This window comes from Peromyscus eremicus, chromosome 14, assembly GCF_949786415.1.
Source record: "Peromyscus eremicus chromosome 14, PerEre_H2_v1, whole genome shotgun sequence".
Taxonomy (NCBI): Eukaryota; Metazoa; Chordata; class Mammalia; order Rodentia; family Cricetidae; genus Peromyscus; species Peromyscus eremicus.
In genome coordinates, this window is record NC_081430.1 from 50,194,718 (window position 1) to 50,309,163 (window position 114,446).

General features: G+C 49.6%; 1 protein-coding gene and 1 long non-coding RNA gene across 3 annotated transcripts; one reads left to right on the top strand and one right to left on the bottom strand.

Annotated features, from left to right (window-relative positions):
- Window positions 1–1,888: 1,888 nt before the first annotated feature.
- Rin3 (Ras and Rab interactor 3) lies at window positions 1,889–112,992 on the top strand. 2 transcript variants are annotated; one of them, XM_059278985.1, is made up of 10 exons: window positions 1,889–2,013; window positions 32,181–32,388; window positions 44,469–44,586; window positions 69,994–70,066; window positions 78,636–78,727; window positions 90,565–92,064; window positions 95,561–95,869; window positions 104,256–104,387; window positions 109,349–109,512; window positions 111,876–112,992. In XM_059278985.1, the coding sequence occupies exons 1-10, from the start codon at window positions 1,973–1,975 to the stop codon at window positions 112,194–112,196; spliced, it is 2,958 nt and encodes a 985-aa protein (XP_059134968.1). In that variant the 5' UTR covers window positions 1,889–1,972; the 3' UTR covers window positions 112,197–112,992. The 2 variants fall into 2 exon arrangements, with proteins under 2 accessions (XP_059134968.1, XP_059134969.1); XM_059278986.1 differs by lacking the exons at window positions 1,889–2,013; window positions 32,181–32,388; window positions 44,469–44,586; window positions 69,994–70,066 and adding an exon at window positions 77,708–77,900.
- On the bottom strand, window positions 76,300–77,529 carry LOC131923812 (uncharacterized). Its single transcript, XR_009382731.1, has 2 exons — window positions 77,321–77,529; window positions 76,300–76,570 (listed from the first exon to the last, which is right to left on the bottom strand). It is a non-coding gene; the product is annotated as an uncharacterized LOC131923812 (long non-coding RNA).
- Window positions 112,993–114,446: the final 1,454 nt, after the last annotated feature.

The window sequence follows — 114,446 nt, forward strand, 5'->3', positions numbered from 1 at the left end:
TTGTGCAAGCAGCACCACAGTCAATTTAAAAACATTTTCACCACCCCCAAAGAAACGCCATAGCCCTTGCCAGTTGCTCTCCACTCTCCCTTTCCTTCCCCTAGCTTCTAGCAACCACCAGTTTGTTTTCTGTGTCTGTGAAATTGCCTGTTCTGAACACTTCATACAAATGGAATGTGGGTTTAGTGACTGGCTTCCGTCACTTAGCGTGTTTTCAAGATTCATCCATGTGGAAGCACCATTTTGTTGGGGCCCCACTCGTTTTTTCGGCTGAATTATATTCCCTGATTGAATATCACTTATCAGGTGTACTCATTCATCAATTGATGAACGCTTGGTTGCCTCCACATACTGGCTACTGTGAATGGTTTGTATTTCTTTCTGTGCAGGAGACTGAATGTAGGGCCTCACCTACACATGCTAGGCAAGTATTCTACCACTGAGCTCCTGCCCCAGCTCTGGATATGAATAAGGCTGATATAAACAGTCGTATACAAGGTTTTCACGGGACACACTGTGATGGATTGCTTTAACTGTCAACTTCATACAACCCTAGAATCGCTGAGAAGAGATTCTCAATAAGGGATGTCTACATTAGTTTGGCCTGTGAACATGCTGGTGAGGGATTGTCTTAATTATGTTATTGATGTGGGAAGACTCAGCCCACTGTGGGCAGCATATTCCCTGGGCAGGGTGTCCTGAACTATACATGAGTGGAGAACCGAGTGCAAGCAGGTAAGAGCAAGCACGTACACATTCCATTCTCTCTGCTCTTGACTGTGGCTGTCATGTGATCAACTGTTTGACATCCCTGCCTTGACTTTCCCACAATGATGAACTGTAACCTGGAATTGAAAGCTGAAATAACACCTATGGGTATGCAATTGAGGGTAGGATCTCGGAATACAGGGTAACCTTTCTGAGGGACTGCCAAGGCCACTTCCCAAAACAACCGCCCCATTTCCATTCCCAGCAGAAGGCTGTTAACTATGCTTTTCTCACTTCCACAGGCTGATTTGGAGGAAATGACAAGAGAGAAGCGGTGGTGAGGGGTGTGTGGACACTCGAGCAGAAGTATGTAAGATGTGGATGGACGTTGAGTTACTCCTATCATGTCCAAGACAGTCCCAAGCACAAAACATTTCTTCTGTTCCCAGTTGTCTAAATAGTGCCCAGGCTGAGAATGAATTAGACAAGGTGATATTTTGAGGTCTGCTGTTCCCGAGTCTCACGGGCTTAGCAGGCTCAGGAGACGTTTTTGAGTGTCTGGGCACTTAAAGGAGAGGCCACAAGCCTTGCGGTTGTAGAAGCTGGCACGTTTTCTCCCTCTGCCTTCATCTGGGTGTGGTACCTAGCACAGGTGCGTTAGGTGTCAGGCTTGCCGGACGCTATCTGCTCTGTTAAATAGTGAGCTTATCAGCAGAGGTGGCATCAAATGGAGACAGCATGGCCACCTGTCAGGGATGTGGAGGAGGTGCCCTGCCTTGGGAGCTGAGGATGGTCTGGGATGGAGAAGCTCCCCGTCGGGCCCTGGGCCTCGTCACCTGCCGGCCCTGAGCGCCTCGCTGCCCGGTGCCAACTTGGAAACTTTCCTGTAAGTTTCCCTCGCAGGCTTCCCGCGGGCCACGGCCACAGCCAGCGCAGCCCTCGGACCCCGGCACCGCCCGCCGCCAGGCCCGGCCCCAGGGGCGCGGCCCGGCTTCCGCGATCCCCAGGGGGCTCCCGGCTGCAAGCAGCCGCCGCCGAATGGCTTCTGACAAAAAGCCCTTGACCACCAGGGCCGGCCTCTTCCTGCGAGCCCCGCGCGCAGCGATCCAGGAAGTGGAAGCCAGCGGCCCCGCGCTTCCCCACTGGGCGCGCGGCTGGCGGCGGCGCCTGGCCCGGCCCTCGGCAAGGGACAGCGCTGCGCCACGCGGAGGTCGCCGCGCCCCTGAGTCCCGCGGAGCCGCGTCCCCCAACTGCGGGCCCCACGATGAGACGTACTGAGGAGCCCGCGAGTGCCCACCCGGCCGGGTAAGTCGCACCCCGCGCCCGCCTCTCCCCAGGTGGCCCGGGTCTTGCACCTTTGCTCTGCTGGCAGGTTTTCTTGGGTGCTCAGGAGGGACCCTGGGCTGAGGACATCTTGGGTGTCGTGCTGAGATGGGACCCCCACCCCACCCCACCCCCAGCAGGGACCAAGGCCAGACCTAGGTTCTACAGGGAAAGGGGGCGGCCCTGGTGACTGCAACACTTGGCCAAACTTTCAAACTCAGACTTTGTTAACTGGAAAAACAGCGCACATTCCCCGCGGCTGGGCGGGTTTGGTTAGAGTATATCTGTATTTGTACTTGTTCGAGCCCGGTGTAGACACGGCTCCTGCCCGGGCTGAACTTTGGATGCAAGCACTCGTTGTCCCGGCCCAGCCAGCCCCGTGCACCCCAATGCACCGATGCTCTGCCTGAGCACACATACACCCCAGACCCCCGCTTGCGCCCTCAGATCCCTTGCTCCCTCAGATCCTGGGGCCAGGAGGAGAGTAGGGTAGTAGGATCAAAAGCACCGACAACTTCAGGTAGCCCCACCAGGCAGCTGATCCTCTGCCGGGACGGAGGCGCCACCAGGATCCCCTGTGCTAGCCCGCTTGATCTACTGGGGACAGTAATCTTTGGACTGCCCTCTGCATCTGCAAAGCCTGGTGTAAGGAGGGTCGAGGGTGCTCGGGTACTTATGGTTGGTGGGATCCCAGGACACAGATTCATCGTGAAGTGGGTGAAACTAAGTGGTTTGGGGACTGCCATTCGAGATTCCTACTTTCGTGCTTTCCTTCCCCCCTCCCCCGGAGGAGAACTGGGACACTGCCCAGAGCCGCGCACCACTGGGAATGTAACTGTCATCCAGCCCAGTCATGAGAGTAGCTCTGGAAGGGTCAGGTTTGAAGCGGCACCCAGTAGGAAGCGATTTCTGGGAAAGCCTTCCAGGACTTTCTGAGATGCCACGGCTAATGGGCGCATGTGGGGTGCCATACTTTGTATTTCCATTTAAAAGTCCCGGGCCTAGTCCCGAGTGGACTCCCGAGGCCAGCTGACTGTTTTAAGTCTGTGACCTCATCTCCCGTGGCCTTGAATGTCCTCTCTGTAGAACAGGAATGCTGTACCGATCTTGTGCAGTCGGGGGTTGAGGGGCAGTAGGATGTAGCTGGCCCTCATTCCGGTAGGAGGGACTGGCCTGTGGGACCCTTAAGTCATGTAGATGTGGCTGCCTCCTTCCTCCTACCCCCAATCCCAGCTACAGTCACAGCCCGGGAATTCTGTGTTGATGCTTCCCTTGGAAGTGATCTCTGCAGAGACAAATGTCATCCGCTGAGGAACTGGGAATTCCGATGGGGAAGGGGTCTCCTGGGAGCAAACTGGGTAGAAAAGGAGGATGAGGAAGGAACCAGGCTCTGACCTCATCTACTTCCATTTTCCTCAAGGATGACCTGGCCTGACCTATTTCCTCCTGCCTTTCCTTATTCATGCCTGCACCAGTGATTTAATCCGTGCCTCAGTTTACCTACAAGGATAAGCAGTAGTCTCTACTCACAGATTGTTTTTGGGAGTTAAATTAGTCAAAAGCATTACACAGATTGGCTGGGAGGCGACATCCTCAATAGTTATTATGTTCATTATTATTGTCATCTGTTGGGTGGGACCCTTCCTTTTGCCAACTGGGTGAATGGGACAAAGTGATCTGACTTCTCCGCCTCTGAAAATCCAGAGTCCTGTAACCCCTCCCTCCCTCTGGGATTGGATTGGATGAATTGTGGTGTGTGGGAGTGGGAGTGTGGTGTTGGTATGTGTGAACCTGTGTGCTCATGTGTGTATAGAGGCCAACACTGATGTCATGTGTCTTTTTTAGTCACTCTTGGCCTCAGTTTTTTTGAGACACAGTCTCTCACTGGACCTCACTGATTCAGCTTGACTGCCTGGCCAGTGAGCTACAGATGTTCCCCAGATTTTACATGAGTTCTGGAGAGGCAGACTCAGGTCTTCATGCCTACACAGCAAGCAGTTTACTGGTTGAGCCGTCTCCCCAGCACCCAGGAGAGTTGTATTTAAGCATCTGTCTATAGGCAGTATAGGGGTTAGGCCACTACTCTGACCTGCCTAGGACAGTGCCTGGTACATGTTCAGCACGCTGTGAGTAGAAATTTGCTGCTGAAAATGCTTGATACTTTAAAGGCCCTTTACGTGGGAAAGATTCCTAGGTGGCATGTGTAAAACCTTGTACCTGGGGCAGAGACCTGAGGGCAACATTTTCAAAATGATCTTTCATACCCCGCCACTGGCAAAGGGCTTGCTACCATGAGTGGCCACCTTGTGTGTACAGAAACCGAAGTGACATCTGCTTCTAATGACGGGCTGGTCCCTGCTCAGGGGCTGGTCCCTGCTCAGGGGCTGATCCCTTTCAAGTACTAGGGGGTGCTTTCCAACACACCCTGCACCTGAGCTACATATCTAAAAAACTCAGAGGCCTTTCACCCCAAGGCACCCCTAGGCCCTGCTGCTACCAGGACTGGTCCTGAAAGCTTGAGTCTGTCTTTGCACCCTACTGGTCCAGAGCCCTTGTCTTTCTGGGGCGGGAGGGAGTCAGATAGTGGGGGGGATGCTACCTGCAAGCAGCCATTTCAGTTCTGACCCCTGTCCCGAGGGTCTTCGCAAGCAAATTCTGCTTCTTCTTGAAACGGTTGGCTGGGAGAAGAAAAATTGCAGATAGGTTGCTAGCTACTGGGGCAGCCATTTTTTCCCCGCCCACTGTTGCAGGAGGGACTCTGCCATAAATTTAAGACTGTTAACAACTCCTAAAGCCGGCTCTGCCCACTGACTGGTGTCCTCTGAGGACATAAGTTGGGCAGGGAGGCATGAGAAACCCTCAGAGCATTCTAGACAGGTGGTCAGAGGGAAGAGAGGACACTGAGCAGAGGTTAAGAAAATCTAGAACATTCTAGGGGTAGGGCAATGTGGTTAGCGGGACCCAGGGCTATAGAAAGTGGGTCTTGCAGGGGTTGAGCGGTCTTTGGTGAGTGCTCAGGGCCCAGCTGAGGTTTGCACAGAGGGTGATGGACTGTAGGCGGACTCACAGCAGCTGGGGTGGGGGTGCTTAGGTAGCCTTATAGCCAGGCATAGACAGGATGGACAGTTGAGGCAGGAGAAGTTAGAGTGGCAGCCTTTGTTGATGGACTGAAGTTAGATGAATGGAGTAGGAAATAAGGGGCAGCTCCAGAGAGACTGAGATGGCCGAAGGCTACTACTTGGGGTCAGATACCCAACTGTGTGAAGTCCTAGGAGAATGGTGTCCCACAGAGCCCATGAGAGCTGGAAGTTTTCTAGGCCCAGGGGAGACCTGGCAGGCACCGGACACTGCCCTGCTTTAGGAAACACACCCAGTGCATTTTCCTAAGTTTGCTATGTTGTTGGCTTACGGGTTACTTAAAATTGTATATGTAAAAGAATTCCTCTCTTAGAACAAATGTGGTGAGCCCTGACCCAATCTGTCCTCAAGGTAACAACAAGGAAACGGAGATCCTGAAAGAAGAAGGTGAACTTGGGTCTCTGAGCCTTTGGCCTGACATGATACAGGGGTTCTGTTAAGGCCCTGCATATGAATCCTTACTCTCTCTGGGCTCTGAGACTCAGAGATCATCAGGATGAGGCCCCTAGAATGGGGCTTCAGCTCCTACAGCTCCGCCGCCTTCTCTGGCTTCTTGACTTTCAGGGTCTGATGTTCTTGGGTAGTCTTGACTGGCATCCACCTCCTGACAGAGAACCTGACCCGGGGCAGTGCAGGGTTTTCTTATCAGGGATGTGGGGGAGGGGTGCATTGGCCTGGCATGGAGGAGTCTAGGCACACCCATCCCTGTTGCCCTCCTTTCTCTCTTGATACCTGCCTGTCCTGGGTTCCAGTCTGTGTAGAAAACTTAAGATGTTACCAGGCACTAGCCTTCTAACACAGATGGGGTCTGGACATCACGAGTGGAGAAACCTACAGCGTCTCTGCTGGAAGCAGAAGGCGGACATGGTATCAGAGGCAGCCCTGTCCATCCTCTCCACCTCCCACGACTAGTCCGCAGAGGGAGTGAGAGCTGGCATTCAGGGTCCCAGGGTGGCTGCAGTTTCTTCCTCAGGGCCTTCCCCCAGCTTCCACCTGTCATGGCCAGTGAATCATTCTTTGGTTCATGTCACTAGACAGTGACGAATGAGCTAAACTGGCAGGCAGCCATGAAGAAGGGAGAGAGAGCAGGTTTGGAGAAGCAAGGAGCCTGGAAAGGCTTGGAATTGGAATCCTTTGCAGGCCTGGGAGGGAGGGTGTAGCCCTGCCCTCCCCAGCAGTGGATGACCCTGTACCTTCTCCAGTGACTTTGGAAAAAGAAGACATTGGCCAGGGTTGCGGGATGGGGGGGCGGGGGGGGGGGTAGATGGAAAAGATACAGGTGTATGGAGGTGGTCTCCCAGCTACTGTAGGAGTTTGAAAGAATTGTGTGCCCAGAAAGAGCCCAAGCACAGGGGAGGGGATCTAAAAGAACCCCTGAAGTCTTCTGTGCCCCTCTATCAGTCCCTCCTTAGTGAAAGGATAGGTGACTATGAGTCATCTTGTTCCCAGTTAGTGGATGACTTAGTTAGGGTTTCTATTGCTGTGATAAAACACCATGACCAAAAACAACTTGGGGAGAAAAAGGTTTATCTCATCTGACGCATCTGCCTCACAGTTCATCATCAAAGAAAGTCAGGTCAGGAACCGGAAGCCGTGGAAGAATGCTCTTAGTGGCTTGCTCCTCATGGCTTGCTCAGTCTACCTTTTCATAGTACCCAGGACAGTCAGCACTGCGCAGAGAGCGGGACCCTCCCTCACACATCAACCATCAATTAAGAAAATGCAGCACAGGCCGATGTGGTGGGGGCATTTTCTCAACTGAGTTTCCCTCTTTGAAAATGACTCTAATTTATATCAAGCTGATATTAAATTAGCCAGCACAGTGCGTTAGTGCAGAGCTGACAACTAATTCTAGACCTTTCTGTCTAGGCATCTGCTGATATTATTCTAGGAATCTGCCTTTTATTCTCAGAATCAGGACCATGGAAGTCTTCCCCAACGATGGACCTAAGGATCAAATCCACAACTTTAGTGGCTTTTCTGGCTAGATTCCCAGGACATTGAAAGGGGACCCACTCTACCATGGTCCTTGACTGCCAGGATGTTGTGAGCCCCTCCCAGGGATGGGCAGAGTGGACCATCTCCTGAGCCTGGAGAAGGGGGTGGGCTGGAGGTGCAAGTTCTGGAGTGCCTGGCTGCCTCGCAAGGCTTCAATTGCAGATCTCTGAACTCAGGGAAACTCAGAATTTTAAGGCTGTTGTTGGGGGAGGGCTGCAGGGTTGGAGGAGAACCTATCTTCCTTTGATCTGGAGGCTGTGTATAGGTCATTGTAGAGCTAACGGATATCCTGGGCTCCTGTCCCCTCTCAAGTTTGGGGATTGGTTTCCTGGGAAGCAATTCTCTGCAGCTCTGGTCCCCAAATAGACTCTTATCTCTGAGCCGCTGTTCCAGGGGCATCCAGTAATTCCCTCCAGTGCTGACCCATGGACAGCAGGAATGGAAATCCTACAAGAAGACTAGGGTACATCGATAGGGCAGGCAGTGAGGTAGTCTTCAGAATAGTCTAGAACGTGCTATTCCCTTTCCTAAGAAACAAAGGCAGATTCAGAAAGGAACCTTCTAGACCACCTCTCTGTCCAAGCAGCTGGGAGGAAATGCTTTCTCATACTGTGGGGTTTATCTGACAAAACTGTTCTCGCAAAAGAGCTGTGTTTTGAGAGCTCCTGTGGATAAGACCAATGGTTTTCGGAGCTAGTAGAGCTTTGACTGAGGGTGGGTAGGAGGGCTTCTCTGGGGAGAGGTGCCATCAAGCAGGTTTGAGTGACCTCCCAGTGGGTAGAGTAAGAACAGCAGGGAAGTCCCAACAACCTTCAGTTGTCCACACAGTGTGTAAGTCGCCTGTGACGTCAACCTTTGCCAGGGTGGAAAGATGGAGATCAGCGGAGACCCTGCCTGGGAAGGGTTCTCAGGCTACCAGACAGAGTAAGGTCTCCCCACCACACTCTAAGGCCTTCTTCACACCAGTCAGCCAGTCCCTGTGTAGGAGGCCAGGAAGTGACTCTGTGTCCTCCATGGCCAATCAGTGTAGAGTGCCCTTGAAGGAGACAGAACTGCACAGGCCAGAAGAATCTATCTTCAGCTATCAACAAGGCAGAGGGGGGCTTTCTCGTCTCTGTATCTCTCAGGCTGTCAGCCTCAGCTTTTCACGGAAGAATCTGGAAGTACCTTGATTTCCACTTCAGATGCAGTTCCTCTCCCCTAGATCAAGTCCTGTGAGGGCTGCTCCAAAGCAGGTACAGGCCGATAGTCCATGGCTTCAAGCTTTGAAAAGGGTCACAGAGTCCTTCATGCACTCTCGCCAATTCCTATTATGTCCCCACTCTGTCGGGAGATTTAAAAGAATGCACCAGCCCGAGACAGAATCTTAGTTCCTTTCAGACAAAGTGGCCCACCTCTGCAGGGTTGTGGTCAGGGCTTGTCTGTATCTGAGGTAGCTACAGTGAGCTCAGGCCACATCCTATAAAGCGTTGGCCCCAGGCTCTGGGTCAAGGCTGCATCTTCCTATTCAGGGCCAGGTAGACTAAGGGACCTCTAAGTTCTGGCCTGGGAAGGGAAGAATCTATGACTGAGAGGTAGGGGTGGGACCTTAGACAGGCTGTCCCATTGGACACTGGCCCCTGGGATGCTGGCCTCTTTTTGTTGCCGGCTCTGGGATCTTTAAACAAGCCAAGAGCTTGTTATTCCCTAGTAAAAGATGAAACTTCAGATGTGTTTGCCACCCTACTGGTGACTGGAACGCAGTGGGGATGCTGGAGCCTATGGGAGGAGCCTGTTTTCTCAAAGGCCAAGCTGGCCCAGAAGGTGAGGGACCTCAGGCATTGAGAAGCCCTCCTCTGTAGGTTCCCTGGGGCTCAGAGGCTGGTGAGGAATAAGCCAGGCTACGCTCAGTCCGATGGTCTCTGGCTAATGGGTCAGCTGTCGAGACAAGATTCACTCAGCTCTTTCCAGACTCACATCTGGTTTCCTCCCTCTCTGCCAGTGTCAGAGGCTGGCCATGTGAATGTGTCTAGAACATAAAGATTAAAGGACAGTTTCTAAGGATGGCATCTGATGACACTGTCAGTTATACCTGTATCTTCCTGCTCTATGTGTTAGGTAGAGCTTCTAAAACCTATTCCTTCTAAAGCATATTCAGGCACTTTTCAGTTGGTAAATATCTTCCTGTTCATTCATCGACACATTCTCCTACAGCCAGCCAGCTACCTGCCACCTGTCCACTCATCCATCTGCTGACCCATGCAGCCATTCAGACAGCTATCCATCCATCTACCACCTGTTGATCCATCCATCATCCACTCATGGTTCTCCCACCACCAGCCAGCTCCCTGCCACTTGTCCACCGTCCACTTGCTCATTCATACAGCCATCTAACCAGAAGTTCAGTCCATCTATGTACCACCTCTACAGTCATTCATCTGTCCATCCATTCATCCATCCATTCATTTTTCCACTCATCCCTTCATTCATCAGTTCATCTCTCTATCCACTCATCCATCTATATTCATCTGTCTCCCATCTATCTGCCCATCCATCTAGTCATCTATTCCTCCATCCATTCATTCATCAGTTTATCTCTATCCATCTAGCCATTCACTGAGCACGTAGACATCTAGACATTTTCAGTTTATCTACTAAGGTATATGTACTGCTGAAGTACAAGGCACTGTAGATAACAGCGCTGAGGCGGTTCTACCGTTGGCTGTGGTGAGCAGGGATGGTTCTGGCAGGGAGAGCACTGGAGTTATGTCTTGAAGGGTGAGTATGTATTAACAACTGAGATCAGGAATATAGGGAAAGGAATTCAATTAGGAGTTAGCTTGAGTGGGAAGTAGAAAAGTTGGTACCAACAGGCCATGTGCGTGGAGCCCTGAAGAGTCTGGTGCGGGGCAGGGGAAGGTGCTGTGTGTGAAGGCATGGAGGGGTTGTACTTGGCTCTCTGTAGAAGAGTTTGGCTTCTATTTCCCATAGTGATGAAGACCACGGGCCTGTTCCTCCACTTAGTGGCAGCTCAGCAGTACTGGGCAAGACGCTGCAGCTGATCCTGCCACAGCACCTTCTTCCTCTCGCACTGGTGATAGGGTGGCAACCCCAGCTCCCACAGTGTTGTCATGGTGACCAGAGACAGTGTGCTCAGCTCTTTGGGCTGTGAGACCATTGGGAACCCTGTGTGCATGTGCACGTGTGTATGCTTGTGTGCACACATACAGACTATTACACATGTGGATACTATTGCTTCTCAAAAGCAGTTTTTATTATCCACTTTAAAAATTCATAGACAAAAATGATGAAATTGAAAGCCTCAAACATTTGTCTCTTAGTCTGTACCCAGACCAAATGTGTGTATGTAAAATTTTAATCTGTATGTACATGATGACTTGTGTTCCTCTTTTTGCACCAAAGTTTACTTCCTTCCATGTTTCTACATGTGCTGGGGACATGTGTTGCCTGCCAACCATCATGGCACCATGTGATGTAGAACTACATTGTGTGTGTGTGCCATGGTGCACGGTGGAGATCGGAGAATAACTTCTTGAGTCAGTTCATCCTTTCCTTCATGTGGGTCCTGAGACTGGAACTCAGGTCGTCAAGCTTGGTGACAGTGTCCTTACCCACTGAGCCATCTCTCTGGCCATGTCTCCTCTGTGTTAAATGAAACCTTTTATTTCATGGTCATGGAACGGACAGAGCCAACTTAGTCATTGCCTCTGTGGGCTGCTCAACATCATCCCAAGTCTCCTCTGTGTTAAATGAAACCTCTGAAGACATGTGTAGGTCTGAGGTTTAGGGATGACTTCCTCAGAGTAGTTCTCCATCTCTACCCGAGAATCTCGGAGTTTGAGGTGACAGTGAAGCAAATCTTCACATCTGACCCCTGCATTTTAGGTGTGCATAACTTTTAAGCTGAGAATTTCTCCCATTTTCTCGCAAGTAGATATAGTCATTTGATTAAGTTCAGTACAGTGAGGTGTAAGGAGGGAGTCAAATTTGCTCAAAGATGCCTTTACACTGAAAGGATCTGCATTTCCTATTGGCTAAAATGCAGATATCATCTCTGGAACTGAGGCAGCCATCTTGGATTCTGGGGTAAACTTAAATGCAGAAGCTATGCGGGGTGGGATAACAATATGGTTAGGGTCTCAAAACACAAAGCATCATTCTTGCTCTGGACTATTTACCCAGAGTTACATGCATCTCCTCACATGGGGGAGGAACACATATTTATCTTGTCTAAATCACTGCAATTTTACTTTTTCTGCTATACAAATTCTATGCCAAGTAACAGTTTTATATCTTTTGTCCATTCCCAGAAATACTAAACTGAATTTTAGGACTATATGCAAGTCCTTGTTCTCAGTGGGGGCAGAAAGGAGGAAAAGGAAGAGAGGGAGAGGCCTCTTTCTCTAGGGCTAGGTTGCAGGTATGTGAGTTTTAGACTTCACTGGAAGCTTCAGGCTATTTATTCTGGTTCTCATCTGACAGCAGAGCCGTGTGCTCTGGGATGTGTCATACCTCCTCAAGACGGCTGCATACCATTGTGCAGGTCGTTCACTGCTCAGATGTGCCTGCCTGCCTGGCTGAGGGAGCGCCAGTGGGGGAGGGGGGAGGAAATTGCATTTTGCTCTGAGCTGAGTGTCATGACAGCTGTGTGGGAGGTGGGGTGGGCTCGGCCTGCTTCTAGGGAGAGCAAAGAGCACCTTCCTCCGACTTGCACAGAGGCACCCTGTGGGCCATTGGGGACCCCAACCAAAGAAGACACTAATTAGCACATGTGCGGCATAGAATACTCAGCCCAGAGGAAATGTGCTGAGGGACAGTGGCCAGGGCTGGGGAGGAGCTTGCATCCCAGGGCTTGGAGGGCACACACACACACACACACACACACACACACACACACACACACGCATCCCCCTGAGTGAGGGATGCCAGCTCCCAGGGCCCCACCCAGGCCTGTAGTCACTCACTTCTCTGTGCCCTTCAGTTGTCCTTGGAATGGACCCAGTCAGTATGCCCTATGTAAGCAGGCTGCAACTCCTTTGCTTGATGAATTTGAAGCTCTCTGAGCGGCTTGGGGCCCACTAGGCATTTCCTGTTTTCACTTGGAATCTCACTGGGTTGGTATGCTGGTTTGTGTATCCAGGTCCTCACAGCCTAGTGGGTGTGATCACAAATGCAGGCACCACAGATGTCTATGCCCAGACTTCCATAGTGGAACCCACATGGCTGCGTCCCTTCAGGCTGCTAGGTAAAGAGAGTGGGTGACCCTGGCCGTGGAGGCTACTACAGTTGTCTAGGCTGAATGAGGCTCTGGATCCGCACCAGATCTTGGTAGAGGAGACAGGGTGCAGTCGGGTTGCTGCTAGTTTCCCTAGAAGGGAGAGTGCATGGGACCTGACTGGAACTGTGTGTGCACATGTCTTCAGGTGGGGAGGGTGCTATCCCCTCCCCAGGCAACTCCCCAGGGACAGGGCAGCCATGGCTCAGCATGCTCTCAGTGAGGCCAGTACACTGTGATCAGAGAAGGAGGGTCTAGAGCAAACGAGCAGGATGCACTTTCCCACCTCTGCCTCAGTTTCCTCATTGTACAAGTAAAGTCATAACTGTTCCTAAATCACAGAGTTGTTGGATTTTGTGAGTCAATATGTGTGAGCAGTTTGAACAGGGTTGAGCATAAAGTAGGAGTTCTGTGAAGGTCTCTGCTCCTCACGCTTACGTGCCTGTCACTCAGCCTTCTGGCAGTAACCCAGTTCATAGTGTTTCTATGCCTTGTACAAACTGGTCTCTAGTTCCTGTCCATGTCCACTTTGACTTGCTTTGAGTCCTTGGGATGGATGCTTGCGCTCCTAGTCTTTGCTTCCTCTGTGAATGCAGCATGGAGATGCAGAGGACCCATGTGCTGGTCACCAGAATGAAGTAAGTGGTGGGTGGCCTCACAGCCCTCACACAGTGACACTTCTCAAAGGTTTATGACCTCTCCATTCATGGTGGAGTGAGGAGGAGGCCTGCTTCTTGGGAGACACCCTCTCCAAATTTGGAGGCTGGGAGAGTCTCTTACAGCTGCCACTGACCAGTCCCCCCTTTCCTCCACAGGGAGCTGAGTGAGCAGGCTGCTTCCAGGCTCTGTGTGGAGAGCCACCTCCCCACATACACATGGATCTTGGTTTCCCCAGAGTCCTGTGTAGAAGCCATTGGTATCATGGCATGGGGACATTTCCAGTGGATCCTCATACTCCATGGCTTCTGTTTGAAAATCTGCCTGCTGGCTAAAATTCATGTGAAATTCTCTAAGAGTGCCTGCAGTCCTCTGACAGGACAGCAGGTGACAAGGTGGACACGCATCCTTCCATGGTCTCTCCACTTCATGCTACAGATAGAGGTCCTTGTCAAAGCATCCTTCACATCAGATGTGTTCTGCATCATTGTGCTTTTTGTTGTTGGTGGTCGTTTTATTGTTCTAAGTGGCCCCAATAGCACTGAAATGTCTTGTTCCTAAGCACAGGAGGCCATGATGTGTCTGGGAGATCTATGGGTGTTACAAGCTTCTGATGGGCGTGAACTGTGATGTCGTGGCATGTGGTGTTTCGTAGTGATGACTGGAGGGTGTGTATTCACTCAGCACATAACTGAACCTCAGGCTGGCCAGAGGCCCTGAGAACAGGGTTCCGTATTGGCTCTCAGTATTCACAGAAGTAAGAATCTGAGGATAAGCCTGCCAGCTCCTTCCCTCCTAGGCCTCCAGGCTGTGGAGTGTCTGCTTTATCTGTGGTCTGCCTAGAAAAGCACACACTGTCCCTTAGGCCCTGCCTGGGCCCTGGGACTTCCCTCACCTCCACTGAAGTCTGAGTTTAGGAAGGCCAGTTTCTGAGGAGGTCAGTAGTCTGTGCAAGTAGCTTTGGTTCTGTGACTCTAATAGAAGAACTCTTGGGAGTGTGAATATTGTGTGTTATTGAGACAGGAGCAGGGGCTCTAGCACTCTTGACTGTGCCTTGATTACCCCAGCTTGTACCCTGAGGATCTACTTCTGACCACTCTGTTGAGAATTCTCCCTATGGTCGCCGTCTTCCAAGGCTGGGGTTCTGGTGCCTCTTGGCAGGTGAGGAGACTGAAACAGTAGAGGTGGAACCAGAATGGAGCTCCGTCCCAGCCAGATCTTCTGCCTAGCCATGAATCCCCTGAACCCTGCATCCTTGTGCCACGGCTGAGGCTCACACCTGATGCCTCCTCCCTCGATCCAGGAATGCCTTGGGTCCCTCCTGGACTGCCGTTTGGCCTTCCCATCATCCCAGCCCCACTGCAGGGTGACACCCAAGCTGGAAGGCACAGAAAGGATGTCAGGCCACACCCTGTCCTTGGAATTCCAGGGGCACTTGAAATGGGTGTGTGGAGCATATGCCCTGAGTCTCTCCCTTCAGCTCCCACTCTCCCCCACCTCAGGACCTCACCCTGCCTCAAGTTCTCTAGCCAGTATCTTGCCAGCTCCTGCTGCTATGACAAAATGCCCGAGGCAGCGGTTTATAAACAGTAGCTGTTTCCCTCTCACAGTTTTGGAGCTGTGAAATCCAAAATCAAAGTGCCAATAGGTTCAGTGTTAGGGGGGCCATTTTCTATTTCTCACAAGGCTGCTGGTTCTGTCCTCACATGGAAAGGGGTCAAGCTGTGTTCTGGACCTCTCTTCTGAGGCAAAATATCCACCCATGAGGCTTCACCCTCCCTCATGATATAATCCCTTCCCAAAGGCACCATCTCCTCATACCATCCCATAAGGCAAGGCTTTGTCGTGGGCATCTGGAAGCACACAGACGGGTCTGTGACAGCCAGTGTCTTCAGCTTCCTCCAACCTCTCACCTGAACACTCACAGCTGTCGCATGTCACATCTGATGGGGTAGTTGGGTGCATAGTAACAGGGAGTAACTGGATGGTAGGGTTTTGGGCCATGGCAGGCAACTCTGGCTTTTGGAGGTAGCCCGGGAGGTGGCTCCCTTAGAATCGGCAGGAGACTAGTCAGCCTGGGGTGCACAGAAACACACCTGACACCCGACAGAGGAAATGTGGCCACAGCCACTGTTTGGGAGGGTGCCAAGTGACTCGACTCGGTGTCACAGATACTGGAGAGACGTGATGCTTTGGTGGTTTGTGCAAGACGTGGGTCAGGCCTGCGTCCTGTCTGCACCCTCTTGTTCTTAGCAGTGACCCAAGGAGAGGCAGCAGCTGGAAGCCAGCCTTGCATTCTGAGTCACCTTTCCGTTCAGAGACGGGGACTCCTTTGTCAAAGCATGCTTCCTTCCCTACAGGCATCTGTGCCCTCCGGTAGCCCTGTGAAGCCGATGCGGGCACATAACCTTTTTCTTGTTTTACTGCTGAGAAAACAGATTCGGAGGGTTGCGGGGAGAGTAGCCAGAGCTCACACAGCAAGTCAGTAGCAGAGGCTAGACCAGATGATTGCTCCCTTCCCAGGACAGTACTTTTCCGACCCTACTCAGAGCTGTGCAAGTTGGATGGACGGTGGCCATAGCTGACCATTTACTGAGCCAGATGCCCTGGTTCTGGTGCTCCCCACAGCAGCCCTTCTGGGTCAGTCAGGATTGGTACCGTGACTGGAAGAGTAGTATGCGAGTCTCAGTACACTGCAGGCAGGTGCCTGGCTGAAGTACTTGGTCTCTGTCCCCTTCTATGAGTTGTGTCCCTTCCCCCACACCCTGAGCTCCTGTGTCAGTGCATGGTGGGGGTTGGGGGTGTGCTGTCTCTCCCTTCCCTCCACCTCAACCCTGAGTAAGCAAGCAGCTTACAGGGCCAGAGGTGGGGTGACAGTGGGCAGTGGGGGACACTATGTACTATAGCACTCAACACTAGAATGACTGGCCTGGATGGGGACTCTACCCCTGGCTGGCTGTACCTCAAGCCTCCTTGGTCCAGTTTTCTCAAGAGCTCCCTCCCTGGGAAAAGAAAGCAGCAGAAACAGGGAGGGCACCAAGCTGGGGGTGGGGTGGGGGGTTCAATAGAAGCCTGGAAACTCCAGGGTAGCTGGAGTCAACCTGCTAAAGCCGAGGCCTGGCGTCCAGCCTGCCCCATGCAACAGTTCCTGGGAGGAAAGCCATTGATGGCAGGGTGGCATTTCTTTCCTGAGGGGCTTTCCCAGCAGGGCTGTGCTTAGGGAAGTGCTGCACAGTAAGGATGTGAGATTCTCCCTCCCAGTCCCCTTTTCTGTCCAATCGAAACCAAATTGCAAGTAACACACGTTCATGAGCACCCTGAAAAGGCAAACAATAGAGAAGTCTAGATCTGTCTTAGCCCCTGGGATAGCTATCCACACGTTAAATGCAGTGAGTGAAGACTGCACCAGGTGGTAGAGGTCTGCCAGGTTGCCAGCATCACATGGGCTTCCGGGAGACAGCACTGGCTACACCACAAACTAGCAAAACCTGCCAGCAGCCACTGACTAATGTCTGGAATGGGTTGGATTCCTTTGGCCCCATCTTATGTACTGGCACTTTTGGAGTATCCTGGAGACAGCATTCCTGCGCTCAGACAACTCCAAATACACAGTCCTGTCTGATCCTCCTGGCTTCTGGCCCTATGGATATACAAGGATATTTCCCCTACTTTGTTTTTCCCTCCAGAGGAGGGATCTGAATGTATTAGTTGGCTCGGATAAAATACCAACAGAATCGACTCAAGGAAGAAGGGTCTGTTCTGTCTCATGGTTTCAGGCTCCCATCATGCTCACTGGGCTCGGTTGCTCTGGGGTCTGTTAAGGCAGAGCATCATGGCAGGAGTTGTCTGCCTCGCCTGTGGCTGGGCAACAGTGAGGAAACGTCACTTGTGAAGTAAAGCCACTGTCCCCCAAAGCTCATGGACCCACGATCCATGGTGAATGACTGCACGGATGAGGTTGGAGTCCTCGTGACCTGTCACCTCTCACAGGCCTCACTTCTGAACTCCAATACCTTGGGCCCCTTTACTCACAGGTTTTGGGGAGACACTTCAGATCCACTCTGTGATGCTGGAGCACAGAGAAGGCAAAGAGCCTCAAGTGTGGGGAGTGCTGGCCCAGTCTCCCCCTGGCACTGTCAGGGTGTCCAAGGCGCTCCTAGGCACTGAGCCGCTCCCCCCCCCCCCCACCTGCCCAGTTCTGCCCTGTGTCACACAAGAAACCCCGACAGGCAAGTAGCACGTAAGTCTGGAAGGCTTGTTCCTGGGTCTCCATTCTTTCACTTGTGTGTGTGTGTGGGGGGGGTGAATGTGTGTGGTGTGGGGTATGTGTGTGTGTGTGTGTGTGTGCATGTGTGTGTGTATGTGTATACACACATCACATATATGTGCCCTGTATGTGGAGATCTGAGGACAACCTCGGGCTTAGGAGCCTTCTGCTTTTGGCTTGAGAGAGGGTCTCTCATTGGCCTGAAATTTCACCAAGTAGGCTAAGCACACCTCCATCTCCCATCTCACCATCTCTTAGATTACAAACACACACCGCTGCACTTAGATTCTTATGTGGGTTCTAGGGATGGAACTCAGAGTCTACCATTTTTCTTTTTTTCTTTTTTTCTTTTTTTTTTTTTTTTTTTTTTTGAGGCAAGCTCTTTGCTGACTGAGCCTCCTCAGCCCTATTCTTCAACGTTTGTAGTTTCCCGTTACTTTCTGATAACAGCAATTAGTATTAATATAAACTTACAGAAGCATAGTCCGTACAGAAAAGTATAGAGGAGACAGAAATCTCTGGATCTTGATGTGAAGAAGCCCATGGTATCTGGTGCTGTCCCCATGTAGAGCCAGGGTTGGGTTCCCCTCTCCTATGCCGGGGGGCGGGGGGGGGGGCCTGTGTCTGTCTTCACGGTTATCCCTACAAGCGCTAGTCAGATTTCCAGCCTTTCCCTCTCCATCCTCCACCCCTCCCTTTCCTCCCTCCTTCCCTTCTCCCTCCTCCATTCTCGATACCCCACCACCACCACCACTCTGTTCAACAGAGAAGCTCAGGACATACTCTGTTCTGTCCTTCTGTCATTAGCCACACCCAGTCATTCTTCCATAGCAGTACACAGCCTCCTCCGTTTTTGGTTTTTGGTTTTTTTTCAGTTGCATAATTTACCCCTCATTTCTCTGACCCCTTATCAATGGGCACGTAGGTTGTTTCCAGTCATTTCTCCTGTACAGACAAGGCTCCGGTGACTCCAGGGAATAGTGGTTGTTCCAGGAATCACTTTGCACATGGCAGCTCCATCTGTGAAGATAACTCTCCACAGCTGCCAAGTCAAAGGGCATGTGTGTCTGCAATTGTGTTATAAGTTAAAAAGTTAACCCTCCATGGAAACTGTACTGCCCGACGTTCCGGCCAGCTAATGGACCTTAGAAACTTTTTAATGGCTGTCTATTATTTCAGTGTTTGTACTAAGTTCAGCATTTATAGTTGCTTCCTCTGTAGATCAAGTACGGATGGATATGGCCAGTTGCCTATAATGTCGATGTGTCTTTATACATCATTCTTTTTTCCTCCTTCACCTCTGCTCTGCGCTGGGCCAAGGTCGTAGACATCCTCAGCGCCAAAACACAGACTGGGAAGGAGAGGGGATCCGCATGGGTGGGGTGTGACACCTTCACTGTTTGATTGTTTTCCCATTTTCCTCAACTGTGAATCATGCCACAGGAAACACATTTGCGTTCCTGAGAGAGCTCTTTGAGGTAGGTTCTAAAAGAAAAATGGCCTACCGTAGATACGCTTAGCCCAAAGAGGGCCGAGCTCTGTGAGTGGGACTGTATGGTGCTGCTCAGCCACACATGGGGACTTCTCCTAAGGAGAACTTGGCTTTCTTGGAGTTTCCAGCCACCTTTGTTATATCCCTAACCCACAGTGTAGTCGCATGATTCAAAATCAGAAAGGACAGCAGGATGACATGGAAGATCCTCCATCTGTCCCCTCTGGGCACCTCTTGGCCACCTTTCTCTCTGTCCTTGCACAGGTATCCTGAGATCATCCTGATATGAGTGTGTAGCACACATGCCCAGGGCTTGTCCCTGCCATAGGGACTTGGGTCCTGTGCCTTTGAGGTTTTTAACTTCAGTCCTAGCCAATACATGGATCACTGAATCCTGCCTTCTCCATACCTTCTCCATATCTAGTGACGTTTCTGGGTGTCTCTTTTGGGTGGGTGCAGGATGCCAGCTGCCCTTTGTTTTAAAGATTTATTTTATTTTTAGGTGTGTGTGTATGTGTGTGTCTGTGTCTGTGTGTGTGTCTGTATGTAGGTACATGCACATGTGAGTGCTGGTGCATAAAGTCCAAAAGAGGTATCAGGTTCCCTGGAACTGGAGTTACGGCTGGTTGTGAGCCACCCAGTGTGGGTACTTGGAACAAAACTCAGGTTCTCTGCAAGAGCAGCGCATGTTTTAATAACTGAGCCATCTCTCCAGCCTGCTGGCTGCAATGCTTACTTCAATAATATTATGCTTAGCCTAGAATTGGACGTCCATAGCAGAGCTGTATCAATATAATGGATGGGTGGATGGATCGGTGGGTGGTACCAATATTATTGGGTGTTGCTTTCGCTGAAGCACAGCGTCAAGCTCTTAGAACCAGTATATAAAGTGCTCAGGCTCCCACCCCCACTTAAATACATGTGCAGAGAGGCAAAGGCAGGAGCTATCACGTGCAAAGGCCACCCAGCTGGGACTCTTTCTGCAGGCTTCCTGGTTTTCAAGCTCACATCCTCAGCAAGTTAGTTTGTTGTGATTTTGGTACACGCTAAGGCCATCTAGGAATAGGGAATCTTAGTTGAGATAATACTTCTCTTTAGTTACTTTTCTATTGCCATGACAAAACACCATGACCAAGGCAACTATAGAAGAACGTGTTTATTGGAGGATGTGAGTCTGTGGCAGGCAGGCAGGCATGATGCTAGAGCAGCACCTGAGAGCTTACATCTTATTCCCAAATTGGAGGCAAAGAAAGAGTGCTAACTGGGAATGGCATGGGCTTTTGAAACCTCAAAGCCCACCCCCAGTTTCATACCTCCTCTAACAAAGCCACGCCTCTTAATCCTTCCCAAATGGTTCTACCAACTGGAGACCAAGCATTCAAATATGAGCCTATAGGAGCCATTCTCATTAAAACCACCACAGCCTCCATCAGATTGGCCTGTAGACAAGTCTGTGTGGCATTTTGTAAACAGACATTTCTCTCCCGATTGCGTATTCCCAAATACCTGGCAGCTGCTTCCCAAATAATTGACTCAGAGACTTAATATAAACTATAAATGTTCAGTCAATAGCTCAGGCTTATTACTAACTAGCTCTTACATTTTAATTTAACCCATATTCCTTATTTATGCTCTGCCACATGGCAGTACCTTTATTAGCATGGCATGTTCATCTCCTGCTCCCTCTGCATCTGGCTGGTGACTCCTGACTCCACCCTTCTTCTTCCCATCATCCTTAGTTTGGTTGCCCTGCCTATACTTCCTGCCTGGGTACTGGCCAATCAGTGCTTTATTAAACCAGTTTGAGTGACAAATCTTTGTAGTATACAAGAGGATTATTCCACAGCAGCATTTTGTTGATCAGTGATTAATATGGGAAGCCCCAGCCCACTATGGGTGGTGCCACCCCTGGGTATTTGGGTCTGGGGTGTACCTGAAGTTTTCCTGTGTCCCACCTGGCTTGCAGTCAGGACAAATCTCTCTCACCCACCAGTCCCATAGCTGCTCGGACCTAAATAAGTAAACACACAGAAGCTTATATTAATTAAAACTGCTCTGCCATTAGCTTAGGCTTACCACTGACTAGCTCTTACACTTAAACTCAGCCCATTTTGTTAATCTATATGTTGCCACGTGTTCCATGGATTTACCTGTGTGCCATTACATGCTGCTCCCTGGATGGCGGGCTGATGTCTCCTGACTCAGCCTTCCTCTTTCCAGAATTCTCCTTGTCTGTTTATCCTGCCTATACTTCCTGCCTGGCTACTAGCCAATCAGCTTTTTATTTATCAGCCAATCAGAGCAACACATTCACAGCATATAGAAAGACATTCCCCCATCACTGGGGTATGTAAGACAGCAGGCTGAGCAAGCCAGGGAGAGCAAGCCAGTATGCAAGCAGCTTTCCTCCATGGCTTCTGCCTCTGCTCCTAGTTTAGTTCCTGCCCTGACTTCCCTCTATGATGGGCTGTAATCTGGACCTGTAAGTCAGATAAACCATTTCCTCCCCCAAGTTGGCTTTGGTCAGCATTTTATCACAGCAATAGAAAGCAAATAAGAGCATACCCTAGGTACCAAGCAACACAGCCCTGGTCATACCGATGGCCAAGAACTGGCACAATCACCTGCAAACTGGGACCCCATGGGAGTAGACAGTCCCATCTAAGACTCGGGGAGTGGGGGCAGGGTAGTAGGCTGGGCCTGCTCAGGTCAGACATTAGCAGGAAGGAATCCTGTGATCCAGAGGAAGTACTGAGGGAAGACAGAAGGACTCAAATCAGGTGGGTGTCTAGGGCCCAAGGTAAAGAGAAAGCAGCCAGGGATGGAGACATAGAGGACATGGCACAGTGAGCAGGTCAGAGCATCTGAGAAGCAGGTTTAGGGCTGGTCTATCGTAGAGGAGGCTGCTATCAGAAGAGCCTTAGCAATGCCTCTGCGGCCTCTGTGGGGCCCATGTGTGTGTGTGTGTGTGTGTGTGTGTGTGTGTGTGTGTGTGTATGTATGTGTGTATGGGGGGGCGGTGAGTGTAACACTGGAACCCATGGTAGATTCAGGAAGACAGGGCTGGAAACTGGGCTGTGACTATTGACTCAGGAGAGACGAAGGCCTCTGTAGGCAGACACAGAAAGCATGAAGGCTTCTGACTTGCCAGACCCCTTGATGTGGGCTGTGACGTACGGCCTGAGGTGACCTGGTCTGCTCTCATTATTTCCGGGGGCCGGAAGACCTGCTTGAGCTGACTTCCCTTCTAAGAGGCTGTGGGCAGCCTGCAGAACTGGCCAGTGCTGGGCAAAACTGTGGAGGGCCTATCTTACCATACAAGGCTTTCAATGTTAGGAAAAGGAGAAATCCATGAAACATGGGTTCTGGTCACTGCCTGTGGGTACTGGCCTGGACCTCCAACATTCATTTCACCCTGGAAATGGGCTGCAGGTGTCTGTGGAACATGGGTGAAAGAGGTCTGAAGCCAGCTACTTCTCCTCTATCCCACAGGCCCCTGAGCTCTGCTATTGGTCCTGCTTCTCTGCAGCCTGGGCCAGACGAGGAAAGAGGCAGCAGCTGGGGCTGAGTTGTGCACACTCAGGGGAAAGGATCTGGCAGAAGAGATGAGGCTGGCCTCCTGCCTTTTCTGTGCTGTCTTCTGGGACAGGGCCAGCCCAGCTAGAAAGAGAAGCCTTCAGAGGCACACAGCCAAGGGTCAGATGAGTCATAGAGACAGGGAATTTGTGGGGCTGGAAGGACCTTTAGTCTTTGGCCTGAGAGAGAGGCCCAGTCAGTATATAGAGCAGCAGGCACAGCTGTTCTCCCATATGGAGCACCCCACAGACATCACTAGTTGATCCCCCACGTTCTTGCTCTGTAGTGCCCTCAGCATAACTTTCTGAGTATTGCCAAGCAGCTGGGGTTCATGTGGGGAAATTCAACCTACCCAACCCTCTCATTTTCCTGAAGAGGCTGCTGAATTGAGAGATGGGGGAGGAGAGGTGCCTGGTCCATGATCAGACTCCTTGCCCACTGCCATCCCTGTTCTGCCAACAACAGCATTTGTTATGAACTCCTCAACTCGTGAGTCCTTGTCTCCCTTCATTTCTACGGTCTAACTCCACCCTCAGACAAGTTAATCTGCTACAATTTCTCCAATTATTGATCTGTACAAAACTGATGCTTGCTACCTTAGGTCTTATTAACAAGAGTTAACTGGATAGGATGCAGTCTGTCCATATAAAGCAATGCTGTCTGTCCATAAGAAACAAAAGGTTGCTAGAAAAGCCCTGATAGGCTCCACCAGTCACCACAGCATTGCGGGTGGACCTCGAGAGTGTTCTGCAAAGTGGAAGAAACTAAACAGTGCCCAGGTCCACTTACAGGAAATACCCAAACTAGTCGAGTCTGTAAAGAGAGAGCAAATGAGTGGTAGTTGGTGATGGGGGATGGGGACTGACCAGTGGCTAACATGTTCTAAGACTAGTTGTGGTGATGGCTGAACAGCTGTGACAATATTAAAAACCATGAAGTCAGATACTCTTAGAACTATTTCAAAAGTGACGGCTTGGTCAGCATATTTCTAGAGGTGATGTGTGCCAGCGTGTGGCTTGGTGTCTGTCTGGAAGAAACAGTGACAGATGTTCCTACTGAGTGCTTCTTGGCAAAGGGACTGTTCAGCCTGGCTGGTACAGATCCTAGAGAAGGAGGTGCTGTGGGATGGTCTTTCTGTACGCTGTGAGTATGTGTTGTTACCATTGGTTAGCAAAGAAGCTGCTGTGGCCTATGGCAAGACAGAATAGAGCCAGGCGGGGAATCCAAGCAGAGATATAGGCAGAAGGAAGGCGGAGTCGAGAGAGACACTGAGCACTGCTGGGGATTAATGGGGGGGGGGGCAAGATGTAATGGAACACAGGTAACGCCACAAAGCCATGTGGCAAAACACAGATTAATAGAAATGTGTTGAATTAAGTTGTAAGAGCTAGTTAATGATAAGCCAAACTCATATAAGCCTCTGTGTGTTTACTTGAGACTGAACGGCTGCAGGACCAGGAAGGACACAGGAAAACTTCTGTTTACAGGGATGTGTACATTTTGTCATCACAAAGTTGACGGGGGTGCTATATAGGGGCAAGAGGTTGTCACCACAGCCCTGCAAAGTCCAGAAAAAAAGCAAGAGTCTCTCAATGAATCTAGAGCTCACCATTTGGCTAGACTGGCTGGCCAACCAGCCCTGATCCTCAGCACTAGGATTAGATGCACATTGCCACAGCCAGCTCAATCCTTGTGTTTACAGCAAATACTTTATCAACTGAGCCATCTCCCCAGCCCTCCCCCTGCCCGCCTCTGTCCTAGTAGGACTTACTCCCCAGCCCTCCCTATTGTCACTGAGTCTCAATTCCCTCCTGACACTGGTTGGAGGGCCTCATCTCAATAGCAGTAGCTATTTGCTCTGTCAGTGATGGACTGAACTCTTGGCTCTGCTGTCTCTTTTAGTTCTTACCTCACCACTAAGGTAGGTGGCATGATCTCCCTGTTTTACCAAAGACATAAGGCTCACAGGGTGCAGTGGCCCCAGAATGAGGCTCTATCCTTTCCGAGACTATAACCTGCCTTATGCTATTGTGAACGTCCTAAATCCAGGCTTTCGGGTCTGATGACCTTCAGTATCAGCTGCTGCTCTTTGCCCAAAGTCCTGTAGCTGCCACAGGAAAGCAGAACAGTTCCCAATGGCCTGCATGGGCTTCTGCTATGATGTCCTAGAGATGGCTGCCCAAGCTGCTCCCTAAAAATGCCTGGACCCCAAGTCTCTGGGTGGCCGTAGACTGCCCCAGGGTGAGCTCTCCAATTCCTTCCTAACATGGATGTGCAGGCTTCTGAACTGACTTCGAAGCTCTGAGAAGGCAGCGCACAGATGTCTTCTGCATGGAAACCAAGCATTGCTGCTGAGATTGAGCTGCCCGGGAAGGTAGTCAGACTCTGTCCCCCTCCATCAGATGGGGTGAAGGGCTTATGCTGGCAGAAGGAAAAGGCTTGGGTTCCTCAGACTACTTTCCCCAGCACCTCAGAGAAGGGTGCAAGCACATGGACTCTTTTGTTATTTCAAACAAATGTTTGAGCACAGGGCTGGTGAGATGGCTTAGCAGGTAAAACACTCTGCTGCCAAGCCTGACAGGCCTGCCTTTGACCACCAGGACCCACGTGGGAAAAGGAAAGAACCAACCAGCCTCTCACAAGTTACCCTCTGACCTCCATACTACTGTAGCACCTGGGCTCCACAGCCACACATAATAAATAAACGTAATTTAAAAGTTAGAACTATTCCAAGTCCAGAGAAACCTACAGAAAACTCAGCGATGCCCTGTGTAGCTACAATCCAGCTTGTGACATCCATTGTGTTACCACATCTGCCTTGAGTCTTCTTTTTTAGTAATCTTAGAACTCTGGTCAAAGTGAGCACCTTCACACCCCCACCCCCTACCCCCGCTGCCAGGGAACACCCTCACCTTCCTACTGGGGAGCACCCTCACCCACATTGGTGAACTGTGGCCACAGAGGAGACATACAGCTGTCGTGAATGCTTTGGGACTCAGTACTTTGCTTATTGCTCTCCATGTTCTGGTGTTTTCGTTTGTTTGATTTTAGGACTTTCTCTTTGGGCTTCATCCCAGACTCCTGGGGTAGCTGCAGGAACAGAACAAAGAATTCCTGTGGCAGCTCCTCTCTCATCGATGTGAACACTCTGTCTCCCTCCTCCTCCCTCTTCTTTTCCCCTGACTCAGTAGAACATGAAGTTTCAGGCCTTGTTTTTGTTGTTGTTTGGTTTGGTTTTGCTTTATAGAGCTCAGTGACTTATTCTCAGAGCTGAGGACGTATGTCCCTTTCACCTCTGCCCCAGGGATGAAATGGGAAATGAGCACCAGGTACACAGTCTTTGTGCACTGGGGAGGGGGGTGGTGTCAGTTGCCTTGTGATAGCTGAAGATTGCTGGAAGTTTATCTTATAGAGTTATAGATTTATCTTATAGATTGGCACTTTTTGAGGGATACACATGGTGTGTGTAGGTGTGGTACATATAAGCAGGTGATGTGTGCATCCATGCATGCTAATATGGCGACCAGAGGTTGATGCTGGATGTCTTTGTCCATCATTCACTACCTTATTTTTTGAGACTGATCTGTCACCGAACCTGGAGCTTGCCATTTTGGCTAGATGGCTGACTAGCCAGCTCCAAGGATCCTCCCACGTCTGCCCCTCCCCCCAGCACTAGATTACAGACACATGCTCTCACACTTGTCTTTTGTATGTGTGCTGGGGATCTGAGCTCAGGTCCCCCTGCTTGCACAAAAAGCACGTTACCTACAGCCAGCATCCCACCCTGGAATCTGCTTTCTCCCATTTTTTTAATTGGTACATACTGCAGCAGTGGTGGCCTTTGTCACCATCTCCAGCAAAGGAGGTGCTGGGAAATGTGACAGCGTCTCACGTCTCAGATCTGACAGATTGTCATGTGAGGGGGCACAACCTTCCACTCCAGGGTACGTCCCCCCCCCCCATGCTTGCCTAGCTTTTAGGTCCTGAGAAATGGTCCTCCTTAGCTGCTGTCTGTTTTCTTCACAGTAAGTGAGGCACAGTGGGCATGAGGAAGGGGTGGATCTGGGAGGGATGAACAGGCAAGTGACCGAAAAGTGTAGGTACTTCTGGGAGAAGCACGTGTGACCACCAACGTTGTTACCTAGCAAGAGCTAGCTGAACTGTTCCAATGGGCCAGACTTCACCAACCCCATGGAGCAGATGAGAAAACCATGGGTTTAAAATGATTTTCATCGTAGAAGCAATGTGTAATCATTATAATGATTTGAGCCACCCCCTGCATGTCTCGGAACTGTCTATAATGATGCCTTGCATGGCCGTCTGCAAATTATTCCTTGTGCATATTTATATGTCTCTGTATGTATCTGTTCCCAAATAAGATTTAAAAAAAAAAAGATTATTGAATTTTCTTTGCCAGCTACTATAAAGATATGCAAATGTGGAACTTTAAAAAAAATCACCTTTTTCTCAAGTTAAAGATTTTAACGTATTAAAAAAAACAAACCTCTTTTTATTGCATTGATGACTTAATTATTTATTGCATGTGGGGTTATGTGTACTATGAGGTACTTGTGGAGGTCAGAGGACAAGTTGTAAGAGTCAGTTCTCTCCTTCCACCGTGTGGGTCCTGGGGATCAAACACAGATCTTCAGGCTTGGCAGCAAGCCCTTTTACTCACTGAGCCATCTCATTGACCCAGTTTTGGGAACTAGTGCAATGGTTAGAAACAGATTCCAGAGCCTGACCCCAGGCTGTCTCATCTTAGGACCTTTAACTTGATCCCACCTGCAAAGACCCTTTCTCCAAGTCTCCTATATGGGCACTGGGATTGAGATTTAGACTCTCTTTGAGGCACTCAGCTCAGCCTTGTGCAGCAGGTGTGAGGGTCACAGAGAGTTCACCTCACCTCTGTGAAGCTCTTCCTGCCTTCTTTCTCTGCGGAGTCCTGTGCAGAGTGTCCGGGCCTTGCCAGAAGTCATGATGATAGGTGGGGTGACATGGCTTATTTCCTAGACCTTCCATCTCTCAAACCCTCCACTTTCTGTCCAAGTCTACACAAGAGGTCTCAGTTCTCCCAGTAACGCTTCCAGGAGCTCACCAGGCAGCCAAAGCCTCTGGCTCTTGGCCAGGAAACTTCTGCGGTCTCCTCCAGGCGGGTGGTAGCCAGCCAGCACCCAGGCTGCTACCCCACTGCTCTGTCTTCTTCCCACTTAAGTTCATTAGGCCTGTGACAGAGCCCATTCCTTCTTTCCAGAGCTGCTCAGAACATCCTGGAGAAGCTGGGTGCTGAGGTACACTGTGCACTTCTTGGGCAGCTGACCACAGGCACACAGAGGCAGCAGAGTGTTCCTGGACAGCTGTGGGAGGGGAAGGCTATGAGGCCACTAGAGCCATTGCTTGAGCCGCACACTGGAGGAGCATCTGTCTTGGAGGGCTTCTCTTTGTAGCAGAGCTCCTTTGTAACCCCTGGCCTAGTTCCTTCATGCTGTCAACTCCATTCATGATGGGCCCGTCACTGTCACATGTCACGCCTGCTTGCTTCTTTATCTACAGTCAAAGATCTCAGGGTACAGCGGCCTCAGCATCTGCTGTCAGGAGGGAGGGCGTGGGTGTCAGAGTCTCTGCTCTGCCAACCGATGACAGGCGCTGTGCCAAGAGGGTTCAGCCACCACCACTGACAGCAGGAGTCACAGCCACAGGCAAAGCTCAGAGTGGGCTGGCTCAGCATGTGCGATCACACCTCCTGCCTGTTCCCTGTGGACAGTTGAGAACTCAGGTTTCCCTGTGTCATCTGTCTCTAGCTTGGTTATGACAGATACCGTGTGGCTTTGTCCCTTGGTTCCTGTCACTCTTCCAACCTAGTATGAAGTCCACACCTCCCTGAGGCCTTGGTTTCTCCAACTTCTATACCTTGCCAGGAGACAAGGACTGTGGCCTTTGACATCTTACAGAGTCCTCTAGGCAAAAAAAAGGGCTCCAAGCCAGCCTCTGTCATGTTCACACTCAGCATGGACCCCGAGGGACCTCAAGGAGCTGACTTTCTGGAAAGCATCTTTGGAGCCCATGTTGGGCTGACCTATGGTGCTTGTCACTGCCAGCTGTGTGGACCACCCTGGCCTTGCCTCTTCATCCACCAGCTGCACTTAGGGCATTCGCAGAGTCCTCCCTGGGGTTTCCTTGGTCAAGAAACTCAGATTCTCTTGGCAGATGTGTCTGTGTTCATGCCAGGCTGCATGTTTCCTGGACACTCGAACTCATGGGTTGCCACCAGGGCCAGAAGTCTCGGACACAAGACAGCAGCACACAGAGGTGAGCACCGTTCACACCAGTCAAACGTGCCGGACGGAAGTCCTCATATGAAGTCTGCACACAGTAGGGGATTGCAGCAGGAAGAGAAGAATGGTGGCTGGAGAGTCGAAGGATAGGCACACAATAGCTAGCCCTGCTGAATTACAGGAAACACTGGGCTAAATCTTCAACAGACTGCATCAGATCGGCACAGTCATCCTGCCCAGCAAAGGCATTTTTTTAACGGTAATTAAACTGAAGCCCAGAGAGGTAAGATAATGAGCCTAAAGCCACACAGCGTGAATTTAGATCCAGGCTTCTGGTACAGCAATCAGGCTTCATTTGAATAGGCTTCACAGGATGTGAAGAATTTTATCTTAGTTTCCTGAAGAAGTAAAATTGAATGTTAAACATGCAGAAGAGCAGATTTTGTAGTGAACAGTCATATCTACCACTTACCCTTAATGTTTTTCCCTGTTTGTGTTATTACATGCCTTCATCTATCTGAAAGTTCCCTTTGTTTTTGTGCATTCCAGAGGAAGTTCTAGCCCTCCCTGAATATGTTAGCATATGGGTTGTTAACTACAGAGTTCAGTAGACGACCGCTCTCTACTGCTTTAGTATAAAATGGATGTGAGCAAAGTAAACAAACACACGGATGGAAGTATGCACCGTTTGAACTTCGCATTGACTCGTGGGATCTGTTTTCTTTGCCTGTGGCTTTGATGTAGTGTGGGCATTCGTGATTCACCCATGTGGCTATTCATCAGTGGGTCTCTTATTGCTAGCTGTTCCCTTGTGTGGGGAGCCCAGCCTCTTCATCCTCCTTCCATCGATGGGTCCCTGGGCCAGTTTGGAGTTATTGTAAGTCAAGCTCCTGTGGCCATTTCCTTACCCATCCTTTTACAGATGTGGGCTTTCATTCCTTTGGGGAACATACTGAGGAATGGGACCTGCCATGGAGACCATGTGTTCAGGTTGTAACAACTTGCCCTGTAACTTTCCAAAGTGGTTGTATCAATGTACATTTATACAAGCAAATCTGAGAGCCTTCTGGTTCCTGAGCCATCCTCAGCAAAAGTGGTGGGGGCGGTTCTTATTTCAGTCAATCTTCTGGTTGCACCATGGTGTCACCTTGTGGTTTTAATTTGCATGTCCCTAATAACTAAGGATTCTTAGCACCTTTTCACCTGCTTATTGACCCATGCATGTTGCCTTTGGAGAATTTGTTCAGCTCTTTTGACTTCCCTTTTTCAATTGACTTGCCTGTCACTCATGAAGTATGTATTTTGCAAATATTTCCCTTCAGATTGATGGGCAGAGGTGTGTGCATGTGTCTGTGTGCACATGCGTAGATGCACGTGTCTGTGGAGGGCAGAGGACAAACTCGGGTGTTCTTCAGACACCTTCCAACTTGTTTTTGGAGACAAAATGTAGTTTGAATAAGAATGGCTCCCATGGGCTCATATATTTGTCATGCTTAGTCATTATGGATTGGCACTACTTGAAAAGAATTAGGAGGTGTGGTCTTGTTGGAGTGGGTGTGGCCTTGTTGGAGGTTGGAGGAAATGTAACTGGGGGTGAGATTTGAGGTTTCAAAAGCCCAAGCCAGGCCCAGTGCCCGTCTCTTCCTGCTGCCTGTGAATTCACATGTAGGGTGCTCAGCTACTTCAACACCATGTCTGCCTGCATGCTGCCATGCTCCCTGCCTCGGTGACAGTAGACTGGGCCTCTGAAACTATAAGCCAGCCCCAATTAAATGCTTTCCTTCATGAGAGTTGCTGTGGTCATGGTGTCTCATCACAGCAATAGCAACCCTAAGACACTAGATCTCTCACTGGCCTAGAACTTGCCAAGGAAGCTAGGCTGCCTGGTGAGGAAGCCCCAGACATCCACCTGTCTCTACCTCCTCAGTACTGGGATTGCAAGTGTGTGCCACCATGCCCAGCTTTTTATGTGGATTCTGGGTATCAAACTCAGATCTCATGCTTGCCTGGCAAATACTTTACCTCTAGTCACCCCAGACCCGGGTAGAAGTTTTCAACTCTAATTCAACATTTTTTTTTTAATACAGTAGTTGTTTTTGACATCTTGTCTCATATCTCTGCTTATCAGCTGCAGTGAGTCAAGAGGCCTGTGGGAACTATAGGCAGACAGGCAGTTCAAACAGGAGACTGGAGAAAGATATGTAGGTTCTATGGGGGGTAATGGACAGCTGCCTTTCAGGGGGTCCTTTCAGGATGAGAATGCCTTGAATAATAGGGCATGGGCCTGAATTCTTTAGGAAGTGGGAGCCACAGAAGCTTTTGGAGCAGGGATGCACAGGGTTAGGACCTTGTGACTCAAGCCAGAGTCTGGAACAGTTTCCACTTGGTCACCCGAAAGCAGCAGCCTACAACTCATGATGCAGAGAGGAACATGGGGGAGAGGGAGTGGAGCCGCCTTGGTAGGTCTGCAAAGATCCCAGGCTTAGGAAGCCCAAGGTCTGGTCTAGGGAACAGGGTTCAAAGGCTCCTCCCCTCAGCACTGGGCCTCTGGGGGAGTTGCTTGAATACTCAGAGCCAAGGCTCCCAGTGACTACAGAACTCCTGGGGTCCCCTTCCTCCTCTAACTTCACCTTCCAAATTCACCCCTGTCACCTGCCCCCATCCCTGAAGTTCCTCCTGGACATCTCTCCCCCGGACACCTGCAGTTTTCAGTCTAAAGTGACTGTGTACTGGGGTCCTCCTTGGCCTTCCACCCCCCCCCCCCGCCCTTCCCCTGCAGTTCTGCTGTCCAGTCTACCCCACCCACTACCTCCTTTCCATCTGAAATGCAAATGCCTGGATGGTTTGTGGGGTCTCTCTCTCTCTCTCTCTCTCTCTCTCTCTCTCTCTCTCTCTCTCTCTCTCCCTCCCTCACCATTTTGTACACTGTGGTCACCTGGGCCTAGAATGCTCTCAGCCTATATTTTCAGTATGGACCAGTCCCTCTTAACCCAGTGACCAATGTGTAGCAAGTCATATTGGATGGTGCAGGTCTCTTTCATTCATGGTGGTAACTACATGGGCATGGACAGGTCAAAATGGAGCTAGCTGTATACAAGCCATTTGTACATCTCATAGCCTGCCAGTTGTTCCTCAATTAAAAGGTTTCAAAACCCTTCTTCGAGGATCTACTCAGATGCTGCTATGCTTCCTTGAGTCCACCTGGGCTGAAACTAGCCAGTGTGTCCACTCTACTCCTATTATTATTAGTCCCTTTTTGCACTTTAGCTGGCTGTTTCTGTGTGTGTCTTACTAGCTGTAATAATACATGCCTTAGGTGGAGACTTATCTGTTGATATCATTCCCCAAAAGGGCCCTGGCTACATAGATGTTAAATGAGCAAATGGGGTCAATTCAATCCCTACTTGTTGTCCATCCTCCCATGGCCCTCCGAGGGATGCACTGACCATTTGATTCTATATCCTGTCTCAGTCCTGTTTCAGATGCTGGCAAAGGAGAGGGAGAAGAAGACGAAGAGAAAGATGGCATGAGGCTTGGTTTGCCAACCACCTCAAAGAACTGCATCCCACGCCGGGGCATCAGTGTCCTGGAGAAGCTGGTGAAGACCTGCCCTGTGTGGCTGCAGCTAGGGCTAAGCCAGGCAGAGGCTGCCAGGATCCTGCAGCGGGAGAGCGCTGGGGTAAGTCAGCTCTGTCCACTCCAGTGAAGCAGGTATAGGTGTGAAGAGCTCAGGATGCACCATAGTTCATCAGCAGATGCTCTGGAGTCAGGCTTTGGGGTGGACAAATGGCCCTAGGTTTCTGGGACTCATTTTTGTTTCTTTGAAATGGAAGCTTTAATATCTCCTCTTCATGTTCTGTTCCCAGTACATGGGAAGAGAGAGTGAACAGTAGATGGTGGATGGGTGAGTGGATGGGTGAGTGGATGGGTGGGTGGATGGGCGGGTGGGTGGATGGATGGGTGGGTGGATGGGTGGGTGGGTGGGTGGGTGAGTGGATGAGTGAATGCATTAGTGGATGGATGGGCAGATGGGTGGGTGGATGGGTGGATAGGAGCATGAATAGATGAGATGATGGCTGAACAGACAGAGATGACCAGATGACAGTTGATAGAATGAGTCAGAGCACCTCCCCTGCTCCTGTCACCCCCACACATTTTCTCAAATGCTATTCCCTTTTGAAAACAGCATGTAATTTGTTTTAATTATAAAAGTGATCCATATATGCATTCGTTATTTTTTAAAAAAAAAACAAGCTGGACAGAAATGAACAAAATTGTCAGAAGTAAAATGTCTAATGAAGGCTTTTTCCACCTACTCAAGGCCAACTCACTCCCCAGAAGGCATTTTAAAAAGTTAAGGCAAAATACACATCACATCACATAACATCACATAAAAACAGACATTTAAAGTGTACCACAGGCATTTAGTATGCTGTGTATTAGTATGCAGCTACTGCCTCCATCTGGTTCTGAGACATTCTCTTCAGCTCAAAAGACAGCCCTGTCTCCATTAAGCAGTGCCCATCCACTCCCCCCCCCCCCCGTCCACTCCAGGACCCACTATGCTTCCACAATCATTCTGACAGAGACCAATGTTGTATCCTTTTAGTCATCTTCCAGACAGTGTCCCATACCCTAGCAGCCATATTCCCCAAAGATTCACTGTGCCCGAGGCTCTCTCCCACTGTCTTCTCAGGAATGAGCCATGACCCCTAACTACCTAAGGCAACTATTGCTGCAAACAGAGGGGAGTTTCTGTCCACTAGTAACTCCCAAATACCCAGCAGCCACTTCCCAAATTACCACACAGAGGCTTATATTAATTATAAAAGCTTGGCCAGGGGTTGAGGATTTAGCTCAGTGTTATAGTGCTTGCCTAGCAAGTGCAAGGCCCTGGGTTCGGTTCTCAGCTCTGGGGGAAAAAAGCTTGGCCAGTAGCTCAGGCTTATTACTAACTCTTACCCTTAAATTAACCCATATTTCTGTTTATGCTCATGGCTTGTTACCTCATTTTTATATGTCCTGCTTGCCCAGCAGTAACTGGCTGGTGTCTCTGCTGATTCCACCTTCCTTCTTCCCATCATCCTCAGTTTGGCTTTCCCACCTAACTTCTGCCCAGCTACCTGCCTGTCAGCTTTTATTAACCAATGAGAGTGATACATATTTATAGTATAGAAAAGGTTTGTTCCGTAGCATATTGCTACTACATCCCAGGAGCCAGGGACAGAGTAGCTTCCTAGCTGTTCTCATCTGGGTGTGGCTTGTGGCACTTCTCTGTCTCCTGGGAGTCATCCTCCATCTAGAACTTGGGGCTCAGATTCTCCCACCCCCAAATATATTAGATCCACAGAGCTGTCATTTGTGCCTGAAAACTGGGAAGACTGGAATCCAGGGGACCTCTAGCCAAGTCCCAGCCACCCTGCCACGAGGTGTAGAGCCCAGCCAGCCTACCCCAGCCCATAGGTTAGCCTGAGTGTCCATAGATGCCTCTTTTCCCACAGGGGTGCACAGCAGGAAGCAGGGGGCAGGGAGATGCCATGGCCCAGAAAACAAACCCACTGTTTATTCCTCTCTCTAAAAGTTTCTAGTCCTTCAGTGACTGGGGCCCACACAGTAGGAACCCCTAGCAGCCTGTACCTTCCCCTGTGAGACAGGATTCACTCCTCCATTCTTGTGAGGAGGCAGCTTAAAGGTGGGTCAAGGAGGAAGTTGGTGCCTAGTGTATTATTCGTTGCTTTTCTGTTGCTGTAACAACAGAAAAGCACTGTGATGGGTCCAGAGGAATAAGAGTCTGTCATGGAGGAGAAGCAGCAGGCATGGCTACTGGAGTAGCCAGCTAAGAGTTAACATCTTGACCCACAAGCACAGAAGCAGAAAGAACAACCTAGACATAGGTAAAACTTGTTACTCTCAAAGCCCACCCCAGTGGCATACTTCCTCTAGCAAGGCCCCGCCTCCTGAACCTACCCAAACAATACCATCAAGTGGGGACCAAGTATTCAAATGCCTGACACTGTGGAGGGACATTTATCATTCAGACCACCACAGCTAGCCATCAGGAAGGGTATGTCTAGGATGTGTGAAGGAGGGTCTAATCATTGAGTAGTAAGGAACAGATTCACCCCACCCCACCCCACCCCCAGTCTCTGGAAGAATACTGATGGGAGTCATACCACAAACTGGGGCAATAGAAGTTGTGATCTTGTCAGAAGAATTTCTGTGGCTAGAGTTAGGCTCAGTGGTAGTGTGAATGCCGTGTTCAGCAAGCAACCCCGTTTCCCCCATACCATCCTTTCTTCAAAAAGCATAGAAACTTGACAACTTCCCAGGCCCCTAAGAGCAGAGATGGTTCTGTTTGGGTTGTTTGTGAGCGCCGTCCCTGTGCTATCCAGATGTCACCTTGTCATTAGCAGGCTTTGCTTTTATCCTATTTCAAAAGCCATGAGGAGACCTGAGTTGTTTCTTCAGTGCCAGCCTTTTGGAACCATTGGTGTCCAGAAAAGAGTCCTCAAGAAGCCACAGAAAGCGAAAGAGGCTGGCAAAGGTTATATACACTGACTGAATCCCCCTGGAAAGTAGTGTGGAGCATACGCCTCAGGGCTCTGTCACCTGACGGTCTGGGAGCTTTGTGCTGTTCATCAGTCTATTACTATTACATGGGTTTGACAGTTCATTTTCCCATCCTTTCTCTCTGCCTGTTCTGGGAGAACAATCACCTGCCAAGAACAGCCCCGAGGTCAAGAGATGTGGAGCTGGCTACAAGAGGCAGGGCTAGAGTCTAGAAGTCTAGGAAAAGCCCAGTGCTGCGTGGGCAGCAAGGCTGCTAGCCCTGGGGAGTGAGGTCACCTGCCTCAGGTTATGAGGCTAGTGAGTGGTGGACCCAAGTCCAGGCCTACCTGGAGCAGAGTGGGGACTAGACCAGCAAAGGAGAAACAGGAAGGAAGCAAACACAGTCACCCTCATATCTCCATATGGCATCTGCACATTAACCATGGATGGAAAATGTTGGCGGGGACAGTTGCATCTGCACTGAACAGTACAGACTCTAAATGATACAGCCTAACTCCCGTTTGCACAGCATTGGGCTGGCTCAGAGTTGACAAAAGATCCCAGGAGGTTTTGAGACTAGAGGAGGATGTGAGCAGGTTGTATAGATTCAGGTGTCTTAGCTGAGGACAGGGATGTGTTCTGAAAGGTGATCACTAGGCTATTTTATCATTGTTGAGCCAACGTCCTATAACATACTTACACAAGCTAAGATGGCCACTTGCCAATATTATCTGAACCTTGTAGCCATTTCTGTCAGCTAGACATAATCAGCATCCCTCTTTCCAGGTGAGGAAGTTGAGGTACAGAGATGTTGCCTAAAGTCACACAGCTAGGAGAGTGGGGCTGGAGAATATAGCTCAGTGAGTTCCAGGCCAGCCTGGACCACCATGTAAGACTATTCCAGAGAAAAAAGAAAGAGAGGCACATGGTGTGATGTTCAAAGATGCTGGGAAAGCCGTTTGCTGCACAATATGCTTCCCACAGAACCAGTGCGATGATGTCATTATTTTGAAAAGCACAGACACCATGGGTGGTCCCTGCTTTAAGACAGCCCAGAGACCTCCTGGGTCCACCTCCTGAAGCATTGTGAGAGGCAGCCTTTGTCATGCCTAGAGCCAGCTCTCAGTGTCTGTGTGACCTTGGCCACATCTACTTCCTTCCTCAGGACCTGCTTCTACTCCCAGCAGCCTCTTCTCTGATAAGGACTTGGGAACACTGTGGCCCTTTTTAAAAGAAAAAAAAAAAAAATCATATGTATCCAGCAACAGAAAGTTGCCTTTATTTCTTCTGCACTCAGGCTGGTTTGTTGTTTTAGTTAGCATGGTTTTGGAGTTATGGAAAAGTTGCAAGCCCAGAACAGAGAGTGCCCTGTACCCTGAGAACAGAGCATGCCCTGTGCCCACCCACGTGCAGGCCCTGCCGTTGACAGCAGCTAACCAACACTTGCCACAGTTACTGTACCAGTCCTGGCACATCAGTGCCAGCTAAAGCCTGGGCTTGCTTTTGCCTGATGTCCTCTGTCTGCCCCAGGACCCTCTCCAGGACACATATGCCATGCAGTCATCATAGCTCCTTTGACTCCTCTTGGTGGGGACAGTTAGTGAGATTTGAAGAGGACAGATGGGGCATTTAGCAGAATGTCCTTCATTGGAGTTTGTCTAGTGGTTAAGCATGAGTTGACAAGTCTCGGTGGAGTAACAGAGGCAAAGCTGGGGCCAACTCATCATTCAAAGGTTCTGTGTTAGTCATGATTTTTGCTGCTGTGATGAATTCCTGAGAATTAAAAACCAATTAAAAGCTGAAGGACTTACATGGGCTCATGGTTTGAGAGATCTAAGTTTGTATTTGGTTAACATTGCTGTAGACCTGAAGTGATGCTGAATGGCATGACAGAGAGCCAATGATGAGCAAAGCCCATCACCCTATGGTAGGCAGGAAGTAACAGAGCAAAGCCAATCACCTCATGGTGGACAGGAAGTGATGGAGCAACGTCTATCACCTCATGGTGGACAGGAAGTGATGGAGCAAAGCTTATCAATTCATGGTGGACAGGAAGTGATGGAGCAAAGCTTATCAATTCATGGTGGACAGGAAGTGATGGAGCAAAGCTTATCAATTCATGGTGGACAGGAAGTGATGGAGCAATGTCTATCACCTCATGGTGGACAGGAAGTGATTGAGCAAGGCTTATCAATTCCTGGTGGACAGGAAGTGATGGAGCAAATTCTATCAACTCAAAGTGGGCAGGAAGTGACAGAGCAAAGCCTATCACCTCATGGTAGACAGAACACACATAGCCAAACAGGAAGGACCTAGGGCCATATAAGGACCCACCCCCAAATGACCTATGTCCTTTAGCCAAACCACATCTCCTAAGGTTTCCAGAGCTCTGAATTAGCACACTAAGTCAGAGACCTTGGCTTCAAGTCTTCAACACATGAATCTGTAGGGGACATTTCCTATTCAAACCACAACAGGTGCTAAATAGCAATGCAATTCGTCCTGGCGGCATTGGCTTTGCCTGCCCAGTTTGTGACATCTCTCCACCTCAACCTCATTCTTGCCCTCCTCTTTCCCTAATCTTTAGAAGGAAAGTCGCTCTGCTGTAAGGAGGGGCATTACACCCTGCCTCCTGGATAACAGGCTCCAGAGACATTAGAGTTCTGCATAAGATTCATCTCTTTCCCCTTGTCTGCTTAATCATGCCCATCAATATGTAATCCTAAGACTAGTTTTATACTTTGGGTGCAAACTAATTTTCAACCTTGTGTGTGTACCCCTGCTATGGGGGCCAAAGGTCAGCCTCAGGTGTTGTTTATCAGGTTGGTATTTATTTATTGAGAGTCTCATAGAACCTGGTCTCATTGTATCTTCAATAAGAAGGCAAGGCTCGGCTGGGTGGCAATGGCACACACCTTTAATCCTAGCACTTAGAAGGCAGAGCCAGGCAGATCTCTGTGAGTTTGAGGCCAGCCTGGTCTATAGAGAGAGATCCAGGACAGGCACCAAAACTACACAGAGAAACCCTGACTCGAAAAAACAAAAAATAAAAGAAGGCAAGGCTAGCTGGCCAGTGAACCCCAGAGATCCTCTGCTTGTGTCTGTCTCCTCAGCACTGGGATTTGGTGTGTGCCACCACCTTTTGCAAGGGTTCTGGGGAGCAAATTCAGGTCCTAATGCCTTGATGGCTTGCAAGACAGGTGTTTTACCCACTAAGCTATCTCCCTGGATCCTAATATGCAATTCTGTGGAAAGCTGTCCACAGAAGTCTCTCACGTGGATTGTGATGGTTAGCTTTTGTCAGCCTGACACGATCTAGGGTCATCTGGGAAAGGGAATCTCAGTTGAGAAAATGGCTCCATCAGATTAGCTTATAGGCAAGTCCGAGGGGCATTTTCTTGTTGATGACTACTATGGGAGGGCCTAGGCCACTGTGGGTGATGCCACCTCTAGGCAGGAGGCCCTAGGTTGTATAAAAAAGCAAGCAGAACATGCTTGTGAGCAGTATTACTCCACGGTCTCTGCTTTGGTTCCTGAGTCCAGTTTACAACCTCAGTTCCTGCCATGACTTCCCTCAATAATGGACTGTGAGCGGTAAGATGAAATAAACTCTTTCCTCCCCAAGATACTGTGGGTCTCAGTGTTTGTCGCAGCAATAGAAAGCAAACAAGGACATGGCTCTTGTGTCCCTTGGACCCCAGCACTCCACAATCGTGAGTACAGGTGTCCTTGCCTGCTTTCTGTTGGAGCACTTCCTTATTTTCTGGCCATACAAGATGCTGTTATCTTGTACACCCTCTGCCTCAGCCCAGGGACCAGCCACATCCTGTGTCTCCAAGGACTTCTGCTTCCTTTGATTAAGGAACTCTCCTAGAAGCCAAGGTCTGTGTGTGACCTAGATCTGTTATGATTGAATTGTTATCATTTCTAGGTTGAAAGACAGTTTTCACTTATTATTTATCTCTTTATGGAGGAGGGATGCACGTGCCACAGTGGGAGTGTGGAGCTCAGAGGACAGCTTGTAGGAGTTGGTTCTCTCCTTCCACCATGTGGGTTTGGGGGATCAGACTCAGGTCATCAGTGTTTTTCCCTGCTGAGCTATCTCAATAGCCCTTAAAAGGTAGTCTTCAATAACAGAAGCCTCTGTGGTGGTGAGAGTTTAGCTTAAGAGCTGTGGGAATGCGTGTTGTCAGATGGACTGGCAGACCATGATCTGACAGATTGCAAGAGTGCTAATTCCATTCCGACAAGCTTCTTTGGTGATACAGGGAAGTCCTGTTTCCCTCTGCATGGGATGAGGCTGAGAAAGGTGGCATTGACAGTGGTTGGGAGGTTCAGTGGTCCCCTCTCTCATCCTTGTGGCAGCCCTGTGAACAGGGGCACACTCTCCATCCACACTTAGGAAACAGCCCTGCGAGGGGAACACATGGCCTGAGTTCGGCTTCCAATTGTGGTGTCTCATTCGGTTCCACCACTGGCTGCCTTCAGAGGCCCAAAAAATTACAGCATCAGCCTCCCCACCCCCAGGCCAAATGCTTCGTCTTTTGGCTTGGCTTAAAAAGTAGGGATTCTTCCATCTAACATCCCCAGACCTGCTGGGTGATGGATGGGGGCGCCCTGTGTGGGGCTGGGACATTTGGTCTCCCCCTTAGTGCTTGAGAAGCTAATCCATCTGTTGGCACCAAGTTGTGTTTCTCCTCTCTGAAAGAGGAGCCGTTGGCATGCTTTAAAAGCTCCCAAGGTGACTCCGAGCTGTGGCCAGCCTTGAGAAATGCTGCCTGGGCCTTACCATGGCCGTGTTGTAAGTCAGAGGAATGATGAGCTGCAGTTTCTCCATGTCTCGTAAATGAATCTTGGTCAATGTGTCCTTCAGTCCATTTCCGGATCTCTGATCTTCTGCATGTACTCCCCAGCTCTGTTGGGGTGGGAACCCTGGGGTGAGAGGTCCTTGGCTGCCAATGAACTACCACAGCTATATGAACCCAGGATGGCCACTGGGCTGCCCATAGGCATGATGGGAAATTCCTCCAGCTGCAAACAGCTCTGGTCCAAAATGAAAGATGAAAACACAGCCATTTAGAGTGTATCTAGATTGGCGTTTTTATTTATTTGAGGGGATTGCTGTGGCCCTGTAATTCTTTGCCTGAGTCTTTTTCCATCCCAGCTATTGTTGAAAACATTGGCCTGTTCAAAACCCATCCTATCTTATCCCAATTCTTGGGAGGTGGAGGTGAGGCGGGTGAATCTCTGTGAGTTCAAGGCCACCATACCCTGTCTCGAAAGAAAACTAGACATCCTGGCAGGGTATGATCTGTGGTTGGACATGCCTGCAACCTCAGCTCTCAGGAGGCGGAAGCAGGGGAATCACTGCGAGTTTGATGTTCTGCTGGGCTCCATAGCATGTTTCAGCCCGGCTTGGACTACCAAGCAAGACACTGTGTCAAAAAACAGAACAAAAAAATTACTCCATACTGGCCAACACAGACAGGGAGGGATTCCGAGTCATCTGCACCAGCCTCAGATTGCCTTAATTCATCACAACATGAGCTCTCTTGCAACCTTGTGGGGAAGGGCTGGGAAGGCCCCCAAGGTGCTGGAGCAAGAAGAGCATTGGAATCCTATGTGGTTTTCTTCCCTACAGACCCAGGTCAGAGAGGGCAGGTGACCTCCCTGACAACGCAGAGCAGTTCTGCATTGGAATTTAGAAGGACACAACTATTCAGACTCAGTGCCCAGGCCTCTCACCATCATCTAGTTCAGAGTTCAGCTGGGGAAATCCTAGCTGTCACAGAAGTGAGACCCCAGTGTGGCATGTGGCCCAGTGGCTTACACTGTTCCGGGAAGGCCATTCTGCTTTCTAGGGGTTCCTAGTGGATTGTCTTAGAGGAGCTGATGAAAGGAGACAGGGGACAGAGGAGCCAAACCCAGATGTCAGCTCAGGTAGGTGAGGACCCTGGGACCAGCGAGTCTACTGGTGGCCTGGTGAATCGGGGAAATGGCTCAGGAGCAGGAACCTTGGCAGTGTGGGCAGGAGAGTGAACAGCTCTGTGACCAGTCACCCTGGTGAGCATCCAGGAATGAACAGAAGGCCCTACTGCCTGCTCCTGTGTTGCTCACTCTGGCTCCGCTCCACTCAGAGCCGAGGCCTGAGGTCTGCAGTCTGGAATTAGGTCTGTCAGATTTCCTTGCCACGGGAGCCTCCTGCCCTGGTCACTCTTCTGGTTCAGAGATGCTTAGGGGGACAGAAACGCTAGACTTCCAGGCACGTGCTACCAGATCTAGCCAGCAGCATTCTCCTGAGATCTACTGGGCAGGAATGAAATCACAGACTGTGTAAGGGTACCCATCCCAACCCTGCTCACCTCCCCCAGGTCAGGGTGGGGCTGGCAGCTTCAGCCTACAATCCCTCTTCAGTCTCCCTCTGAAACCAAGGGCCTAAGAGCCTCCTGTTAGCATAACCCCATGCCTGGTCAGAAAAGGTCCTTAGAAAGGACAGATGCCCCTGCCTCAGGAAGTTCCCAGGGTTTTGAAGCTCTGTACCAAGAACTGGAAACAAAGACCAGCTGTATTTCATATTGTGCCACACCCACTCAGACATTCATTCACACGCATTTATTTCCTTCAGCCCCGCTGGTTCCCATGGATCTGTGGGCAAGGAGGCAAATTGACCTTGAACCTCTGAAGAAGAAACAAAGTGACTTCATATTTGAGAGACATATTTGGGACAGTTAAAGTTCAGTGTCTCGACCATTGTCTCTGGGCAGGGAGTGAGAGCTAATGGAAGCATCTAGAAACAAGCAGACAGACTAGCAACTCCTCTTCCCTTCTCTCTACTTCTGCTTCTGGTTCTCATGTTCTCTCCACCAGAAGAGAGAGGCTAACCACCGCCACCCCCACTCCCTCCCACTCCCACCCCCGCGCCTTCCCACTTCAGCTAACTTCCAGAAGGGCCATGCATGCCCATGAAGAAACAACCTTTAAGAGCATGGTGAGATAGGGGAGGGTCATGCCTGAGACCTAGAGTCAAGGGCCTGAGTTTAAAACCCATCTCTAGCATCTCCTGTGCTGTCTTAAGCATTACCTGGCTCTCCTTACCTCTGTTTCCTCATAACCACACCCCCTGTAGATGTAGTATGAGAAGTTGCAAGTTCAGGCTTGGGGCCAACTGGGGAGATGGTACACGTCAGCTGCTGTGGATCACAAGCAGCGAGCTCACTGTGTATTTTATTAACAACACTGCACTCATGCCTAAGATGACCTGGCAGTATCATGGTGGGATTAATAATCAGTAGTTGTGGTAGCAGAATCTGGAGCCTAAAGAGAGGTCTTCTCCAGAGCTTCCCACACTTGGGGTCATGTCCTCACATTTGGGGATGTCCCTGTGTCCTCGCTCCTCAGCCAGCCCTCAACAGCTTGGCCACACTCCTGGCCTTGGGATTTCCAGCTGAGCTGTTTGGGACCTGAGCCCAGGAGACAGAGTCCAGGAGCAGTGTGAGCATGGAAAGAATGGGAACACAGACCAAGTGCTTCCCTTCTGTTGACAGTGCGTTCCAAAAGGCTAGGAGTATTCCAGAAGGTGTCACCTGGGAAGGAAGGGTGGGCTTGGGAAGGGCCAGCTGGGCCTGCAAAGGACATTATTAAAGAACAGTTTGTAACAAAGGAAGGGCCTATCATTGTGATTGCACCTAGGAGGCCACTGCCTCTGGGAACCACTCGGAAGTGGAGCCACTACATGATCAGAAATGGTACAGCCTAGGAGTCTATAAATAGATGGTTCCCGTTCTGAGCTGTCCCTGGTGTCCGTGGTCAGCCAGTACTGGCTTAATAGAGCACAGACACATATGTCCACTGGCGCAGAGGGCCGTCTGTTGATTCTGTCAGCTCAGAGGGAATCTGCAGCAGAAGAGAACCTGGAAGAACTTCATGTTAGGTTAGTGCAGAGAGCCCTTGCATGGTGAAGGTCCTAGGTGTCCTGAGGCTGGATCCCATTCAGCTTGTCACAGCCAGGAAGCCGTAACTAAGTTTATATTTATAGATTCCCAGGTTGTACCACTTCTGATCATGTAGTGGCTCCACTTCGAATAGTCCCTGGAGGCAGTGGCCTTCCAGGTACAGTCACAGTGAGAGGCCTCCCCATTGTTACAAACTGTTGTTTTATAATGTCCTGGCCAGGCCAACCTTCCTGAGTTCATCCTGTGGTCCAGACAGGCATTTACTCAGGCACCGCACTCTCCTGGGGTGTAGTGGGCAGTGATGGACAGGGTCTCTTCGCTTCTCACCTGTAAAATGGGGACCATAACAAAACTTACACCATAGGGTGATGGAGAAAATGGAGCCAGTGAGTATATGATATACCCTGACAGTTCCTACCACAGAGAGCTCCAGGTTAACTGTCTGTTATTTTTAGCAGGGACTGATAGCAAAGGTCCATAATCCCAGCTACTCAGGAGGTAAACCAGAGGATCAAAAGTTCAAGCAAGGCCCATGTGGGATTCAAGACCAGACTGGGCAACTTAGTGAGACCTTGTCTTAAAGGAAAATGAAAGGAAGGCTGAGTCTGAAACTTAGTGGCAGGGCCTTGCTGCTTAGCACCCACAAGGCCTGTGTTCAGGCTCCAGTACCATAAAATAAAATAGCAATTTTTATTTATTGATTTATTTATGTTTTTTTTTTTCAAGATGGGTTTCTCTGGTAGTCTTAGCTGTCCTAGAACTAGCTCTGTAGACTCTGCTGGACTCGAACTTGCAGAGATCTGCCTGCCTCTGCCTCCCAAGTGCTGGGATTAAAAACTTGCGCCACCACCACCTAGCTGCTCTTTTTTGTTTTTGCAAAGGAGAAAAAGTATAAATTTTCTGATACCTATGATTGTTTCCAACAGACAGTCCCCACCTCCAACCCCACCCCTCCCCACAAAAAGCTGGATGCTAGAGCCATGAGTTGAAATTCAACCAACTCCCAACTATGAGGGCTTTTCTGAGCCTAGATCCTGGGCCACCGGCATACAGAACCCCACCCACTCCCATGCATCAGCAGTGGAGAAACTGAGACTCCACTCTGGATATGGGTCAGGTTCACTTTTCTCAAGGGATGTGTGACCACTTCCTCTTCGAGTTTGTTTCAGATACCCTCTGGATGATTTCCACCCTGCCTCCATCCCTCTTCCTCCACCAAAGCTTCCGGTTCACTGAGCCTCTGCTTCTACCATTTCAGATGTTCCTGGTTTGCCGGGACAGCAGCCTGAAACGCCTGGTGCTGTGCGTCCATTTCCCTTCCCTGAAGGACAGCTCCACTGAGGTCCTGGAGTACCCAATCAAAGAAGAAAAATCTAGTAAGTTCTCACCTCACCTTCCTCCCTCCAAGCTACACAGTAGAACCTGCTAGCCACAAACCCTCCACTCCGTCCCCATGTTTGAAACTAGAATGGGGAAAATCATTTTTAGAGTTGGGTTGAAGGTAGCAGTTTGGATTAGGTAAGAGTTTGAGAGGAGACACGTGTTGGTTATGTTTCCTGTGCCCACATTATATGGACTAGACCTTGACCAGGTTTGTTTTAAACTCAGCTTATCGTGTTGGTATGTTTCCTGTGCCCACATTATATGGACTAGACCTTGACCAGGTTTGTTTTAAACTCAGCTTATCACTCAAATGTTAAAATTGCCAGACATGGTAGTGCATGCTTTGGTAACTTGGAGGCCGGCCCAGCTAGCTACCAGTGAGTGTCAAGTCACAAAGTATCAAATTAGAAAGACACTATTTCAAAACATTAAGCAAAGTCACTGTTAATTTTCACTGTCTTTGCTCCCAGCTTGGTTGTCTTCGCTTCCCAGTAGCCATAGTCAAGTTCTTTCTTGTTTGTGAGCACAAAGGATGATAGAGAAAGGGAGGAAAAGGTGAAGAAATAAGATGTCTGGTCCTGGGTTTCAACGACACACTAGTACATTCTCAAACTGTGATTGTGATCTGGGGTGTGTCATGTAGCCTCTCAGGCTTTTTCTTCCATCAAATGAAACCAACGATCACTGTCCTATCTCTGTCCCAGAGCCTTTGAAATGGTCACCTGGGCAAGCACTTCTAAAGACAGGGTGTTAGTTCTGGGTGTGCACGGGACTGTCAGAGCAGAGCTGGGTTAGGGGGAACCTGTTTGGGGATCTTTAATCCAGGCTGGCCTCAAATTCATAGGCCTCCGACCTCAGCCTCTCCACTCTCAAACTGAGAGGTGCACACTACCATGCCTGGATCCTGGGGTGGGTTTGTACTGATCAAGACATCTTGGATCTTGGATCTCGGCTGGGCTAGGCTCACCCGTCTGCACCAGCTTCTGCATCCTTTCAAAGGCCGTGTTCACGGGTTAGGTTTTAAAATCCAAGAAGCCTGTGATGAGAATCCATAGGATAAAGCTGGGTGGTGGTGCACACACCTTTAATCCCAGCATTCGGGAAGCAGAGGCAGGTGGATCTGTGTGTTCAAGGCCAGCCTGGTCTACAAAGTGAGTTCCAGGACAGCTAGAGCTGTTACACAGAGAAACCCTGTCTCAAACAAAAAATAAAAAATAAAAAATAAAAAAAAGAATTCATAGGCTATTCCAAGCACCAGCTGATGACACCCATAGAAACAATTCCAGGGTGTCCCCTGAACCTTGTCACCCTCGTCAACCACAGAGTGACAGCAGCCAAGGAAGCTACAGTAAATACTCTCCTGCTTGTTGTTCAAAACACTGAGAAAGTACATAGATAAATAAGACGAAGGTCCTGGCCTCGGGGGTCTCCAGTCAGGTTGGAGGGCTATGCTAGAGCAGGGCAAACCGATCTCTATTCCTCTCATGATATCGCTTGACAGGTGTTACGGCCAAGGGACTCCTGTCCAAGTGTATGAAGGGCCCAGATCCTCCCTTCTGTAGGAAGAATCTGGAAAGGTATCTAAGAGGGGGAGGCTTTAGGGCTGGGTCCTAAATGTGTGACGGTGCTTGTCCAATAAAAGGCTGATTTTCTATGAAAGGAAAGTAGAGCAGGTTCCCATCCTGCTTGGAGGGCGTCTTTCCAGAGACTCAGACCACGTGAATGAAACACATCCTGTACTTGTCCCATGGTTACAGGGAGTGCATCTTGTGGCAGGAACTCACGGCACCTGCCTTTTAAGGTATCAAGTGAGATAGGAGACAGCAGTGGAAAGGTGTTTACTGTCGTGGGGAATGTGGCCATGTGGAAAATCAGCCAACTGCCACAATACCAAGAAACAGCTTAAAGGTTCAGGAAGCACAGGCAAGATGCACCTCCCTCGGGAACCCTGCAAGACCCTGCTGCTCTACCTCTAGCACGTGGCCTCCATATTTTAGGGTTGGGTCCAAGGCAACAGTTAGACTAGGAAAGGAGTCTGGGTGTCTCCTGTACCCATATTTTATTGACAAAAACTCAGTCATATGACCAAGCCCACCTGCAAGGGACACTGGGAAATGCAGTCAATCTTGTGCCCAGGAAAACAGAGCTGCTGGATTTTAATGAACTGCTAGGAGTTGCTCCCTGAGTATGAGGGTAGAGATGTGGAACTAGGAAAAGGCTGTGGAGTCAGGGGGCGAGGGTGGAGTTCTCAAAGAGGATGGGGCCGGGGGTGCTGTGGCTTTTTTCTAAACCACTGGAATACATGTCCCTTGGTGACTCAGAAGGGGTGGAGTTGTTTGGGTTGTTTTCTGTTTCCCAAGAAACCTGGGTCATTTTTCCTATGGCCCGGCGAAAGTGACCTTCACAGTGTCTCTGGCACCACATGGTCCTGGATGTGTTTGTGACCCTGAGAGAAAGTTGACCAATAGGCCACAAACTGATGGTCTGGGATTTCAGGGTAGTCCTACCTCTTAGTGAGAGTCATGACTTCTGGGACTAGGCTGCCACACATTAGTTACCTCTGTAGGACTGGAAAAGTGGTCAGGTAGGGATGTGCCCAGGGCTCTGTGGAGAGATTACTGGCTCAAGGTGGGTACCAGAGGTTTTTGGAGGTGACAGGGAAGAGTGTTGCTGGCCCAGAAACTGCCTGGGCTTCTGTTCTGCTCTTCTGTCCTCTATGCCTTTCCACCTGCCTGCTGCTGCCTTTGGGGCCATCACATGGAGGCCTCTGCACCTTAAACACAGCACACCCCTTGGAAGGCAGGGTGGCAGTGTGATTTCATGTCCCCTTTCCAAGTCTGAGCCTGCAGAAGGCAAACAGTAGGATGGCGGTAGCTAGAGTTAACACAGACCCAGTTCAGAAGCATTGCAGCCATGGGAAGGATCCCTCAGTACAGAACTGGCTCAATCCTGATCCGGCTTGCACAGGTGGGAATTTATAGCAAGGTGGGGAGGGATGAATCGATGGGGTGCTGGCTGAAGATGGGTAGATTGGCCCCACTTCTAAAGGATGGGAAATAAGAAAAACCCAATTGGGTATAGATGGTGATCAGAGAGGCGGGTAGAGGTTCCCCACGCACTTAAAGGGGTTATTGCGTGCCGGGCGGTGGTGGCGCACGCCTTTAATCCCAGCACTCAGGAGGCAGAGCCAGGCGGATCTCTGTGAGTTCGAGGCCAGCCTGGTCTACAAAGCGAGTTCCAGGAAAGGCACAAAGCTACACAGAGAAACCCTGTCTCGAAAAAAGGGGTTGTTGCTGAAACAGGAAGTACATGGAGGGACTTCTGAGAAGGTCCAGGAGCCTGTGACCGTTTAGTTGAGTGAAGTTCTGTTAAGGCAGATGGACAGTGTTACTGGAGCTATGAAGGTCAGAGCCTGGGCCCTGGCAGCCCCAACAAACTGGGCTGGGCCACTGGTTCTACATAGGCAAATTAAACAGATAATAGTGAAAAGATGAGGAAAGAGAGCCGCTCAGCGTGGGGAGAGGAACAAATAAAGAGATCCTGTCACCATCCCCCACAAAGTCCATCTTCAAGGTCTTGACATGAGGTTTAAGTTGAGGGTAAGAGGTCTGCATAACTAAGCAGCCCTGCCAAGGGGTGTGGTCATCCCTGACTGATCACTGACCCCGTCATTGTCTGGATCCCAGTGTGTCTGCAAGGTTGTTTGATGTGTTATCAGAACTGTGAAATCTCTTTCCAGGAAATAAACCCTCCTCTTGATGGCCCCAGGACCCCAGCCTTCTCCTTCTCCTAGCTGACACTTCAATTCCTTGACGACAATGACTTCAATAGTGTGATAGCCCAGAGAAAGGGGCACCAGGGTCTCTTGAGAGTATCTTCATTTCTGCCACGATGGTTACACCAGGCCATTCAGAAATGGGAGCACTGACGTCTCAGGCTCTTGGTCTCCTCCAAGGGCCACATGGTAGAATTCCCTGCATTTTAAGGCTTTAAATAAATTCAGTGTTTAGCTTTGCCCTGAAGGTAATCAAAATGCAAACCAAAGTCATCCAGGCAATCTGGTTCTTCAATCCTTATTCCTCCACATTTACCACAAACACAGAGACGCCCGTGGTTTGTATATTTTGTTCTCTCTTTACATTACTCTGCTGCTCCCAAACCTCTTTCCCTTGAGGTCTGCTGCCAGAGGAAGGCCAGTGGCTGTTTCTCTGCCTCAGCCATTCTAGGTCCCGCCCTCCACCCTCTCTTTCAGTCCTGTGTCTTCAGGACTCAGCACTGACCATGGGAGCCACACAGCCTGGTAGACTCTCACCTCTGCCTCCTGCCACTTGTGTGACTGGGGCAAGATGCTCCACCTCTCCAGGCCCTGGCACCCCTGTCTGTGAGGTAGGAATAATGATGGTGCCTTTGTCAGAGTCCTGGAAGGAATCTGTTGTCCAGAAGACATAGGATATGAGACTTCGTGGCCAGGATGACTGCAGTAGAGTGTCCTGAGGAGGAAGTGGGAACGCAAAGGCCCAGACCTAGAACTGGAGCTTTCTGGGTTTCCCCACACGAGTGGAGGGAGGAGACCAGGGGGTGCCCCAAAAGTGAGTCTTGCTTTGACCACAACTTTGCTTTGAGGCACTTAGAATCCCCTCTCTTCTCCTTCTCCTCCTCCTCCTCCTCCTCCTCCTCTGTTTTTGTTTTTGTTTTGTTTTGTTTTGTTTTTGAAACAGGGTTTCTCTGTGTACTCCTGGCTGTCCTGAAACTCACTCTGTAGACGAGGCTGGCCTCAAACTCATAGAGATCCACTTGCCTCTGCCTCCCCAGTGCTGGGATTAGAGGTCTGCACCACCACTGCCCAGCTTCCCTCTCTGGTTTCTTACAAAGATTTTTCTTTGAAAAGTCCTGATTCTGTCAGCTGAGCTTGTAGCCATAACAGACTGCCCTAAACCTTGGCTGTTTACGTACAAAGTAACATGGACGTACTGTTGTACTACACATATGATTATGACAAACATATACAAAGTAACAAGTGTGTTCTCACTGATGTGACATGAAGGACCTGCAGCTGAGTTTCTTCACACTGCAATGCTGCTGAAGAGCCTTACCCATCTGGGGAATGAGAGAGAAAGCAGAATTCCATGATGACTCTGGAAGGTTCCACTCATTGACCAAACCAGGCTACATGGCCAGGCTGGAGCCCAGTGGGGTGGGAAGAATAATCACTCCTCGTACATGTGGCCAGCAGGAAGGGGAAGTGACTCCAGAGATTAAGCAAAAGAGGATTTACAGCAGGGATGCACCTGTTGAAGGAGCAGAGAGAAGGATGGATGGGGTTATGGCAGCTTCCGGGAGGTAAGCCTGCCCCTTGATGGCTGGTATAAACAACCTGTCCTAGAGGACACTGTATCAGGAGCATCCTTTATCCTAAATGCTTGAGCCAGGAGTGTTGCAAATTTGCCCCAGATTGTGAAGTTTTTGCACATGTGTAATGAGTTGTCTTGGGGATGAGACCGAAGCCTAACAAGGAAACTTATTTATGCTTTATACATACTGTGTAACATAGCCTTAAAGTGATTTTTTTTTTCTTTTATAATCTTTCCAATGCACCTGCCTTTTAACTCTGCTTGTCAGTTGACATCAGGTGTAGAAGTTTTCGCTTGTGGCAAGACGTCAGTGGACCAAACAGTTTCGGAGTTTGGAGCATTTCAGATTTCAAATTTCCAGAGAAAGAGTGCTCAGCTGAACCTGCTTTTTCATTAATATGTATAGAGGTAGCGAGGATGATAAACATATTCATGGGATGGCATTTTCCTAGTGGTTGCTGAATAAAGGAAGAAGAAAACCCATTTGGGACTGTCTCTACCAGAGCAGCCCTGAGGCAGTGTGGTAGCCAGGCCCATGCAGGAAGTGGGCTATGCAGTGCACAAGGCCTGAGCCACAGTTCCGTCACTCACACCTAGTCCCTCTGGCCCACTGACCCTTGACTTTAGAAAGGTCTGTCCACGAATTCTGAGTAAATCGTCACTCTCAGGTGTGAGTTTTACATCAGGTTGGGTACATCAGCACCTGGAGAACAGCCCATCTCCTGGGCAAGAATGGTGAATTCTCATGCTGTTTGGTGTGGGGATCATCACCAATAGATGCAAGGGAGAGTTCTCGGGGTGAGTCCTCCTGGGCAGTAGAGATGCATATAGGCATGGTAGAGTGTTGCCAGAAGGCCTTTAACTTCTCTCCATACTCTTGAGGGTAATTGTCACCAGCTGAAACCCTAGAATGAAATCTGACCTGTTTTTGAATGGAGATGGCTTAAGGCCATGAACAGGTGAGAAATTGTTATTCATAAAGGAGGGATTGCTGTAGAGACTCCATATTTTAGCAGGAGGTGAGGCTGGTTTGACTGCCTTGTGGGAGATCTCACAGGCTTGTCAATGCAAACCCCCCCCCCCGCTTTTTTTTTTTTTTTTAAGAACATGAATTTTGGATAGGATGACTGTAGGTTCTAGATTTTTATTCTTGTGAGATCAGGTAAGATGCCTGATGTCCTTGTTACTGTTTCTTTATCTGTGAACTGAAGGGGACTCCCCAGCACAGCTGTGAGCAGATCCTTGAAAGAAGCTAAGAGCCGGGGAAGCACTCGGCATCTTTGTATCTAAATGTAGACACTTCTGGGAAGAAGTCACGAGCCCCACGTGTAGCAAGTGCTCGGTGCACAGTGGCAGTTATAATTAGCACCCTGCAGCTCACACCTCGCAACCCCTCATTTCCTGTTGCCCGTCCTGAGGACTGCTCTAAAAAGCAGATGCGTCCCGGGCTGCTGAGTGGCCACAGGAGCTCGGGCTAAAATAGCCGTGGTTTACTTCATTCTGCCTTCATCATTCCTACTTGGAGCTTCCAGACCTGGAGTTGTGTCCGGATGAGGCAGGGAGGTCAGTTTAGCTCTAAGAGATCCACTGCAAAACCTTGGGAAACCAACTTAACTTCCTCCTCCTCCTCCTCCTCCTCCTCCTCCTCCTCCTCCTCCTCCTCCTCCTCCTCCTCCTCTTCCTCCTCTCCCTTCTCTTCTTCCTCTTCCTCTTCCTCCTCCTCTTCCTCCTCGTCTTCCTCTTCTTCCTCCTCCTCTTCCTCCTCTTCTTTCTCTTCCTCTTCCTCCTCTTCTTCCTCTTCCTCCTCCTCCTCTTCCTCCTCCTCCTCTTCCTCTTTTAGTTCTTCATTTTGAAGATCTCACAGGAGAGCTCAGGCTGGCTTCGAATTTGATCTCTTCCTGCCTCAACCTCCCGAGTATTGGGATCACAGGCATGCACTACCGTGCTCCCTGCTTCATCTTTCCACCTCTCCATAGTCCTGTCTTCCCTTTGTATTTTTTGAAGCCCAGGATGGCCTCAAATTCTTAATCTTCTGCCTCCTGGGTGCTGTGATTACACGCCTAGCTTTTTTCTTCTTCTTCCAATAGATTTTGAGTCACGGTCACACATGCCATTGTTTACCCTTCCAAGTTCACCATCCTGTTTTATCATGAGCTTCCTCAGCTCTATGCAGCTAAGCATGTCACAAAATGTATCCCCAATTAAGTGTCTGCTGAATGGGTTTTGAGGGAAGACACTTATAAGGGGGCTAAGACATAGCCCCAACCCTGGACCAAGCGAAAAGAGGCCCCCACAACCACACACAAGGCCACTGTCTTAGGTCTTAAAATGTAACCGTGCTCTTGAGATGTCAACGCTCCTTATTCCTGACTAGGGGAGATCACCTGGGTCCCTTTGGGGCTGGAGAGTTGAGAAACAATTGTGAGGAAGAACTTTGGGGAACAGGCTTGAGAAGCTGAAGCCCCAGTCTTCTCTGTCAAAGTTCAGAAACAAGGAAGGCCGGGCTGGTCAGGCGGTAACCAAAGAGACAAAACCAAGGCTTCAAGGGTGGAATTGGCTGGGTCACCAGCAGCTGTGACAAGCACACTCCACTGTTAAGGATTTGGTTTGTAGTGTCATGGGAAGGTTTTGAGCAGGAAGCAGCCCAATGAGATGGATGCTTTAGCCCACCTGGGCTGTGTGGCAGCTGGCAGGGACAGTGACCAGTCACAACCAAAGAGGAAAGAGGGGTTGTAGAAAACTGCCAACGGTAAAAGCTTTATGACTGCGTAGGTGTTGGGGCTGGAGAGCTGGAAGGCAGGTCTGGGGGTGGGCCCTGGAGAAAGAGCACTCTGAGTTGTCATGGGAGCACTCTAGATAGGCAGGAGAGTCCAACAGGGAGAAGAGGAGCACTCCACAGGGTCAATGCCTCGACAGAAAAATAGGGCAGCAGCACACCGTGACCATGGGCTAGAGGAGTTTGTTTTGTTCTGAGAGAACCCAAAAAAGATCCAAAGCACAGGGTCTTGTTGATTGTGAAAGGAAAAGGATGGTGAAAAGAGGTTGGTGTCACAGTGTGTGGTCCTGGCCTGCCTGTGGGTGGTCCTGGTCTGCCTGTGGGTGGTCCTGGTCTGCCTGTGGGGGTGGTCCTGGTCTGCCTGTGGGTGGTCCTGGTTTGCCTGTGTGGGTGGTCCTGGCCTGCCTGTGTGGGTGGTCCTGGCCTGCCTGGGGGTGGTCCTGGTCTGCCTGTGTGGGTGGTTCTGGCCTGCCTGGGGTGGTCCTGGCCTGCCTGTGTGGGTGGTCCTGGTCTGCCTGTGTGAGTAGTCTTGGTCTGCCTGTGGGTGGTCCTGGCCTGCCTGTGGGTGGTCCTGGTCTGCCTGTGGGTGATTCTGATCTGCCTGTGTGTGACTGCCCACATTTAGGGACTTTGTAGCTTCAATAAACCCATCTAAGGGACAGCAGCTCAACTTGGCTATTTCTGGACCAGAGGCCTCTACTCAACCACCCTTTTTTTGAAGGCAGCGGTAGGGGACGTCAGGGCCAAGCCCTAGGGTCTCCTGGCTTCCATCTCAGGCCTGGGTGATCTTGGCTCAGCATATGTTTGAACCCATCTGTATTGCTGTAACAAATAACTGGGACTGGGTATGGTCTAAAAAAGAGACATTTATTTCTCACAATTTTGGGAGCTAGGAAGGCCAACATTAAGTCATGGGCAGGTAACACTGGCTGCTGAGAGCTACTCCCTGTTCCAGCATGATGCCTTACTATTTCATCCTGTGGAGGGGCAGGGAGCTGTATTCTCCATGGCAAGAAGTGAAAGGACCAGTGAGCTGAACCCTGCTTGAAGCTTTGTAAAGACTTAAGACTGTGGTTTAGTGGTAGAGCACTTACCTAGCACACGTGAGGCCTGCATTTCATCCCAGCATCACATATTAAGTCAAATAAAATAATTAAGAGATGGGAATGTAGCTACATTGATTGAGTTCTTACCTAATATACATACATAAAGCCCTAGGTCCAATCCCCAGGTCTACATAAAACCAGGTGTAGTCTGTGTGCTTGTACACTGGAGAGTAGAGACAGGCCTGTCTCTGGGCTCAATAGCCAGTCAGGCTAGCCGAATTGGTGAACCCAAAGGCCAGCAAGAGACTCTCTCAAAAATAAGATGGATGGCTCCTGAGGAACAACACCCAAGGTGTTCTCTCTCTACCCCTTCCTTAAGTCAAAGAGAAGTCAGAGTTAGAAACTTCACCCCTTTTTCAAATATGAATGGATGGATGCAGCAGGCAGAAACTCAGTAAGGACACAGTTGAGCTCAGCAGAGCCTGTCAGCTGGATGTGACAGACCACTAGACCCATGGACCACTTCATCAACACAAGTGTATGCGCATTCCTCTCCCGTTTACGGGAAGCATGCATCAAGCAGACCACACTCTGGACCCTGAGGTGTGCCTTAAGAGATTATGGAGAACAGAAACCAGACCAACCACATGGAACCAAAGCAGGAATCGATGAGCAGAAAGACAGCGGCACATCCCTACTACATTAAACAACACATCCACCATAATACCATGTCAAAGGAAAAATCTCATGGAAATTTTGTAAATACTTTAAATGAAAATCCAAACTTCTCAAAATTTGTATAGTAGGCAGCACCTACGGGAAATATATAGCATTGAATGTGTACATTAGAAGAGAATGAAATCAGATTTCCTATTCAGTACTCTCACTTAATTGGCTCTGGAAACTAAAGATCATGTGACATGGGGCCCTCATTCACATCAATCACATATGGGCCTATTATACCTCTAAAGAAGCTGTAGGAAGAATGGACAAGAAATGTGTGTGGACATACCTAAGACCTACAAAGTACAGGAGTGGTCCAAACACTGCTGTGTGTGTGTGCCTGTATTCATCTGTTTATGAATATGAGTACTTAGCATTTATTGGCTCCTGGGTGATGATAAGGTTTCTTGTCTTCAAGTCTGGCTGGGGAGGCAGAACAGGCAGTTACAGAATAGTGTTATTAGGGCTCTTGTGATCAAGTGAAAGGGTGAGGGATGGCATTATACTATAAACAGATGTGACACTCAACCAGAGTTGGCTCCTAAGAGTCACTAGGGCACCTGAGTGGATGGGAGCAAGACTAGACAAAACCAGACAAGGGGCTTGTGTCCTGTAGTTCTCAGCACTTCCCTGTGAGGAGGCTTGAGCTGAGTGGAACACCTGACATAGAGGACATCTAAGGAGAGATTCCTAGGAACCTTAGCTCTGGGAAGTTTGAGGAAGTTGATCTGGCTCACTTCCCAGGTTTGCTTTTGCCCCGGGAATTCCCAGGCAGCACTACCCTAAGAAGAATGAACAGCAGTAGAGCCATTGTGAGCTTGAACAAAGCCATCAGTGAAGTGGATTCTCATCAGGCTTCCCCAGTAACTTGCTGTGTGTCCTTATATAAGCCACTCAATGCCTCTAAGCCTCCTGGGAAAGGGAACTCCTGACTTCTGGCAAGTAATAGATTCAAAGTGACCTGGAAGAATAAGGCCCCACAGCTTTGCCCAACTATATGTGTGTCCCACACGCCTAGATCAGAAAGCCTCCCCACAACCTAGAAAATGCATGGTGCTGTGTCCAGACAACCTAGCTGCCTTTGGGGAAGCCATATTAGTATGTCTCACCAACAGAGGCAAGAACTTCTGGGAAGTTCCACAAAAAAGAAAAAAACAGACTAGTGTCTTCTGTGGCTCTTTGTACCTGTCTCTTCTCACTTGTTGGAATCAATGAAAGGTTTGTCTTGCTCTTTGTGGCACAGCTGACTCAACCTTTATTATGCTTATTGCTTCTGCCTTGGTTATCACAGAGTCAACATTTAGGGAACTTGCCCTAGAGGAATTTCCCCTGCTGGAATGTTCCTTTTGTGTAGTTCCCTGTCCAACACTACCCTCAGCACCTCCAAATGTAGAAACCTCCTGGTGAAACTAAGCCACTATCACTGGGCTCTGAAATTGTAAGCCTTTCGTCTCAGTTGTTGGAGACTTAGCACGTGGCTTTTGGACCGCCTGTTCTCTGTCTTCACCACCTCTGAAGCAAGTGTTAGGATCTCCTCTTTGCAGCTGAGCTAATGGTGCCCAAGGATGTCAACTGGAAGTCAACTGAGTCAGAGATGCATGGCTCTTTCTCCAGAATCCAGTTGTTTCTGGTCATGTCTCTGTATTCTTCATTCAACAGGCTCTCCAAGGGCCAGAGGAAGATGGCAGAGAGAAATAGAGCAGACAATAATCCACTCATTAATATTCTCATAATTGTGCCATTGTTTCATTGTTTCCTCTTTGTGTTCCTGACACAGAGCCAGAGCCAGGCAGAAAAGGAGCAGGTAGGGCTACGTGGCCTCAGTGAGGAGGGCCATGGGGATGGGAGTTCCAGGCCTGACCCTGCCTCTGACAATTGAGCATAAGCAATCTTGTTTATTAAGAATCTGGCTCTTCCCAGCTAGGGATTAAGTATATCATGAAACCAGCAGGGGCTATATCCAGGGTGGTTTTCCCTAGGGAGCTGATTGTGCCCGTCCCTGCTGCTGCTGCCACTTCCCATCTGGAAAATCAGGATGTGTGAAGAGCCACCCCTGGGCCTTGACATGTATGTGAGCATCTTACAAACCAAAGCATGACGTGTGTGTGTGTGTGTGTGTGTGTGTGTGTGAGAGAGAGAGAGAGAGAGAGAGAGAGAGAGAGAGAGAGAGAGAGAGAGATGGAATCTGAGCACACTACCATAGGAACACAGATTCTGAAGAAACCAGATGAATGACGTAACTCAGCTACTTGTGGCTAGCATTTGCAGTCTTGAGGAACTTCCTCGTAGACATTTGAGGTGCTTCTCATTGGCTTCAGCATCCTGAGGACCACAGCCTGTCATTCACAGAAAGGATGCCGTGGAGATTTCCCATACTTTTCTTTGAGAAATATCAATGGCAGGGGCCATGAAAGAAAAAGCCAGCAGACAGGCTTAGCTTTGAAGTCCAGTGGTCACATACTATGTGGATGAACCTGGGCAGGAGTTCAGTTTCCTTTCCTGTGACCCATGGAGCATCCCCATAGCAGACTTTGGGGGAGACCCTTGGAGAATGACGTGTTAGATTATGTTGGACCCTCTGTGTCTCTGAGGACTGTAGTTTCCTACCAGTCTTGGGACTCCAGCAGGATCCCAAGTTTTCGGAATATTGCCCCTGGATTGGCACAAGAATCTCCCCCTTCTAGCCTAGCCTAAAACATTGCCCAAATGCCTCTTCCTCCATAGAATGATGGCACAAAAGGTATTTAGTGAGATTTGGCTAGTTACGGGGCTTTAGGCAGTTATAATGGGAGAAACGAGGGACTATGGTATCATAGCAGTCATTTATTAAGCATTTGGTATGAATTATTTATTTTTTAATTTTGAGACAGGATCTCTCTCCATGCCCAGACTGGCCTCAAACATCTTCCTGCTTTAGCCTCCTAACTGATGGGATTACAATTGCTCTGCTGATTGAATCTGCATGTCAGTTTTAGGATATGGCTCCACAGTGTGGCAGATTAAGGTATTTTTTTTGACACTTCTTCCTTCTTGGGGTGGAGTCTATTGCCCCTCCCTTAAATCTACTTCGGTCTGTGACTTCTGCGGTCAACAAAATAAGCAGAAATGACTCTAGCCAGTTCCTCATAGGTTTTCAGAGAGCTGGCACGTCTTAAATTCTAAGAGTCAAATTGCCTCCATCCTGAAGAGAGGGGCCTGGGAGGGAGATGGACCAGGCTGACTGTAGCCTTTTAACTCTCTGTGCCAAAGAGCTCGTTTGAGGAAAACATCCTGGACCCTCCAAACCAAGCCAGGCCCCAGCTGATTGCAGCCAATAAAAAGTCAGCTCCCAAGGAGTGGAAATGTCACCCAGCTGAGCATTCACTGCCCATTTCAGACCCACAATGAGTTGTAAGAAGATGGTTGTTATTTCCAAGTCACTCTGTTTTGTCTTTTGTTACACAGCAGTAGAAAACAACCAGACTCCTGTTTTCCAATAACTGATGCTGCTCAGAATCACACATTACTGACAGCAAAGCCAGGGTTCAGACCCCAGGAACCCAGCTCTGAGTACCTCTTCCTAGTACTCAGTGGTTCTGCTCTTGGGCCAGTGAAATGGCTCAACAGGCAAAGGCCCCTACTACCAAATGTGACAACTGTGTTCCAACCCTGGGACCCACTCACATGGTAGAGGAGAAAACCAATTCCCCCAGGTTGTCCTCTGAGCTCCACTCAGGCTCTGTTGCCACATGCACTGTGACTTGTTCTTCCTCTGCGTATAAATAAATGTAATTTATAAAACCCAGACTAAATGCTCCCAAGCTCCATATGATGCTGCATACCTGTAATCCCAGCGTTTGGAGTGGGGGCTGGAGGAGGGAGCAAAGTCTGAGGCCGTCCTGGGCCATAAAGTGAGACTGTCTCAGGAAGAGGAGGAGGAGGGAGAAGAAGAAGAGGAGAAAGAAGAGGAAGAAGAGGAGGGGGAGAAGAAGGAGGAGAGGAAAAGGAGGAGGGGGAAGAAGAGGAGGAGGAGGAAGAGGAGGAGGAGGAAGAGGAGGAGGGGGAGGAAGCAGCAGCAGCCGCTGCTTCTCTTAGGAAGTGTCTATCCGAGAGGAGTCACTCACTTGCCATGATTAGAGGTTTATATGCCTTAGTTTATCTGTTTATTCAGTTTAAGTACACTAGGCCCAAGGTACACATATGACTATGTTAGAGCAATGTGAAGGCTTTACTGCCCTCAGAAGAATCCTCCAAACACTGGTGATGGGCAGGTTGGTGTGGACATGTGGCGTGTCCTGAAGGACGAGAGAAGTGTCCAATTTGGACAAGAGAGGAAGTGCATATCAAGTGGCAGGACAGCTCATGCAGAGTGCCAGGGTGCTGGGTGTGTCCAGGGGAAGTTCAGTGTGGGCAGAATGTGGGTGTGTGGAAGGGAGGGGTGAACAGAGAACCAGATGCCAGCGGAGGTCCATGAGGCTGTCCCAGAGCTGTGTACACAGGCCTTGAGTGAGGCTCAGCCTTTGTCCGTAGCCCTCCAGAACCCAATGAAGGGCATGTGGATGGGGACATCATTTGATGTGCCTTTTACAGAGAAGTTACATGTCTTTGGGGGGGGGGGGCTAAAGGCTAGAATTCAAGAGAGACCCTGAGGTTGAAGACTAGAGGGTAGTCTACGGCAACCGTTAGGGACAGCATGTGGGACTCGACCCAGCAGTCATGGTGGGCACGAGGAGAAGGAACATGTCCCAGAAATATTCAAGAGAACTGATGTGCAGAAGGAAAAGGCACTGTGGGAGGGACACAGCAAATGACATGGCTAACCAGGGCACTTGGTCTGGGATTGGCATGCGGTAGGTGCTTACCAAATAGTTACCAAATAAAGGCTGAGCTCCCTGTCTAGTATTAGGATGAGGGCAGTGTATGGGGTGCAAATTTGAGGGTCCTTAGCAAAGGGAGCTCCCAGAATGAGAGCTTAAATTGTACATGTCTCTTCATAATGTTCTTACCCTTTGGGACCAAGAGGCCTTTTCATCTCTGCAACTAGAGGGCAATCTGATCTATTCTTCTAGGGTGGCAACTTGTCACCACAGAGAATTTGAATTAAAAAACATCTCTCTGCTAGAGAAATGTGAAACCTGAGTCTGCCTACGAGGACTTCCAGCTAGATCCCAGCTGGCAGGTAGAAAGGGAATGCCCAGGAATTGCCTCCAACAACGGCAGCACCCCATCCTGACCTAGGGCTGTGGTAGGGATGAATTAGGAGCTATGGCCTGTGCCTGCAGGGTTATGGGGAGGGGAGGGCTCTGCTCTACCACCAATATCCTCTGCTCAAAACCTACACACAAGTAGACACGGTGAGGAAGATGGATGTACTCAACAAACTGACCAATAGCTGGACGAGGGGATACCCCCATCCATACCTCCATCAGCCTTGTTCCCTAGAGCTGCAGACTCCTGGCTGAGCAAGGGCTCAGTCTGCCTGAGATGCTAAAGGCAGCTGAGAGGAGAGAAGAAAGTTGGTAAGTCTGGCTCAGTAGTCTCCTAGCAGGCAAAGTACCAGTTGCCCAAGACTGGACCCTTGTTCCTGATTCCTGATTCCCACTGTGGCTCTTTGTTGTTGGGAGCCCACTATGTGCCAGCAGCAGACTAGGAGCTGCTATCCAAAGCACTTCAGAGTCCTGTCCATCCCCACCCCCTCCATCCCCCCCACACACTCCACCAGGTGCTTCAGAGTACACACGCACCAGTTCCTAGCAGGTCCTCCCTTGTTGTAAGAGGCTGTCCTGGGCTGGGCATGATGTCAGCATTCCTGACCTCTGACCACTAGGTGCCAGTAGCACTCTCTCCTGAGGTGCGATAACCAGAAAGAACTATCTGCACACATTGCCAACCCTGGGGCACCACTTTGCTCCCAGGTAAAAAACATGGTTTTATCTAGTGTGGTGACTCTTACGCCTTTGAAATGTGGCTGAGTTGCACTAAGATTAAGCATGAGTGCAAAGCACACCCCAGATCTTTCACACATAGTACGGAAAAGAGAACACAGAATGTCTGCTGGGTGGTGTCTTAGTAGTATGTTAAGAAGCTAATTTTGCATGTACTTGTAAGATCCTAAAGCTGAAGTGGTGGTCTCTGGCTATTCATGGTGACTCCTTCATAACACTTGGAGCTGACCTCCCTATCAGGGTGGCACCTGGGCCACCTCCCTCCCCACTTGCCCCTTCTCTTGACATGTGTGGGCGGCCACAAGCCACCCTTGCCTGCTTCAGTGCAGTGGGGAGAAGGAATGGTTTTCCCAGGTTCACAGCTCCTCAGCATCCCCACACTCCCACCTGACTTCTCCCAGAAAACCTTCCACGTCCTCCTCTTTATTTAGTCTCCCCTGACACTTGGCAATTTGCAAATCTGTCCAGTGCCCCCTTCTGTGTTGGCATCCAAACCTATATATAGTTTCCAGATGAAGTCCCGGCTGCGTCGTGACAGTTTGTCCTGTGTTCCCTTTCAGATTCTGGAAGCCTCTTGTTTGCACTTGCTCAATAAGAAAGAGCAGCCTCCAAAAACAGGAGCCTTCTATTTAAACAAGAATGGCGTAATAAGGAACAGTGCGGCTGCCTCTGTGGGGCTCAGAGATGGTCTTTCACGAATGTAAACTCAGGGAGCATGTAATAACCCAAAAAAAGATCCTAGAGCTGAGACGGTGGAAAGAAATGAGATTCTTCATGCTTAGCCCAGGCTGAGGCTGTGGCACCTGTGATGTGGTAACACCCTGTTCTAGAGAACAAGATATGAGCAGTCAGTGCCCAAGTCAGAGAGAGAGGTTAGCACTCTGCCCAGGAAGGCCTCCCCAGCTACTGCCTTCCAATATCAAGGTGGAGGCTGGCCTGAAAGAGAGGCTGTGTGCTGACACCAGCCAGGGGCCAAAGACTGATTCCCAATGGGAATTCTCATGTATCCTCCCTATCCCCTACCTCCTCTGCCCATGCCACTGCTCCTGAAAAAAGTGCCTAGTGAGCTTTTTTGCGTCACCTACCATGGCCTGATCACACCTCTGGGCCAGCTACTGAACCTTCCTGGTTTCCTGCCTTTAGCAATGACCAAGGCATTTGGAAGGGATGGACCCTTGTTTCAACCTCTGCCTGGCCTCTTTGTACCTGTCCCATTAGCTTCCAGCGGTGGTACCCCAGGCAAGACTCACTCTGTCCCCTCGATGCTCCAAATCCTGCCAGGGCCCGGATTGGTGGAGAATCGGAGCCTGGGGAAGATTATCATGTACAAACCCAGGCGCTGCAGAGATAGGCTGTGCCATGAGGGTTGGGCTGGCTGTCGGGAGCACAGTGAAGGGGTGCATCGATCAGCGGGACACTGGAGGCAGAGGCGTCCCCAGATTATCCTTAACAGCCAGGGAAGAAAGGGCACTCTCCCTGGAACATTTTGAACAACACTCTCCCGGCTGCCTGAGCCTCACTCTGCTTTACCTCCACACCCAGGTTCTCTGGACCTTTGCGGTGCTGTTGTGTGCTTTGGGTGCTATTGAAATGACTGCTGTCCTTCACTCAGCCCTGGTGGCATGCCACTCTGGCCTTTGCACACTGACCCACAGGGCCTCGGTCAGCCACTGTGGCTCTGACCTGCACTCCAAAAGTGAGTCTCAGAAAGGCTTTGCCTCAGTCTGTGACTAGAGGGGGCTTGACTGTGTCGCTCTTGTGCAGCCTCAACCTGTAGTGGGAACTCACTCTCCCAGCCTTGTTCCAACCCTTCCCCAGAGGAGACAGGAGTTTTTCTGGACAGGGGTGGGGGGTGAGAGGGTGGTTAGTCCTTCCCTCATCCTGACTGCTTCTATTCTGTGGTAGCGGTGAGGCTGGCAGCTCTGGCCACAAATCACTCTCTTCAGCAGGCTCAGGCCTCTCTTCTCCTGGCTCCCTGGTGAGATAACTGCCCTGCAGCAGGGTCTTAGCACAAGTGAGACCCTAGACTGTGAGGCCCCAGGACTCAGTCATTGTTACTCCCTCCCCCACCGCACCCCACCGCACCCCTGCCGTCTCTGGGAACAGGGGAAGCAGGTTTCCTAGGCCTTACAGAATTGAGCTGAGAGGAACAGGCAGTCCTTCCTCTATGCCAGCCACAGACTGGCCAAGTGGTGCTTCCGGTGCCAGTTACAGTTACTGCCCAGCAGCTTACATACACACACACACACACACACACACACACACACACACTCACACACACATACACATATACACACACTCATACACATATACACATACACACATATACATACACATACATACACACATACATACATACACATACATACATACATACTCATACACACACATACACATATACACATACATACACACGCACATACACACACAGGACAACTGTGGTCCTCAAAATGGGAAAGGAACCCACTCTGCAGTATTCCTGTGGGGAAACTGTGGCTGGGAATAGGATGGTCCCTAGAAAGGGGGGGGGGTGCTTCCCTTCACTGTGGGGAACCCTGCAGGCTTTATTCTCTCCCTAGTCCCCAGGCTCTTATCACCTTCCCTTTCTGTCCTTGGGGTCTGCCTTTTCCTGCCAAGGACTTGGCCAGTAACATAGCGTCCTTTTGGGGTAGGGTGTCAAAGTTTACCAGGATTAGATGGCCCAGCCCTTTCTGGGGTGACAGGGAAATGCAGAGATTAGCTTCATGGTGTCACCTAAGAACCTGGGTTAGGATACATCCTGAGCCCACCCAAAGTTTTCCCCAGCCGGGTGTGATGGGGTTTTTTTCTTCTCCAAGCCTTCTAAGAGGCTGGCTCTTAGCCTCTCCTGGCGGGGGGTGGGGGGTGGGGGGTGGGGTGGGGGTGGGAGGGGTGGGGGATGGGGTGGGGGTGGGGGGTGGGGGGATGGGGGGGTGGGGGTGGGGGGGGTGTCCAGCTTTCCTGAACCCCCTTTCACAGCAATTTCATCATGGGGCAGATCTGATCCACTGATTAATTGTTCAGCCCCTAAGTGTGCACAGAGAGGCCTGGCTGCATGTAGGATAAAGCAAATTAACATCTCTCCACTCGCCCAACCCAATTTTCAGTCATTCATAGAGAACAAGCAGATGGCTCCATTAATGTCTACTTCCGGGAAGAAGTTCCCGACAGATCCCCAGGCCGTGGAGAGGAAAGGTCCTTGAGGCCCTTCTGTGAGTTCATGTCAGTTTTCTCACCCACTGACCCTTTGTTTCCACAGGCCAGGCTGGGGAGGGAGGGACTCTGGCCAAGCCCTTTATGTGGGCGTCACAGCTAAACATTTTAGTAAGAGCTATTGTTGACAGCACGTGGAAATGAGATCTCCAGCCAGGGCTACACAGAGAAACCCTGTCTCAGGAAAAAAAAAAAAAGAAAAGAAAAGAAAAAGAGAAAAAAAAAAAAAAGAAGTGAAATATCTACGGTTAGTGGAACTGTCTAAATGTGGGAGGTTGAGTTTCTGTTTCCTAAGTAAATGTGTTCTGCACACACAGTAATCTTTGGCAAGGTGTATCCTCTTTTGATGTTTTTGTGTATTCCCATCAAGGCTGGGACGAGGGTCCCAGCTGCTCAACCTTCACTTACTAGTGACCCTTGTCACTTAGTAGTGACCCTTGTCAGAGCTGTTCCATGCCACCTTAAAGAATACAGCATAAAGGACACGTTTTCATTTGTTGAATACACTTGCCCCAGCCACTGGGGATTTGTAGTGAGGAAAACCAGGCATGATCTGGGCTACCTTCCACACCATCTATGAAAAAGGGTCTGTGAGGAGAACAGTGTGGAAGAGACAGCGAGAAGACTGTAGCTTACGTAAGAATGGTGGCCCACTCAAGTCCCACAGCATCTTAACTGCCTGGGTTACTTTTCTTGTTACGGTGACAAAATTCCTGACCCAAAAACAGCAGCTGAAGGAGGGGCAGGTAAATATGTATTTTGGCTCATGGACGAAGTGTGAGGGTACAGTCAGCCATGTTGGGAAGGTTGCCGCGGGAATGGGAGGCGGCTGGTCCCTTTGTGTCTGTACTCAGGAAGCGATGAGAGACCCATGCCACTGGCCAGCTCACTTTCTCCTTCTTGTTAGTCTGGGACCCCAGCCTACAGGATGGTTCTGCTCACAATTGGCATGGATCAGGTCTTCCCAGCTCAGTTAAACCTCTTTGGGAACTCCCACACAAAAATGCCCAGAGTAATGTCTCCTAGGTGACTCTAAATCCTGTGACGTTGACATCGAAGTGGACCTCTACATAAACCGTTTCAGAGGGCAGGAGAACTGACTGTTAGTGAGAGTCCGCTAGGCACACTGAGGTGCAATATGCAGTGCCAGCCGGGCCTCTCTAATCTAATGGACACATTTAGACAACATTCTGTCTTTATTCATTCTTGAATCTTTGGAAAGGTAAGTTAGATTTGGAGTGAATGTCTACAAAGCACAAATCTGACAAAAGGCTTGTGTCTAGACTTTATCTCTCAAAACTCATCATCAAAAATGAATAATCGATTGGGATTGGGGCTGGAGAGATGGTTCAGCAGTTAAGAGCACTGACTGGTCTTCCTGGAGTTTGAATCCCAGCATCCACACAGCAGCTCACAATTCTCTGTAATTACAGTTCCATGTAGTGATACGTTGTGTACCCTAATAAACTTGCCTGGGGATTGGAGGACAGAGCCAGTCACTAGATTAGACATAGAGGCCAGACAGTGGTGGCACACACCTTTAATCCTAGTACTGGAAAGCACACACACACCTTTTTTTTTTTTTTTTTTTTTTTTTTTTTGGTTTTTCAAGACAGGGTTTCTCTGTGTAGCTTTGCGCCTTTTCCTGGAACTCACTTGGTAGCCCAGGCTGGCCTCAAACTCACAGAGATCCGCCTGGCTCTGCCTCCCGAGTGCTGGGATTAAAGGCGTGCGCCACCACTGCCCGGCACACACACACACCTTTAATCCCAGGAAGTGACATGGCTGGGCAGAGAAAGATATATAAGGTGTGACGAAACAGAAACTAAAGTAGTTCAGCTGAGATCCTTACAGGTGAGGACTCAGAGGCTTTCAGTCTGAGGAAATGGGATCGGCTGAGGAGTTAGTGAGGTGAGGTTGGCTGTGGCGTGCTCTGCTTCTCTGATCTTTCAGTTTTCACCCCAATCTCTGGCTCAGGGTATTTTATTAAAAGACCATCTAAGATTAGAACAACAGTTTCAGGACATCTGATGCCCCCACCTGGCTTCCATAGGTACTACAAGTACATGGTACAAAGACACATCGATGCAGGCAAAATACCCAGACACATAGAAATAGAGGGAGAAATCTGGTGGGGGAGGAGGAGTGCAAGACAAGGTTTCTATGGGTAACAGCCCTGAATGTCCTAGAACTCACTTTTTAGACCAGGCTGGCCTTGAACTCACAGAGATCCACCTGCCTCTGCCTCCCGAGTGCTGGGATCAAAAGTGTGTGCTACCGTGCCTGGCTCAAGGGGAAAAAGTTTTAAATGGATAACCCATTTAAAAACAGGCAAAGGATCTAAACAGATGTTTTTGTAAGAAAACAAAGTATTCAGCCATGCACAGTCAATAAACATAGAACAGTGCTCAGCCTCACCAATCTTTAGGGAAGTACAAATCAAAACTACAGGATCCACGTTAAGCCCACTGGGATGACTGCAGTCAAAACGTCAGACAGCAAGTATCGACAAGGATATGGAGAAACTGGAGCTGCCATACGTGACTGATGGGAATGCAAAAGTGATGTCACTGTGGAAAATCGCTTGGTAGTTTCTTAAGCATTCAGAATTACCATCTGACTGAGGGATTCGGCCTCTTGTATGCAACCAAGAGTCCAAGAATGTGTCCATGCAGGCTTGTACATGAAGATATTCACGGGGCACTCTTTATATGCTGGAGGGACTGTGCCAACACCATGCCAGGTACTGGAGGTACTGTACCAAGCACCATGCCAAGTACTGGAGGTACTGTGCCAAGCACCATGCCAAGTACTGGAGGTACTGTGCTAAGCACTGTGCCAGGTGCTGGAGGTACTGTGCCAAGCACCATGCCAGGTGCTGGAGGTACTGTGCCAAGCACCATGCCAGGTGCTGGAGGTACTGTGCCAAGCACCATGCCAGGTGCTGGAGGTACTATGGAAAGGAAGAGAGCTGTATATAGTCTCTGCCTTTTGCGGGGCATGTGTCTACAGAGTGGCAAAGTGGAATTTCTTTTTTAAAACAATACCTAATAGCTTTCAGGTCTCTTATGGCTGTTCCATTCTAACACTGATATTGTAAAAGCCTAGGAGCCAGGTTGGTCCATCTCTACCTGTCCCCAGTCCAGCCTTGGTGGAGAGTGCCGAGGTGACAGGCTTCCTTCTGAGAGGCAGATGCTGTCACCTGTGGCCACCTCAGGACAGCCTGGCTCCTACTGGCTGGCACTAGAGCCTGGCCACATGAGGTCAGCTCTCTGGAGTAGTCTGTACTACGGCTCTTACTGAGGGGCCCTGGAGAGGATAAACACTGTGACAGTCCAGCATGACTGGCTGGCCTGCTGTCTTTGTCAGGAGGGACAGGCTGGCAGGCTGTGTGTGCCACAGGATATTGCCAGGTGCAGAAGTAGGTGCTGGATGTCCCCAAGGCTGGGTACAGGCAATGTGAGGGGTAAGGTGGCATGGCCTCTTGGCAGTGCTGGCATCTGGGCACTTGTCAGCTTTGGGCAGCTGCTGAGGAAATACTGGAAACTAATCTTTAGGGGACACCTCTGCCAAACCCCTGCTTATAGAAGCCATTCTTGGGGCTGGAGAGATGGCTCGGTGGTTAAGAGCACTGGCTGCTCTTCCAGAGGACCCAGGTTCAATTCTCAGCACCTACACGGCAGCCCACAACTGTCTCTAACTCCAGTTTCAGGGAATCTGATGCCCTCTTCTGGCCTCCACAGGCACCAGGCATGCATGTGGTGCACAGACATTCTTGCAGGCAAAGCATTGATACACATAAAAATAAAACAATAAGAAATTTTTCGAAGACGTCATATTTGGTCTTTATAAAAATCCCACAAAACAATGCAGGAAGGAAAGCTGAGTCCACTCTGTAGTGAATCTTCCTTTTTTTTTTTTTTAAGTAATGGCTTTTATTTCAATTTTATGCAGATGTGTTTATTTACTGTTCTTGATATCATATGATTGGCCCATTTAAAGTATATAATTCAGTGGCGTTAGTATATTCAGAGTTGGGCAACCATCACCACCATTTAAGAATGTTTCACCACATCTAAAAGAAACCTCATGTTGCCTAACAGTGTGAACACACACAGTGCTGCTGAACTCTGCTAAATAGGCTGTCCATAGTTTAGCACAGAACCCCTCCTCCCAACCTCCCCCACTCCCTACCACCCCACCGTCCTACCCCCACCCGGGCTTACACACACCATCCTAAGCAACCACACATCTTCTTTCTAGATAGGGTATGCTCTGGCTTTCCACACCAGAAGGCCCATTCTACCCTGTGCATTGTGGGCCCTGGCTATGCGCCTGCCTCAGTGGTATGCTGGGCACATGGGCAGGAAAGCAAGACCTTCCCGATCTCTAACGGCCCCCAGCCTATGGTACCAGCTGAGCGTCTCACTGATTCTGCCTGTGTGTGGCCCTGCAGAGGGAAGGATAAAAAAGAGGAAAAAGGTTAGGGACAGAGAGGAGATTGAAGACTGAGAGCTCTGGAGGGTGGAAAGGCAGAGACAGGAGAAAGGAATGAGGAATGCATTGTGGAAATGAGGGGAGAAAGGGTACAGCCTTGGCATACGGCTTCTGCGCAGAAGCTGCACGTGCAGACAGGTGTGGCCGTGGAATCCTCCCACTGCCAACGGCCTCTCTGATCATCGTACCGGCTGAAACTACTGTTTGAGATCATTACTGTTGTCTTGACATGCCATAAGCTATCAGGAGCAGCTCCCGAGAGTTTCTTTATTTCATGCTTAAGAAGTGGTATGGTCTTTCCTTTCTGCTGCAACAAAGGACACACATTGGATGACTTTCAGTAACAAAAAATTACTCTCTTATCATTCTGGGGACCAGAGACCTTAAACGAAGGTGTGGGTGGGCTTGACATATTTCGAAGCCTCAGACCCGAGTGTGTTCCTGGTCTCCCAGCTCCAGGCTCCGCCTCTGTCTTCCATGGTCATCACTTCTCTGTGCCTTGGTGTCCTGTATCTTCAGTAGGCCATCTTATAAAAAGGGACACCAAACATGGCAATGATTTCCAAACAAGGTCACATGTCATGTTCTAAGATTCAGGACTGGGGGTGGGGACTGGGAGGGATAGTTCAGTCCTCAACAAATGGGTACACTTATAATGCTGGTTCACAGTTGTAGAAACTGAGGGCACAGAGAGGCTATTCAACAACCTGATAGAGATTTGATGCCCCGATGCACATACAAGCCCCTAGGCAGATACAGTACCAAGTAAAGGTCCTGGGGTAAAAGACGGTTCATCTCATACTAACTTCATGCTCCACAACTCCAGAAGGTTGTGAGTCTCTGTCCAGACAGGCTCCCTCAGGTTCAGGGTGCCCCTTTGGCTCTCAAGGGAGAAAGACCGCGAGCATATGTTGGAAGTTCTAAGACCATGGACAAAATAGTCTCAAGATTCCCAGATGGAGCCACAGGGCACATTCCCAGAGGGCAGAAATGCCAAGGACGGTTTTTTTTTCTTTATAAATTTTTATATCTAACCAAACAAGAAGCTATTGTCTGTCATAAATTGATAAATATGATTTTTTTTAAAATCACATGAGCTGCTGAGAACAGTGCTTAGGTTACAGGGAGAGGGGGGGAAGCAATGGAAATATGTATATTTGTGGATCTGTGTCACTCTTTGCCCTGTGGGAAACTGGCCCAGGCTTTGCAAACCACATAGCAGGCTGGTATCAGCTAAATGATTGTGTATTTAGGGTTGGAAGGGCTGTTACCTTGGAAGGTGGGGGAAACTGAGGCATTGAGAGGGAAAGGGATGCCTGCAGAGCCTGGTTATCAGTTGCAGGGTCAAAGCTAGGCCTGGAAGCCCAGCTGAACCATCTCCTTCTCCTGTACCACACGGAAAAGATACCAGAACTCAGTTCACATATTGTTCAGCACCACCGAGGCCCAGGAAAGCCCAGTGTGGACTCATGAGTTTAGGGAGCAAAAATTGGCAGAGGTCTGGGTGCGGGCCTGAGACTTAGGCATCATGAAAGCCAGTGTCTACTGAGATTGCATCAGCAACTCTTCTACTTTTACAATCTGGAATCCTGTTCACCAAAAATAAAAGATGACTCTGTATTAGTTGATATCAGCTGCAGTAATTGGTAATCCTTGAGCTCTCAATACTGACACTTTGAGCTCCTGTTTCTCACTGCAGTTGGCCCCTGATACATATAGGGGTCCTTTGGGAGGCACCAGGACCCACAGAGAACGTGGCAGATGTGTACCACCTTCCAGATCTAGGAGAGCAGCCAGCCCCTCCCCCTGTCATTAGAGGATACTTACAAGAGCCTTTCTTGTGTCTCCCCAGTATTGTACCTGGAAGGTTCAGTTCTTGTGTTTGAGGACATCTTTAGACTCATCGCTTTCTACTGTGTCAGTAGGTGAGTAACCTGGCCCGAGAGGAGGTTGTGGGGGAGGCTTCCCTTCCTGTCTTAACAGAAGTCCATTTGTTGCAATACACCCATCTGGTTGCAACAGACCTCTCTGCAACCTTGGGTGTTATTGTGGGGTGGGGGAGGAAAGAGTAAAGAGGGAGGGGATACAGTGAGAGGGGACAGTCCCTTGTCTTTGCTCTGATAACTACAAGAAGAAAGATCAGCTCTGATGTTTCCTGGACTCTTCTGGTAAGGACTTCTCTGCCAGCCACCTGCCCATCTGGCTCTTGGTAGTCTTTCAATTTCTAGTGTTACCAGCACCAGGGACAGCTTGGGACCCTTGAGACCAACTGGTGCTAGGGAGTACAGAAGGAACTTCCTCTATTGACAGCAAGAAGAGCTGATGCCCCTTGGTGGGTGGGAGCCTGGGATTGTTCAGCTGGGCAGACCACCGTAAGTTCCGCTCCATTCACTCAGAACTGGTTTCCGATCAGCAAGAATTTAAAAATACATTTGGTACCATAACCCATCAGCCGAAGCTGCAGGGCCTGCACAAGGGCTGATCAGATGTTTGGTAGGATGTGTTGGGGTCTTTAACCCCAGGCTACCTCTGCTGAAACACATGCTCCACTAATAACACCTCCAGCCCACCCTCCCACCCTTCAGCCCAGCAGAGCAACACTGATAATTACAGCTGACACTGACCCCTCCTGTGCCTAGAGAGGGCTCCCTCCAGCACTCAGTGGGGCCCTGAGAGATTTTTCATACCGACCAATTTCTTTGTTTTGTTTTGTTTCTAAATAGGCTTTCTCTGTGTGTAGCCCTGGCTGTCCTGGAACTTACTCTGTAGACGAGGCTGGCCTTGAACTCACAGAGATCTGCTTGCCTCTGTCTCCTGAGTGCTGGGATTACAGGCATGTGCCACCACTGCCCAGCCCTACCCACTACCTTTTAAAGATTTTTTTAATGTGTCTTCATATTTGCCTGCATGTATGTATGTGTACCATGTACACGCAGTGCCCAAGAAGGCCAGAAGACAGCATCAGATCCCCTGAGACTGAAGTTACAGACAATTGTAAGTCACTATGTGAGTGCTGGGAACCGAACCCAAATCCTCTATAAGGGCAGGAAGTGCTTGTAACCACTGAGCCATCTCTCCAGATCCCTCCACGTTGTCTTTTAAAACCTTGCCAATAACCCCACAAGGGTTGTTCCCATTGCACAGATGAGAAAATGGAGACTGGTAAAATGGCAGAGCCAAGTTTAATCTAGAGAAAGCTCTGCCACCAGCGCACCCTGAAGTAATTCTATACACCAGCTTGGCCCACTGACTCACAAGGAATAATTGCAGAGGCCCTGGACATTTATGCTTTACAAGACACCTGACTGTGGGAAGATGGGCCCTTTTGAGTTTAGTTAGTTAAAGGAGCTCTGTCCAGTATTTGGCATGTGCCAGGTACAATGAATGAATGAATAGAAAGATGGATGGATAGAAGGATAGAAGAATGGATGGATAGAAGGATAGAAGAATGGATGATGGATGGATGGATGGATGGATGGTCCAGATATTAAGCTGGATATTTAACACCTCAGAGCCTCCATTTCCTCTTTTATAAAAGGGAGTGCTCATATCAATTGCTTTGATGCTAGAGGAAGGGTGAGTTGATGTCCATGAAAGAGAGAGAGTACTCTGCCTGGAACCCCATAGACGCTCTCATTCCTTCTCTGCCATTTGGACTATAGGAGAGTTTTCTGGGCAACAGCTTGGTGCCCAGGGAGATCAGGAGCCATGGTCACCAAGCTTACCCATGTCGCTTCCCAACCTCTCCTCCTCTGGCTGCTACTTCTCCACCATCCAGCAAAGCAAATACCTGTTCTCCTGTCTTCACACTCCAGGGATCTCTGAAGGAGATCATGGGACAGAGATGGCCTGACCATGTTCTGGGGGAGGTGTGTCAGGAACAAGGCTTGAATGCTAAGCATCTTAAGAGCCAGTCCTGGAGTCAGAAGCCTATCACCTTGCAGCTGTGTGACTCCACGTCCGTCATTCGGGCACCCTTGCCTCTCTGTCAGGGGACATTAAGAGTTAGGTATGAGAGTCTCTGACTTTGAGATTCTAAGATCCCACCTGCAGACTCCTTCAGAACCAAACCCTGGAGGCAGCTGAAAATATACCGGAGATGCTTCGTATAGCTTTGTGCCCCCTGCAGGGTATGTACTGGCGAGTATTTGTCCAGTATAGACTATGTTAGAGCTGTATCCCCTATCACCACACTAAACCCAAGCCCAGCCTTGAGCAAGCCCACTGGATTCCTCACAAAGTGTGCTTCTCATTGGGTACCTGAGGTCCCTGTGAATGGGTGGCTGCTCATAGAGACATTCCCAGGATAACACACACTAGCCCTAGAGGTCAGTACACAATGAAGACTTCACCACAGCAGAAATCTCAACCTTCTCACCCCTAGTGCCTGACAGATTAAGAGCTCCCTCTCAGACATTTGTGAGGGTCACAGGTGCCAAGGCCTTCAGAAACAACCCCCTCTCTGGATGCCCCAGTTCTTGCAAAAAGCTTCTCAGTTTTGACAGTGCCCAGGAGCTCGGTGATGAGTGTGCAGAACTGGAAACGTGACTGCTGCCTGAGTGTCTGTGTGCTCAGTGTGTCCTACTCCTCTCCTTTTAGCCCCTAACGTGGCCATGCATCACAAGGCTAGTAGTGCCTATCCCCACTGCGCTGAAGATTTCTGTTTGGGCCTTAGCAGAGTAGCAGGTATGGAGTGGTACTCATAAATCCATTCTATGTGTTCTTAGTGATGTTAGGGATGAGGAGACTGGGGCGGGGGTGTGACTGACCTCAAGGGGCACAGCCAGGTTCTGAAGGCAGATGTGAGCCCTGGCGTGGTACCAGGCTTATAGAGGAAATGATATATCTGTTGCTTCCCTTCAGTCTATCCCCTCTGTATATGAAGCTGGGAGGCCCTCCCTCCTCATGAAGAAGATGTGGGAGCCTGCCCAGGATGGCAGGGAGAAAATTCAAGGCAGAGGAAACAGGATAGGCAAAGGGCCCAGCCACAGGTAGAGCCGGACAGACGGTGGTGGCACATGCCTTTAATCCCAGTACTCAGGAGGCAGAAGCAGGCGGATCTCTGAGTTCAAGGTCCTCATCTACAGAGTGAGTTCCAGAACAGCCAAGGCTACATAGAGAAACCCTGTCTTGAAAAATACAAATACATACATACATACATACATACATACATACATACATACATACATACATACATAGGAAAGAAAGCCAGAGGTAGCCTCAGGAATGGCTCCATGGAGAGAACAGGGCAAAGCCATGCTTGAGTTGCAGGGGCTTCCTTTCACAGCTGCTATGAGCCATACTGTCTTCCATGGTTAGACAGAGCAATATGGCTGCAGCAGGAAGTGGGGTTGAAGAAAGAGAAGAGGCAAGAGCAGCCAGGGGCTGCTGAAGTCATCTGGAGCCATGAAGAGATGTCACCCAAAAGGGAGGGGGCAGCCACTGAAGAAAAGAGGTATGGTTGTGGAGATGGAAGACACCGGGGCTTCCTTCCTGGAGGCAAGATGCTTAGTTCCATTGCTTCTTGAGCATATCCATGGGACCGGATGCTCAGCTAAGACCCTTACCAGGATCATGGGGCCTGACCCTCAACACAGCCCTGGTACGGGGTCAGTAACTCAAACAAATGCTGTTACCCAAGATGAGGAAGGAAGGAGCCCTGGGGGCCCATCCTCCCTCAGCTATGCCCCACACAGTGGCTAGGCCACCACCCTCCTCCAGGAGTGGCTCATTGTCACTCCCACCTTTGAAGATAACTATCATCACAGTGCTTGTGAAGCTCTATTCCGTATAAGTGGCTCAGAAGTGCTGGTACTCCAGGCCTTATGACTGGCATTGGAAGTGGGGGATCCCGTGGGGGTCACTGAGCCCCGAAGTCTACAGAGTCTGGTTTCAATTCCAGGTAACTAACATTGGGACCAAACTGAGCTGAGATGCCCAGTGTCTAGAGCAGTAGATAAGCAGATGGAGACATTAGACTAGAAAATCAATTTTGTGACTTTGTATGTAAAAAAGGAAGTGAGCTGGGCTATAATCTCCTTAAAAATGTCCTATGCAGGTGGAGTAAGTCTTGTGTTGCTGAGTGTGTGTGTGATGTGTGTGTGTGTGTGTGTGTGTGTGTGTGTGCTGCTTTGTGTGTCTTACACAGTCCTGATCAAAAGTAAACAGGGGTTAGAACAGGGGCCTCCAGAGAGGGATATAGGTACCTAAACATGTGCAATCTGGCCCAAAAAGTGAGGGGTGTTTGTTAAAACAGCCACTGTGAAGATCCCACTTTCAAACTCTCTATTTCTGTGGTGCCTTTTACTGAGCTTTATGGTTCATAAGGAAATAGATAAGCATGTGTACATGCAGAGCATCTGTAAGTCTGATTAATTCACTGTTCAATAGCCTTTGCTTTGGGGGAGGGTCTATGACTCCCACCCACATATTCCCCACCCAAGCCTGTGCTCATTAGGATATACTTGTGAGCTGTTTAGAAATGCAAGTTCTGTAGCTAGGGGTGCTGTTCATTAGTAGGGCACTGACCTAATACCTTGAGGCCTGGAGCTAATTCCCTACATCACACATGCTTGCACACATGAATGCACGCTAGTGTCAGCTCTCCTAGGCCCAATGCTGCTAACCTTGGGCAGAGGAGCTGACACTTTTGGCTCTTCCCAGGAGTTCTGATCTAGGAAGTCTGCAGAGAACAGACAGACACTGAAAACATGGTAGGATCCCTCAGAAGTGTCCAGTGCCCCTTTAAGTTTCGATGGTTGGTAGGCTTACAGACAGATGTCCACTGACCTAGCACTTCATCTGAGGGATGTCCTGGCGTTACTCCAAAGCCCAGGGACTTCACAATTTGGGTGTGACTAAGCCTGTTTTTGGCTGCCTGCCTTCCCCACCTTCACACTGTGCTAAGACTTCTTTAGTTGCCAAACCACAAATTGGACAATTTGCATGTCATTGTCACTCACAGAGGCCACCACTAAGTCCACTAGAGTGGGCTGCTCAGTCATACTCAGGATTGGAAGGAAAAAAGTGCCATAATCTGGGGACCATTTCTGTTGGGGTGTGAATGGGTTATACTCTTGCTTGGGGCAAGGGTAGCAAATGCTGTCATCTCTTGAACTATTATATCCCATGGCCAAGCAGGCTCACTAGGAATCTACCCAAAAGAAATACCAGCCGAGAGCAGAATCACCAGGAACTAAAATTCTTCTTTGTAGTATTGTTTGAGCCAATGGCAATATGCAAATTTTTTTGTCTTTGTTTTGTTTTTTGTTTTTGTTTTTGTTTATTTTACTAAAAGGCAGTCCAGCCTAGGGATGAAGAGTCTGACCTTAGACCCAATCTGGATTCAAGTTCATACACTGGCATTACGAGCTGGTCTCGAGCCTCCGGTTGCCTAGTTAGGAAATGGGTCTAGGAAAACTACCTACTTCCATGAAAGCATTTGAGAGAGGACCCTGAAAAGTGCTAGACCAGAAGCCAGTCAGCATAAGCTATGTGCTAGAACGAAAGAAGCAGGGTTAGATACTCATCCAAAGAAGAAAATGCAAGAGTCTTCCCGTGGAGCACTTGGAGGCACAGAAAAGGGAAGAAGTCAGTGTTGCTGGGTCTGCATGAACTGGAATGTTCTTCAGTGGCAGCTATTATAATTATTGTATGAAGAAAGAAGCTGAAGGACCGTGCATGGAAGAAGCAGGCTGTCATTTACTTTTAAAAATAGTTGTGTGTGTGTGTATGTGTATGTGTGTACACGTGTACACACATGCATGCAGAGAAGGACACTGTGCACTAGAATATTGACCTTGGGGATCTGAAGAGGAAGGACATTTTATTTTAAACACTTGGGTAATGTTTAATGTTTTTGTTTTTGTTTTTGCTTTGAGACAGGGTTTCTCTGTGTAGCTTTGGCTGTCCTGGAACTTACTCTGTAGACCAGGCTGGCCTCAAACTCACAGAGATCTGCCTGCCTCTGCCTCCCTGAGTGCTGGGACTAAAGGCGTGTGCCACCACCACCCAGTTGGTAATGTTTAATTCTTACAGCAAATATGTTTTTGTTTCTAATTAAACAGACAGTAACAGACTGGAGGGCTGGACTGTAGTTCTGTAGTAGATCATGTGCCTAGCACAGGCAAGACCCTATGTTCCATCCTCACTCCTTACCTCAAAGTCTCACATCTTTATTACATTTATTTATTATTTGTTTGTTTGTTTATTTTTCTGGGTGCACCTGCCATGATGCAAACACTGAGGCCAGAGGACAGGTTGTGGGATTCGATTTCTCTTCTTTCATCATATGGGTCCCGGGGATCTAATTCATCATCCTTGTCTGCAAGCACCTTTACCTACTGAGCCATCTTCCCAGCCATCCAAAGTCTAGCATTTTAAAAAGTGAAGACAACAGTAGTGTGGTTATCCCGGGCGAGTAACGAGGCCTGGGTAGGAAACCAGAGACAAAATAAGTAAATAACAAGTGATTTGTGATGCTAGACAAAGGTATTTTCTTAGCTGAGTGGTCTTGGGCAGTTTCTTCAAGCTCTCTGCCCTCCCTCCCCCCCCCCCCAGTTACTGACCATAAAGCTGGAATGATTGCCTGCCTATGTGGTTGCTGTGCGGTGGTAGTGTAACAGTGATGTTAGATAATATTGCTCGGCTAGCTACCACATCCATGTGCTGTTCTGGATGGAAGGAGTGCCCCTCCAGCGGGAGGAGTGGGGAGCTGGATGATGAAGCCAATGACAACCAGGTCTGGAAGGAAGAGGAGGCCCACGGTGTGGCTTTAAAGGATACATGTAATCTAAGCAGACACAAGCAGAGGGGACTGGTGTCTAGGAATGTGGTGCATTCACTACAGGGAAGTGAGTAAACTGAGGCACAGGCAAGGGGTGGCAGCATTTGAAGAGCTTGCTAGAGGGGTGGAGCTGGGCCCAGGCTGTCTCCTGTGTGTTGGAGTTTAAGGCTAGGTCCACCTCAGCATCGTAAGACAGAGAAGTGAGTGTTAGATTACAGGCAACATGAGAATTGAGTGACCTCTGCTGGTCACTGTGCTAGGCACTTTTCTGGGGACAGAAACCATCCAAAACCACACCAACAAACTAGAGAGTCAGTCAGGAAAACTGAGGTAATGGGAGATGAATTTTGTCAACCTTGAGTAGTGGGGGGGGGGGGGGTAGGACCCTGAGAACCTATCCAGAGTGGGGTCCAGCCGGACTTGAATAGACAGATGGGCAGTTGACATCAGAAGGCCTCAGGTGCATAGGAGAGTCACATGATGATGACTGAAGATGCTGCAGTGCCACCAGGTCTAACAGTGAAGAAGCCACAGCCACCCCAAGTGTGTAACAGTGCTTTCTTCCCCCATGAAAGATCTTCCCAGAGTGCTGGTGGAGGGCACTAGCAGAATCACCTAGCAGAGAGGCCTCAGGCAGGTGTAGGGTGGTCTGGGCCCCCTGCCATGAGGACCCACTGTCAGCCCCATGGCAACCATCGATACTGTTCTTTCTTCAGCTCAGTGTTCCATTGTGAACAGGTCTGTTAGTCACTGTGGTGTTTACCGTACATTACAGGGTTTCCAAGACCTCAGACATTGACCCACCACTGCCGGGAACTGGAAGCCCCCAACCTAGGGTTACAAAGGAGAGACAGACAGGGAGTGTAATGGACCTGGGTGGAGGGAGATAGCTCTCCTGGCCAACAGGAAAGGCTCCCAGCAGATGACAAGTGGATGGATGAGATTTCTTTGCTTAGGACTGAGTTGGGAAGGAGGTGGGCGGAGCATGTAGGGGACAGTGGTGGAGCAGGTTGTTAATCTTGGTAGCTGTCTCTTTTTGAGCTCTGCCGTTCTGTGCCCTCTTGGTCCTCTGGTCAATTTCTACCTTCACGGAAGGAGGACAGGCTAACTGGAGAGGAGAGAGAGAAAAATGGCTGGAAGATGATAGACAGGCCCTAAATGTGAGGATAAAGCATAGAATCAGGGCCAGCTCTCCTGGCAGGAGAGGCGGTCTCTGGGATGGAGGATGGAGGCTGGAGGCTGGACCAGGACCCAGCACCATCTACCCACAACCCACCGCTGTGCTCTGAATGGCTGCTGGAGATCTCTGGAAGCAGCCCTCAACAATTTCCCTGCAGCCAGCAGATGGTTCTGGCTAAATGCTCATCAGGGCACCCCCTCTGTGCTTGCCCACCTACCTCCATGTGGAGGGCAAGGGTCAGAGGTCACTAAATCTGCTTAAAGGAAGTGTGGCCTGGCAGGGAAGGAGAGGCAAGGGGATTCTCCATGCCCCCGAGGCTCTTTCCAGGTCTCTGAAGCTGGCCTGAGATCTGGATCTTGCTGGCAGCTCCCTCAACTGCAGCCCTGTCCTTTGGCCCTAGGGACATGTCCAGGTTACATGAAAATCCTAGCAGTCACAGGATGTGAGATGTGGAGCTAGACATCTGGATGTCGGAGAATGGGAACTCTGGCCCTCTAGTACCTGACCTACAGCCTTCCTGTTTTCACAGAGACTTACTGCCCTTCACGTTGCGGCTGCCCCAGGCCATCCTTGAAGCTAGCAGCTTCCTGGACCTTGAGACCATCTCCAACCTGGGCCTGGGTAAGTCTTCCCTGCAGAACCAGAGAATGGCTGGGTACTGAGGCAAGGGGGTACCAGGATTTCCACCATTGTATTAATCAAGGTTCTCTAGGTGAACAGAACTCTTAGTGTCCTGTTGCTGTGAAGAGACAGCATGACCACAGCAACTCTTATAAAAACATTTAACATTTCACTGAGGCCAGCTTACAGTTCAGAGGTTTAGTTCATTATTGTCATGGCGGGGAGCGTGGCCTCGTGCAAGCATGACTTGAGCTTCTGAAACCTTCAAGCCCACCCTCAGTAGTACACTTCCTCCAACAAGGCCACACCTACTCCAGCAATGTCACACCTCCTTAATTCCTGTCAAGTAGTGCCTCTCCCTAATGACCAAATATTCAAATCTATGAGCCTATGGGGGCCATTCCTATTCAAACCACCACAAGAACCAATAGAATGGCCGGGCAGTGGTGGTGCACGCCTTTAATCCCAGCACTCGGGAGGCAGAGGCAGGCGGATCTCTGTGAGTTCGAGGCCAGCCTGGGCTACCAAGTGAGTTCCAGGAAAGGCACAAAGCTGCACAGAGAAACCCTGTCTCAAAAAAAAAAAAAAAAAAAAAAAGAACCAATAGAATGAATATTCCCTATCTTGCCTTGAAGTAGTAACAATCTCAGACACATGAGAGGCTGAGAACCTGGCAGTTGCTTGGTTTTGGAGGCCCAAAGCCTTGGCAGGCTGTGTGGTCCTACAGTGGCTGTCTCACACTGGAGAAGCCAGGAACCTAATACTTATTCAACCCACAAGGCTGCCTGCTGCGGCAGGTCCCAGCTGGCACCAAAGACCTAGAGGGTTCCGGGAGGGAGCCACTGGTCCTCGCAACACGGGAGACCTAGAAACGCTAGCTGCACAGGAATCACCCACCGCAACAGGGTAAATCAACCCAGCAGTCAGAGAGAGGGTCAGGCAAGCAAAAGGTGAGTCATCTTCCTTCTGCCATGCCCTGTTTCACCAGAGCTGCTACCGGAAGGTCCCGCCCACATTTGGGGTGGATCTTCCCACACCAATGAAGCCATCCCTCAGGTGAGGTTCCCCACTCAGGTGATTCTAATTTGTGGCAAGTGGACATTAAAACCAGCCATCACACCGATGATCTCTGCAGAGACATCCTTGGGTGACACCAAGCTGGATCCTGAACCTTAGTTTGGGAGCCAGCCACCCTTGGCCCAGACATGCTGAGCCACTGAATAGGAAGGTCCTTTGGGGTTCTAGACAGAGGGCCCCTGCATAGCCAGGGACCATCATCAGGCTGGTTACATCAGCAGTGGCCCTGAGAAAGGCAAGGCCAACACCAAGGCAGTTCTGAGGGCTGGCCAACATCAGCCATGGCCCTGGCCCAGCCCTCATGAGGAGGAAAAGCAGCATATTCATAGGTTTGGTCACTGCTGACCTAGGGCTGGGCCTCATCAATGCTGGCTCTGAAGAACCCAAGATCTCCAAGCTGGTAGCTGCTGGGACACTAAGCCAGCATCTGTTGGGAACAGGAATTACTGTGTGGTATCCAGAGTAGTGTGTTTAAGGCAGATGGTTGTAAGATGAATTGCTAAATGGTCTTATTAATAAAAAACTCGGAGCCAGATATTGGGGTAAAAACTGAGAAATCAGGGAAACAGAAAGAAGCCAGCCATGTTCTTATTGCTAGAACTCCTCAGCCAAAGAGAGAGAATTTACTTCTTGTGTACCCACCCTCTATGCCTTTCTGTCCCTGCCATTTTACTTCCTCTCTCTGCCCAGCTACATCACTTCCTCTTTCTGCCCAGCTCTGTCACTTTCTGTCTGTCTGTACAGACCTCCAGACCTTTGTGGTTAACTAGTGTTGGGAATAAAGGTGTGTACCACCACGCCTGGATCTGTTCCCAGTGTGGCTTTGAACTCACAGAGATCCAGATCTCTGCCTCCCAAATGCTAGGATTAAAGGCGTGTGCTACCATTGCCTAACTTCTATGTTTAATATAGTGGCTGGCTTTTCCCTCTGATCCTCAGATAAACTTTATTGGGGTGCACAAAGAAAATATCACCACATTTCCCCCTTTTTGTCTAAAAATAAAAAAGTTATAACTAATATAAGAAAAACTATATACAATAAGTACAATAACTATATACAATATATACAGGCAATAAATACATCAACAATGTCTAGTCCATTTGCATTTGACAAATTCAGAGAAAATATTCCATTATCTATCCTATTTTGGTGAGTCCAAAATGTACCTAATTCACTTTCTATCCTAACTTATATTACCAACAGAAAACTGTCTTTTTGTTGTTGTTTGTTTGTTTGTTTGTTTTTGTTTTTTCAAGACAGGGTTTCTCTGTATAGCTTTGGTGCCTGTCCTGGATCTCACTCTGTAGCCCAGGCTGGCCTCGAACTCACAGAGATCTGCCTGGCTCTGCCTCCTGAGTGCTGGGACTAAAGGCATTTGCCACCACCGCCCGGCTAGAAAACTATCTTTTGATGTCCTTCAAATTTATACACTTCACACCTCTTAGTGAGTTTCTTTTCTGAAATTGTTAACAAGGAAAACTGTAACTACAACTATCTAATCTTCAACTCCCTCAGAGACCCAAGAAGGAAATAATATTACCTAGTAAAACAGGAAATATAAATAAGCAACTTCCAAAAATGTGAGTTATGACAGAAACAGCCAGCTGCCTGGACACCTAAGGTTTCTCTGCAACGTTGGGGCATCATCTTCGGCCTACAGGCTTAGCATATCTGACAGACTCATTTGTGAAGCAGGATGTACGCAAGGCCTACAGCTTGACCCCACATTTGGTGCAAGTATTCTATGTACCAGATAAACTTGAATTCTGCCAGTATCCTGTCACAATTCAGGATTTTAAATTCTGGAAATTGCTGGAATTTTTGTATTTTTGGAATTTGGCTTCCCATTCTTCTCTGCTTGTGGGTGCCTTCTCCTTTATTAAATGTCAGTCTACCACTAAGAGGTCAGCCTAGTTACTCCTTCAAGAATAACTGTTTCAGCTACTGTTCCACTGCACACCAGAAGCCATCAGTCCACTGCCTGCTCAGCTGCCTTCGAAGGAAGGGGCACTGTACCTTTCCCGGATTGCAAAGCTACTTCAGCGATGGTGCCATATTGTCCTGGTCTCAGAGGACACCTGTTGCCAAAGCTGCAACCACAACTTGTCTTGGCAAGGATCGGTAGTCTTGTGTGTGTGTGTGTGTGTGTGTGTGTGTGTGTGTGTGTGTGTGTGTGTTCTGCTTGTCCATTTTGGACAGCATACTGTCAGCAGTTGATGTGAGGGCACTTTCTTGCCCAGTGGCTAACTTTTGCCACAATGAAAGTTAACTCCATATGCAGTTTCTTCAATGCCTATATCTTCTCTGAAGTAGATTAGTACTGCCAGGAGTCAACATGTCTCATCATCATAAAAAAGAAAAAAAATCTGATATTAAAACATATTCTTATTCTTAAATGCCATATTCTGCAGATCTCTGAAGTGTTTGAAGATGACCTGTTTATCTAAAATATATCTCTGTTTAACCTTGAAAACATACCTAATATGACTACAAGTTCAATTGTAATGACTAACTACTAACTTTCATTTCTCTATATCCTAATAGTTGGTAATAATAACTTTCAAGGATTAGCAAATTGCATTAAATTGATAAATGAACTGTGTAGGTACAATATCTTGAACAAGATTAGAAATATACATACAGTATTTTCTAACAAAATCAATCTCAAATTTGTATCAATATATATAATTTGTATATAATATACAAAAATCCAATCCAATGTAAAATACTTAAAACTAGTAGTTGCTTTCTAAAAGTAGATTCAATAATCTACATTTTTATCTTATCATATCTATGTAAATCAATCTCAAATTTGTAGCAATAGATGCTTCAACAGCCTCTGTGGCTAGTGGTGGGGCAGAGGCCCAGGACTTCAGCACCCAGAGCTAAGAGGTGTCTATAGACAGAGCTTCTTCATTAAGATTCACCTGTTCACAGGACACTGTCTGCAGCTGATTCACAGACCAGAAACACCAGGCATGATAGATACCAATGTTGCCTGAATGGAGGAGAACTAGCCCAGACTGAAAAGCCAGGTCACAGAAGTCAGGGGCAGACCTCAGACCTGAGAAGACAACCCCCACCCCCAGCTCCCAGGCCAAGCTGCTCTCCTCCTCCCAGAGGGGTCTGGGGATGGCAGTGTGAAAGAAGAACTCATACCCATTCCATACTGCCCCTTAACAGACTCGGCTATGCTGGTCCACCGAGTTACTGGGAGTAAGCATTGAACTTCACATACACTCATTGGCCCTGTTCTGAGACTCAAGCAGGAGTCCTTAGGGTGGATGTCCAAGGTTCTCTGTAGGTTCCTCCTGCTGGGGCAGCCTGGGAACACTTGCTGGATAGAAACAAGCTACTCAACTTGGGAGAATTGAATTCCTGGCTGGAATAGAGTGGCCTTAGGCAGGGAGTGAGCTGGAAATGGAAGTCACTCACCATGCAGGAAGCCAAGGGTGGTGCAGACTGGCCTGTCAACAATGACTTCTTTGAGAATGAGGCATTAAAAACCAAGTGTCTTACACCTAAGGAACCACCTGGAAGGTTCTGATCGATGAGGTATCCCAGGCACTGAAGACACAGAGCCAGGCTTGGCATATTGATTTTTCCCCAGAGTCAAGGAAAGGTTGGCTTTCCAGTCCATCTCCTGAACAGATGGAGACCCGAAACTGTCAGATGCCTGGCCCTGGCGCGTGCAAGCTGCAGCCAGGCCAGGCTTTGTGTGCTCCGGTTGTGACTGCAGAGAGCACCTGCCAAGGACTCGGGCCCCCAAGGCATTGTGCTGAGCACATGTGCGTCATTCCTCTACCAAGCATGTCCAACCTTCTGACATTGCAATGGGAGGCTATCACCTACAGAGTTCACACACAAGAGCCATGCAATCAAATTACAAAAAGAAAAGAAAACACAATGTTTTTAGTAACTTTATGATTTTGTACTGGGCTGCATTCATGGTTATCCTGGGACCCATGAAGCCTGTTGGTCAAGGATTGGACACACTTGTTACAGCAGAAAGCTGAAACCTATTCAAACTTGCATGGAGAATTCCTGAGAAATGGAGTCACACTTGTTACAGCAGAAGGCTGAAACCTACTCAAACTTGCATGGAGAATTCCTGAGAAATGGAGTCCTGGGTCATTGGGCTTTGTGAGCGATAGCCTCTGCTCTGTACCACAGCCCATTGTACTCTGCAGCCTCCTCAGAGCCCTCAGTCCTCCAGTCCTCCAGGCTCTGCCTCCAGCCCCATCCCCACCTAGCCTCTGTTGCTCAAAAGGACCTCTAGGGAGAACTGGGATAATCATTACCCAGCTTTAGGGGTGGGTCCTTGGAAACAACTATCCTCTTGATTCAGTCAGAATTTCCAGGCAACTCAGAAGCATGATGGGAGGCAAATTCACTGACTTAGGTGCATACATTCATTATTAGATTTTACACAACACACACACACACACACACACACACACACACACACACACAAACACACACACACATTTGATAGAGGAAGCCATAGGACTCAAGGTGTCTAAAAAGCTTCCTCAACTATAAGCAGAATGAAGCAGTGGCTCATGGTACCACATGGATTGAAACACAATGTTTAGTGAAAGAAGCCAGACTGAGAACCACTTGTGAGACTCCCTCGTAGATGTGCTCAGAGGAGGCAAATCCACAGATGTGGAAAGCAGGCTAGTGGTCGCCAGGTTGTGTTGTCGTGGCATTCAAATCCACTGGGAAAGGCCAGAGACGGACTCAATTCAAATTTAGATGAAATGAATTTACTCTTCCTGATAGCAGAAGGACGGCAACTTTGGAGCCAAACAGCATGCCATGCCAAAGGGGGCTGAAGGAAGGGTTTGTAGAGGTGGATACCAAAGGTGTTATCAAAGGTGTTGCAGTTACCTATGAAAACCACAGCTGGGCAAGAAAATTGTTTACTCCCCTCAGTTGTTTCTCTTGCCCCTTGTATAGTAATAAAAACACCATGTCAGTCCAGTCCCACAGCAATAAGTGGGTTTACAAAAGCAGAAAGCAAGTGGTTAATACCTCACAGTCGAAACACCATTATCCTATTCTCATCTCACCTGCAGGCCACTAGGAGCTCATAAGCATTCCAGGGTGAAGGGCAACAGTCCATAGGGATGCCTGGTACAATATTAAGTTTCTTTAGCCATATCAGGGGAATTATGTGTAAATTATGACACAGGTCTGAGCACTCTGGGCGGAAGTGTTGCTAATTGACTGGGATAGAGCAGGCAGTAACACAGTGCCATCAGATTAGGGCTGGCTGACACATCACCAGGGTCGGGGGTCTCACTCATGTGATAAAAGCGTGTTTAGATTCATGGTTTGAGGGACACAATCCATTGTGGCAAGAGTTTACGTCAATGGGAATGTGTGGTTAGGACATCTCACATCTCCACCAGGAAGCCAGAGAGGGCTAGAAATCGGACCAAGCTGTAAAACTCCAGGCCCATCAGCCAGTGACCCACTTCCTCCACCAAGGATCACCAGCTGGGATCAAATGCTCACACATGAGCCTGCAGAGGATATTTCACATTCAAAGCACTGGATGGGGAGTGACTGATAGTGGGCATGGAGCTTCTTGGGGGTTTGGGAGTGACTAAAATGCCCTAACATTTATTATAATGACAGTTGTGCAACTATGAATATGTGAAAGCCACCCGGGAATTTTTTAAATAGGTTACCTATATGAATGGTATTCCTGCTGAGATGGTTGAGGGAGGAGGACTCTAAGGCCTCCTGGAAGAGGATGTGGCAGGAGCTGGGACCTCTGTGTCTTCTGTCTGTCCCACTGCCATCAGATCCTTTCAGCCTTGCTCACTGCTTCCTGCTCTTCAGCTCCCTCCTCGCTTGCTCTGGCTCCAGCAGAAAATAACATGGCACCTTATCACCAAGGGGGGTAGGGGGCCGCTGTATTTAATGTTGAGCTAAGAAGAGCAGAGAGCCCTTTCTCTGCCATATATGCTCTGAGTACGTCTTTTTTTATGACATCTTTTTCTTATTATGAAATCCCAGCATGTTGTGAGTTTCTTTTTAACTGACAAGGCCAGAAAAAGACAAGGCTGAAAATCGTATATAATCCCTCCACTGCTGCAGAAACACAGTTCTGCATCTTGCCTTCCACTGTTTTGTGTGTGAACCTATGTGTGACTTTCAGTTGGTTTTCTCATACCCAGAGTCAAGAAGTGTCCAGTCCATGGTAGATTTACTGGGTTTTCAGTGTGCCCAATGGTCTCACAATTATTATTCCTAGTTTTTGAGACATGTTTCCTTCATCCTCCATGTCAGTGACTGTATTTTTTTTTTTCACTTAGTTTGGGTTTGATTTGGTTTGAATGAGTAGACCAAGCTATTCGGACAGGGATGATGTTACCAAAGCAAAGCTGTTCTCTTGCAGGCTCAGCACCATGAGATGGCTCTTGAGCTGACACAAACCAAGTTTAGACCTGGAAACACCACTGTTCAACAGTGCAGGATATATGGGATGTCATCCCAGATGCGGAGCCTTGGGCTAGCATGGGCCACAAAACTAACAGAGGGTTGAATTCAGCACTGAGCTGTTTGCAACTGATTCTAAATGCAGAGGGAGGAGGATGCTGTGTTGTGGATCTTGAACGTACATGAGGCAGGTGGATGCTTAGTGTTTTAAAGACAGGAAAGCCACACAATGTGTAGCTCTCCCAAGTTTGTGTGAACCTTGTTTTTTTCCTTTATAGCATACAATGAGGCTATTTCCTAGTTAGTAAAGATTTGTTAAAAGCTTGAGGTCGGGAGACTGGGGAGATAGCTTAATCGATAAGCTTAATCAATAAAGTGCTTGCCATGCAAGCATGAGGACCTGATTTGAGCTCTAAAATCCATATTAAAGCAGAGCCAGGTGGATCTCTGTGAGTTCGAGGCCAGCTTGGGCTACCAAGTGAGTTCCAGGAAAGGCGCAAAGCTACACAGAGAAACCCTGTCTCGGAAAAAAAAAAAAAAAAAAAAAAGCTGGGCCTAGTAGCCTATACTTGTAATCCCACCACCAAGGAGATAAAAACAGGTAGGTTCCTAGCCAGCTCACTAGCTCATTGGTGGGTTCCAGGCCAATGAGAAACAGTCTCAAAAAGTAGGATTGTCTCACCCGAGGTTGTCTTCCAGCTTCCACATAGACACACATGTCCCTGCACATCCCACTACACACCAAGTGAAACACTGGAGTTTGAGTGAAAGTTCAACCAGCCATCTTTGGATGCTACAAAAATATGTATTCCCAGACTCTCTAGAGCTTTTCAGCCATTTCCAGGGTATCTGAATCCTAACTTTGCCCTCAGGCACCACAATCGAGCACCTGGCACATCCCAGGTCCTCCAAGCATTGCAGGGATTGAAGCGGGCAAGACGTACCCCCCACCCAGGTTCAGAAAGCCTTGGCACCAGCAAAATGGCTGCCTCAGTCAAAGGGACGGGCCCTTTTTTACTGGAACTTGGACGGCTGAGCTAAGACTTGGCATGGTGCCCACAGCTCTGCCAGCTGCTGGGACTGCTTCTCCAGCCTTGGCTCTTTGCAAGCTGCAGAGAACTTTCCAACTTCCTTTTTTTTTTGTTGTGTTGTGTTGTTTTGTTTTGTTTTTAGCACAAAGCCCTGAACAGCCCCATTGCCTTCCTTACACAGCCGAAGGCCCTGGTATGTGCCCAGCATCACCCTCCCCTCGAAGTAGCATTGCCTTGGAGAGCCTGTGCCCTGTGAATTGTCCTGGGAGCAGGCAAGCAACATCTTGAGCTCTGGACCTCAGGGGAGCCCCAATGGCTGCTCCACACTTGTAAGATGCTATCAAGATGTGGAGATGTGTTGTTCTATTCTGTGCCTGCTAAGGGACCAGGTCTGCAGACCAGTGATAAGCTGGCTGACAGTTCTGCCCCAACTGGAGCTCTTCAACTTCCTTTTTTCTTCCTCTCTCACTGTCTCATCTCCTCATCCCCCCATCCCTCAGCTTGTCCCCACCTAGCTTGCAAAGCTAGACTGGCCAGTGCCCCTATCCTAGAACGCTGCCTCCGCTTTGACTAAGCTGGTTCACTCACTAGTGTTGGGTGCGGATGCCTGGGCCCTGCTCCCTGGAGCACCATCCTGGAGGCTGGAGATACACAAATGGAAGAGACATCAATGCTGCTTTCTGAAACCCAGAGTGTGGTGGAGCACTCAAACAAAAGCATGGAATGGCAGTCCTGATGGAGGTTCCTGTAGTCAGAGGACACAGTAGGGCTAAGGTACACAGGCATCCTGCACGTATCAGTCTTCTAAGACTAATTACCATTCTTAGAAGATTAGTAAGAACCTGGCAGGTAGGAAGGAAAATAATTCTAAGCAGAGGGAACAGCATCAGCTAAGACCCAAGGGTAAGGCAGCAGATGTCATGTCCAGGAAGAAGTGAATGGCAGATGGAGTGAAGACTCAGTAGATAATTCTAGAAAAGATATATGGGGCATATCTCCCAGGCCTTGAGTGATCTAGGCAAGCGATGATGGGGAGCATACCCAGGCACTGATGGGCAGTTCTTGACATTAGCTACCCCATGATTTTATCCTTCACCCACATGTCTTAAGGGACTGTGACATGAGCATGGAGGGAGCTGAGCTCAGCTTCCTGGGACTACTGAATAGTTCACCTTCTGGCCACCTGATGCTCCTCACTAGAAAGACTTCAAGGAGACCAGCCTGCTCTACTGGGCTTGTAGAGACATAGGTACAGTGTTTCCCATGCTTACTCCACAGAAAGCAAGCATCTGTGTGTTCTGGGTACCAAGAGTTGGTCACTCAGAGGTCAAGTGCTATCCTGGAAAGCAAAGCCACAGCCTGGCCATCATGAAGAGTGGTCCCCGGGTTATGGAAAACTAAACCTGGTCACATTCTACCCTGTGGCTGTGATTACAGGGAGCTTTGCATATTGTAGAAAGACACATGAAAGGTCATCATCTTGTTTTTGTGGTGACAGCTGGGTGTTCTGGGCTGGCTGCCAGGTGCAACCGAGTCTGTCTAGAGCCAGGCTCCATGGTGGGTACCATGCTGCTTTGGTGCTCATAGTTGGGTAGGCCACAGCTTGCTTTCTATCATGGGGTTGGACTCTGCTCACACTGATGGGTATACAACCTCAGGCCACCAAGGTGGCCAAGGTCCATGTCTTTGAGGACGCCATCATTAGAACTGGCTCTGCATGACCCTGCCATATTTTGATATCTCCTTTCACAATCAAGGACCTGTTGTGGTCATGCCTGATGATACAGGCCTGTAATCCTAGCTGCTCTGGAAGCTGAGGCAAGAAGATTGAATGTTCAAAGGCAGCCTGGGCAACTTTGTGAAACCCTTTCTCAAAATTTGAAAACATTTTTTAAAAGGGGTAGGGCCTTCAGTGGTAGAGCACTTGCCCAGCATGTGGGAGGCCCTGGGTTCAATTCCCAATACCAGAAAAAAAACAAAAACAAACAAAAAACATAGGCGCTTGCTGTGTTCTTACCACATCTCTAGCTGGGGTAAAATCCGCCAGCCTCTAGCTGGGGTAAGAGCCACCAGCCACCCACTGATAGGCAGAGCAACCCAAGTGGGAAGTGATGCAAGTTCCTCAGAAGGAGCCTGTAGGGCAGCAATGGGCTGGTTTGACCTGCTCAACCTCCAGCACTCTGTGACCCCAGGTGAACACATTTCAGCTGAGTCACTTGCCTTCATCTGTAAAGTGGGGGCAAAGCCTATGCTTAGGGGTCATCAAGACCATCCCTGTAACTTGTCCACTGCACAAACCCTGACTTTCACTCCTTGGTGACATCGTGGGCACTCCTTTGCATAGGCATCTTACTGAGGAACCATGGGAGAGAAGCTGTGTCCACCATGCTTCCCAGAATCCTGCAGCAGCGTGGTTCATAATCTTCTTACCTTTAAAATGAACACATTGAACAGGTCCTGGGCCCCATGTTTCTCTCCATATGGAGCCACTCTCCTGTGCTCAGAGTAGCCTGTTCTCCAGAAGTCATAGCCCTGTATCTTTTGGGAGGCCCTGAGCATCCCTGAGTGTTTGCTGGTATATGATACCCAGAGGCCAAGAAGTTACAATGAGGCTATGAAGACTGGTTGGTAGCCATCAGGGCAGGGCTTGCTCAAATGTAGGAGCTGTATCCTCACTTGTCCCATAGCCTAGCTCCTCAGTTAGTGTCAAGACCCTCCCAAGTCACAGCAGCCTATAGCGGATAGCTATAGGTCCAGTTCCATCACCCATAATTCTCTGGTTCCCTTTTCCTCTGTGTGCCAGCTGCAGTGACCGTAATGAGTTCTAGCCCCTTCCTGTCTACCGTAGGGTTCCCTCCCAGCACCCTGTGATGCTACTGCTGAGATACCTATTGGAGGGACAGCTAGACCAAGACCTAGGACACAGTCTGCCCAGGGTACCCAGCTGGATATCTGCGAAAACAACTTCATTCCCTCTGTCCCCACCATGCCCTCCTCCCACATGCCCAAAGCCATAGTCACCCCCACCCGAATCACAGTTGTTCTCCACGACAAGCTCTCACATGGGCGCAGAACTGAAGCTGGGCCTCTTGTGTCCCCTCCCAGGTCTACTCCACCCTCTGCTGGTGGGTACACAGGGGACTTCCCCTCCTGGCAGGAAGTGGTGGGAGAAGTTTGAGAGTCCAAGAAGGGAAAACAAACCTACACACAAGCGAGGGCCCTTCCCCCACTGCTAGGAGGAGGAGGACTGACTGCCTCTGCTCTGCTCTCCTCAGGCTTCTGGGACTCCTCACTGAACCCTCCGAGAGGTCCTGTCGAGCCCCTCAGAGGCCCAGCCCCTGGGGCCCCTGCAGCCTCCAGCCTCCGGCCCACAACCCATTACGCAAACTGTTCCTGTGAAATCGAGCTGACGGTGGGAAATGACCGCCTGTGGTTTGTGAATCCTATCTTCATCGAGGACTGCGCCCTGCCGGCTGATCCACCACCTTTCGGCAGCTGCCCTCCACGCCTGGTACCTGCTGCTTCGGATGCTACCTCACCTACCTCCAAGGGATCCCCACGCCGTCCCCCACCTCCACCTCCCATACCCACCCTTCCTCCAGCTGGCCCAGTCCGGCCTCCTGCGCTTCCTGTGTCCCCTGCACCTGCTGCTCCTTTGCTCAACTCCCCCCTAATACCCACCTCTCACCTCGCACCCCATGCACCGGGCCCCCCAGGCCACCCAAACCAACCACCCATGACAGCCTGCGAGAGTCTCCCACGCCCATCGGTAGGCCTGGGCCCCTTTGGGGAAGAAGAGATGAAGCCTGGGACAGCTTCCAGCCCCTTGCAGCCAGCTCCTCCCCCTCCACTGCCCTTGAAGAAGACTCTTCCAGCAGCTCCTCCCAGACGGCGCATCTCTGAAAGGGTGTCTCTGGAAAGCCAGAATGTGGGAACTACAGCAGACAGGGACCTCCCAAGTATTTCCAGGGCAGCCTCGCTCAGCCTTCCTTCCCATGGCACCGTGAGCAGTCTTGGGGACAGGCCTTCAAGGACCACAGAGCAAGGCCAGGATACAGAGACCAAAGCTAGCCATGCTGACAATGTACCAGTGCCTCCTGGCAAGACCAAACAGCCCCCTATCCCACCCCCCAGGAAGAAGCGGGTCTCTCGGCAGCTGGCCGCCGCCACCCTTCTCAACCCCTTGGAGAGCCCTAAAGAACCCATACGAGAGGCATCCCCTGAGAAACCAGCACCTGGTGCACCTTGGGAAGGCTTGAGTCCAGCCCCACAAGCTGGGATGCAGCACCTCCAGGCCCAGACCAGCACCTGTCCCCAAAGCTCTCCAGAGTTCAAGGGTTCCCTGGCCTCGCTCTCAGACAGCCTGGGGGTGCCTGCCTCAGCCACTGACCAGGATTCCTACTCAACCAGCAGTGCAGAGGAGGAGCTGGAGTTCAGCAGCCCCAACGTGAAGAAGAAGCCCTCGATGATCCTGGACAAAGCCCGCCACCGCCTCAGCTTCGTCAGCTTCACCAGCGTCTTCCATGCCTTCCTCTCCAACGACCGCAAGCTGTATAAGAAGGTGGTGGAGCTGGCACAGGACAAGGGCTCCTACTTTGGCAGCCTAGTGCAGGACTACAAGGTGTACAGCCTGGAGATGATGGCCCGCCCGACATCCAGCACCGAGATGCTGCAGGAGATCCGAACCATGATGACCCAGCTCAAAAGCTACCTGCTGCAGAGCACTGAACTCAAAGCCCTGGTGGAGCCCAACCTGCACTCGGAGGAGGAGCTCGGTCAGTGCCAGCTTGGGAGGGTTGGGAGGGAAAGTGGTGCATCAGTACCCTCAGGTCAGGCATCCCTGGACCCAGAGCAGTCTCTGGAGAGCCTTGCCTAATGTCCTCATTTTTCTTCCTGACTGCCGCACAAAGCTCCTGGGCCTAAATCCCTCTCTCGGGCTCCACTTCTAGGGAGCCAACTCAAGGCAGCCCACTTTCCTGACCACTCCTGTCAAGCAACCCGCCACCAGCAGCCCTCCCCTCCCCCACCAGCCTCTAACCCAGTCACCATCAAAGCTCTGCAATTAGGATGCATGGTGGCAGGTGTCCCTGCGGCACCTACGCACCTGTGTACATATTGAAAAGACTCAGGCAGACCACAGTGCTATAGCTCGGTACGATAGCATCTGCCTGGAGTCCCAGCACTTGAAAAGTGGAGGCAGAAGGATCAAAGCCATTCTCAGCTATGGAGTGAGTTGAAGGTCAGCCTGGGCTCTCAGAAAGCAAAACAAAACAGAAAACTATATTGAGGGATTTAGGGGTTACCTGATAAACATTACTATCCCTCTAGGCACCACCTCCATGTGGTCCTGAACCTTTTCTCCTTCTCCCAGTAATTAAGAGCATCAGTTCTGGACACACAGAAAAAGATGCTTTGAGACACTACAGGATGATAATTCATAGTGAGAGGTCCTAGGAAAAGAGACTATTAAGTACCACCTTCCCTGGTGGAGACTGGATTTGATGGCTGGCTCCCGAGGACCGATACAGTTACCAGGTCACAATATTAGGACACAGTAGTAAGGTGGTGGGTGCTATGTTGAGGTCCAAGACTGGCATTGCCTCCTCAGGAGGCCATAGTTATGTGTGCATGCCACTAGGGATGGAGGGCTCACCGGGGCAGGATGCTACGTGAGAAGGCCACCCACACACAACCCCTGACTTTTTCCACTAACAGTTACCATGTCCCAGAGACCCAGGCATTACCCCACAGAGCTTGTCTGGGGAGGAAGTGAGTTATATAAGTAGTTTGACAGAGCACTATGCTTCCAGCTCCTTGCCTGTTGTACTGGGGGGAAAAATGGCAGCAAGCTTATCACAAAGTCCCTCCTGCCCTCAGGGAGCTCTCATTCTGACAAGTGGTAGGTAACCTGCAAGAAAGTCAGGAAGCCATGAAGGAAGATGACAGAAGTGTAAAGTAGACAGGAAGTGAAGTTTGGAGGCTCTGGGAGAGGTAGGTCACAGCATCATGGCCGCCAAGGTTTAGCATTTCTGCAGGGGACCAGGCTGACTCCACACCGGGTCACCATTCCCACTCCAGAGGCGGCATTTCTGCAAGGAGCCAGGCTGTGGCAGATTCAAGGCAGGAGTGCCAGGGCTTCACGGGTGCCCAGCATGGCTCTGCTCCTTGAGCTGAGTGAAAGCAGAGAGACTAGAGACCAGCAGAGCTGTCGTGACAAGATGCGCCGGGGGCAGGTAGGACAGCACAGTGGAACACTGGGCACAGATGTAGTCCATGGATGTAGTCGGCGAAGACCTGGCTGGCCTCATGTGGGCTCTGCATAGCTGAGGGCCAGTGTGAGCATTCCCGGGAGGCCACAGCTACGAGTCCTAAGGCCCAAACCTGGAGAAGCCCAGTGTTCTGTGTCAGAAGTTCAGTGTCAGAGAGATGGCCTCCCACCTCGTTGGACATCCAGGAGGGGATGAGTGGAGGCTTCTGAGGCTGAGTCTACAGGCTGGGAGACAAAATGTCTGGAACCCAGTAACACTCAAACAGCCACAAGACAAAATCAGATCGAACCCAGGGAAGATCGCAGGCAGTGTGCGGAACAGGAGGCCGTGAAAGGGCATAGAAAAACATGGAAGGACATGGACAGCTCAAAGCCTAGAGAAAGCTGTGGTCAGCCATGCATGCCAGAACAGAGGGTAAAACCCATGGCCTAAGCAGAAGTGGGAGGGGACAGGCTGTAAAGAGGATGGTGGGAAGGCTTCTTTCAGGCAGAGGTGATGCTATGGGGTCAGACTATGGGGTCAGGCAGAGAGGTGGACCATGAGGCAGGAGGATGATATGGCCACCCATGCCAGGCTGTGAATGTCAGGCTAAGGATTTGGCCTGGAAGGGATGGATCCCAGAGGTGATGAGGAGAGCTATAAAGAGGGAATGATGATCCAGAACTATCCCAGTACTAGACTAGGGCATGGCCAGTTGTATTAGTTACCCATCTGTTGCTGTAACAAAATGCCTAACCAAAGTAACTCAAGGAAAGAAGTGTTTGTTTTGTTTCAAGTTTGAGGATGCAGTCCTTTGTGATAGGAAGTCATGGCTGCAGGGGCTGAGGCACCTGGTTACACGGCACTCACCGTCAGGAAGCAGAGATGAATGCTAGTGTTCAGCTCATTTTCTCCTCCTCATGCATCGTAGGACCCAACCCCGGAATGGAATGGTTCTGCCCACATTTAGGAAAGCCCACCTCAATTAACCTAATGAGATCCAAGCTCACTTAGCTCCCAGCCCGCAGGTTGATCAAGACTACAGCTTAACTCCAAGGGGCAGTGGAATGGCTAGGGGCAAGCTGTGTGAACAGCTGTGTAGCAAGGGGAGCACGAGATGCTGAAGTCCAGGGGCAGAGGCAGGCCTGGCAGGCTGGAGGAGCAGTGTGGGCAGGGAAAGCATGAGTGGGTGACGAGGCAAGTCACCTAGATTTGAGAAGCACAAGAGGCATTGAGAATAATCCTGCCTTGGGCTGGAGAGATGGCTCAGCAGTTAAGAGCACTGACTACTATCCCACAAGACCCGGGTTCAATTCCTAGCACCCCCATGGCAGCTCACAGCTGTCTGTCACTCTGGTTCCAGGGGATCTGATACCCTCACACAGAGGGTATCATGCAGACAAAACACCAGTGCACATAAAATAAAAATAATTTTTAAAAAAGAATAATTATTTTAAAAAAATAATTTTTTTAAAAAAAAGAATAATTCTACCAAGCCAGGCAGTGGTGGTACACACCTTTAATCCCAGCCTCAGGAGGCAGAGGCAGGCAGATCTCTGTGAGTTTGAGGCCAGCCTGGTCAACAGCAAATTCCAAAACAGCCAGGGCTACAAAGAGAAACCCTGTCTTAAAAAAAAAAAAAAAAAAAAAAAAAAAAAAAAAAAAAAAAAAAAAAAACCCACAAACCATCAAAAAAAGAAAAATTCTACATTGCATTTACTGGGCACCCAAACCCTTAGTATGCAGCTGCCCTGGTTGTACACTGCATAGCTGCAGCACATCTCGTGCCTTCTGGAACAAGTGCTTATGGACAGGCTCTGGCACTGGAGATAACACCGTATTGGAGAGACCAGGATATTAGGCATGGGACTCTGGTGCCAGTGCCTCTGCAGAGTAGCTCCCTGTCTTGTGTGTCAGGGCTAAGTAGGAACCAGGGATGGAAGGGCTGTGCTGCCAGGCAGCAGAGCCAGGTGGGAGGGCCCCCTGAAGCTTCTCTCCTTACCTTTCACTCTCACCCCACCAGAGGCCATTGTGGAGTCAGCCTTGTACAAATGTGTCCTGAAGCCCCTGAAGGATGCCATCAACTCCAGCCTGCTGGAGATCCACAGCCGTGATGGCTCACTGCAACAGCTCAAGGAGAACCAGATGGTGATCCTGTCCACCACCACCACCGACCTGGGCGTGACCACCAGCGTGCCTGAGGTGGCTGTCATGGAGAAGATCCTGCAGAAGCTGAGCAGCATGCACAAGGCCTACTCACCTGGGAAGAAGATCTCCATCTTGCTGAAGACCTGCAAGCTTATCTACGACTCTATGGCCCTTGGCAACCCAGGTAGGCAGGCTGGGTCCCTCCTGCAGAACTAGGGCAGGATGAGAGTAGGAGGCATTCCCTGGGCACACCCCACAGGGTAACCTGGGCAAGGAAGGAAATGGTGTTTCTGCTTCCCTCAAGACAGGCAATGAGCTGGTTATGTATACCTGCACCCATGTGCATCAGGAAAAGGAACCCTATGAGTTTGCAGGGAGTGCTGGCTGAAAAAAACATGGTTCTGCCAGCCAGATGACTCAAACACAGAACCATTGTGCCTTGATGCTGAAAGATAGAGTTCAAGATCAAAGTGGGGCAGGGCTGTGCTCTCTCTAGGCACTGGGTAGGATCTGATCCAGCCTCACTTCTAAGTCTGAAAACCCAACAGTCTTCATTCAGTATTCTCCCATGGGCTCTGTGTCCACATTTCTCTCTTACGAGGACACAGGCCACAGTGGATCAGGGTTGGCCCTACCCTAGTGTGATTTCATCTCAGCCAATAACATCCACAAAAGGTCACCTTCTTGGGAAATAATGTTGGCTCTTTAGCGTGTGTGAACTTAGAGGGGACAGGTCCAGCTGTGACTGTTGATAGTAGTAGCTCACTAGACCAAAGAGAACCTGGTCTAGACTCACCAAAGTCAGTAGAAGCTGCTGATGAAAGATGACCAGGCCCATCTACACCTGATGTAGGCCATCTGGGTGGGTCTCAGGGCCATAACATTTCCTAAGCATATACCTGTGGCCAGCTGGAGTCCAGGGTAGTAAGAGCTGGCATCATGACAGTGTGGCACCTTGCACTGTCTAGTGACAAGCTGAACCCAGACTCAAGGGGGTGAAGTATATGTCCTCATTGGATGGAAAAAGCTTCAATGTCACATTACAGGGGGTACAGGGAGGGAGGAAGAAAAGAGGGAGTGGAATCATCATGCCCATTTGTAGCCAATGACCACAGCGCTCCTCTAGATACACAGGAAATGGAACCCATGCTCCATAGAGAATAAAATGCTGGCCAGAGTTCATCCTGCACCCAGCCCTTTAGCTAGATGCCCTGGTGGCTGGCGGCCACCTGTGTAGTTAGTTGTACATGGGGGCCATGGCAGGTGATAGTGGAAAGAATGTCACACCACAGTTGTGACCTCCCAGACCTGGCTTCTGATTCCCAGTCTGCCCCTTACCACTTGTAGGAGCTGGAATAAGTCACTTATCTCTTTGAGCCCAGCTTCCTCGTGGGAGGAGAAGCCAGATTCTAGTAGGTCAGAGCCATACTTAGACACTGGCTGATATTAGAAACAAGCTGTGACATCTGACCCCGGTGCCCAGCACCAGCAGGTACAATACCTGGGGCTGGCTGAGAGGCCCCTCTTCCTCTGCATGTGCCTTAGGAATGAGCAGCCAGCTGGCCCTCTGGCAAAGCAGTTGTTGGCCTGGCACTGGGGCGTGGAACAAGGTCGCTTCACCCTAGCCAGCTTCCCTCATGAGGCTGGCAGAGACTGCAGCTCCAGGTTAGAAGCTTTTTTTTGTGTGTAGGACCAATATGTGTCCTGCAACTGTGAGAGAATGAACTGAGTTCCTGAAGGGCAAATGCCACATGGGGATAAAGCTACATGGTGGCTGTGCTGTCATGGGCAAGTGTGGTGAGAAGCAAGGTATCAGGACAAGTTTGTCTTTTGGAGGCCAGGGGTCTTGTGCAGTGTGCAGACCAAGGCTAGGTTGTGAGCACAACTGAATCCTGCCTAAAAATGGCAGCAACAGTGGGCAGCCTCCAAGATTCAGAGCCTTACTCCCAAGCAGCACAGTCAGCTCCAGAGGCCCAGGACCCAGGGAAGGCACCCGGCAGCCATGGGAAGTTGGAGGTCAGGGTCCCCTCGTGGCTGATGGAAACAATCTGAGAACGACTCTCACTTTCTCTTCTGCGACAACAGATGCATGTGCACTTCTAGAGGTATCGTCTTCCTTCAACTACTTCCTGCCTTTTCATTTTTTGAGACAGTATCTCACTGAACTGGAAGCTCATCAATTCGGTTTGGCTAACTGGCCCACCAGTGTGCTTCAGGGATCCATCTACCTGTTACACACACACACACACACACACACACACACACACACACGCACGCACGCACGCACGCACGCACATGCACACGCCCACGCACACGCACCATGCTCAGCTCTTCCCATGGGCAGTGCTGGGTATCAGAACTCAGGTCCTCATACATGTACAGCAGTTACTTTATTGACTGAGCCATCTCCCAGCCCCAGGACATTTTTTTTAACCTATCACTTGAAACTTAAAATCTTTAAATGGAAATGGCTCATTGAAACAAGGATGCCTAGGTACCCTTGTGAGTTTTTATCCAAGCAATTGTCAGGTGCTTTCCCCCTCTCCAAACACATACGTTTTCCCTCAAATCCCATAAGTTATATATCTGGACCTTATCCCAGTCAGCGCTCTCCTGAGTCTCTGTTCCAGACTCTAGGAGTGCCAGGCAGGCCGCAGAGCTCTCGTGACGGCTGTGGATGCGTCCCTGGGTCAGCATCTGCAGATACAGCATTTCTAACTGGATCACAGGTTGTCACTGATTTATAAAGGTCCTGGAGGACTCAGAAAGGCTTAGGAATTTCACATCTAAGAGCCGCTATGTTTAGCTTCCTTTAGTAAGTGTGTTTCAAGGGCCTTTCTTTTCTTTGACTACACTGATTTTTTAAATTTATTTTTATTTTAATTGTGTTTGTGTGTGTGTGTGTTGAATATGTACATGTGAGTGTAGGTGCCCTAAGAGACAATGGGCCTCCTAGAGCTAGAGTTACAGGTACCTGTGAGCTGCCTGATATCGATGCTGAGACCCGAACTCGGGTCTCCTGTAAGAGTAGCGTACACTTGTAACTGCTGAACCATCTCTCTGGCCCCAGGTGGGTATCTGTGAGGATGTAGGTTTCCTTCCTACACCCATCTTTTTCACCTAGGCCACAGTTTCTCATTTCATGCTGTCACACTTCCCTCCCAGTTGCTGACTTAGTCACTTTCTCATTGCTAAGATCAAACACTCTGACCAAAGTGACAGAAGAGAAAACCGGGTCTTTTCAACTTAGAGTTCAAGGTGTTGCCCATCTCAGCTGGGAAGTCACGACAGCAGAAGCTCAAAGCAGCTGGTCACATTGCATTCCACAGTTAAAAAACAGAGCAATAAATGCTGGCTAGTGCTTTCTGCAGCCTACAAAGCCTGGGTCTCACCCAAATAAAGATGACTCTCCTCATCTAGTGTACTCAGTTCCTCTGATTGGCTTGCCCAGAGGTCCATCGCCCAGGTGACTGTAGAGTCTATGGAGTTGACAGCTAACACAATTACAGTTACATGAAGGTTAAACATTCTTAGCTGCATCTCAGTTGACTCCAATTCTCTTCAGACTTGACACTGGCTGATTTCAAGACTACCCCCCGCCCCATTCCCTACCCACCCCACTCCCTTCCCAGTTCCCAGCAGCTCATGCTGTCTGGCTGTGACCTTGTGACTGAAGTGTTATCCACACACCAGCTTCCCTGTGCGGAAGGCCTGCAAGCCCTTCAGCTGCAGCTGCAGCCTGTGTTGAGCTCACCTCCACCCTGACCATATTCAGTAGAACCCCACCACTCCTGCCCCAGCACTGCTCCTAGACCTCAGGCTCCCCGGACTTCTGACCCCTAGACCTCAGGCTTCCTAGACCTCTGACCTTCTAGGCTTCAGGATCTCTAGACTTTGAGCCACTTAGGGCCTTAGACCATCTAGACCTCTACCCACCCTGGTCCTCAGGCCCTCCTCTCTAAGCAAGAAGCCCACCGCCTTTCTCTCCTGTCATCACCACACAGGGGAGAGAAGTTTATGTCCAGCCTATGTGGCCCATTTATATAGAAATAAATCAGCCTGGCTGTGGGTGAGACCAGTTGAGACAGTAAGAAGACAGTCACATTCGGAGTGACAGGAGCCAAACATAGCTGGTCACACTATCCTCTCTTGGGAGATAACTGCTATCACACTTGTCTAGACCTGGCCAGAATGCAAACATAGAGCCACATTGTACCAAACGTATGCCGTAATCACTGCACCAGCTGGCCGTCCTGAGAAAGCGCCAGGTTTGGGGACAGCAGTTGAGCACACGTTTGAGGGTCCTGGGTCAGAAAGTTAAAGAGACAAATGGCTTTGAATAAACTTGGCATCCATCATACCCGGGAGCTGTGGGGTTCCTGCAGGCTTTACAAAGCTTCTCAAGAGCACTTAGGCTTTTAGGTTCATACTCTGTCTGACAAAGAAGCCATTGGCACCTCTGGAACATCAGAGCTAGACAAGGGAATCCATTCCTGTAGTGAGAAGAATGACTGAAGGACCCTCAGAGAGGATGGGAAGGCAATAGGGAACCCAGGTGAAGATTCTAACCAATATACACGTAGAAGATGGGGGCTGGAGAGCTGGCTCAATGGTTAAGAGCACTGGCTTCTCTTCCAGAGGACCCAGGCTCAATTCCCAGCAACCACATGGCAGCTTACAACTGTCTCTAACTCCAGTTTCAGGGGACCTGGCACCCTCACACAGACATACATGCAAGCAAAACACCAGTGCACATGGAATAAAAATAAAGTAACAAACAAATAAATAAATAAATAAATGTGGACGGCACAGAAAGGGCTTGGAAGGTGCAAGGGCTTCCTCCATGTCTTTAGTAGTGCAGTCTTTAGAAGCTGCAGTTGGCTTTGACCAAGGGCTAGATTCATAGGACCGGAAGGTGGGATGTAGAAAACCAGCTCTCCTCATCTACCTCCTGACAAAGGCCACCACTGATGGCTCAGACAGGAACAGTGGCTGGAGGATTGGATGGGAGGGGGACTCTTAATGGACCTGGGGGCCTATGACATTGCCGGCATGTGGAGGAGACATTGAATTCTAATGACCAAAGTCGCCCATGTTTATTGTTGAGAATTTTCATGCTGATGCAGCTTTCAAATGTCCTAAGCATTGACATCTAGAGCAGCAACACAAACTCCACCCTCTGATGCCACCATGGGCTAGTAAGGCATATAAAGTGGGGTGTCCAGGTGTTTGCTGGTCTGAACCAGGACAGGAAGGGTTCACCTCAGCTTGCAACTCCAGGTTACTGTCCATCATTGCAGGGCAGTAATATCAAGGCAGACAGCAACTGAAAGCCTCACATCCAGGACCAAGAGCAGAGGGAATGAACATGTGGATCCTGTGCTCAGCTAGATTTCTCTCCCTTAGACAGTTCTAAGGCCCGGCCCAGAAATGGTGCCACCCACCTTGAAGGTTTCTTCCTACATCAGTTGACATTTAAGACAATTCCACCACAGACATACCCAAGGGCCGTTCAGATCTAAATAATTCCTTAGCCATATTCTCTTCCCAGGTGATTCTGGGTCAGTAGTTCTCAACCTGTGGGTCTTGACCCCCTTAGGGTGGAATGACCCTTTCACAGGGGTCGCCTCAGACCATCAGAAAATACAGATATTTATATTACAACTCATAACAGTAGCAGAATTCATTATGAAGTAGCAATGAAAATAATTCCATGGTTTGGGGGGTCACCACAACGTGAGGACTGTGTTAAAGGGTCACAGCATTAGGAAGGGTGAGAACCACTGGGCTAGGTTGGGACAAACTGACATCGAAAGCTAACCAGCCCAGTTCTTAACCCTGAGTCATTTTAAAGCCCTGGCATGCATAGAACTGGCATTGAAGCCAGCGAGTTGGGCAGGCAGGTGACCCTGCTCTGCTATGTGTCTCTGCCTCCAGCTTTGAACAAGTAAATAGAAACACAAACCCCACCAGCTCATGGGCTACTAGAGCAGATGAAGTGAGGTGAGGCCCCAGGGTGTCCAGGTGTTTCTCATCTGGACCAGGTGCTCTGAAAAAGCTTCCATTTGTCCCCATATAATGTTAACTTTTCCACTATTTCACGACAGGACCCAGAAACCCATTTTAAGGGCATCAAACCTAGTGGTGGAGGTCTTTAGGGACGGCTTCCAGGAGAAAGGAAGGGACTTTAAGCCACAGTGATGGTGGAGGGCAAAGGGCAAAACAGTTTAGTCCTGAGCCCCGAGCTGCCCCAGGACTGCTGCATCAGCTACCTGCTTTCAGGAAAAGGCCACTCAGCAAAACCAGGGGATGGGATGCGAAAGAGGGGGACACGGTGCTGAATTCTTCCCACCAGCTCGGCGCTCTGGAAGCCACCCTCCTCCTGGCCCCTGGTGTTGTGTGTGTGCTTCTGTTTAGACTTCATCAGTATTACTTGCACGGTGTCTACAGCCACTTTGGTGACAGAGGCTTGCTTGAATAGCTGGGAATGAGACTGTGTATGGCCTGAGAAAACGATATTTCCTACCTGGTGCTTTGTGCTAGCCTGTCTTAGAGATAATGCCCCCAAATGACTGTATTTTATGTCATCTCCTCATTTGACACACACCACACTCCTGAGTAACAGACTATTATCCCCCAGTGTTCAGATTGGGAAACTAAGGCTTGTCACAGCCTCAGGAGATGCCTGATCATGCAGAGCTAGAGTGGCTGTGCTAGGATCTTCCTAGTTACCTTTTCCAGTCTGCAGGGCACCCAGATGAGCCCTCCTTGGTTTATTTTTCTCTGAATAAGTGTTTACTCTCAGCCAGGCGGTAGTGATACATGCCTTTAATCCCAACACTTGGGTGGCAGAGGCAGGCAGGTCTCTGCAAATTCAAAGCCAGCCTGGTCTACAGAACAAGTTCCAGGACAGCCAGGAGGACTACAGGGGCGGGGAGAAAAGTTCACTCTCTCCAAAGTCCCCCAGTCCATAAAATGTGCAAAAGGTCTCTGCCAGCTCCTGGCAGTGTGATTAGCTCGTTGTGTGCTTGTAGATGGTGAACAGACGGAACTGGGAAAGACAGAAGCTAAAACCGGGAAACACAGGCTGACACTGGCAGGGCATGATCCATGCAAGCCAGGTGTTTAGATCACAAGAGAAGCATGTCACAGCTGTCCCCATCGCCCCAGGGTATACTGCCTGCCGCCTGGTGTACAGCTGGAAAAGTCAGCTAGGAGCTGATGGGTTCCAACTGTGCTCAAAGCTAGTGCTGGTCCTTAAGCAGACATCAGGTCTCAGTGCCCATGTACATGCTCCTTGCCTACACAGGAGTGGGGCGGGGGGAAGGAAGGGGGGACGCGGGACACAACACAGATCTGGTCCCACCAGTGATCGGCACAGAACTTGAGCATAGGCTCCCAGCTCTGAGCATTGCCCTGCCCATGGTGAGTTTGGACCTGTTGGTGTACTGGGGGCAGCTCACACCAGCTCAGGGAAGCTAGTTATGCCTCTGCTCCTGACTCCATGTTCAGTCTGCAGTTTGAACTTGGTCACTGTGGAAATGGTTACATCATGGAAATAGGCTAGCACTGCAGGTCAGTTTCTGTTTCTGCCTTTCCCTCGGAAAGTCTGTTGTGAAGAATCTCTCCACCCAGTCAACTGAGAATCCACATGGGGCTCAGTTTGGACCACTGGCAGTGGTGGATCTCAGGCACAATGGTGGGTCTCTGGGGTGATAATTGATCTCGGGCAGTGATAGATCTTGGGGCAAGAATGGACCTCATGTACAGTGATATTCTCAAGTGGTGGATCTCAGGCACAATGGTGGATCTCAGGCACAGTGGTGAATCTCGGGCAGTGGTGGACTTGGGGCAGGAGTGGATCTCAGCAGTGGATCTCAGGGGCAGGGGTGGATCTCACACAGTAGACAGGAGTGGGATCTCAGCAGTAGATCTCAGGAGCAGGGGTGGATCTCACACAGTAGACAGGAGTGGGATCTCAGCAGTAGATCTCACACAGTGCTAGATCTTAGATAGGAGTGGGATCTCAGCAGTAGATCTCAGGGGCATTAGTGGATCTCAGTTAGAGGTGGGTCTTAGGGGTAGTGATGGATCTCAGGCACAGTGATGGATCTCAGTTAATGGTAGGTGTCAGGGATAGTGGTAGATCTCAGGAATAGTGATAGATCTCAGGAATGGTGGTGGACCTCAGACAGTGGGCAGATCTGGGGCACAGGGTTGGATCTCAGGCTTATGCAAAAATTCCTGGAGATGCCCATGCAGCAGTGGTGGGCCTATGAATTCAGTGTGATAAGAATTTGATGGCCCAGCAAGCAGCCAGGGGCAACCATAGGGGAAGAATGAGGAAAGGGCAAGGAACCAGAGTTTTGTCACCCCAGCCCAGAGATTTCTCAGTTCCTTCTTACCACCCTGTACTGGGCCACAGGCCACAGGGGGCTGACCTTATGAGTTGTTAGGGTCCTCACTGTTAAATCATGAAAATATGGAAACCTGGCTCTTCCAGGGTGACCTCCCATCCCTGAGTGGTTCACAGGCACCTGGCACTCACAGCTTTCATCCTCTTCTTGCAGGGAAGCCCTACGGGGCCGACGACTTCCTGCCTGTGCTCATGTACGTACTGGCCCGCAGCAACCTCACCGAGATGCTCCTCAACGTGGAGTACATGATGGAGCTCATGGACCCTGCCCTGCAGTTGGGGGAGGGTAAGTCAGCACCACCCTTATACCCACCACTGTAGCTGGAAGTTTCTCTGGTCCCGCCCAGCCCCACAGTCCAGACAAATCTCTCCCACCCGAGGTCCCACAGCCACTTATAAAATAATCATTCAGAGGCTTAATATTAGTTACAAACTAGATGGCCTTTGGCTCAAGCTTCTTGCCAGCTAGCTCTTATAACTAAACTCAACCCATTTCTATTAATCTATGAATCACCACGTGTTCCATGGCTTTACCTGCGTCCCATTACATGTTGCTCCTTGGACGGCGGGCTGGCATCTCCCCAACTCCGCCCTTCTTCTCTCTGTTTCTCTGTTTGGATTTCCTACCTGCCTCTAAGCTGCCTTGCCATGGACCAAAGCTGCCTTATTTACTAGTCAATGGGAGCAACACATATATTCACAGCATACAGAAAGACATCCCACAGTACACCACCATCTCAGACCCATCACCAGCTCCCAAGCCAGGCGGCCCAGCAAGGACTTCTTAGATAGGGCCAGATTCAGGTTAAGGCCAAGGGACTTGCACACAGGCCCTGCCCAAATAGCTCATTGATTAAGAAGACAGACAGACTGCAAAGAGAAGTGTCAACATATCTTGACAAAATTTGGATGATGGGAAACTCAGAGACTGGAAGCATGTTACCCAGACAGTACAGTCATGGAGGGCTTGTAGAGGAGGTGATACCTGGACTGAGCATTGAAGGGTGAGCGGGAGCCAGCAGATAAAGAAGAGGAAGGAGCTGGTCATAGTGGCACACACCTTTAATTCCAGCATTCTGATAGCAGAAGCAAGTGGATCTCCGTGAGTTCAAGGACAACATGGTCTACATGGTTAAGTTCTAGGCCAGCCAGGGCTGCATAGTGAGACCCTGATTCAAAAATAAACAAATAAAGCTAAATTAATAAATTAAAAAGAGGAGGAGTGGCATTCTCCCTGGAGGGCACAGCAGAAGTTGGTGGTATTAACAAGCGAGGCTGGAGTGGCCGAAGGTGTCGGTTGACATGGAGTGTGACTAGCAGAAGTCAGGTCTTAGATGGAGGTGTCCCCCTGAGACTCAGCCCCTGTTTATCCAACCCTGGCCAGGACTTCTGTCTGTAGGAGGAAGTTGCTGAGATGTTAAGGGCTTTATACTCCCTGGCTGAATGAAGGAGGGGTATGATTTGCTGTACCCTACCTCAGTTTCCCTTCCCCTGTCTTTCTACCCACAACTTCCTCAGGCCAGGACCTCAGCCATCCCTCCACTAAGAATCCCTTGAGATCCAGCAGCCCAGCTATGGGCTCTGAGGGACCATGACACATCCTCGGGGCTTCCACCCTTGAAGAATGGAACCAGCCTCCCAGACACAAGTGTCCCCTTTGGGCTTTGTGGTTCTTGAGAGAGGCTGGCCACCTTTGCATGGTGTTTGCATCCGCCCATCTCTAGAGAGAGAAAGCCTGACGTCAGTGCTCCATCGAGGTCTTCACAGCTCAGGGCAACAGGGAAAGTTGAGAACTTAGCTGTCATACGTAGCTTCAGGCTGTGGCTGTGACACCTGGAGCTCACTCTTTTCCCTCGTTAGTTAAACGTTACCTGCAATTGGAGAGACGTGTTTCCTGGGAAGTCCAGGAATTCAGAAGAAGTAAATGTTTTTCAGTCCATCAACACATCCATCCACCCTTCCACCTACCACCATCCATCTATCCATCTACATGTTTACCCATCCATCTGTCCATGTACCCATCCACTCACCTATCCATCCGTCTATCATCCATCCATCTACTCACCCATGCCTTCACTAATCCATCTATCTAACTAGCTATCTACCAATTCATTTACCTATATATCATCTCTCCATCCTCCATCTACTCACCAACCCATCCATCCACCCATTTATCAGTTCACCAGCCCATCCATTCATAAAATTACCTACCTATTCCTCAACCCATTCATCCATACTTGTCATCTGTCTACCCATCCCCCACATAGCCATTTGTCCATCTACCAACCCATGCGCTCATTGAACCATTCATGTCAGGCATGGGGCTGCAGTGCAGAGCAAGACAGAAAAGGCTGGAGTCTCATGAGACTGAGCAAACAGCTAACTCTGCACCCAGACTTACGACCCCCATCTCCTCAAGGCTTCTTCTTGGGTTTCTATGCCCACAGAAGCACTCAGAGACTGAGGAAGTTGGCAAGGATCTCTAGCCAGCACTCACCCTGCTGAAAGAGTGACACCCACCCTGAGACCATGTCCATGAAAGTCCTGGGGACCAGGGGAAGGGTACAAAAAGGGGCACTGTGCAGGTGTCTGCCCTGGCTCACTCCCTGCCTATGGAAACACTGTATCTCGTAGCTGTTCTCCTGACCCCTCCAGCCTGTGGTGTGATGTGATTTAGCATAGCTCTGATCGCTGGTTCCCATGGTCTTTGCAGCAGGCATTTGTGGTGGAGGGATCAGGGGCTTCTTATGAGCAGCTGGAAGAGCTGGTGGGACCCCCTTCTTATACCCACCGCTTACCCCGACCCCATCTCAGGGGAATTGCCAACTGAGAAGCCAAACCTCTCCCACAAGTGTCTTTATCGATCTTTTAGCTCATGTGTCCTCCCCAGGCCTGCTGACAGCTGCCTGTGTCCAGTTAATCTCACAAATGGAGTTTTTCAATCAACCCACTACATACTGTCTGGGAAGTGTCTGCAAAACTCACAGTGGTGTCACCTGCCACCTAGTGCTCATAGCAGGCACTACACAGTCTCCACCAAAAAGAGCTAGAAGGGCCATGAGGGATGTGTAGGCTTGAAGGGGCAAGAGAGCCCCAAGAGGGCTTGGAGTTCCTCCTTTCTGCCTCTGAGAAGATCAGAATCTCCCAGAACTATTATCTGAGCTCATATAACTGTATTACCCAAGCATGACTAAGCTCGGCCCCTTACACAAATCATGACATTGAGAAGTGAGTGGTTGCTTCAGGGTGCCATGCTCTTCCCTGGGACTCAGAAGCAGAGCATTCTTATCCATGCCCTGCTCTCCTGGCCACAGAGATAGGACTCAGGGCTGTGCCTGCTCAGCTGAACTTAAGGAGTCTGGGAAGTGAGCATTTTCAGGCCAGGGCCACTTCCTCAGATAACAGCGGAGTTAGGATGGGAAGATGGATTCAGGTAGGTCACTGGCAGAATCAGCCTTATGTCCAAAATCATGGTCCTGGCCTTAATAAGCAAGCAGAGCAGTCTGGGGAGCGTCAGGGAAGCTAGCAGAGACAGGACTGGAAGAGCGCAGGATGCTTGGAGTGGGGGTGGGGGGTCACTATGTGATCTTAGCCATGTCACCCTCTTTTTCTGGGGTTCAGTTTCTTTCCTTTAAAGTGAAGGATCGCAACAAGGTTCTCAACTCTTAACAAGCTAATGAGCAGATAAACATCCTTGCAGAATATTGTCTTTGAACTTAAAATTCTGACCAGGCAGTGGTGGCGCACGCCTTTAATCCCAGCACTCAGAAGGCAGACACAGGTGGATGTCTGAGTTCAAGGCCAGCCTGGGCTACAGAGCAAGTTCCAGGACAGCCAAGGCTACAGAGAGAAAGCATGTGGTTTGTGCAGCTTGAAGAACCTTAAAACCTCAATTAGAGGAAACATTACAGATTCAGGTTGTTTTTAAAGAGAAAACTTAAATGGGCCAATATTTTGGTGGGTGACTCAGTGGGTAAAGGCGGTTGTTGCCAAGCCTGGGGACCCCAGTTCAGTTCCCACAACTCATGTGGTAGAAGGAGAGAACTGACTTCTGCAAGTTGTCCTCTGACCTCCACATGAGTGCGCCCACAAATATACGTAGACATATGTACACAAAATAAAGTTTTAAAAAATGTAATAATTTTTTCAATGGCCAGGATCTCACTATGTAGCTCTGGGTAGCCTTGAACTTACTATGTAGACCAAGTTGGCATCCAGGTCAGAGATTCACCTGCTTCTGCCTCCCGAGTAATGGGATTATGGATACTGAGCATCAAAATTTTTTACTATTTTAAATCCTTAAAAACTTTATGCAATAACTGAAATTTCCTGTACATCTTTGAAAATCATTTTTACAATAGGTAATATATTCATGATGCTATTACAATAGATAATAATAATGCATACACATATTTTAAAGCATATGTATGATACAGTGAGAGTTGCCTTCCAGCACTTTCTTTCCCCACCTGAGGCATCCATGTCTCTCAATTTCTTATGCATCCTATATATACATTTTTTTTCCCTCCCAGAGCTGAGGACCGAACCCAGGGCCTTTAGGCAAGCATGCTACCATTGAGCTAAATCCCCAACCCCTATCCTATATATTTTTAAACACTTAAAAATCTCATTTTAAAATTAAAAACTTATTTTAAAATATCATTTTAAAAATACTGAGTTTGGACAACAGACTTGGAGGAATTGCTAGGTCTCTGTTTTCTTAATATAGCCATGCTAAATAGATATCCTCAGCCAGGTGTGGTGAACCACACCTTTAATCCCAGCACTCAGAAGGTAAAGGCTGGAAGAGCTCTATGAGGCTAGCCTGGTCTCCATCATGAATTTCAGGCCAGGACTAAGTAGTAATATATGTTACATAAAATATATATTATATAATAGTATAATATATAATTGTTTTATTTTATATAATATCTAAGTATTATGTGTATTAGTTATATATAAATATGTTATATATGGAACGTGTGTGTATTCCAAATGATTCCTTCTTGAAGGAGGCTAAGGAAAGATGTGAGCTAGTCTGTACTGTAAAGTAACAGCTGCTGAGGCTGCCCAGTGTACTACAGTTGCATGAAGCCTCTGAAGCAGGTAGTAGAGTGTGGACGCCCCCTGGTGGCTATGGAGGGAGAGGCATGTTGGAAGCAGTGGGCTGAGCCACACACTTTCGGACCCTCCCAGTGCAAGTGGATCCAGACTTTCCTAGTTCAACCTATGTCCTTGACCCCGCAGGTTCCTACTATCTGACCACCACCTATGGGGCCCTGGAACACATTAAGAACTACGACAAGATCACAGTGACGAGGCAGCTGAGCATGGAGGTGCAGGACTCCATCCATCGCTGGGAACGCAGGCGCACGCTCAACAAGGCCAGGGCCTCACGCTCCTCTGTGCAGGTAATGCTGGCGACGATAGTGACTGGGGCCGCAGACTGCACAGATGCCACCTGTGCTCTGTGCTTGGCTGCATTGGCCTACCAGCCTTACCCTCAGGGGGAGTGGTGGGGCTCCCACAGAGGAATCCAAGCCCCCGGTTGTCAATCTGCGCAGGTCTGCAGATCCTGGATGGGCATAGAAGTGCCACAAGGCAAGTGTTATAACCCAGCGGGCAAAGTGGTATGGGAGGAACAAGTCATTCCACACACCCCAGGCTGCATCAGATAGAGTCACCCACTTGTCCCAAACAGCCCAGATCAGCTCCCTACTGCCCAGTATCCACCCAAGCGGTGTACCTCCTTTTCTTCACTGGTTGTCACTGGCTTCTACAAAACAGCCCAGCATCTCCAACAGCCCTCCTATGAGAAGTTCCCTAATAGCCCACCCCAGCGCGCGCGCACACACACACACACACACACACACACACACACCATTCGTCTCCTCTCTGCCACCTGCCATTGCTTCCCCATTACCCCACTCATCATGTCATGCTGTAAATCCTCTATGGATGAAGCTCTCATGTTGGCGAAAACAATGCCCATGGTTCATGTGTCTCAGAGGTCCAAACCCAGAGCCTGGGACACAGCCAGACTACAATGTGTAGAAAATGGAGGGAATTGGACCAGGAGGCCAGACAACCCTCCAGAGCTATTCATAACTATGTAGACTATGTGTAGAAAATGGAGCCAAGACCTCTGAGAGGCAGGAGGTCAGAATTCTAAGAGTTGATTCAATCCATATTCTTTAACTTAGCAAAACAAACCATAAATAAACCTTTATCCTAGAAAGTCCTAGATTAATCATTTGGAAGTAATGGTTACCAAAACTTGCTGTGTGGTCTCGAGTCCCCTCAGAAACTCCACTTCCCATTCACATCGGCCAACTGAACTGAATGAGTTCTGACTCCCTGTCCATGTTCTAAGCTTCCCAACCAGCCTCTCTACTCCCCTCTCAAATCAACAGCATCTTAGAACCAATGGGCAAGGAAAAGAATGTTCTGGCCTCAGCTTCTGCCACTTCCTGTGGTATAAATACTCCCAGCAAGGTCAATTTCAACTTGCATTGCTGAACTAGGAGCTACAAGGAGATACACACCATAGAGTGTCCCAACCTGGTATATATTGGCATGAGCCAGTGCCACCCCACCACTCACACCCCCAATAGCACTTCTGCCCCACCTTTCCCTTCTGGAAGAAACAGAAGACTACTTGAGGCCCAGACCCTGGCACCCTGTAAGGGCACACCACCCTGTAACATGTCATTAGCGCTTTCATGGCTGTGGCCGGGAACCGTCTACTGAAATTGGCACTCCATCCACAGTAGGGCAGCCCCAGACACCTTGTCTCACACCGGCTTGGGGGAAGTTGTGGGTCTGGCTACCTTGAAGTTGGGACTGCCCCCAGTCTACAGTTGAGGCAGCAGAGGTCAAGGTCACACAGCAAATGGAACCATCTTCAAAGCCAGGCAGGGCAGGGAGCTCATGGACCCATACTTCATCCCTAGTACCACAGACATCACCTCCGCTCATCCTAAATTCACCCCTTCCCCAGCTCCCCACCCCCAGTGTCCCCCGAGCCTCTTCATACCCTGCTTCTGAACCACAGAGGCAACCCTTGCTCTAAGAGGCCAAACTGTTCCACTTGCTGAACTGTGGGTGCTAGTTCAGGCACTTTAGACTGCCTTCCAGCACTGCACCCGAGGTGCAGGACAGACCCAGTGGGCAAGTACTGAATGAATGATTAAACCATGAATGATAAGAAAGGGATGAGAGAGAACCACAGACTGGCCACAGGGAGTGTTGGGGGAAGGGGGTAACTCCCTCCTTGCCATGACTCAAAAATGATTGAATCAGCCAAGAAGTGGTGGCTTAGCTGGTAAAGGTGCTTGGCACCTTAACTAGGCAAACTCAACAATGTAAGTTCAATCCCTGGACTCCATGTAAAGGTGGAAGGAGGAACCAGCTCCACAAAACTGCCCTGGGTCCTCCACACAGGCATTTGGGGCACATGGATATATCATGCATACACACAATAACTAAATCCATATCTGAAACATGACTGAATCACCCAGGGTAAGTCCAGTGGGGAGGTGAGACCCAGAGAAGGAAGTTATCTATCAGGCCCAGTTGTTGGCAGAGTAAGAAGGGGGCACAGACACTCAGCTTCACAGCTGTTTGAGACCCCTCTGTCCAGAGAAGGCAAAGACAGGTCCAACGCTACCATGCTCCTTTCTGCTGGCCCTAGCTCCCGATATTGGGATGCGAGTGACCCAGGATGCTATTGGCCAAGCCTGGTGACGTCAAGCCTCCTCCATCTTGCCTGCAGGACTTCATCTGTGTGTCGTACCTGGAGCCCGAGCAGCAGTCACGGACACTGGCATCACGGGCAGACACAGAAGCCCAGGCACTGTGTGCACAGTGTGCCGAGAAGTTTGAGGTGGCACACCCCCAAGACTACCGGCTCTTCGTGCTGGTGGATAGGCGCTGCTTCCAGCTGGCCGACGAGGCGCTGCCACACCGCATCAAGGGCTATCTGCTCCGGAGCGAGCCAAAGCGAGACTTCCACTTCGTGTATCGACCCCTGGACAGTGGCAAGGATGGCTCAAGCCAGCCCTGTCTAGTGGTGCGGGAGCCCAACTTCCTATGAGATGACCCATTGCTGACCTGTGGTGGCAGGGTCTCCTGAGACTGGGAGTATAGAGGGACAAGGATCCGGCTCTCAGTGGCCACTCCCAAACTCAGTCAGCCATGCCCATTTATTCATCTGAGTGTCTGACCACACATACTCCCAACACAAGTGCCTGTGTGGCTCACACTGGTATGCCACCCACTGAGCATGCCTAAACAGACAGGGCAGAGTCATAGCCTGGGGCACCATGTTCTTTGGACAGACAGTAAGAAAAAAAAAACTAGGCTGAGGAGGAAAAGGCTCTCTAGCCAGCTGTAGCAAACAAGCCTGACCCTGCTCACACCCAGCCCCTCAGGCCATTCCCTCTGCCTTCCCCAGGTCATGCCTCACCCTCTACCCCCACCTTCAAGAAAAAAACTCACTTTCCCCAGGACTGGCTAACGAAGGGGTTCCTGGCCCCAGCTGCTTGCTCCCTGAGCCTCAAGATGGAGCTGAGATGTTCCACACCAACCCAAGATCTCAGGAGTTTCTCCACGTGTGTGTGTTGAAGAGACAGCCCTACACCTTTACCCCTGCCTCAGTGCTTGTCATCAGCTACCAGACTGCCCAGTCTGCCAGGGTTCCTGAGCCCCACTGGACACAGCCAAGCCAGCTCCAGGGAAACATGGACAAGTCCAACCAATGCCATGAGACTGGGGGGTGGGGGCATTGAAGGACCTGTCCCCTGATGGAAACACCACAGGTCATCAGTGTTGACAAGATGCACTGTGTGTGTGGTGGGGGGAGGGGGGCGTAATAAAAGCCCTTTTGCAAATGCTATGTCCTCTGAACTGGCCAAAGTTCTGCTCACCAGTCCAGGGACCTGGTACATCGTTACCATCCTTGGTCCCCATCACCCCAGGCTCTAGATGATTTCTAGAACCATCCCTTCTACCCATTGCTATTACTCTTGGGAATTCCAATCCTTTTGTCCTTGGCTCTTATATTCGTCCTTCAAAGTCCATCTCCAGTAAGCCTGCCTTGACTCCCCACGTTAGTCACGCACTGATAACAAGATATATAAAGACAGCTAGCTGCTCAGAACTATCAGGTTTCATTAATTCCTCTTCCTTCCTTCTTTCTTTCTTTCTTTCTTTCTTTCTTTCTTCCTTCCTTCCTTTCTTTCTTCATTCATTCATTCATTCATTTATTGAGACATGGTCCCCTGAGAAAGTCCTCAAGCTCGTTATGCAGCCAAAGATAACCTTGAGTATCTAGAGCCTTCTAGGACTGCTGGAAGTACAGGTGTGCACCATCGTGGCCAGTTTATATGGTGCTGGGTTAGTTTACATGGTGGTGGAACCCAGGGCTGCCTGACTAGGTGAGCTACATCCTCACCGCAATGCTGCTTCTTACCTTTGCTTTCTCCCTACCCATCTCAACACCCACCCGGCTGTATGACCTTTTTTTTTTTACAGCTCTATTTTTCAGACATGGCCTAGCTATGCTGCCCCTACTAACTTTGAACTCCTGGATTCAGCAACCCTCCTGCCTCAGCTTCCCCAGTGGCCAAGACTACAGATACATACCACTATGCCTGGCATTTACTTTATTGAGACTTAATTCACATGTCACTGGTTAAATTCACATGTCTCCTGGTTAAAGCTAGTAATCTAACCTCTTGAACAGCTGAAAATCTGCAGAGAACTCCATGACATTTTACTTTCAATATGTGCATGTGTGTATCAGGGGTAGGTACAGGTGTATGCAGTGCCTAAGGAGGCCAGAAGGGGGTGTCAGAAGCCCCTGGAGTCAGAGCTACAAGTGCTTGTGAGCCATCATGGTGTTGGGAACCCACTTCAGGTCCTCTGCAATTACAGTTTGAGTTCTTATATACTGAGCCATGGCTCTAGCCCCACAGTATGTAACATTTGACACCCTCAAAATCTAACTAGTAACAGCCCACTGATGACCTTACCGCTAACTTAGTAGTCCATAGCACGGGTTTAGGGGTTTTGTTGTTTTTTTTTGTTTTTTTAATGTGTATGGCTGTTTTGCCTGGATGTCTGTTTGTGCACCACATGTGTGCCTGGTGCCTGTGGAGGCCAGACAAAGGCACTGGATCCCCTGGAACTGGAGTTACACACAACTGTGAGCCACCAGGCAAGTGCTGGGAAATTGAACCTGAGTCCTCTAGAACAGCCAGTGCTCTCATGAACCACTGGGCCATTTCTTCAGCCGCAGAGCCTAGGAGTTTATGTTTTGAGTGTTATATTTGGTGAAAGGGGT

Bases quoted from the DNA above. Each gene is read 5' to 3' on its own strand.
- Rin3 (XM_059278985.1), top strand. From the start codon at position 1,973: ATGAGACGTACTGAGGAGCCCGCGAGTGCCCACCCGGCCGG. The intron at 32,389-44,468 runs GTAAGTCAGCTC...CTACCATTTCAG, and splicing joins TGCAGCGGGAGAGCGCTGGG to ATGTTCCTGGTTTGCCGGGA. The intron at 44,587-69,993 runs GTAAGTTCTCAC...GTGTCTCCCCAG, and splicing joins AATCAAAGAAGAAAAATCTA to TATTGTACCTGGAAGGTTCA.